At 38.2% G+C, this 118,360-nt stretch overlaps 2 protein-coding genes across 3 annotated transcripts; both read right to left on the reverse strand.

Annotated features, from left to right (window-relative positions):
- Window positions 1–12,694: 12,694 nt before the first annotated feature.
- On the reverse strand, window positions 12,695–23,938 carry ALDH8A1 (aldehyde dehydrogenase 8 family member A1). The gene is made up of 7 exons (XM_063391865.1): window positions 23,774–23,938; window positions 19,609–19,756; window positions 19,074–19,229; window positions 17,241–17,390; window positions 16,367–16,623; window positions 15,406–15,567; window positions 12,695–13,968 (listed from the first exon to the last, which is right to left on the reverse strand). Exons 1-7 carry the CDS (start codon window positions 23,909–23,911, stop codon window positions 13,516–13,518), a joined length of 1,464 nt encoding a protein of 487 aa, XP_063247935.1. The 5' UTR covers window positions 23,912–23,938; the 3' UTR covers window positions 12,695–13,515.
- A 2,381-nt stretch (window positions 23,939–26,319) lies between these two features.
- Window positions 26,320–86,141, reverse strand: HBS1L (HBS1 like translational GTPase). Of its 2 annotated transcripts, XM_063390059.1 has the most exons (20): window positions 85,941–86,141; window positions 83,243–83,308; window positions 81,327–81,461; window positions 79,012–79,206; window positions 78,183–78,353; window positions 74,181–74,183; window positions 51,424–51,532; window positions 43,131–43,387; window positions 42,501–42,666; window positions 41,365–41,482; window positions 38,638–38,784; window positions 37,896–37,970; window positions 37,048–37,165; window positions 36,797–36,865; window positions 33,502–33,606; window positions 31,417–31,507; window positions 29,721–29,829; window positions 29,007–29,107; window positions 27,991–28,135; window positions 26,320–26,978 (listed from the first exon to the last, which is right to left on the reverse strand). In XM_063390059.1, the coding sequence occupies exons 1-20, from the start codon at window positions 85,981–85,983 to the stop codon at window positions 26,967–26,969; spliced, it is 2,235 nt and encodes a 744-aa protein (XP_063246129.1). In that variant the 5' UTR covers window positions 85,984–86,141; the 3' UTR covers window positions 26,320–26,966. The 2 variants fall into 2 exon arrangements, with proteins under 2 accessions (XP_063246129.1, XP_063246128.1); XM_063390058.1 differs by lacking the exons at window positions 74,181–74,183; window positions 78,183–78,353 and having other exon boundaries at window positions 85,941–86,132.
- Window positions 86,142–118,360: the final 32,219 nt, after the last annotated feature.

Genomic DNA, 118,360 nt, shown 5'->3' on the forward strand with positions numbered 1-118,360 from the left:
CCTGTCACAAAGGCTCATGGCCTTTATATGCAATCTGAATACAAGCTGCTACAAAAGATAACATCCCCACAAACAGAGAGGTCCCAAGAGTGTTGTGGGATTAAGCAGGCTCTGATGCTCTGTTTCAAAAGTAAAGCACACACAGTATCCCTGAAATTCAATGCAAATACTTCTCTGATAGGAAGAAACACACACTAAGCCTTCTAGATTATAGCTGGGGAAAAAAAGGTATGTACTTTCCATAGAATGTTCCTAGGGAATCTGTATTTATTCTGACAGTTTTCATGTAAAAGAATGGTCACATGTTAATACAGGAAAGTAAATAAGTGAAAAGATTGAGCAGTGTTAATAAGAGCTACTTCACAGTGGATCTGAAAAGCCACTTTATCTTTGCTTAACTCAGCTGGCTCTAAAATGGGAACATACCAGTGGAAATTTTTTTGCCTCTGCTACCTATTTTTGGACTTGTCAAAAACATACCCCCTACATTTTTCCAGTTTTCAGCTGATAAAATGCTTGTTGCTTTTCCCTTTTCCTTATGTACTTTCATACTGCTATGCTTTTTCATGCACAGTAACTGAGCTTGCCTTACCTCAGTCAAACCCTGTCTTATAAAGCCTGATGTCTATGGTCCATTTCATAATGTTAGAGTCAGTTCTTACACCACTGTACATATCCAACACCCCTCCATTTAAAAGACACTAGTTTAAAGTCTCAGCATAGAAAGTGGAAGCTGAAAAAGAACCCAGCAGAACCTGCCACTAGAAGTGGCTGAACATTTTGACAGGCACAGGTTGACATCAATTTCAGGCAAATATCCAGATTTGATATTTCAAAGTATATCACATCTGGATCTGGTATAGTACCTGAACCTGAAACCTTAGGCACAAGGGTTTCTCACAGGAATATCTTTCATGCTACCTTTTTAGTTCTTTGTCCTTTTGTTATTTCAAATTTCAAACTTGCAGTGGCAAAGGTAAAGAAGACAAGAAAAGATCACAGTACAAAGATGAGAACGAAGAGGACTTTTAATAATCAAAACAAAATTTCATTTTTAGAAGTTGGTGAACTTCAGTAACTATTTTTAAAAATTCTTACTTAAATTTTAAAATTTTTTTAAATTTAAAATTATTTTTAAATTATTTTGACGTCTTTCACTGTGTTTTACATTGGACACTGACAGCAATGATAAAGACAAATGAACTTTGAGATGGAAACCAATATCTTCTCCTTGTCCAGAGAAATTCTTCAGAACTACTTGCTGGGAAATCATCTGTGACAAGCCTCATGTAAATGCTCTTCACAAATGGGTCTCCTTCTCAAGAGTAGGGAGGCCCTCCATCCATACACTTTCCACAGTTTGAAATGAGTATATGTGACCCAGTATGAGAATTTCATGTTCCTTTTGTTTAAATATTAATCAGCTTTTGCAGAAATAGCAGAGCAGTTTTGTTCACTCTCTTTTCAGTTTATATAAATATTAGATTTGCAAATACATAAAAAATCACTTTGCACTTCTAAAACTTCAGCTACTACAAACATGAAATGTAATTTCATACAATACTTTCAAAAAACCATGACAAAAGCAGAAGGGAAAGAACTGAGAATACTTTCCTCTCCTAATATATATATCTCATCAGTCAGAGAAGTTTTCGACAGCTATCAACAAATTTGCTTCGAGAAGGTTTCGTTTGCACTTCAGCACTATTAAAATGCCCCTAAACTTAGTCCTCCTTGCTATGTATTTCCACAGAAGCTTACAGCTGTCAGAATTTAGTCTTGCTCAAGAAAAATCATGAAAACATGTACACCACCACCACTCCCTGCAAATTATTATTTTTGTAAAATTTTTGCTGTGCTTAGGGTAAGAGATATAAAACCACCTTAATCCTGCAAACTAAGTCAAACCATTCCTCCAGTAAAGAGCCACCAGGCAGAAAGGAAAATTCCTTTCTTGGCTCAGAAGTTTGTGAATGCTGAGAAGGAGAGAAGACCTCTTCGGGCAGGGGTAGTTCCTCAGCCTCCTCCCATCCCCTCCAAATCAATCAGCAGGACAGCTCTACACACCCTCCAGGGCCAGTTTATATTTAGAACTTAATAAAGAATAAAAAATAGCAAATCATACACCCACTCTGCTTTGGGGAAACAAATGTGCTAGTCAAAGGAAGATATAAATAATCGCGTGATGACACAACAAAACGCCTCATCCGGTGGCTTCGGTGCAAGCCTCTGTCCAGGGGCCAGCAGAGCTGCTGGATGTACTCCATTAATCTCTTTTCCAAAGTGATGGATTCCTTTTTTGGGAACAAGCCCAGTTCACAGAGGAGTCATTTTTTCCCCCATCAGCTGAGATCAGTCACCAGTAACTCATCACTTCTCATCCAGCCTGTGCTCTTCACTTGTAACTGAGACTTTCCAGCAACCACACCACAGCTGGCCTGCAGGAAACACCCCCAAACTCCCTATTCATAGTCTGGGAAGGGCAGAGGAAGGAGAGAGCAGGCAAACAGATACAGAGCGATAGGAAAAGTGTGACCTTCCTTTCCCTCAATAGTGACACCATTTTCTCCCTCAGCTTTAACCTTTTAAAAACATTCAAGAAGCCATGTGAAAACTCACAAGCCTCAATGCAATCTAGACATAATAACTCCAAATTTTTAGATGCAAAAGAAAATTCATAGTGCTGGCTATAGACACTCGGCCACAGAAGGTGAATGTGACCAACAGCTCCAGGGAAGAGCCATTCTAGGTTATTACTCCACCAACTACAGGCATTTCTATTACAAACTGGGTTTATGTTTCATTAAAGAAGTTGGACATGCTGTCCTGGGAGCAAGAGAACCGGAGTTCCGCATATCTAGCTCTCCTGCTGTGATACAATTTACCTTTAAGGAATGTATGAAAAATAAATCTTTATCAGGGACTTCCATGCCCCCTCGCTGCTGGCTGCAGGTGAGGTTGGCATGAGGCAGAAGTCATAATGCTTCTAGACACTCATGTGAAAGGACTGAGAAGCCTGGAACATTGGGATGCTAAATGCACAGAGCATGGCGAGTTTATATGGTGGCTAAGCAGGGGCCTGGGAAATTGCAACGAAAGTTACTCAGTGTTTTGCCTTGTCCATCCAAAGCTGGCTCTGTAAGTCTACTCAACTGCACAATGTGCACTTTTGCTCTTCTGTCCCTGTATGCCTCCAGACACATGTGCAGACGTGTGACTGGAGGCATACAGGAACAGAAGAGCAAAAAATGGGCTTATAGGGAGGAAACTGGGATGTTTATTGCTTCCCAGCTGCCTTACAAGAAAAGAGTGCTCCAATGGCAGGCTTGTGTTCTCAGGGTGGTCCACAGCAGGGTGTAAAACTGTTGGGGAGCTTATTTACATGCTCAGTCACTCTCTCTGACCTCTAATAGGAGCAAAAGCAGCATAAAACGAGGTCCCAGCTACTGTGAAGAATTGCCAGATAACAGGATTTATGGAAAAGTAAACATGTTCATACATGTTTATACCTGTTTACAATCCCTCAGCAGTTAACCACTGTATCAAGCAAAAGACATGTTGCCACTTCAAGGGTTAAAACAGATTCATAATTAGAAGGGAGACTACAAGACCTTGGTGCAAGCCCACTCTGCAGGACAAGGAGCAGGGTGGTGAGTGTGTTGTACACACATCTCCTTCTCCTCACAGCAACAAAATTTTTATTCACTTCTCCAGATAACAGAATCAAAAAAATCATAGAGCAGTTTGGATTGGACCTTTAAAGGTCATCTAGTCCAACCCCCTCTGCATGAGCACAGGGACACCTGCATTTAGATCAGGTTGCTCAGAACCCCTTTCAACCTGGCCTTGAACGTTCCCAGGGACCTTAGAGCAGCTATAAATTGCAGAGCCTTTTGTTAGCTGGGCTATCACTGCAGTCCTGATTCAAGTGCTGTAGCTCCAAGCCTGTGCTGCCCAGTGCCCCTTTGAGAAGCAGCACAAAGTGAACAAGTTTGATCCATGCCTTGGCATTAACACGGCTGTCAGCACCTTCGCTGGCAGTTCTGGGCACACAGAATGAGTTTCTTCTTCTTAGTCCTAGCAGGGCAGAGCTGAGGCACTACTACAGAAGACATTGCTTGATCTGCCTCCATTTGGGGAGGAATAAAAGTTGGACTCTAAGGCTGTAAATTCTACCAGCATTTCTCCGTATTTTACCTATGGTTTTCTCAGAATTAGGGGTGGTGGAGGAAACAACTCTAAATAAACACAATGCAAACATTTTACAGTAGAAAGAAAGCACCACCCTAAAAATGATGGCACAGAGCCATCATTTTAAATTACACAGGGCAAGAGCACTGCCCCTTTGGAAAGTGTCATTTCAAGGTAATGAGGGTGTTGAGGAAAGAGTGTGTGACCCTGCCCATATTTATCCTCCCAAACAGGAGGGGATGTGTCAGGAACCACTGTTACCAACCCGAGCCACTCCTCATTCCCGCACGGCGAGCTCTGCCTTGCCACCAAGGGACAAAGGACAGCCGCCACCAAAACTGCTCCATAGGAGCAGCTCACAGCCAGTTTATCACTGTGAACCTGCAGTGGGGAGCCAGCGGTGCCAAAAGACAGAAATAGCAGCACCCCTTTTATCACCCAGGTTTCACAACACACAATGCAGAGCCAAAAGGTCCATGGATAGGGTGGGGAGATTCCCCTCACCTTTTCCAGGGCTCATCACTTAGTCTTGACGTTTACAAGAACTGCAAGAAAAGGTTTCTCATTTCCAGGTGTGGCAACGTGACCCTCACCTCTCAATTCAGGATCTGGTCTTAACAAAGATGCATCCTGAGGAAAGGGAGCAGTGCCACTCTGCCTGACTGCTGCCTGAGACCATGAACTGCATTAACCTTCTGGAGGGAAAGGAGGGGAACAAGACTGCCCCTGATCTGAGAGCTGCAGTCACCTTTACACAATATTTTGGTCACACAGTCTAATGACTTTCTCTTTACCGTTGCTCCATCCCACTCCAGGGAGAATTGTAGCTCTAAGTAGCAAGTTAGTAGCTGGAGCTGTGCTTGGCCAAACTTCCTATTGTGACGACCAGAAGCCAAATGATAAGAACGGGCTGAGTCCTTCCAGCTCTGCAGGGCTGGTCTGAGCTCACCCACACACTTACCCATCCAGAGCAAAACTGTCCCTGACGGTAAAAAGGCATCCACTGGTGCTGGAAGAACAAAATGCCTCATTCAGCATCTTCCCTAGGACTAGAGACCACTTTCCTCATTCACATTTTTCCATCAATAAAGTATGTATCAGTCTCCCCTACAGAGAAATAAGAGTTATTGCCATTCTGATGTTTCAGATATCAAGTGTTCATCATAGAGATCTACAGGACCACAAATCATATCTATTCAAAGCACAGCAAATTGTTCAGGGCCACACAGATATAAGCCAAATTTCACATGAGGTTTGTGAAACCCCAGGCAACTTCCAGTTTATTTAAGGCAACCCTGATTTGGCACACCTAATGCACCTGCTGCTCTGATCATGCAGGGCTTAGTCCATGCACAATCACTACTTTGAGAGTTCACATTTCTTACATTTAACTCAGAGGATAGCTTAGTAGCCATGTGTGGAAAGAGAAAGAGTGCTGTGAATCAGTAATAAAAGTTACCTGACAGCTTCAAGGAAAAGAGCTCTTTCAAGAGCACTCAAAATCTGACAGCATCCCAGTGACAACCCCATGGAGTACAACTCCAGGCCTTAACGGCTCTTTCCTAAAACCAGAGGAAGTTTAGTTCCTATACTACCTCACAGCAGTGAAATCCAAAAGAAAATTTTGTATTGTTCAGAATATTGCAGTAGATTTATTATTTTCCTGTGCACAGATGAGTGCCAGCAGTTGCTTTTTCTCTTCGTACATAATTTGAATAATCTCAAGGGTAAAAGCCAACACCTCCTATAAAAGTTATTTAAATTTTTTCTTTTCTGAGCTTCACCCGAGTCCAGTCCTCACTTATACTCTGCTTCTTTACATCTGCTGTTACTTTAAGTATCTTTATTATTTAGAGGTATATAAGTTGATTTACACGATTCATCTATTGTGAAACAAGAACAAACCAACCTTCCTGAATTAAAGAGTCTGACCTCCCTGTGATGCACACTGAAATCTTTCACTCTTCCTACCTCAGCTCTGCACTTACTCATCCCTACAGACACCCAGCAGCCAGAGTACACACTGGCTGACACCTTTTTCCTTGATTTCCAGCAGTTAGTTTTCCAGGATGCCTGAAGACAATGTAAATCATATTACCACCAAAGAAAGGAATAAGCCAGAAAATTTCAGGCAGGAACATTCTGCCTCTCCCTTACAAAGCAACTTTCTTCTCTGGTGAGATTAGTCCAACCATTCAGAACATGATTGCACGAGGGGAAAAAACTGCCCTCAACTCACTTTGAAGAAATGTCTTGCAGGAATTACAGTATAGTCTGTCCTTAAATTGCCTGAGCAGCAAGAGTAAAAATGCTTCAGATTTCCAGATGCAAAATGTGCAAAGAAGGTTAATTAACTAAAGTTCATATACTGCTTTGAAGGCAGAAAGGCCTCTAAAGAAAGCATTAAGAACAGGTAAGCAGAATCCATCTTTTCCAACCTCACATAAAGCAGATTGATGCTGCACAGAACGTGTACAACAGAGAAATTGTCCACTTGTAGGATTATTCATCTAGTTTTACTTAAAGCCTAAGGGGTTGCTTGGAGACTGGTATTTCCCAGCTGTCTCTCAGTCAGAGCTATGATTTCACTACCTATTTTTGACAGGTAACCAAAATGGGACATTAAAATATGGCTGAAACATGATGACATTTTCTTTAGCATTCAGGGCTCATGGTTTTGATGTTTATAAAGCAGATTTCTGACAGCTCCCTCAAAAAGTAATTTTTTCTGTGTCTGTCCAAGTACATAACAGCGCAGCTAAACAGCCCAGCTGGTTCTGCAGCACAGTATGCCCATTAAATAATTCATATCACTGACTAACACTGGTGAGAAGTGGTATGTAGTAGCAAAACAAGTGAATCTGAGTACATGACAGCACAATTCTAAATATTAATTAGGAAGGGAAGAATGAGCATATTTAAAAATCAAACCTAAATGTACCTCTTGCTGTATTTTATCCTTAGACAGAACATTATCATCCTTTTACATCCAAACTTCATGAATTGCAATAACTTACCCAAACCCCAGGAAGAACAGTGGGAGGAATTATTTTCCTCCCCCAATGGTGAACAGCTATATCTCTCAGGCAAATATGCACAATTTGCTTTGGAAAACAATGTTCTAATTCCACTGTGGAAAAGAGGTATTGGTCAGACCCTGGGAAGAAAAGTGAGTCTTAGGCAGGATGACAGCAAAACCAGAACCCAACCATCAGCTGGCTATCAAAAGCAGACATTGATTTGTATCAGCTGAGAGGAATGTGACCTCCCCTGAACCCTTGTTCTCAAAATAAGGTAGTTTTATTATTTAGATGAGTGGATGGTGTTAAGCACTACAGATGCATAGCATGTTGTGCTATAAAGAGCTCAAGAATCTAAAAAACTTGTTTTCTTTCAGGCTGCTCATGGAAAGATCCGGACAGGAAAGTAAGGTCTCAGATCAGAGTGAGATTTTCTTTGGAAGCACTTGTTTCAATACCTCAGCTTACCCTTCTGACTGAAGCTCCACACTGTGGAAACTGTGCATATCTGAATAATTATGCACATACACGTATTTATTTTTTAAACATAAAGCAAAGGTTTCAAAACATATCACCAACAGTGGAAGCAGCCTGAAGCTCCTTGCAGGGGTCAACTGATTAGAAGAATCTCACAGCGCTGTAACAGCAAATTTCTCTCTGAATCACCAACAAACTCTGGTGCATTTGGCTCTTGCAGGATGCAGGTTTTCACCCCTGTCCCATATGACTCAAAGCCACAAAGGCCAAAGACACATTTGACCATCCAAAAAATCCTTTCCACATTTATGCATTTGAATAGGCAAAACTGATGACACTGGAAAAAAAATTATTAACTGCAGAAATACAAGTATGGGTTACAAAAGTATCCTTTCCATCCTCAAAAAGCTTAGTGCAGTTCTGGAAGCAAACCAGCACAGGAAGGAGGTAATTTCCTAATCAAACTTCTAAGGCTATCTTATCATACCTATTCAATGTCCTCTACTTGGAAAACTGGCTCCAGTGCCTCCTTGGAGAAGGGTGACTGAAATATAGCCATTCAGCAGGACTGAACTACCTACTTTCAGCTAATAAGTACTCATGTGAAAACATGGATATTTCAGTACAAGAATCCCAAAGAGAATCCCAGACAGACGTTCTGCTGTTTCCACCAACAAACATTTTGGCATTCATCCTGAAGACAAAAGCTCGTATTTTCATCAGTTAAACACAGTCAATTCACTGCAGCCAAGTGTAAACAAATCAGTTTTAAAAAATTAAGGCAACATTAGAAAATGTTTCTTTTCTTTTTCCTTTTTTTTTTTAAATAAGTCAACCCTTGAAAATGCCATTTTACAGCTGCAGAAAATGTGACTTTGCCTGACTTTTATGTTGGGTCAGCCAAACTTGAAGAAAAACATGAAATCTCCCTGTAACCAAGGATAGACCATTACTTTAATAGGCACCGTTCCCAAAGGAAGAGAAAATCCAATTACTAAAATGGTAGCATAATCTTTTCATTATTATTTCAGGAGCTCAGAGTTAATTGGACAAGTTTAGCACCCTATGAATGAATGTGTGTCCTCACTTCACAATTAATATAATTACTTCCATTTCTCTGAAACCAGGAGATAGCTCTCATTAGCAATACCCTGGAAGAAGCCTTTTGCAGGTTTGGGTAATATTACAAACCCCATCATTAACATATCTAGGCTTTCTTACACACAGGGAAATGTTCTTATTTCATCTCTCATGTATCTGCACAAAGGCCCCACATGCCCACAGGGAAGCTGCACAAGTGCTTTGCCTCAGCCTCCACCACAACCCAGAATCTGTCTGTCACCTCCTCATGTCCCAGTGGGCTTCTTGGACCAGGCACTCCTGCCTTCACCTGAGCCAACTGCAAGGTCTGGCACATCTTCCCAAAGCACAGGACAAAACCAGAGTGGCAGCATCCAGGTGAGAAACTTTAGCCTGATCCACCTGATAGGTCACAACTTCCAACTTTCTCTTTCCACCTTAAACAGCTGCCCATCCAGGACCCTTGTTCTCCCTTCTGCAGGAACATCCACACTTTCGAGGATAGTATTAAGGACACCTGGTGCCAGAGAGAAATTCCACTGTGCCTGATTAACTCTGGTCACCCACCAGAGAACACACCTGTCAGGTGTGCTCCACCACCTCCTGTGTTTTAAGAGACAAAATTTGCTCTTCAACACAGCAGCCCAGGAGTGTGCATTTGCCCCTCTGGACTCATCACTGACCCCTGAAATTACTTCCCTGCATATGAACACACACCCCCCCAGTTGTTTTGGTAAAACTATTGTAAAAACAAAGGTGCTTGTGAAGCTAAAGGGTGTTGCAACACATCATCCAAGTCACACTCCAGAAAGGCTTTTTTTTTTTTTCAGAATTTGGAGTAATTTTCCTGTTTCCAGATCTCTCTGTTAAAGAGAACAGAAATGGATGCACAACATGACAGTAATACTACATAGAAAGGTAAAGACTATTTGCAGATTTAGCACAGTTCTGCTTATTCTCTCCAGGATCATGCTGGCTCTCCTGTTAATTGCAATGATGTAGCAGAGCTCAGGCTGAGTTCCACGCTGGTTGGGCTGCTTTAGCTGATCTGGTATTCTCACACTGATTGCGCTTTCCCTCATAATCTCCAAATCCTTTTCAGCTGCTCCTTTTCAGGAGGCACCACCATACACATAGTTTCTGGCTGCATAACTAGCCTTCAGCTGCATTAAGATGCCTCCTATTTAACCAGTTATAATACTGCAGGGCTTCCCTCTTTTTCACATTATATCTCGATCTTCTAAACTACAGCTGTTACCAACAGAGATTTGATGTATTCTAGAAAAAAAACCTTGTGCATTGTTGTCCCTCAATTACAAACATCACCGTCCAAGCACAAAAACAAATGCTTGGAAAGGAGGGGAACAGAATTCAATGAAGAAAATGTCCCAGAATTTCCTGCAACTGTTGTTGGTTTCCTTTATTCATTATATTTAGCTTTCTATAGCATATTTAATTACCATCTAGGGCGGAAAGTGAGACCCTGGTCTTACTCTAAGACTGAGAAAATTTCGTTCCATTTTTCCATAATTTCTCACTCTCCCACCACACAGAAAATCCACGAATTTAATAAGAAGCTTGAGGACCCTTCTAGAGCTGAGACAGGCATTGAGCTCAAGCTTCAAGTCTGAGCAAAAACTTAAACCTCAGCCCTGAAGACAAGCCTGGAAAGAAACTCCTCACAGTTCCCTCACAATCCCACTGTCTTTTTCTTTGCTTTTCTCTTTTGTTGTTGTTGTTACTAAGAGGAAAATCTTAAGTATCTGACTTTACCTGTGAAGTTGAATCTCAAGGTATAGCTTTCTGAAGTCTGGAAATTCAAAGCTTGGGTTTTAAAACCAGCCTAGCTTACATTCTCATTCTGTACATTTAAGTTAGGCACCAAACTTTCTCTGACCCAAAACTTCAAGCCTGTTTTCAACCCTTAGAGTTTTACAGATATGTCTTGCTTTGCCTAAGTTACAAACACTGGGAACATGGACATAGCTTGATTTGAATATAAACATTAGAGCTGATGTGTCCTCTCTCCAAACTACATGCAGAGTTTCCCTAAGCAAAGATGCTTTCAGGCACTATACAATAATTGGATACAGACATAAATGGGCTGAGAAAAGATCTGAAATAGAACAAAAATAACCCTATCCTAATTGAGAGCTGTAAAGGATGGCAAATATAGTAATTCCTCCCCATGTAATCATCTCACACCAGTGAGATAATCTTCTAGTGTTAAACAGAACTGTACTCACTCCATCAGTAAGAATTAACAGATGGAGCAACTCCTTGAGATTTACATAACAGTAATTAAACAAATCCTCACAATGGCCACATGAATTCATGCATAAGCCAGGGTAGTCTATTAAAAAAAAGCTTTACTGTCATGTTGGAAAATTCCAGAACAAACAGCCTGAAGAGCTCCGCGAGAGCCATCAGCCTCATGACTTGGATCAGCGTGCCTCATCCTCCAGGGTATCCTCTTCACTGTCCACTTTGAGGGCAGAAAACTCAGAAATAAAGCAGCTGTAATTGACACTTTCATTATCTGTAAGAAGAAGTCTTTGGCTTGCTTCATCTGTAAGATGAGACAGTTACCTGCACACATCGCTACACTGGAAGTCAGTCTGAATAAAGAACATGGGAAATCTCATAGCTCTTGGTATATAGGACAATTCTGTGCCCACAGAGAGCTCCTGGGACAGCAGGTAAGCTGTCCCATGGCATCTGCTTCACTGCCACAAGCACCAGCAGCTCCCTTTGGGGCTAGGACCTGAGGCTGGAGGGAGGCATGGGAAATGCAAGAATTACCCATTATTACTGGCAGGAAATTTCCCCACTGGGTAACACCCTCACATCTGTACCTGTACAAGTGTGAATGTCTAGCAATCTAAAAGGGCAAGAAATAGCAGAATAAGCAAGGTACTTGAACTGCACATTAACTGTAGAAGGAAGGAGTCCACCCATTAGGGACATGCAGAAAGGGACAATATTTTGTATCTTCACATGGGCTCTCCCTCTTGCCTGAAAGTGAGCAGCATCATTAGCACCAGCAGGCCTCACCTCTCTGAGGTGCTGGACACAGGGATGATGAATGGGACTTCCTAGAAGTTCACTTCTGAGAAATCTTCACAGAGATTTCACAGTCATGCTGGACGTGGAGCCGCCACCTCCATACCCCACACCTGGGATTCCTGCAGATCTCTGTCCTCACCCCATCCACTACTCCACCTCTGATGTCTTGGGCCAGAATCACATAGATGACACACAGACCGCTGTCTCCAGCATGTGAAATGCAGAAATCTCTCAATACATCTAATGCAAAGATAAAATCAATCCCTGAAAGCAATTTATCTCATTAAATCTGAACCTAGACCAGATACATGTGGCGAAACGTATCCATCCATTTCTACTAATTGTGCAGTATCCCATGTGCTGTTGCTGAAAATGTCTACCCCCTGCATTCCCCTCTCATCCGCCAACTAATGAACTGTTTCACAGCTTTTGGATTCTTGTGCTCTTCCAAACAGGATGTGTAAATAGAAAAGAAATTGGCAGCATGAAACATGCACTGATATGGCTGTTTATTCCCCTCCCGAGAGACTGGGGATTAAAAGCATCAAAGCAGGTGTTCTGCTGCCACCACATGGTCATGAAGAGACCTAGGCATTTTTAAAACAAAATGCTTATGCTTCTTCAGAATACATAAATTCAGTAAGCCTATAATTTAATATGCCTTCAACTGGGGGTTGTTGTACCAAATCCATCAAATGCCCTCAGTTCCAACCTGGCTGCTAGGTCTGCCCTGCAACCAGGTGGCATCCAAAGATGTGGAGGTGTACCCAGCTCTATTTCTCTTTTTGCTGAAAGTAAACAAGTTTGAGTGTCACATGATTTAAAAAAAAATCTCTGCAAACAAATGAGGAAGAGTTGAAAGTGGTTTTATATTTTGGTGATAAGCATTTCCAACAGCTTGTTCTCTCAGAAGTAAATTCTAGGGTTTATTATTGAAGAGTGATGCTGTCTGTGATGCAGCCATATTTTTGTGCAGGGATGTAAAACCACCATCACTGAGGTCTCGAAGTGACAAAAGGCTTTGATTTCAAAATAGTCAGAGAACAGGTATTAGGATGATTCATCTCCCTACCATAAATAGGTTATAATTAAAACATGTATTGTTTCCATGAACATCAAATGTCATGACCCCATGGTTTAAAACCACTTAGTAGGTTAAAGGTAGATCCTCAGGCTTTCAGTGTGGTGTAATATCAATCCTTGTCTGGTATCAGTGAAGTGCAATATGGGTGGATGTGTGGACCACACTGTTTAGAGTGAAAATGAACTGATTCCCCTTTACAATACCAGTCTCACCATGTGCTTGCTACTTTGTCCCTGACGGTAATTCATCAACCAGAGCTACTGTCATATATTACTCTTTCTCCAATCTGCCTTAAAGGGACAGATTTTTAAAGCAGGAATATCAGAAATATCAGAAATATTTAGGATCAGTAAGACAGGCAAGTCATCTGGCTTGGGATGGGTTGACTATGGAGTCCACACTGATCTTCTCATCCAGCATGAAAAGCTGACTTTAACATTAGCATTTGGGATAATAATTTTCAGCTGTTATTGATATTACTCGATCAAAGTTCAAGAAAAGAATGGCCACAACAGCAGCCTGTGTTCTAAAGAGCCATTTTTGGTAACTCAAATTGGTATCATTTATTTTACTCTAAAATACTTCTGTTGACATATGTCAGTGCTTTATTGTGATGGTTTTGACCTCGGTGAAGAACTCATAAGAATCCTTTGCTCCCTCCCTGCCTATGCCTGAGGCTTTCATCCCACCAAATGGCAAGTTCAGGTCTCTCACAAGCCAGCAGTTGGTCCACACCAATCCAGACTGCAGCCTGTGTGCCACCCTGTGAACGCGTCCCACGTTGCTGGACCACACTGTGGCTGCCAAGCCATATTTCACACCATTGGCTCTTTCAATCACCTCTTCTTCTGTATCAAATGCTACCACACATGTCACAGGACCAAAGATCTCTTCTTGCATGCAACAGGATTCATCCTTGACTTCAGCAATAACCGTGGGCAACATGAAATAGCCTTTCTGGTTGCCAGGTGGGAGGGCCAAAGGATCCACTCCCTCTCCGCAGAGGACTCTGGCTCCTTCAGCCTGGGCTTTCTTCACATAGTTCCTTACCTGGGGAAGCAGCAGAAAAACATCACTGCTAAAGAACACCAAATACCAAGGGTTCACACATCAGCAGGAGCCCCTGAACAGCTCCAGCTGGAACATGCTGCCCACTTACAACAGGGGGCAGCATTCCCTAACTTTTGTTATGTTTCTTTGTATGCAAAGCTGTGTGTCTCTTGCTGAAAAAAAGCAATTGTTTTCTCTTTCCTAACACTTGCTAGCCTACCAGACAACACTGCTGGCCCTTCCCACTAACTATTGTCAAAAGGGCAGGGCCCCTGGTGAAAACACAAATGGTCCCAGAACCTCTCTCCCTTCTCTCAGGAGCCTGGGCAGTTTGCCCTGTATCCCAAGCCATGGTTCACTCATTTACTCCAAGGAATCAGTAGTATTTTCCTACCTCACAGGCAAGGCTTTTTAAATGTTTACATGCCACTAGGATGATGAAGCCATGAATGCTACAGAAAATCTCATCAATAAATGATTACAGATGTTTCCATGGCTGCTGCTATCATATGCCTGCTACCTTGAACACACAGGACATCCTGTTGATCTGCTTCTGCTGCCCTGCAATCGTTGCCTGGTTTCTCTCCTTACAGAAAGACCACAGAGATATCACAGGGCTTCCTTATCTTTTTCTTCTTTTAGCCACCTTGGTAGGTAAAACTTGGAAGTTCTCTCTACAGTCTAAGGACCTCAGAAAGTGAGTGTTTCTACCACTCTACTTCAGAACAAGAAAACTTGGAGAGCCTTCTGGGGCATCAGGAAGCATATCAAAGGTATGGCTTTCTCTTACTCTGTGGTTTTCTGGTCTGCTTCATGCGTCAGAGAGTTCTGGGATATGAGCATCTGCTCTCCCTGAACTCTGACACCACAACTTTCATTTCTTATAAGCCACTAAAGCAGACTGTGTCTAACTGTGCACCATCTCAGCTACTCTCCACAGACAGACCATTACAAATTACTGCAAGCAGTTCTAGGAAACTGCTTTGTACAAGCCAGAACTTTCCAGAGTGATAGAAAAATAAAACTTTTATCTTGTCAACTAACTTATTAGGCAAATTAGTGATCTTAGCAAACACCTTATTAAAATCCAAGAAAATGTTGAACTCTAAGATTTATGAGTATAAATTAGAAACCATTAGGATTATCTCATAATAATCATTCTAATAATTATTAGAATTATTCAAACAGGAGGAAATATTCTTTTGCCATTTTAAATTATTTTCCTCAAGGAATTTGATTTTTTTCAGAGTAAACAAATGATCCCAAGCCACAGGCAATGGAAACTCCATTAAAAAGATACCTTATTATGGCTTTGAGTTATCATCCCTCAGAGCTAATCTCAGAGATGACAACATCCTTTCCCACATACTCCTGAAACCACCTTTAGTAGCCCTCTAGAGGATGAGATGAAGTCACATAAACTCCATGTAACATCACCTTTTCCAGATGCTCTTCACTTATTAGTGCGCCCACATCCATTGTAGGATCTGAGGGATTTCCAGTCTTCCACTTCTTGGCCTCTGCCACAAACCTCTTCAAAAACTCACTGTATATTCCCCTCTGAACAAAGATCCTGGAGGTGCAGAGACAGATCTCACCCTGCAGAAAAGAAAGAAACAAACAAGAAATCAACAATATTGGTTCATATTACATTGAACTATTGACTTATGCTAGGAATTATAACCCAGTTCACTTGTGTCCCTGCATCCTTGGGAGAGTAAACTACATTAACCAGCATTTCAAAGTGGGATTTTTTTCCAGATAAAAAACAAAAGGAGAAGGAAAAGGCAAAACAGTATCAGTACCATGCAATCACTACCATAAGTAAATTTGATTTTATCGATGATATGTTTTGTTTTCCAACATTTTTATAGGAAACATGAATTCCAGTTCTGAATGATCTCTGTCTTCATTCCCTGATAATCTCTCTCTGTTATCAAGCTATTTTTCTAACATTTGCCCAGATATAATTTCCTGGCTTCGGTACTCTCTCCTGAGGGTGGTGATGAGGGAAAAATAATGTTGGTAAAATTTGGGGGGGAAGTACCCTAATTTAATTCTAGCAAATCGACAAGCTGCCCACTTACTTGAGCAGTGGGACTTAAAGCAGCTGCTTCCCTGAGAGATAAATGTATCTACTTTGAGAAGAGTAATGACACCTTGTTATCTTCTGATGGAGAGCAGGAGGAAGAGCCTTTTATTACTTTGTTTCCCTCCTTGCTGACTAACGAAACCTTTTCTGTATTTTTCTACTTAGAACTTTCTCAAAGACGGTCTTGAAATAGATGTTGACAATCTGAGATTCAGATCCGAAGGCAGGTGCACGCAGGCACACAAACCCTCAGCCGCGCCCCTCCTGCTGCCCACGGGGTTTGTGCATTGCAGGGGTGGGAGGCACCTGGTTGGCAAAGCTGGACCTGACGGTGGTGGGGATGCACTGGCTCAGGTCGGCATCATCGAAGATGATGGCGGGGTTTTTCCCCCCCAGCTCCAGCGAGAGCCGCTTGCAGTGTGGAGCGCTCCTCTCTGTGATCCGCTGGGCCGTCAGCGTGCTGCCCGTGAAGGAGATCAGAGGCACGTCGGGGTGGCACACCAGGGCCTCTCCTGCCTTGGCGCCCCTTCCAAACACCACATTCACCACCCCAGGAGGCACCCCTGAGGGGAACAAAGGCACACAGTCACTGCACCCTCCTGTCACTCGGAGGGTGTCACTTCACTTGGTTTTGTCCCTGAAGTTAGAGGGTGAAAAATACTAACCCTTAACTTCAGTAGTAGCTGAAATCCACGACGTTAGACAGCTCTACGGGTCATGGGTTAAATGATAAAACCAGTTCCAATAATCAAGCTTGTCTGACAGGCATCATCCGAGATGCAGTGTACAGTCATTCAGGGAACAACCAGTTGTTCTCCCAGTTTTAATTAATAGTGCACCAAATACAGCCATGATACAGTCACCAAGAGCTGATTATCACTCCTTTGTTCCCTCATGGCTCCTTTGCTTGCACCACAGACTTAGGACACCCGTAAGTGGAATGCAGGAGGGGCAAAACTTTTCATGAGAAGATAGTGGAAAAAATGAGCAATAGCTGGATTGGGGAGACAGGATGTTTGAGGACAGAGAATGCATTTTGCTCTCCAGTGCAACATTTAGCTACAGTAGTTTTTCCCAAAGCGTTGAGCACCTTCTGATTTCTGCAACTAGAAAAAATAACCTGGTGCACAGACAAGAATTTACACTCTATTCCTGCTCCTTAGCATGCTACAAGACTTACCTGCCTTCTCCAAGAGTTTGCACATCATCCAGGCAGTGACAGATGTCATCTCACTTGGCTTGGCAACCACAGTATTTCCACATGCAATGGCAGGAGCTATTTTCCAAGTCAACAAATACAGTGGCAAATTCCAAGGACTGATTAAACCAGCTACAAAACAAAACCACAAAGACAGAAGGTCAGTCTGCTGGGATACAAAACTCATTTCTCTGACCTCAAGCAGTTGCACACCAATTCAGATCTATGAAGGGAATTTGGCCAGAGCTTTTATTTCCAGACAAATGTACAATAGTTTTGCAGCACTTCTCATGGGGAGATAATTTCTTAAAAGATCTGTGTAAATGATTCTAAAACTCATGAGCTGAACTCTCTGAATAAATTTTGCTGCTTCTTCAGGGCAGAATCTTATACTCTCAGGAAATTTTTTAGGGTTTCACAGGAATATTAATGCAAGGTTACCCATAAAAATAATTTACAAGAACTGGTCTTTGGTAATACTTTGTGTTAGCAAAGAGAAAGTGACAGTAATTATAAAATGGTCTGGGTTGGGAGGGTCCTTAAAGATCATCTGGTTCCAACCCCCCAGGTACACCTTTCACTAGACCAGGTTGCTCAAAGCCCCATCCTGGCCTTGAACACTGCCAGGGTTGGGGCACTGTCCATTTCTTCAGGCAACCTGTGCCAGTGCCTCATCACTCTCACAGTAAAAATTTATTCCTAACATCTAATGTAAACCTACCCTCGTTCAGTTTGAAGCCATTACCCATTGTCCTATCACTACGTGTCCTTGTAAAAAGCCCCTCTTAAGCTCTCTTATAGATCACCCCAGAGCTTTCGCTTCTCCAGGCTGAATGTGCCAGCTCAGATCATATTCCTGCTTTCTCTTGTTCTTTAAAGCTGTTTTTTATTTTACAATTTTAATATCAAACTAACTCTGTATAACATATCGTACACATTTGCCAGATAAATTCTAGTCTAACTTATGAGTGACAAAATTTATCACAGAATAAACTTCCCGTGAATTGCTGAATGACCAGAATTATTTTGAGTAATTGCCTTTAGGAATATTTTCACTTTACATATGAATAGGAAATTATGAAAATAAAATCTGTAATTGTCATGTGTGACTCCTTAAAAAAGCCACGGGATTTCTTTCTATTTGATGGAGCAGATGCAGTGAGGGACTTTCCCAGAAAAGCTCATGTTCTCCACTGCTCAAGACAAGTTTTAAAAGGGTCCTCTAAGTTAAAAAAATATATTTTAAGTTATTTAAGTGTAAATGTGCAGAAATCCCATCTATTTAATGTTATATGTTATATATAATATATATAAGACATAACCTAATAATGAAATCATTACAACACCGTTACTTGTCAGCTCAGGACAACCACTTTCTTTTCTGAAGCAGCAGCATCTAGTGGCCAAGTTCAGCAATTCCTCAGCTGGGGTGGTTTATTCACCCACGTACATTCGGGTCACAGACTACTGCTTTCCCAAAGGAGAGGGGGATCCCGCTGTCCCCGCTGGAGCAGGAGCTCAGTGCTCGGCACATCTCACCGATCCACAGCTGTAATGCTCACCCACAGATACACACAGACAAAACACAAGAGAGACTAGGAAGGTGAGAGCAATAGCTTAAGCTTTTTAGGCATGCAATCTTTTTTTTTTTGCCATGAAGTAGCAGAACTGATTTTACATGGAGTTGCTGATGCTTTAGCATGTTTAGCACATGACTCAGAGACAATAAATGCTTTCAAAAAGTCTTTTCTTTGCTGAGCCCCTACTGAGGCAGACATTCTGGCCAAGCTTTTCAGCATGTGAGGATCATCATACCAACTCCCACAGGCGCCCTCGAGGTGTAGTGCACACAGCCCATGGCTGGCATTTCGGTGCACTCTGTGACGTGATGAAGGATGGAAGAGGCGAAGAATCGGAAGTTGTGCACGGCCCGAGGGATGTCCACTGTTCTGGCAAATGTAATAGTTTTTCCTGAAACAAAAGCAAACATCCTGCTGTCATCATGGACAGAAACATCACTTTATAGCCTGCTATGACAGTTGATTTGTGTGTCTTTTGGGAAATGTCTTTTGTCCTGTGCCCAAGCAATCCCCAGCACCGCGCAACCATAGCCAATGACAACGGCACTGCTCTAGCCATGCATTCCAAATATCTGTCAACTGAAGTCAGTCAGAAATACTGAAAAGCAAGACTATCCCAGGAATTCCAAATCCAAAACCCCCTCAAGGTTCATGCACATCAACTCCAGTTTGCTCCAACAGCTCATCCCATACAAAAAATTCATCCAAATCTTCCATTTCAATATTCAGCAAGGCACACTGTATTTGAGATCAACAGTTCCAGTTCATACCCTGATCCTTTGACTCTGCTTGTGCAAATGCTTCCAGGTCATGTTCAATCAGGTCTGCCAATTTGTTCAGGATCTGAGATCTTTCCAATGGACTTTTTGAGGACCAAACTGGGAAGGCATCTTTGGCAGCTTTGACAGCAGCTTCCACCTAAAAAAGCAAAAGAGGTGAATACGAACAAAAAGCTTAAGAAAATATTAAACACTCAGCAGATGAATTCATATTTCAGAGACTAATAACGAAGACCACAATGCTGGCAAGATGAAAACTCCTTAAAGCTTGTGCATTGTTATCAAGACACTACTTCATATCTCAAGAAGTGTTAGTGAAAGAGAATATCTAGAAAAGAAACTTCCACTGGAACCCTTCTTTTTTTCCAAATTACAGCAATTTGTGGGCCACCCTTCAGGCCTGGAAGAAATGCTGGACGGGTCAACTGGCACCAGCAGGTGCCACTGGCCAAAACAAAGAAGAATCTTGTTTCTCATGGAGGAAAGAGCAAGAATCTCCCCAGAGCAAATGCAACATCAGTATAAATATGCACAACTCTTGCAACACAGGACTTCATCCACACCAGGCAATGATGAAAGTAAGGAGCTGGAAATATAGAAATAAGAATATATTTATGGAATGGACACTCGGAGAAAAATTTTGTCTTACCTGATTACAGCTAGAAAGTCATTCATGCTCTCACAGAAAACAAGTTTCCTTTTAAACTCTGGGGCTTTGGCCAGTTCTCTTATCAGACGCCTAACAAAGCCTACAGATAAGAATCATTATATGCATTCATACAGATGCACACCACTCCAGTATCAGTATTTTGCTTGATATGTACATTACTGCTGCAGTCCTTCAGCCTGACATTTCTGAACAGTGGCAGATTACCAGCACTTTTCTGAAGCAGACCCATTTTCAAAGGATTAAAATTCAGCAGAAGGCTTTCTGTCCCATCAGTCATTTCCTCTGGATTCTTAAATGGAAGTTACCTGCATTGTTCATCTGTTGATTTATAAGAAATTCCTTCTTCATGTTTGCCAGCCTCATACTAAGTAAAGATGGTGATCAATATCCTTCCATATTTTAATTAACTGCCCTATTTCCCAACTTTTGCTTCCTATGTATCACATTCAATACTCCCAATGTCTAATATGCATCAAAGTGGTGGTTTAATCAAAGCTGGCTTAGCTGAGTTCCTAAAATTTTGCTCATACAATTTCTTCAGTTTTGGAAATCTGCCAGAATCAGTAACTAGGAGGATGCTGATGTAATATTAACCAGACCATTATGACCTCTCTGATTGTTGCCATATTGCTAGTTCCCATGAAGTCACTTAAGGCTCTTTTCCACCAATTCCACAAAACTGAGTTCCAAATTTGTTCCCTCAGATTGTGACGGGTCTTATAAAAACCAACACAAAATAATTTACAGACACTCCAAAGATGTTCTACTAATGAGGGCACAAAAGTAGAAGCAAGCAAAAAAATAAAATCTATCTACCCCTTCTCCTTCCTCCTCCCACACACATCAGAATTTATGGGCCCTGTAAAAATAACACCCAGAGTTTGAAAGCCAGAACAGCACCAGTGAAGGGGCAAGGTGGGAAATAAACCAGCGTGAGGAGAGTCACATGGATCACTGGCCAAGCTCAGAAACCTAGACTCTTGTCTTTCGATTGTAATTCAACAACCTCCTGCTCAAGTGCCGATGGCAGCAGGCTGTCAGCCAATGAACAGCTGAAGCAGGACCAAACCAGGCCTGGGAAAGGGGAACTGCAGCTTCCTGATCGAGTCCAGTGCAGCTGCCACACTACCCTGAAAATATTCACCCTCTGTGAAACCATACCACTTTCACTAATTAATTTGTTCTTCTACCCTCCCATCCTGTGGTACTACTGCTGCTCATCTGCCTTCTCCTCTGTGGCCTTTTCCACCAGGTGCTGACAGGAGAGGAGATAATCAATAGTGCCTTCATTTTTAATCCTTCAGTGGGTTTAGAAGAAGGATAAAAATATTGCTTTTTCACAAAGAGCAGAAGAAAAAACTAGCAAAGGAAGGGATTAAGTGGCAGTAGATTAATCTAAGAAAAAGTAAGAGGAAAAAGAAGAGAGAGATTTGCAGAGAAGAACTAACCATACAAAGGTTAAACAGTTACTTAGTTTGACTACCAGAAACCAGCAAAGAAAGTCAAGCCGCAAAGAAAACGCGCGAGAATTCAACTATGAACTCCTGTGTCTGAAACACTTCCTTCTGCTTTCCTCTTCTGCACAAGACAGACACATAGAAACAACACACAATCCAGACCCATCATCAAAGCTTGCTATCAAAATACCCCAAGCTGAACTGCCCTCAGGACAAGATGTTGGCTTTTGCAGGGGATGATGTGCAAAAGCCAGGTTCTTCAAAGAGAAGTGTTTTTAAAGTAGACATTTGCCAGCACTAATTAGTCCTCATCAGTATGTCTTTTGGATATACAGGGCACCTGCCCATCTTGCTCTGGTACTGCTATGTAGAACTTCAGACATCTAGCTGGGGAACAAACTAACCCCTAGAAAAAAATATATTCACTGTTTTTGGCAGAAAGTAGCTAAAATGGCCACAGCAGCTGACCTGGTGTTAAACTCCAGGGTGAGCAACAGACTCATTGTCTCCCTTTGTTTCACCTTTTAACTTCCCAGTAAAATTAACCAAGATAATCTGCAACTGGACATTGAGCTTTGCTAGAAACTAGCATCCTGAATCCCTTGTTGAACTCTGGTCTAGATGCTTACTTTGGTATCTCTAGATAACCTCAAGTAGTATGTGATTGCATTTTCTTCAGCATATTCCATCAGTCACCAGTGGATGCCAGCTCTGCAGAGCACAACGTTCTTGTATAGTTGTCTAAAGGCAGGACTAAGGCAGTCACCAAGTTTACAGGTCTTTAAACCCATTTAAACTGGGTTCCCATTACTACACACAAACACTGACTCAGAAAGCTGAAAGAGAAAAGCATTGCACTTAGGATGTTTGAACTGTATCCCCAGAGTGGCCAGCAGCCTCTGGCATTCTCAGATCTCTCTGATTTTTATGATTTTGCAAATGAATGGACAGGAAGATTTGCACCTGCACATCAAAGAGCAACTTTTCAGCCATAATTAGGATTGGAATGATCTTACACAGATGTATTCCAACAAACCCAGCCTGTTACTCTTTAACACTTGGTCATCAGCATCTAACAAATATTTACCCAGCTGAAATTACAGTGCAAAGGTTTCTGCTGAGAGAAGCTGTCAATAAGGCTGAAATGCAAGCGAAGGGAACAGCTACACACTGCACACAATGCTTTAAAAAACATTTTCAAAATGCTGTCCACTATTCGACAGTATTTTCCAAGCCCTCTGTGCTATCCAAGTTTGTCCAGTCATTTCCCTCTTCAATAAGTCTGAAGCACTATTTTGGACACAGACTTGCAGGTCCCCTATAAAGCAGCACCAATGAAACAGCAGCCCCCCTGATGAACACCATTGCCGATCCACACCTGAATATGTACAAGGTTCCAGGAAACACTCACCCCAGGAGAGAGCACAAGACCAGGAAACCCTATGGATGCAGAGACAGGAATAAGGAAACACACTCATCACAGCCACTTCATCACAGCCACTGAATATCCAACTGCTAATATCAAAACCGGAGAGGTCTGAAAGCTTTTTACCATCTTCAGAGAAGAGACACCAAGCCAAAAACCCTTTTAAATGAAAACTGCAAATCATCAAGACACTAAGGGAGAACACAGTTGCATATGGTGCCTCTAAATAAATTTACAGAGGAGATCAATAAACACTGTTCTCACTTACAGATTGTTTATATTGACAGCCTGTCTGGGTGTTATTGTTAACTTATGCATAAGGCATCTCCCACCATGTGAAGGTGCTCCATGCAAGTTACTGAAGTTTTCTTGATTCACACCAGCTTAGAATCCAGACCATACCTTTCTAATAGCAAAATGTAAAAAAATTGACAGCATTTTCTGCCACAGCAGTGGATTATGCAATACTACAATATAATCAAGAATTTACTTGCTTAAGCATTGAAGTAATCATTTTTCTGTTCTCTTACTTCCAGCCTCCTCTCACTCAAAAAGTTATTATTACATGCATTTGACATTTTTCACTTCTTGGATTGTACTCACCTCTTCTTTGCCACTGTCTGGAACTCTGCAATAGACATCTCCGGTGGATGGATTATAGGAGTCTACGTAGGAGGAACAAGGAACAAATTTGCCACCTATGAAGTTTTCCAGCACTAAGAGAGACTTTGAGTGAGCCATTGTTGGCTGCTTGCTTCACCTGTGATTTTTTTTCAACAAGGCATCAATTTAGATTAGTGTGTCTGTATGTATTTGCACAGTGAGTCCGAACTCCTCCCCCACACCTCTGTCTTCCCTGCACCACTTGCTTACAAGTGGGAACAAACTCTGGCAACAACAGCAGGAAAGTGCAAAGGGGAAAAAAACAGTATTTCTGTGACACTTGGTTCTTTTCTAGTTGAAGAAGGGAAAAACAGCATAGTTGCTGGAAACCAGCTTTTCTTTGTCTATTGGAAATAAAGCATTGAAAAAAAGAGAAAAAAATGGTTCGACTGGGGAATTTCTATCTGTAACAGTCTTCCAAGTTACAGTTTGAAGACAATTTGCAACAATTAAAGAAATAATTGAACACTCAAACACCAGGAACCTACTTCAAAGTGTCAGAAAAGAAAAGACACTTAAGACCAGCATGTCTGCAACTCATGTTCACTGTTTTGTTATTATCAATACTTTTCCTTGTACCCCCAAAACCAAGGCACCTATCAAACCAAACTTTAAGCACTTCACTCTTTTCCACCAACATCCCAAAATATCACACAATACAAACAGCTAAGTGACTCCTCAATTCACACAGATGAGAAGCACAATCCTACCTGGTAGACTGCTATATGTTGTCAGAAATTTATCTTTTTTTTTTCCCTTCCCCAAAAAATGCAAGACACTGGCTGTAATGCTTTCCCTTCCATAGATATGCCAGTGGAAGCCACCTTACTACAGAGAAGCCTGTAACATATAATTAGTTTTTCCATTAACTTCCCAAGAACTTAAACTGCCCAGGAGGAGCTGTGTAAAAGACATTTTCTCCAAGACAATGCTGACGATTAACAAATTGCTTTAAGATTGTATGCCACCTGCTTGTTCTCCAGAGATATTCAATACACTACACCCAGAGAGCAGGATGTTCTCACCAGGAGATTGTGAATATCTCAATCAGCAGTTCAGGAAGGTTTTGCATCCTAGACAAATGCCAAGCCTTCAAGTTTCATGTGGATCAACATGCAATCATATTTGATTGAAGAAAGGCGATAGGCTTCTATTGCACAACAACAGATCATTTATGCTTCAACAAAGTGGCACCTCTGGGCAGAGTTCAAATCTGTGTTGAAAGGTAGTGCAGTCACATTGAAACTAGATTATGTAATACTTTTGCTTCTCCCAAGCTGCAAACTGGGAAAGCATGCAGTAGCTTTTCTGTCATTACAGAAAAATGAGCCTCAAAATTTAATGCTAACATGTGAGAAGAGTTATCAGAGGTTCAGCTTGTACCACACTTCCTTGTCCATAAACAGTAAGGAATTAATGCAAGTCTTAGAACTGAAGACTAATTTTCCCCTAACTTAAGGGCTACCTAAACATTTTCAAAGTTTAAAGGTAAGCTCAAGTGGAACAGGTTTAATGTAGAAGCTTGGCAGTATAAATGTCTGGGATCCAGCAAAGGCACCTAAACCTTCACAGTGGCATGTTGAAACTGGTAAATATTTAAGTGCAATTTTTGGTCTACAAAGAAACATAACAAATAGCAGTAATTCATAAACTTGACAGTAACATTTTTCAGGTATTTCAGATTCATAAGCTTTTACGAAAGTCATTTCCACATAAAGCATTGCTGATATTTCTACAAATATTCATGCAGTCAACAGTACAATTCATCTATGTGGTCAAGTGCAGGTAGCTGCTGAACTGGGGCTAAAGCACCCAAGTGCAAAAAAAGTTATCTACAAAAAAAAAAATCGTGTGGAAAGGGTAGGTACAGACCACACAGGACTGTGAACTGAATAACAACCATAGCATTTTTGTATTCCTCACTATTCTGGACACAGCTTTACTTCAGTTAACCCCAGACCAATGCTCTGAAGAGAGTGCTTCAGTTCCTGCCTCCCACTACTAACTCTGGGCAAACATGAATTGTCTCCACTCTGCACTTACATACAGGTCCTGAAACACCTGAGGTCCTCTCAAAATTCCTACCAAAGAAACTTCCAAGTTATAATAAAGTGTGTCTGTCCTTAGCTGGAGGTGGCAGAAGGTCCCTCCTTTCAGCTGGGAGGTTTCATCTGTCCCATTACAGAAAAGCAGGAAGGAGTTACAGGCATAAGTCAGCACAATTTGGCTTTAGGTGACACCACAAGATTAAACTGTCAGCCTTTGTTCAAGAGAGCGCTAGTCTGGATGAAAGAGATGTGTGTATGCATTGGCTGCATTGAGTAACATGAGAAAAACTGAAATTATTTCTTCAGAAAGCCAAGCTGGATGCCAGTTTCGCATTCTAACTCATAAGCCAACTGTGAAACTTCTCAGTTATGGTAAGTGAAGAATGATTTAACACAATTTAGGAATGTTTAAATAACAAAAGATGAGGGAGACAAAAATGCTCAGACAAATTTATTTTATTATTCTTACTGTTTAAAAAATAAAATTAGCCAAAGTTGGCACAGCTTCCACTACACAGCAAAAGACAATTTTTTTTCTTAAATAAATTTTGGGACAGGGAAAACAATCCCATGATAATACTACACGCCATTCTCTTGAAAACAAGGTAAATAGTTCTTTTTTTTCCCTGAATATGCATTTAACTCAAACCTAAAAATATTTTAGACCAATAGTTACTTACTGAGTTAATGTGCAGCAAAAAAGCAATCAAAGAAAATTTGTAAACAATTTATGTCTGGAAGTAAGGAGTTTGTTTCATAACTCATCATCTTTTTCTCTAATTCAACTTTCTAATATTTTTCCATCAACTTCTCTAAGGGCTAAATTCCACATGGAGAAACTCATGAGATTCTTGAGATCAAGAAGTGCAACACTTGCAGTTCCTTGTCAGTTGGCATATTGTTCTGCAGCAGAAGAGACTGATGAAGGGATCCCCAGATGTCTCACACAATTTGACTTTTGTCACCACCATCTTCTCCCCAGTTAATTGCACTTGTTCCTTCAACTGAAATAATTGGATTCTTACACAGAAGTTTGGATATCTGATTTGAGTTTTGCTTGGATGGTGAAAATTCTGTCACCACTGTCACTCTTTAATCTAAAAATATAAGCAAATGGAAAAAAACCTGTGGTGAAAAATTAAGTACCAAGTGTAATATCATCTCAGTGTTTTTCAGTATTATACAGCTGTGAAAAAAAATAATACCTTTTCCACTTAAACTCTCAGAACAAGAAAAAAAGTTCTAAAACAGCAATTCCCAAATAACATACCAAAGAGGTTATTCAGTCCCAATTCCACAAACATTAGTCTAGCTCTAAACATTGCAGACCTAAATAGAATCTTCAACCTAAATTTATGAAAATCCTCAAATTTAATGAAAAATGAGTGCAACCCATCCTATTTCAGCATCTTATTTTAAGACCAGAGAAAATTTTAGGAGCATTATACATCCATAAGGCCTCTGACTGACCTAGCACATCATTCCTACGCATACATGGAGAAACCAGAAATGTTCATGCTCTGATTCGAAGTTTTGACATTAAATGACTCAGCCTTAAGTTCTCAGTACCAGGATTTGGCTAATGTGACTAAATCACAGCAAGATTTTTTAAAGGGACAGATAGAAAGACACTCATATTTTTTGCTTCTAGTAGAAGACAAAACATATATGTTTAGCCCCATAGTCTTTGCTTCCTCTCACACAGGGTAAGAAAATGTTTTTAGGCAACAGTAAGAATCAAATGTACAACTGTCTTTAATTTTAACAGAAAAAGAAATTAGACCCAACCTAGAGATAGTTAAAATGGCCAAAACTTCTTATTTACAAACTGCTTCCAGTATAGTCATATAGGCAGATTTCAAAAAGACTGATGTATGTTAACTCAAGGGAAAAGAGGGGAAATTCTGAACAGAGTAATTTTTACTCCTAATAAATTAATTTAATAAATTAAACAGAATCATGACAAGTTTTCCTCACATCTTGCTGAAGCACTGTCTCTTTTTCAGCAGAAAAAATTCACTTTTGAGGCTAAAGTGAGGGTGTAAAACAGGCATTAACCATAACATCATTCCTCTGTAGTACAGAAAGTCTGTTACAAAAATGCCATACCTCTGTAACAACTCCTGCAGCAATAGTGGAACCACTGTAGCGTAACATAAACCTCCCCAGCTCTTTAAAATCTTTGTACAACTCTAGAGCAACAGGTCTTTGAGTTTGTAGTTCTATTAGAGCATTCTGACCTTTAGCCAAGAACCTGCAGGTAAAAAAGCAGAAAACTCTATTACAAATGTATGCACAGATAAATGATGAAAATAATCCTGAATAAATGGAAAAATCATTTTAGAAGGCCCAGACTATAATTATCAAGCTTGATTTCAAGTATAACCTAAGCCATGAGACTCAAAACTCATTTGCCTGGAGTATACTTTTTAATAGGGAATCTACGTTTTCTTAAAAAACTTCTTGGCACACACCACAGCATTTAATAAATTGCTTTGAAGCTGATTGCCTCATTAACACCTGTATTTTCATGTTAAGTGGAAATCAAGTCTTGTTTCAACCCCATAACTAAAGGGCCTACTCATTACTTTGTAGAAGCTGGAAACAGTTTCAGCCATGAAATTTCTGGAAAATGATTATTCTGAAAATGTTGTATGTATCAAAGCATTTCTAGCCAAATACAGCTTTAAATAACTAGAGGGATGTATGGGAAGACTCCCTAAATTTCCTCTGCACTGAAACACTGTCTAGTCAAGTGTATTTTAGACAGTTAGCCATCTCCTGAATTATATAAGGATCCCATGCTTTAACAGTAAAAGAAGAAATACTGTTAAAAAAAAAAGAGAGAGAGATCATCAGCCCTTTAAGTGAAGGGGATTCATTCCCAATTCTGGAAGTGACCTTAGGCCTAAGTCATTGTACTTCTCAGGTGCTCTGGATTTATCAGGAGGGCAGGAGGTTTTTCAGTTTGTAAAGCACACTGAAATCCAAACATGAAACCAACTAAAACAACAAAAGCATATTCTTATAACATACAATCAGTTCATACTAGAACCTGTTTGATATACTGTGTATTAAACGTCAACCCACTTCTTGAGTAATTATTAACTATTTGTAACACTTACTTAGGTTTTTTCTTTGTCACTTCACCAGTGCTTTTGTGCAGGACACTCAACAGTCTTGTAATAGTAGCAGGCTCACTTACTGTTTGATAGTGTAAAAGCACCTGAAAATATTTCTTGCAGTTATTAAACATCCTACAATAACCAGCATTCCTAGGTGTTAATAGTTAAAACAGCAGCTTATTTTAGGACTGATTTTTTTAAACAAATGCTTATAAAACTTCTCTCGCAGGAGTGTCTCTCATATCCAATAACTGTTTCTAGTTCTTAAATTTTGTGATCACAATTGATATAATACAAAGGACATATTTTATGTCATCATAAATACATTTTTCATCCTTTAGTTGTTTTGCTTTTGCCACCTCAGTGCAGTTCTGTAGCATGACCTGATATTTTATTTATTTTAAAAGGTATCTTACACTTAAGTGCATCATTATATTTCCACAAGATGTGAGCTTCTAAAGCCTAGCTGTGGTGGAACTCCCATTCTCTGAAATGGCTCAGCTATGTATTTAAAGCCAGTAAGAATATGCATTTAAAGCCAGTAAGAAACAGCCACAGTAGCCCCTTCTATCCACTTCAAATTACAGAAGAATCTGTTTCCTCTGGAGAGACAGAATTCTGGATTCTGAACATGTCTTATATTCAGGAGGTCAAACAGAGAGTGGAAAAGCCCTGAGCAGACCTGCCATGACCACAGTTTTCACAGAGACTTACAGGAAATCCTTTAGTGATTGGGATCTCAATATTGAAGATGAGAACCCGAGCTCTGAACCGAGTGCAAACTTTAATGGGTTCCTTGGGATCACAAAATACACAGCCCACACTACAAGAAAGAACAAAAAAAAAATTTAAAAATCAAATAAACAGATATGTCTTGACATAGAAGTGTTAAATAATTATCCTTTTTCAGTGCAGTGATTAAGACAAGCAAATGAAAACAACACCATTTTTATATAACCAGGGGGTGTAGGTGAGTGGATATCCAGGAACACGTTACTAAAGCCTGTAACAAAATGCGTTCCTAGACAATGTCTACCTTATTTTGTGTGTATGCATGAAGGGCTCTGTCTAGTTCAGTGAACAACTACGTCCATTGCTAATCAGTTTCTGAAAATGTCATTGTTTCCTGTGCGTAGATATTTTTAAGAATTAGACTTTCATTCAGAGGTTCAGGGTTTCCGTTCAACAACATAAAATACTGCAGGGTGCCCAAAATCGCAGAACTGCTGCCTGTAACTCAAATATCTTCTGGATAATAAGGGAACTTCATGAACAGGACTCAAAATCTGGGCTTTCAGCAACACTCAATTCCAAAAAATTCTACATGGAGTCACAACAAAGCTGCTGCTTGTTACAAGTCAGTAAGTAGACTAGAAACAGCTTTTTCACCAGGGCTAGTTTTAGCCATCTGAAATGAAAGGAAAATTAATCCCACACAAAAACCATGATGGAAGAGAAAAAACATATGCATCAAATTTCATCAATATCAAGAGGACTTGAAAATTCATAGTTTTTCTTGACAGCTCTAACAGATCTCCAAAAGATGAATGTCGTCAGGGTAACAAATTTACTCAAGACTTCATTCAACAACTACAACAAGAGTTCCCTCACCGTTTCACCATTGAGAATCCCACTCCAGTATGAAATGGGAACACAGAACACCTGTACTTTTCCCTTAAACCAGACTATAAATTTGGAAAACTATCAATGCAAGGAGATTTTCAAAAAGTAGCTTGACAGTCTGCTGTCTGAAGTCCAAATGGAATGTAAAAAAGGTGAACAAATTGTGGATCCAAGCATCTAGCCTAAAGAAAAATTGACACTTAAAAGCTTGAGGCTAATGCTTAGCATGAATCCAACAGACTGGAAAAGACACAAAGAGATTTGCTGCGACTCACTATCAGACCACCCCTTAGCAAAACATTTAGGAAAATAAATCTTACAAGCAGCTAAATGTGTTGAATAAGAAGTTTCCATCAGTTTCACTTGTACAGATTTACTAACTAGTACAAAATGGCAGTTGTTTGCATGTGTCCTGTTAGAATGATTGATAATTTGAGAAGTTCCTTAAAATTTTTCTGTTTTATTTAGCAACATGGGTTGAATTTATTTGGCAATTAAAAGGTCCAAGGAGTAGTCTAAAAGAAAAGGGCTTGGAAGGTTACTGGTGTCAGCCCTAGGGCAAAGGATGAAAACTGACAGTATTCTTCTGAGGCTGCCGTTGCACATGCAGCAGATGTTTCCAACGTTTGTACATGCAAGCCAGGTGATATGCATCACTTTGGTTTTAAATATCCTGGTAGCCACATCATTCTTCAAGTAAACCGCTGTAATACGGTCCAGTGTAATAGTTATACAGCTTTTCATTAAAAACAAACCGTTACTTAGACTGAAACCCAGTTCTGCTCACTTGATTTTGATGATATCCATGCCGGTCAAAGTGAGACTAACGTGATCTCCTGCTGCAGCCCAATCAACTGGCTCATCGTGCAGTGTGATTCCTGGAAATGAGTAAGAACAGAACCTCACAGTGAAGTACCTAGGTTCTGAGCTACAAACAAACAGCTCTGTTTGGGCCATTTGTGCTTCATCAACCATTACTCATCAATTTTCAGTATGAATGGGTTAAGAGTAAAAGCTTTTTAACTGAGAAGACCGAGGAAGCTTTTCTTTCCCCTTGGTAAGGGTTTACTATTCTCTGTCACCACACCCTGCACCATAACATGGCTTTACTCAAGCCTAAGGAGGGGACCTGGCCCTTGTCACCAGCACAGATGACGCAATCCCGAAAACGCTGTAGTACTAATATCTCCATATCTGCCCCACCCATCCTTTGAGGCACATGCACACCCTAGACCGCATCTTTCATATACTTTAATGGTACTGTGTCAACTTTCATTTACCTTAAGTGGGTTTGCTGACTCTTTCATAAAAAAGTGTAACTGAAGCCTTTTATTCGCGACATCGCGTCTATCAGAAAGCACCTTTACAAGCAATTTAATTCTGGGTTTTATGTTTTTTAATATCTTTAAAAGACAACTGAGCTGAGGGGTAAGGACAAGACTAATTAGCTTTGATTGAACACCCTGAGGTTTCTAGTGGACACCAAGAGAGATACAAAAAAGCCTGGTTTTTTAGAAATACTGCATATATTTATGGGATCTAGTTCTACTTTGCTGCAGATTGTACCTCTTGACTTGCAGATTTGTTCCCAAAACCACTTGCCAAAAACACGCCAGAAAGCATTATTCAACTATAATCATATTAAGTACCATTTTTAAAGCAGCGTGATAATTATTTGATATATCACAGAATGAAAGAAATTCAGCCTCTTGAAATGAACAGCTTGAATCCTTACCAACTTAAGTAAATACTGTATGCTAAATTAAATTATTACTTCTTTACATTAAATATAAATAGTACATTCTTAATGAATTTATATGCCCAGCCTTCATTTGCATTTCAGTCATAGGAGAGGCAGTACAAAAGAAAAACTATAGGATCATGCTGTTGGAGGTACTCAGACAAAATACATCTTTTTCCATGGTACTTCCTCCACTCCCCACACAGAGGAGTGACTACAGTGGTCTGCTACCCAAATTCATCCACATTATTGTAACATTCTTGTGCATGTGAATAATGTGCATAGAACTGCATAAGTTGAGGGACTGAAGAGCTTCCCAAATTAGCACTGAACAAGCTGGGTTTGGAAAAAAACAAACAACCAAAAGAATACATGGCTGAATTCAGGCTAAATACTTAGATACAAAAAAACCTATTCGTATTTCAAGGACTCAATTTTTTATTCACTGACTAATGTAGGAAAATCATAATTTTATCTTTCTATTTGCATATGAAATAAAACCAACTCTGCAGTACAAAGACAGCAAGCTTAATCAGGAAACAGCTAAGCCCTTAATGTCTAGCTATTTCTTTTCAGAAATCAAATGTATTGAAACTTAAATCCAATTTTCCTCTCTTTTCTAGTTGCTCAAGACAGCAATATCCTGAAAGTTTGATATTAAGAAAGGATCAATGACAAATCTTACAACATCAAACAGGAGCAATGATTTAATTCTCAAGCTTTTTCACAACCAATTCATAAGATAATTTTCTAAAGGTTGTTCAACAACCTCACACTTCCTAACAGCAGAAACACTCCACAATAATGCTGAATAGCAATGATTCCTGTACTGAATATCTTTACAGACATTGCTGGAACTTAAATGCTTTTGCAGGCTCTTCATAAAGCGATATCAAAAGCCACAAGGCTATAACATTTGGATTATCTGATACAGTAAAAAAAAGCATGCAAGATTTCACATACTCTTCACAGACATATTTATACAGACACAGTCACATCTAAAGAAATTCGTTTTATGCTTTCACAATTTATGTTTGACAGTTAGTATCAGTTTGACAGTCTGTTACCATTTCAGTAACTGTTTCTAGCCCAGTATTGACCTGAAAGTAAACATGCTTCTGAAGACTGTACCTTTTGCAGTGCAAGTTTCATTGGGAGGCATTGCCAGAAGTCGTTCTCCAACCTGAATAAAGCCTGCTTCTATTTTACCAGTCACACAAAATCCTGAACCTTGGTCTGTAATAAACACAGTAACAATTTCAAAAAACTTCATTATACAGTCAATTTCCCATCAGAAGCCAGTCCTTCACCAATGCATAGACAAGTTTTTAATATAATGATTTTTTTCCTTCTCAGCAGTGTTCAGTACTTGCAAGTTAGCCAGCTCTGCATCATAATGAAAATGAAACATTAAATTCAAAACCTTTAGATCTTATGTTTTTCAGAACTAAGGAAGAAATATTCTTTAAACAAATGTAGGTACATAACAAAATATTTTTTAGTTTTTTCAGTATTAGACTAAGTCCCTTAATTTCTAGCAATATTATTTAATTCAGCACTTTCTCATTATAATTACAGATAAAAGGAATATGAAAGACCTCTCATAATAATTCTCAGGCATACAGGTGCAAATTTCTATGCCATTTACTGTTCAACTGAGTCAGAATCCTGCATACTCTGTCTGTATACTACTTTTACTCCTGGAAAAGTAAAAGAATGATTCAGTTCTATTTAATATGAGAAACTATTATAATGGGAGATGATTTAAGTATTTCTGAATATAAGATTGGCAAAGTTTTCGTCTTCAATGTCCTAGCAGTCTGTTCATCATTTGAATTTTCCACAGATATTCTACACATGCACAATGATGCACCCACCTTAACAAGTGCCTCATCTTCTTAGCATGTGTTTGCAAGTGTGTTTAGAAAGAACTCTCTGAACTGATTCTACAATGACATTTTCAGTATCCACATAAACAAAAAATAATCTTTTGCTGAATATCAGAATTCAGCAATATAAGCAAGCATCTTAGTATTTTGTGTCTCACATTAAATTAAAAGCTGAATTTAAAAGAACAAGTTGATCTCAAACCTTGAAGTCACTTACTATCAACTTGCTCTTTGCATTCATCACAGATACTGAAGAATGCTTCTACGTAATGGATGGCTCCATCTTTCTATCTGGAAAAATATTACCAGTATGCCTGCATGCTAATTTTCCTCTATTTATTCCAGCAAATGAGATGAAATATAGACAATTAACAGATGACACCAAATGTCAAACAGAAAACTGTCAAAGCTGTTACTGGCTAGAAAAAGAATACCCAAATCACACTACAGACACCACCTCAATACTATACACAAAACAACCTGAAGTTGGCTTTGCAAGCCCTTGTGGCAACCAGACACATGAACAGATTCTCAACCACTCCAAGCACAATCAAGAACCATTTATCTTTTGTTCACATCATTACCACTGATGTCTGGCTTGGTAAACCAATGTGGTCTTTGAAGCTTCACCAACTCCCATGCTGATTGCCCCCAAAAAGTGTCCAGTTCCTTCAGTTCCCCCTGAAATCAGTGCAAGTGCAAAATGGACAGTGGGGGACAGAATCAGGGCATAAAAAATGGCCCAATTTCTGTGCATCATGGTATTTGGGTTCTGCCAGGACATGTTCCTTGTCCTCAGGAGTTGGTTGGTGGACAAGGCATTTTAGGGTCAGATCAGTCACACTCTAGACAGAATTATGATACGGTAAGTGGGGACTGATGCAGCAGTGAAGGGATTTACAAGGACCTCTCAGATCAGGAGATAGTTTGCCTGGAGGGAATGAATATTAGGAGAACAGCTAAAATCTGGCTGAGGCAGGTGAATCATACATGTGAGCAGCCTTAATAGAGAAAGGGGTTTTCCAAACTATGTAGGAGTACACTCAGCACTCTCACTTTTTACACACTTCTATGGACAGCTCCTCCTGAGCATGCACAGGTACTGGAACAGAGCTGAGAACAACTGTTGCTTCATGTACTTCTATCTGCAGCTACTTCCTCTGGTGGCATCAAAGTTAATTAAGTTTTGAGATCATAACATAAGAAAAAATAGCCAAAAAAACCACCTAAAAGGCCACATTTAGTGATAAACCCTCTATATGTAAATTGAGTCCCTTTCAAAGCCATTATTTTTTTGCATACTTCAGCAAAATTGATGTAGTCAAAATTGCTCATTTCATGAAACTTTGTTCAACCCAGAAATGATTATCGCAGCTGAAAAGCTGTGATATTATTTTGAAAGATCTCAATCAATAATCTTAACACACTTTCCCACAGTTCACAAAATTAAAAAAAGAAAAAAAAAAAAACCAAGAGATGGCATAGATGACAAAGCCAGTGGTATCACACTAGGGTAAATTCCCATGCAAGTTTTCAATATTTAGCATTATGGCTTCAGTTAAATTAGCTAACCAAGGGCCTGCACAGTATCTAGTTTTTTCTCAAAGGCCCACATGAAATTTGCACAAACCTGGTATTTCCAAGTTTATACTATTTGCAATCAATATTTTGATCTGATTTTTTTTGTACCTCCCCTATAAACACCCTGAACAGAAAGCAAAATTTCTTAAATATGAATTTCAATAATCATATTTGATTACAAATATTTACAACAGTTCAAATCATGCTGTCATTTACATTACAACATTTTTCAAGAGACCTACAGAATGTTTCAAATGGCATGAGACTAGAAGCCTTATTTCTTCTAAGTTATCTGCAATTGTAAATGATTAAATGCAAAAAAAGATCAAGATTACCGCAAAAATGTTACAGGCTCAAGGCAGTCTATTTTTGCCAGACAATCAGAATAAGAGCTGGTTATAGTTCTTGCTGTTCCTATCTTTATTAATGCCAGGGATTAGCTCACTGCTTTAAATCCTTGGCAGGTTGTAACAGTCTCACCACCACCACCATTTTCTTCCACCACACCTACCCAAATTTTTATACAAAAATTAAGGAATGTATCACTATTCAGAACTACAATAATGAACAGAAAAGGAACAAGACAAACTTGTTTAAAATCTAGGACTGGAAAGCTAAAGAGCACAAAGCCACCCTCATAAAAAGTTTGAGAAATATTGATTTAGTACAGCAAAACCAGTTTGGGAAGGTCCTACATTCTGACCCACAGAACCATGAACTCACCACACAGACAAATAACTGGTCATGTCGATTGGCTTCTTCAGTTTCTTTTCCAGTGTGTTTCACCTTCAGCAGTACTATTTAAAATCTGGCAAGGAATAGTACTTGAAAATGTACTACTCTGGTCCAAGACCATACATGAAGTTCCAACTTTAAGTCTCATTTTGACGGCGTTTTTTAACACTTGTATTAAATGTCAGTGAAATTATGGTAAAAATATTATAAAAACAACCAACCTTTAAAAACATCAGCAACACACAGTCTAAATGGTTTATCCACTGATCTCTGTGGTGGCTTGAAAGAATCTGCAAATCAATTGACAAGATCTTTTAGAATGTTTGTAAGTAATAACTATCTCAGCAACTTCTCAGTTAGAGAAATTAATTATGTTGCATTCCAATGACCATCTCACATTTTCCCCAAAATAAAAGTTTTAACACACACAGGCCTAAGACGTATTATTTTAAATGAGGAAAATTGCACATACCGATTTGTTCTAACAAACAGTTTCCTTTATACCATTGTGTGAGGTCACTTGACTGACCCCTTGTGACTAGATTTTCACCACCAAGGCCACTTGTTGGAATATAAGCCACATCTGATTCCTAAAAAAGAAAACAAACAGATACAAAGCCTACATTAACAACAGGATCTCCTAGCAAAAGCAAGAGGTGCATTTTTTCAGTGTTATGCATCTAAACTTTAAAAGTATAACTGTCACATTCATATTTCCCTGGAGAAGACAGGTTACTCAGTGGATCCATTTCCTTTGTGGTTACCTCTTGCCAGATGACTCTGCTCCAACAAAGAGTTGGAGATACCTAAATATGCTGATAACTAGAAACTGAGTTCAGGTAACAAACTCCTCCATGTTTGACAGGCAAAACTTTGGTTTGAATTGCTGCTTTATGCATAGGGATTGCAGGAAGACCACAAACAGTCCAGATGAATAGTAGTTGGAACTGAGAAAACATTGAAGGAGGGTTCTCATGAGCTCATAATCCACACTGACACTTGCTCCAGTATAAAATTCTCTACTGCCATTCATGTAATCCTGAACATTAAGATAGACCATTCTTGGTCTCTTTGTAGACAACAATCCCAAGAAACTACAAGTGATCTGAGTACCCCAAAGACTCAACAGACCTAAACAAAAACGATGACACAGAGTATCCAAGAAGTGACTACCCTTATGCGAGCTCAATGTCACCTTACCAGGAAGAAAAGGAATCTGCTATTATGTGCAGGAAAGTGACACAAAATAACCTGACTGTAGGAAAAGCTCATCCCACCCAAATGTTTGAACAAAGCAACAAAGGCCTCACAAATTATTACCTTAAAGCCAGCTTGCTTAAGAAATTGGCCAAGCTTACTTGTAATTTCTTGAAATCTTTCCTGTTGCCAATTGACCTAAAATAAAGCACAGATTATGATATGATAATAAAATGATAGATTTTTAATAATGACTTGGAACATACAGCTGCATGTCACCAATTCTGTAATAGAAACAGATGTGTATTTATAAACATGAGATTTCCAGGTGCATTCATACTTGAATATATAAGAGCATACCCATTAGCAATTACTGATCACAAACAACACGCCACTAAAACTGCAAGCCCTTTTCATTTCAACAGTAACTTTTTTTAAAAGTTTACACAAAATTCAGATTCAACAAGATATATTCAACATAGTAGTAGCTTAAAACATCAATAGTAATCTTTAACACACTTTACACATTTAAATAAAACTATTGACATCTTGACCTGAATGACCACCAAGATGATCTTACAGATGCGACTGAGATCAATTGTTATGTGAGATTTACACAAATACAAAAGGGATCCCTGCTCATTTTAGCATCACAGCTAACCTTCTGTGTACTTTGAAGATACATCCATAAATAAAAAGAATAGCACAGTAAAGTCTATGCCTAAAATCTAAAGTCGATAAGGGATAGAGAGGGAAAGCAAAGAAACAATGCTTTATTATTAGTTTCACAACACTGACCCTGGAATTTAATATCCACAAATCTAGACAGAAGCCCATCACTTAAATGAAGAAACTAAACATGTACCTGATCCATTTTATTGACTGCAACAGCCAACTGTGTCACTCCAAGAGAGCGCACTAATAATCCATGTTCTCGAGTTTGTCCACCGGTCTCAAACCCTGCCTCAAATTCTCCTCTGCTGGCATCCACAACCAAAATTGCCACATCAGCCTATATTATAAGAGGGGGGAAAAAAAAAAAAAGTGGTTAAGAGGTGGAAATAATCTGGGTAAGTACCTCAGTCAGTAACATTTCACACAAAATCTACTTTACACAGGAGGAATCCTGATGTGCTCCAAATGTAATTGAAATTGCTCAGTCCCATCTGTATCATACCCACTTTGGTGAGATACTATGGCATTATGTCATCTTATGTCATAAACCAGCACCTCCAGGTTAAACATAGGACAACTGCAGGTTTGAGGAACCTGTCCCCTCCAGTCTACCCACTGTGGATGCTGCACAGATCTAAACAAAAGCAGTCTGTGCTCAGAAGCTTTAGAACACAATGTATAAGTGCAATGTCCAGTTCTCCCTACCTCAGCTTGTACACCTCCTTAGTGAGAAGCTGCAAAAATTACAAACAAAACACCACACTATACAACTGGGACAACCACTTGTACTGGACAGTTGACTGTATGCTGGATGTGAATGCTTCACAGTTTACTGAACACACTGGAGCATGCCAAGATCATAAGGTGGCAAAGACAAAGTAGCCTATTTTATCACCTAGACAAACCCCCTGCCAAAGCATTAAGAGCAAATAGTCTACAGCACTGCACAAAAGTCAGCATGTAAGCACTGGGAAAAACACAGATCTTGTTGTTGGCCTTAAATGTTGCTAATATTTCTTGTACTTTTCCTGCTTTGGTAAGTAATTGCCAGTTAGATCATCATCATGTACTAAGTGACAGCAACAGACGTGAACAACAAGGGCACTGGTGTCAACAGGCAGGTGTAAGACAATTTCAGAGGACTGAGGAGATGGACATAACAGAAGGCGAGAAGAAAAAGTGGTACTTTCTCCCTTTCCTTAAATGCTTATGCTTCAGAATTCCAGGAAAAGGAAGTCCTGACTCTGAACTTCCCTCGCCTCATCCAGGCGTGAAATCCACCCAGCTCAGACATGGCAGGAGTGTGAGAATGGGAGAAGGGTGACTGGTGAATTTCCTCAGAGCTTCCAGCCTCAGAAGTGCATTGCAGTGAACTTCTTCAAAAGAGAGACATCCTGCATTTTCTAAATTATAAAAACAGTACCTCAGGACTTACTGAATATGTATCAAAGGCCAGATGCTGGCTGTGATAAGGGTGATTTGCATTTTGCATAACAGCAGTTGGGGATTCACCTCCTAACAGCATTCTCCAGAATGCAAAGGCACTAAAGCCATTTCCAGCCATTGCTTCAGCACTGGCCTGCTCTAATAGGCAAGAGAGAGGTGCAAAGTTTCAGTGATTCCTTAACAGGCTCCAGAACAGATCAAGCCCTCATCACCCTGAGAGCTGGAACACAGAGATATCAAGCTTTACTTGGTCAGCCCAGTCTTCTGCTGAACTGATACAATTGCTGGGGGATCTGCAACTCTTCTCTTAATACTTCTGCCTGTGTTACTTTTCTTCCAAAACAAAAAACTATTTAAACGACAATTGTAAAGAAACAGGACATCTGAGTCAACATTTTCCACTGCTCTGAAACTAAAGATTCACTTCTAATTTTAAAACTCAAAATTGCTACAACACATATTCCACCACATAGAGGTGGCTGTCTAAGCACTACACCATAATTTCCAAACTTCTGACTATTCTGCAGCCTAACCACTGGGTCACAAGGCCTGAATTCTCCCCCAGGCTCTGCTTCAGAGCTAGAGCAGAACTTGGGACAAACCAGTCTCCCTACAGTGCAATTCTCTAGCTGTAAGATCATAGTAGCAGTATTCATCCAAGTACTCAACAAAGATCTTAAGATATAACCCATATTTCAGACAGTTTATGACACACACAAAGCAAAAACATATACACATCTTATCTTTGGAAAAAATGATTAAATCTTTACTTTGGAGAATCAATTTTATTATTTAAAGAAGGGTGTCTTTAAGTGAAAAAAAAAATCACTCCTTTTATATGATGTAACCATGTTATTTTTCCTCTACCTCTGAGGTATTATTTCCACAAATAATTATCTATAGGAAACTAGTAAGTGCCATACTGAATTCAGTGGGTGGTGTCTAATGCTTTTGATGTCACCTACTGTTTCTAAAACAAGTGGCATGCAGTCTCTGCAAATATCCTCGACAAGATAGATGCATTCTGTATAAAATTTGTTATCTGTTTTCTCATCCTCTAAAAAATACTGTAAAGCAGAAAAATGTGTTTTGTTTGACCTATAAATTCTTTTTCTTTAAGCTCAAAATCACTTACAATCTTAAGCTACAACATGACTTTTGCAGAACTGCTCACTGAGTAAACATATATCACAACTGAATAGCTTTCAAAGCTCAACTATGATTTAATCAAACTGCAACTATTAAATTACTTGCGTAATAAAACCCTCCTCCCAAACGATAGCATCAAAAAAAAGCAACTACCTTTAATGTTTAACAAACACATTCTTTTTTAAGTTTAGAAAATGCAAAGATAGTTTGCTCATCAGTGATTCCATTCCAGTCCATCTTAGATTTTAAAAGAAAAAGAAACATTTAAGAAGAAGTTACAAATAATACTGATATTGGAAAAAGCATTTTAGACCATCTTCACCTGTGCAGCTCCTGTAATCATATTTGGAATGAAGTCTTTGTGGCCTGGAGCATCCATCAGTGTAATTACTTTAGTTGGTGTCTCGAATTTGGTCATACCCACGTCCATTGTCACTCCCCTTAAACAAAGCATACATGTAATGCACCATTAAAACTGCTTTAAAACTTCACAGATATAAAGTAAGCTATTAAAAACACAACCATGAAATTATACACTTCATATCTTTCACTGATTTAGCCTTCACCACAGGGATACCTGCGTGTTGGAAGAGCAGACCTCTAGAGCTGCCTTTCAGTAAATCCAGCCGTGAAGAAAAAAACCCAGAACTCCCACACACAAGCACAGGGAAAACATGAAAACTGAACTGCATCTTTAAATCACTACTAATTATACTTTTGAAATTTATTTCTTCAGAAAAAAGTATCAGAGTAAGAGAAATATAGCTGACTTAAAAAAGAAACAATAGGTGGTATAGGGCTATAGAGATACAGGTACACACTTGGAAAGATGTACAGGCAAAACTCCTGATGACCAAGGAAGGATTACAACACACGTGGAGTCAGTTCCACATCTCTAACCTCCACATGTTCTGCATGACACACAGGATAGGATCCATCTCATCAAATGCAAACAACTACTGTACATGTGTCTGTATCTGGGTTAGTCATCTGCATCTCCCGTTACAGACAATCAAGACAGACAGGAACTTTCAAGGGACAAAACATCTTGTAGTAGCAGATACTTTTAGTATGCTACTTCCAGTCACCAAAAAATCCCAATGACAAAATAAGCCTCTAAAAATCCCAGACATTTACAGATGACTCCAGAAAGTTTTTTTTTTAATAAAAAACTCAGAGCAAAGAGAAGATAGAATCAATCAAAAACACCAATTCAGAAAGCCCACTTCTTCAATATCAAAATGCAATTTTAAATTTCATATTTCAAATTAATAAAGGCCTTTTATGAAGCACACAAATATAATTGTTAATTTAATTAATTTGTAGATTTTATTCTAAAAGTAATATAAGTCACATGTGAGGAATTGACATTTCAATGCTTAGTTAACAGACTAATTTTCTAACAAATGCTGTTCTTTCACAGAAAAAGAGGTAACTCCCATCAAAATGTATTTCTACCTTTCTCTTTCTTCACCAGTTTCATCCAAGACCCATGCATAGGCAAATGAAGCTTTACCAGCCTTTTTAGATTCCTGTTCATATTTGTGCATTGTTCTTTTGTTCACATTTCCCAAAAGGTAGAGCAAATGACCCATTAAAGTACTTTTGCCTGCATCGACGTGTCCTGTGGAAAAATAAATATTACAGCAATTTTATTCATTTAAGCAATTTAGTTATAGCACAATAAATATACTAAACAGATGAACATCACATGCACTGATAATGCTTCTGTAATCCACAGAACTTCATAATCCTATCAAACAGAGACACAGGCAAACAGTTTATTGCAATAGCCAGACAGCATGATAACCATAGAGCACCTCCAAATTCATGCTAAAAAGAACACGCTGCAACAATGAAACTGAACCAAGCATGTTCTGTGTGCTCAAAGGGACACCAAGTCAACCTCACTGTCCAAGTCAAAGATATCTGAATGTACTCTCTCCAAAAAATGCAGATGCAGCTGAAAACAGTAAGAGATTTCCCTTCCCTGGAGTGAGGACAGCGTTGCTTATGTATCACTTCCAGATTCAATCAATGTAGTTTTTAAACCTTATGTTTGTCAGAAATGTAATTTAACAGTGTTACCTATTACCACCAAATTCAGCAGTTGCTTTCCTCCTTGTCTCTTCTCCAACTCTGCTTTCACATCTATTTGTGGTCTTGCCTTGCTTGACTTTTTTCCTGGAGTAGGCACCATATTCTGCTCTTCTGAAACCTGCACTACTTGGGGTGGAGGAGTAGATTTTGAGACAGCTTCAAGTACCCCAGATGCTACACTGGCATCTTCAGGTAACAGTCCTTTCTGAGGTGTATTAGGGTGGCCATTTTCCTCAGCAAGCGCACTAGGGGAAAAAGAAAACACAAAGTATGCAAATGGTAAAGAAGACAGAACTAGGGGACAGAAATTCCCCTTCACTATCATGTAAGCCCCAAGGAGTTTGTGATAAGCCCATTAAGGTGGAACTGATAAGCAGCTGGATAAAAACTGCACAGATACCAGCTCTGAACATCTTGTCTGAAAAGCACTGTTTACAAAAGCAAGATAAGAAGAAACCTCGTAAAATAGATGAAACAGATAAGCAAGCCTTCCACAGACTCTTCCTTTAACAGGAAGGGAAAGGACAATTATGCAGAACAACCACAGAGCAGGTTCCTCTGAACTAAGAGCCCAAGTCAACTTCGAAGCACCGATCCTGAAACAGTTTCCATGTACAGTACCATGACTGCAGCTGAACACAGTAATGGTTTTTTGTGAGAACAGTAATATAACATAAGGAGTTGATATTAAGCATACGTAAGCTGAAATTTAAAGTGCAATGCTTATACAGAACTACAACAGATGAGTTAAGAATTATCAATATAGAAAAAATTTGTTTCATGCATCAAACCAGGCACACAGGACTGAAGAGATTTGGATTCTCAAACTCTCTTTTTCTAACACCCTGATCTCCCACAAATCACTATATTAATCCTAATGGTAAATAATCCTAAATATATTATTTTCTGACACTCTCTCTTTTTAGCTCCATTTTGTAAATGAACATATTTTCCTGACTTACATAAGCTTTCTAAGAATGTACAATATTATTCTTTACCTGTCACAGCAAAGATGATCACTAAAAACAAACACTAAGAAACATTTTAAAGACAGCAAAAGCTTTCCTACTGCCTGGTGAGGCATTAATGTAAGAAACAAGACAAGAACAGAAGCAGTTATTACAGGTCTGCCAACATTCTACCACAGCAAATGTCAATATACAAACCACTGACTACACAGTAAAATGAAAATCCCTATAAAAGACTGCATTCAAAATTCTATCCAAGGGGAAGAAGCTTCTTCCCCTGGAAAAACTGGAAATCTGTTCAAGTTCAGTACCATCATGCTGCAGACTGCTTTCTCTGGAACAGATTCATGCAGGCTCTCAGAGTCAAGTGTTTCCACATCCACAGCAAAATCTTCACTCTTCACTTTCTTTTTACATGCCACAATTCACTACCCTGTTTTAATCTTTTCAACTTCTACAAACAAAACTGTTTGTTTTGGTACTTTAGAATTCCACATTGTGACACCTCAGCTTTTATTTGACATTACTTCTCATTTTCTGTCTGTGTAGGAGTATTTGCATTGTGTTAGTCCCTTTCCATTACACAGACCTCATGGAATAATACAGTCTAAACATGTTAGTCTACTAAACAAAGCTGTTGAAGAGTTATGATCTAAAAAATTAAACATTATAAATGTTCAGATCAAATGCAAATTTAGCCTCTCATTACAGCACTAAGTAACATGGGACATTTTATGGCTCTACCTGCCTCCCCACAGTTTAACAACCCACCTGTATTATCAGTACTGCAGCAGACTGATTGATTTTGACACCTTTTCATAAGGCCCAAAGCCAAGTTTTTCTCTTGATTATGAGACCAAAGCAGAAATTCCAACACTCATTTTTTTGGCTACAGTTCCAAAACCCAAGGTCAGGTTCTTGCCTCAAGGCTGGATACCCAGGCATGCGTCCAAAATTAGCTAAGCAAACAACTTGTTTTATGCCAGCCATGATGGTACCCATGCTTCTGCATAATGGATAGACAATTCTGTATAAAGTCTATTTAATAATTAATAAAATATAGATGTAAAAGGTCTACTTATATTTTTGTGTAAAGTCTTTTCTAAAAAGAAGTCTATCAAAATATTCTAAACCACTTGTAGGAGAAGGACAAGTTTTTATCAAACTACTGCCTTAGGTCACACAATCTTGACATTCTAGAATTCACACTACAAAGCCAACTGTTCTGTATCACCAGCTATTGCTCCAATGTTACAGATAGCATTGCAGCTTGACAAGCTGAACAACTTTTCTCTAAAACCAAAACAACAGTTGGTCATCATTGCTTTACATGAAGCAATGAAGAAAGTTGATTACACATTAATTATTCCACAGGGAAAAAAGTCACTACAACTATTTATACTTTCTTTTACTGGAAAAGGTAAGTGCATTTCTATAAGGCTGAACAGAAGGCTCTGTCTTTAGAATTCCTTAAATAAAACATTAAGTTTTAGCTGAAAATTTACTTTGGAATGGCAGAACAATTATTTTCTCCAATGTCTCTGCAGGGAAATTTTACTTAATGAACACAGATGGGAAACAATCAAGTTGACAGAGGGTAAATATACAGAGAACTGTGGTAACAAAGTTTTCTACATATTTTAATAAGATATTAAAAATCATCTGAATGATGTAAAGTATACCAAATAACTTTTGTCTCAATCATTTAAGAGAGCCTCATATATTAACAATTAATTTGCATTAGACGACTTTCATAAAGATTAAGACTCTTCCATCTTTTTCACTTTTTTCACGCAAACGTCTGTTCAGTCTCAACATCATATCTAGCATGTTCACATTGAAGTACCAGGACTAGTGCCAATATGCAAAGGTCACACTGAAATGCAAATATAGTATTTTACATTGGTATCAAATTTTCTTCCTTGAAAGTCTAATATTTGAAGTTCTGGAGAAAACTATTTGTATAAGAAGTCATATCAAATCAGCCTTTACAGCTGGCAATCGTCTTCTCCCCTTTTCACTGTCTGCATTTCTTCACAAACCAAATTTTCAAAAGTGAAAAAAAACCTAGAAGGTAGTAATTTAGATGAAGCTGAAAGTAATGTGACCCAAAAACATAGCTCTCATATTTTTCTATAGCTTTCCACAATATATTCAAGCATTGTCACATCAACCTATTAGCATTAGCAAGAATGTATTTTCAAAGAGAGGTTATTTATAAGCTTCTAAATTTTGTTTTGTTAAACTAGATAATGATTCTTTTTCCAATCCCACATGCTAAGATCCTCCTGCAGGCCAAAGCCTATGTCAGTAAGGATTCCCCAAAACAGGATGGATTTTTTGTGATAGAATTCAAACTAATTACAGCATCTGAAAGAACCATGGCTATTGCCAGAGACAGTAAGTAGTCTCATTTCTACATAGCATTTATTGCAACCACCACAGCTTAAGGGTGCCAAATAGCTTTTATTTTGGGTGGTGCAAAAAAAAAGAGCTAGATACAAATGAAATTAGTGAAACAAGGCTACAGCCATCATTAGGCCTTGCTACTTTTTCAAGGGTACAGTATTTGAACAATCAGTACAGTGCTAGAGTTTAAAAGTTTCGGATATTACTGTGTTTTGGACACCTGGAAACAACTTGTACAATAAACCTGGACTTGCCATTTCAGAGAAGAAACATCAGAATGGACAGAGCATATGATCTACTTACAGAGTATCCCTAATAACACAATTCAGCTTTTTACTGACCAGTGTCAGGGAAATAGAGAGCAAGTTTATTGCTAGGTACCTAAACAGGAAAATAGATGGGTTAAATTCCTGTCTCATGGAAGTATATGAAGAGAAATGCAACAGTACAACCCTGACAGTTAGCTATGCTTCACAGGGAACAGATGTGGTTATTGAAAGCTTGATAATGGCTCAGAAAAATGCTAAGGAGCTCCATTACTGACAGTCAATAAACAAAATGAATGACATTGGAAATGCTCTTCAGCTAGCCTCTTTCCACAAGGTTTTTCAAAATTATTGAATTGAAAATTCCTGTCAGAAGGCAGTACTATTGTGTCACTAGTGCAGGCACTTGAGAAGATAACCAAGTCAACTGCACTAGAAAGCATCTTTGGTAGCAAAGTTCCAGCTTGCTCTGAGCCATGACAGCCTGCCACATGAAGAAAAAATTGTATTGGAGGAAGACCACTTCCTAAACTATTGCTTGCATTGTTGTTTGACAACTTGATGGAACTATCAAAAGCAGTCTCAGTTTGCTAACCACTGCTATCTGGTAACGTGGAGCCATTGACTGATCATGCAACTCAACTTCTTTGAAAGGACAGAACTATTATGAACCTTGCATGCACACCGAGATGATGTACTCAAGAAAGCTTGACCATCAGCAATTCAGGCGCAAATGTCAAAACAGCCTATCACAGCTCTTTTGGAAATCAGCAGACAAACCAAAGCCTGGCAAGGACCAACATTTAGTCAAAATTAAAACTGCCAGGCCAGAAACTTCCTATGCTGTCTTGTCAACAAGGACTGTAACAGTAAACTGAATAAAATGTTTTGGTTACATTACTGTTTTCTGGGGAATATTAATAAATACAACATATGTTGTTACAAGACATGTTAGAAGGCATTCAATCGCCCACAAGTATTGAAAGGTTCACACCACTACGCATTCAAAGAGGAACCTGAAAGCTCATCTGCTCAATATTAACTCTTCAGAATTTAGCTTTTAAACATTATTTTTAATTTTCTAGTCTGGATGCTGAGTGAATTATTTTTACACAACCAACTCTTTCGGAGTACTTACAGTCATTACAGAAACGTCTACATTTATTTCCCCTTTCAAAATTATTAATTACAAAATATTGGTCACGCTAGTAAAAATAATCAACCCTTTTTTGGTCACAACTTCTTATGGCTTCCTTTATTACTTAACAGAAAGAAAATCAGTAAACAGTTTTGCTAGAGCATCAGTTTACCAGCAAACTCCATTTTCTGTAGGCAATCCCACTAATACCCAGCAACAAAGGCAATCAATGCTCAAAGCAATTAATGACTTCTAATAATCTATCCATTTCAAATAAGATTCATTGATTAATATGAGGTCATATTAATAACCCCATAACAAGACTGAATCATAGACTGCATAGTTAGTCAAAGAATGGGGGTTTTATCTAATGCAAGGCTGCTGCTTTTAAAAACATAGTCCAAAAATTACCTTTAAGATCCCATATGGGTAACAACAAAAACTAGTTCATATGTACTTTAAAGTTTTCTTCTAATGGTATCTGCACCAGCACCATACAAATATTTTGGGGTAAAAGTAGGGGACATAGTTACAGATACTTTAGAATCCATTTAGAATGCTTTGAGTAACTTATACTGCTGGTTTTGGTCAGTGACATAATCTATATACTTAAAAAGCTGTATTATTATAAACATCCTGCAGTAAATTAACAATAAAACAAGAACATAAAGAAGTTAAAAAAAGGGTCAAAGGAACAAATCTTTCTTAGGTGTTAATAAGTACAGATTCCTTCTGTTCCTTAACAGGTTACTCTTATTCTGCCATTAATCCAGAAGTTAACTGCAAAAGAAAAAAACCAACCATAATACTCATTGAATTGAGGTGGAGGTTCATGTTTTGCTTTGTTTTTCAAGTTTAGTAATAGATGATTCTCTGTTTTTATAAAGTCAAGGTCATAGGCCTTGGCAGGGCCTCCATAGGAGTCTGTTAGACAAAAGAAAAATGGAGGCCCTCATCAGACTCCTTGAAGAAGGGGTCGTTAAGACATGCAGGTAACTTTACCATTTAAATTGTATCTTCTGCCATATCCATTGATTGGCTGCGCTCCAAATATCATGCTCTTTTACAAATCATTCCACCTCTTACCTATTCCTTCCACTTAAAGCTAAATTACCTAATGTATATCCAATTCCTACAGTAAAAAGAAGTTTGTTTTCAATCAGTATTTCAGCAGTACCACTAAGTGAGATGAATTCAAAACCATCTTCACAATCACAGAATGACAGAATAGTCTTTTAGGTTAGAAGGGGTCTTTAAAGGTCATCTAGTTCAACCCCCCCTGCAATGAGAACGGACAGCTTCAACTAGATCAGGTTGCTCATAGCCTGGTCCAGTCTGACTTTGAAAGTTTCCAAGGGTGGGGCATCCATCACCTCTTTGGAGAACCTGTTCCAGTGTTTTAACACCCTCACTGTAAAAAACTTCTTCCCTACATACTATCTGGACTCCCTTGTAGTTTAAAACCATTACACCCTTTGTCCCTTGCCAGAATAAACCCTCCTAAAATGTCTGTCCCCATCTTTCTTATATATCCCCTCTGTAGGTACTGGAAAGCTGCAATAAGGTCACCCCAAAGCATTCTCTTCCTCAGGTTGAGCAACCCCAGCTTTCTCAGGCTGTCTTCATAGGAGAGGTGCTTCATCCCTCTAATAATCTTGGTGGCCTCCTCTGGGCCCATTCCAGCAGGTCCACGTCTTTCCTGTGCTGAAAACCCCAGAACTGAATGCAGCACTCCACATGGGGTCTCACAAGAGCAATAATAAGGATTTATCTAAAGGATTTACCCACAGTCTTGATCTTTTTTCTGCCACTGAACTGTAAGCAAGCATGATACAAACCATGTCAGTGCCCCTGAAAAGAAACAGAAAGGCTGAGAACCATGTTGGAGACAACCACCTTTCATCAGACACTGAGTCATCATTAGCCTATCCAAGAATTACTTCAGTCTACAGATGAGGAAGCATTCTTCTTATCTCCCCCTTCCCTGTAGAGTAGGCACACATAGTAAGTATCAGAGATACAAAATTCTGTATTTGCTCTTTTTTAGAAACAAACATTTTAAATAGCCATTATTACCGTTTTAAAAATAAATCAATCACAGCTACTTAAAATTAGCTGGCAGATCTTCACTCATTTTATATTACTTTCTTTTTCTAAGCTTCTATCCAAATTAAATTACTACACATAAGTCCCCATGGAAGACCCAACTTCTAAGATGTTTAAAAGGAACATAAGAGACAAAGGTGCCTGGAACTTTATTAGTCCAGTTGTCAAACCTAGTCACTGATTAGTAGACAGCAATCAAAAAAAAATTACGCTTCCTTTATATATTGCAAATCTTAAACAATACAGACAAAATATTTTGAAAGTCCCACAAATTTTTCATTTGGAGCTTACTGCATCTAAGGAGACTGAAGGAAGGTAATGTCTTTTAGCAATGACATTTAGCAGCATAAAGGAATAATGACATCAGCTTCACACCTTGTATTAAATCTGCTTAAGTAGAAGAAGCTGCTTGCTTTCCACTCCGTTATCAAACATGCACAAGATACTGTGAGATAAAGACTATGCTGCCCTCTTACTCCCAAAAATGGTTTCCAGATCAGAACTACAAACACTGCAGGATGAGGTTGGGATGATGGCACTTACACTTGAGAATTTTTTGACCTCAGGATGAACCAAGGAATTTCTTGCCATACATTAGATGGCTGTTTTAAGAGGGGGTTCAAAAACAGAATAAGGGTACCTAAGTAAGAAAAATACATTTTTAATAGACAAAACCAAAAAATAAATAAAAATTTTGGGGAGCCACAGAACACTACACAATGATATTTCATGGACCATATTCCCAACATACCTGCCCTGTCCTTATATATTTCTTTAACTATTCATTGCTGGCTATTGCTGTAGGTAGACTCTGATTCAGATGTCTATCTGAATGTTCAGACATCCTCCTCAACAGTTCCAAGTCAGGATAAAATTAGAACCACTCTAATTTAGCTATAGCACAAGTAGGACCAAACTCTGCAACAGTTGTACCCCAGACACCTGTTAAAGTTAATAAAAGCTGCAGAGGAAGGCAAGGTTTAGCCATAAGTGATTATTTTCCCCATCAACTATTCTTAAATATATTACTTCCTTTGAAGAACAAGCAATTACAGTTAAGCTTTATTGATTTCATAATTCCACTTAGAGAACTAAATTTAAAATAAACGAACACCAAGAAAGTTCAGTATTCTATGAAGCGGATGTTTAAATAATCTGACAACCTGATATCTCTATGCACTATTCATAGTGAAAGGATTTTTTAAACTCAGAACGTGAGGTACCATCTTCTGAAAGTAATTCTGAGTCAAACAAGAAGCTGAGATGGTTAGTTCTGAAGAGTGACACTAAAACTGCTGTGAAAAATAGAAAAAATAAGAAGAAAACTTGCTACAGGTGCATCAGTCTGAAAGAAGAGCTGCTGATGTACCTTGATTTATGAGGGCTTGGCTTACCATGGAACTTCAAATCCCATAGATTGTTTCTTTCCAGACACTGTCATTTTGGTAACTTTTGGCACAATTTCAGATTCCATTCTGGCTGACTGGGAATCCCTTGTTTTTCCTAGTAATAGACAAAAAGTAAGTTTGAACTTAAGGTTGTAACTAACAGATCTTAAATATAAAGTTTAACAAGTCCCAACGATACCAGTCCTTCATGACCAACTCCCCCACTTCAGTGTCTTACATGAATGAATATATTACATAATTAATCAAAATAATCTACAGTTAGATTAGACTCGTCTATATCTCCAAGCATTCACATGACACCTATACTATGCAAGAGCTTTACTAGGAGCAGCTCTGAAGGATGCCAGAAGCATTTCATGCAATATGAGGTAAAGAAATAGTTTGCAGCTGCCCACTAGATGATTGGATTCATTCTTCTATAGAGTTTTTCTTTTGCCTTAACATTGTTAACATTGTAAAACAAAAAACTATGTCCACCTCAGGGAATGCTAGCAGCAGTACCAGCTATATGTGGGCTGCAAGGCCTTCTCTAAAACCTGAAAACAGAGTTGTGTCATACTGAATTACACTCAAGAAGCCAAGCAATACTCCAAAGCTAGGTAATTTCAAGGTTATTTAGAAATAATTACCAAAACTGAGTAAATTAATTACTTAAAGGTATTTACTTTTACCATAACTTAAATGAAAACACAATTAAAGTTCATTCTTAATTTAGTGAAACTAGTTGCACAAGTAATAGCACTACAGTGCTATTAGTTTCTTATTAAGCTGTAAAAAAGAAGATAAATCATTTACTCTACAAAGGAGGAGTTTACATAAAAGAAGTAAACTAGCCATTTTCTTTACACAGTTCCCTTGTAATTATGTTATGATCCTTTCTTCCTTCAAGGAAAAAGACTTCCTGCTTCACAGCATTTGTGACAGCTGCTGCACATTGTGTTCTGAGGGATGTTACATATGTGACAAAGCAAAACAATAACCCAAATTCAGAATTAAGCTGAAATTTTTAAACATGCTTTACCTACAAGTGTATCTGAAAACTAGAAAAATGCCACTACCCTTCCAGTATTAGACCAATTTGGATACTCAAGAGTCAAGTGAATACCGAGCTACTCTTTCAAGTATTTTAGATAGAGTACATTAGGAAGAACTGTTGGAGCCATTTGGCCCTACTCATTTATGTTAACACTGCACTTCCTTCTAAGGCACAACGGCTACACCTTCAAACCACAAGATCATATTGGTTTGCAGGTTACAAAAATGGTTGCGGTCAAGGCTGCTCAAGATTTCAGGCAAGGAAACAGAATACCACAGACATGTCTACAACAGCAAACCAAAAAAGCAAACAATCACAGCGCAGATGGAGAAATTAATCTGATGACTTGATCTTGATCTCCCTCATTTGTCCTCTTATCCACTGACACTCACTTTATTTATATGCCACCTGCAGATCTCTGGATGAAGTAGTCTGTATGTGGTTTATTAATAGTTGTATACAAATAAGATACAAAAGTAAGACAAATAAAGGCAACAACAGAAAGCATGGCTTACAAGAATCTCAAATCATTTAACAAACAAATATAAATATTCAGAATCTAAAATTCTCACTGCACAGGACAATTAATTAAGCATAAAGATTGTGTTTCATCTTCAAGCTCTTAAATAGATTGCCTATAGCATTTTTTTAATAAGTAAACACTTAGCTACAGTAAAAATTACATTTATTTTGTTGCCAAATTGGTATGATAGTTTCTGCATCAATTGTAACAATTTTCAACCAGACATCATTTTCAACTGACAGAAAAATACAAATGCTTTACATGTAATTTGAATGCTGAATTCTCAGAAAATACCATGTTTGAAATCTGGCTACAAGGAATTCATAATTACAAAAAACACAATTAAATAGAAATGAGATTAGTTGAAAGAAAAGACAGAAATTAATGTCACTTGAAAATAACTTGCAATCTATTACTCTGAAAGTCAGAGTTTTACAAAATATATCTTCTCCAAACAATTTCAAAATTAAGCTTTACTCTAGACAAATAATGCTGCAGTGTTTGAAGCAGACTCAAATTCTATACGGAGACTAAATACATTCAACAACTGGAGTATTTGAGACAGAAAAACACTTTAAAATTAGAATTTAGGAAACACGATAAGTTGAAAGAAGATACAAAACTGAAATCACAAAGAACAAGAGAAAGTAAAATAATAGTCCATTAAAGCTGACAGTTTGGGTGGTTCTTTATTTATATATATACTTTAGTTTTATAAGTAACAATAATAAATAATTATATAAATAAATAAATGCTAAAGCATAGGTGGAGCAAGGAAGCAGACTGGGATCATATAAAGACAAATCAAACCATAGAAATAATCCAAGAATGGCGACATTCAAACAGATGAAAAGGCAAGGCAAGAGTTATTAGTAACATTACTGATAGAAGCATCAAATACAATTTTCTGCCTTCAATGTTTTTATAACCAAGTACAATAAAATCAAGCAGCACATTTGAGATAAGGACCAAGTCTGTCTTTTATGCATTGCAGGCGCCATTAAAGATTAATAATTATGGCTTCATTACAAAGGACAGAAGGCTGGGAAAGGAGTATACTTTACTATCTAATCTGTAGGGAACCGGAGAAAACTGCATGATAAATTCTTATCTGCTCTAGCAGGCAAAGCAAAAGCTATTTGGCACTTAACAGACTGAATGCAAATCCTTAAATTGCACCTTGGAACCAAAAGGAAGTCAATGCACAAAGCTGATACAATTCTTAAAACACTTCTTAATCTACAAGCAAGGTACCCTATGGCAACTGAAGTGTACTACAAACCCAGAAAAAACCTAGAAACAGTAATCCCAATCTGATTAGGACAAGAGCAGCTGTGGAAAACCAGCTTCTGAAGGGAAAGGATTATAAGGATATACAGATTTTTGCCAAGGAGGCTTTCATAAAGTTCTTCATGTCTACTGCCATTTGGACATTCTCAAACACATACCTATGTAATTCAATGACAATATGTTTCCTAAATCAAGAGTACAGATAAAATAAAAACAGATACATCTTTCACAAACTACAAAATATCCCAATACCTCGTTACATTTCACTACTCTAAGCACTGCAAGAAGTAAATCTAAGTGTGTATCCCTACAAGTAAATGTAGTGATTTATAAATGTGTACTATGTGTTTCGGTGGAAGGAAAACACATTTATAAATCATAAAAATTAAAACCTTAAAGACTTATCAGCATGATAATTCTCACAATTCAGAATGTTCAGAACCCCAAACTTCCAGCCTATTTTAAGCTAAGTAGCTTCCAGAGAGAGATTTGTTATTTAGACTGCACTGACATCAGAGTACCTAGGCTAAAGCACACTGTAGCTACAAGTTAAACACTACTACAAAACTAAAAGTGTACTGATGAACTTTGTCTCAGTATTAAACTGGGATCAGCCTAACACCAAAGGGAACAGACAGGCCTGCACTGCCATTACTCCAATACAACTGGAGTCTATGACACCTTGACAAAGTTCTCTTTTGTTATTCTTGGCTGTGCTCTTACCTTGCTTGTGACCACCAGTTGGTCTTCTGACTTAAAAGACTTTTGACTTAGTCAAAAAGTATTACTAATGACACCTGACATAACTTCAAAATTGCTAGCAGTACAATCCCAAAATCTGATGGCACAATAAAGTACCTGTACACTGATAAACATTGATGATGATGATGATGATGACACAAATACATATGCAGGAAGGAAGTAAAACATTAGGGCAGTCTTTAAAAATTAATACAGTCTTTCTAGATGTTCGAGATGGAATACCAAAAGTATACAGATTCAGCCTACCACCTCCCTTTACTGTGAGCAACTCCCTCCGTATTTCTTTTCTAAAATTGGTTGTAAGCAGTACCCGTAGAAGATCAGTACAAAAAAAAAAAATCTAAAGATTACTCTGGCTACACTATCAAACATAACAGGCTTGATAAGTCCTTTTTTCAGTTTTGGTTCATATACATACCTAACACTGAAAGTAACAGGAAGATAAAAATTAATCTTTTCTCCAATTCTGTCGGAGGTATGGAAGGTTTCAGTAAATGGAAGAGTTGACTGGCAGTCTAGTCTGTTCCCAGGTAATTTAGAGGTGAATTAAAAAGAGGAGTCTGTAAACAGCCGCTCTCTCAAGAAAGACACTTTGATAGAAAATTGAGATATTTGGAGAAATGCACACTAGCACTGGGTATTTTAAATCCACACTGACCATATCTTTCCAAGAGCAGAAACAATGCCCCTGCTTCCAATCCCCATACACAGAAGCTTCTCCTCTCAAGTGGTGTTTCACTCATCAAATTGTAAATTGGTACTGGAACTTTATACTCAACTACACCATTGCACAGAGAAGCCTGTTCCTGATACAATGAACCAGAACGTTTCGTGTGCCTGCCTTGAAAAACGAAGACAAATGTCAAGTCAGGCATGTCTCAAGCCTATGCTTTTTCAGATGGCAATCCAATTTAAATAAATCCATGTCTACTCACTAATCAACTGCTAATGGTATATAAGCACTGGCCAAGGATGATGAAGGCCCACACCTTCAAGGGAATTATGTTCCAATTAACTGTAGGCAGCTTGCAGTTAGTTTTTCACTTGCATGCTTTTGACATTTTTATTGGTTATACTGACTCTTCTCTTTTCAAAACTGGATGTGCACTTGAAAGTAGCTGCACATTATTTCAATTTTGAATGGGGCTGAGGATCTTACATTTAACTGACACTTGACAGGCAGAGTAAAATTACTTTAGCAGGTCCTCCTAATGTTGTCTAAACCAGCACTCCCATGAAAAAAAAAAAAAACACACATGCAATACCATGCTTTCTAATCTACAAGATACGGTTTGCATCTTTTCCTCTGCTACAGACTTTCTATATAACCACAAGCAAGCCACTTACACCTCTGTCTGCTGATTATAGAGCAACAGCCACCAATTACATAAAAGAAAACAGGGCACTGGTTTTGTGCACCATGTCCTGAGCTTGGTGCACGTCATGAGAAGACACGGTTCTGTCTGAAAAGCAGAATTATTAACCAAAGCTCCTCTCAAGATAATACTTCCCTTGCTATATGCTGTGCTGTGATTTTAAACTAATTTTAAGACCCTATATTTGTGAAAATATTTCAAACATGGACTACACGAGTGAGTCAACCAGATACAGATTACACATGATTTCAGGCTCAGAAGCATGTATCACCTGTTTGCCCACATATATCTGGATTTATATTAATATCTAATAAATCCATCATGTCACATAACCCACCTAAAAAACTTCAAACTGTTTACATTTTTATATTTATGCCATAAACGTCATGAGCTTTAAGCCCTTAAATTTTTTCATTTGCCTTAAAAACAGTAGAAGTTTATTTTTACCTCTTCAAATGTCACAGCACATGGGAAAAAATGACATAAGGAAATATCAAAATTTGTCAATTTAGAGATGTGCTACTGTAAATAATTTGTTTTGGTTTTATAATTAAACTGAATTACTTGACACTCATGAATTCTATTGTAAATACTGTAGGACACAGTGGTGACTTGCAGTTTAGTTAAGTTTGCACTGGGATGCAGTACACTGTATCATCAGTGGCATTGGTACTGTGTATTATCAACACAGCTCAACTCTGAAGTCCAAGACTCTCAACAATGTACCACCACATAATATGACTATGGAAATCAGAACATCCTAGATATCCTAAATGTAGACAGCTTTCTAACCTTTAAAACATTCTGCCTGCATATAATTCACTGTGCATCATCCCTATAGCCCATCAATTAAATGTCTTTGGATGCAACAGCAGTGACAAAGTCTGCATGTGTAAGAACTTTACCTTAAATAATTCCTTCCATACACAAACATTAGTATTTAAATTAAACAAGTTCAAAATATCCAGTTTTAGAAAACCCTATGACATTATGCTACTATGAACCACAATATACAAGTGGATGCTACTGAACATCCACAGCACTTCCAAAAATAATGCAACAGTCCAAAATAATAGAAAAGGCAACTTGCTAAGTCACCACCCAGTGATGAGACACAGCCATTCTAAAGATATTACTGAAAACAATTCTCCAAACAGGAACACTGAACTTTTTCTTTTTAAAAGAAAGGTTATTTCCTAATAGAAACCACAGTCAGGGGCTTTCCAGGTAACTTGGTCTCGTTGTTGTAACTATTACCTTCTCTGTAAAGTTTCAGATGGTGAATACGATTTTTTTTTTCATGAAACTGGGAGTAGCATTTTCACCGAAAAATGCTGAAAATAAAAATGTTAACTTGCACCTAACTACAAGATTTTTTGGTTTGTTCTTAAGGTTTGATGCAGCAAGAGAGAAGAAAGATACAGCAGGTTCTTGAGTGGTGATATTCCTGAGTCTCTCCATTATGAGCCAGTTTGCTGGGATCCACAACACACAAACAGCACAACTTGCTAATCCCAAGACTGAAGTTCCAGAAACAGTTTGCCTCACTACATGCAGCTGCAACAACTGGGTGTGCAGCAGCCACAGTCAGAAGGGCTGGCAGCCTGCTACAGTTCGCTGGCACTCCTCACCTCTCTGGCTTTACTTTCAACGTTTGCAGCTTTCAGCAAGTTGACATCTCTAGTCCAAAAATTAATTTGTTCAAGTGAGGCTCCTGGCTCCTGCCTGGGGCTGACCTTTTTTTTTTTTTTTTTTTCACTTCCAAACAGGGAGAACAAACAAACTGGAAGATAAAAGATACAACAGAGGATTTTTAAAAATGGCACCTAAGGAACGTATTATTTGCATAAACAAAATTCTTCAAGTGATCTTTCCACCTTCTGAAAACCCACTTGATTTTGCCTTAGCAAACAGTTTGCACATGCCCTTATGGCTTAAGTTTTAAAAACTAAATCCCTGAAACACTTCGTCAACATTCAGTATGTAGCTGCTGCAACTGTTTTTGTCCAGGCTGGACACAACTGTGTCACCTGAACTCAAATTCTACCTCTGTAGTCTCCATAGTTTCTTACCACATCAATAAACTGGAGGTATAAATTTGTCCTGGATAAATCATAAAAACAAACAAAACTGGAGGGCAAGAGAGAAAAAACATATAGTGAGAATTGGCAAGCAGCAAGACACAGATCAAGGACAGACAAAGACTAGAAGAATGAAAACCAGTCAAGTAGAGAAGAAGAAATGAGAGATAGAGTGACCATGGGAAAAAGAAAATATTCGTGAATTACCTGACTGGGGGTAAAACCGTGTATAAGGAGAAGGAGAAAGTAAGAGGCCACATACTCAATGACAAGTTACATGCAGAGCTAAAATGAATGAAGGAAGCAGAAAATGAGCAGATTTGAAAGCAAATGCAAACTATATCTGGGAAAGAGCAAACATGGAAAATAAGAATGATTGGAAAAATAGGTAGGAAACTGAGAATGGCCAGATAAGGAGTTTGAAATCACGATGTAGAAAAACTGAAACTGCAATAAAAGATCTGGAATGACACGAGGAAATAAATACTGTGTTTAGAGCACAAAGATGAATTCAACAAAAAATTGAACACAACTGAGTAAGTTAGAGGATTAGGACAGAGACACGGATGTTAGATCAGGTTGAAGTGGATGGAGCGGAGTGTGTTATAACAAGGCAACAACACATTTTCTTTCCTGTCTGAAACACACCCAAAATTTTTTGATTCTCACCATGTCTCTTGCCATCAATACTACCCTCTTGAATGAAGCCAAATGATACAGCTGCATTCTCTTGCTCTTCTCACCTGAAACAAACATCTTCCTGTGAGAATATTCTGGCCATCAGGACTTATTTAAATTACACATGGTCACGCCTGCAAGCAGCACAAAATTAATGTTACCTATTAAAACTATATTTTTCCCAGTGACTCTTTACTGCAATCATTACATTGAATGGTGTACATTTCACTTAGAATAGCTCATGTTGCCATGGAAACACGTCTCAGAGAACAGTGTATATTTTTATATTAAAGATTTTAGTCATGTCTATTATAACTGGGAGTTTTCAGTACTTTCACAACTTAAACTTGTATGTCTCAATATTTGGATGCTCACTATAACATTCCAATTTTTATGTTTAAGCAACAGCAAAGAAATGTACAGACCAGTTCTATATGTAGACCACTGGTACAGTCTTTCCAGAAACGTGGATAATTTAGTCTGGTTTGCATTCATGGTTAATCTGTTAGGGGAAAGACAGGCACTGATGCTATAGCAAAACTCTTAAGATTTCCAGTTTCACTAAACCAACACCTCCCCTGTAAAAGAACGGAGATCTCTTGTACAGAAAGGTGGACTGGGAGGTGGTGCGAGTTTTCTTTTCGAGAGTACCCAAATATCAGCTGTCTCCTTTTGATGTTTCCAACACATAAAATGTGTAAAGGGCCAATGGGAACTCAACAATCAAAACAGCAACTTTCTCATCCACCAAGTTTTTCAAAAGGATGTCCCTGTGATATTTCTCATACCTACATGCTTATAGTTCAATGGACTAAAATTCAGTCCTTCACATGATCGTAACTCAGCACAACTCATCCTGTAACTACTGAAACCTAATTTGTGGGAGGTGTATTGCTCTGCACTCTAGCAATGCCAACAATACCCATTCTCAATTGGTAACTGAAGTTACGATCTCCTGTAAAAATAATTTATTAGATATTTGCAGTTGTTCTGTAACAGCACCTTTACTGTCCTCCAGATACACAACCATAAGTCGTTGGTGGTGTTTTCTAACTCAACGAATTTTTCTTAAATGACTGTGAATTGTCTTTCACTGAGATTTAGAAAAAGCTCAGTCTGATATTTCTGAAGTGCAACTTTCTACCATAAATGGTCATGTAAAGAGCAGAGTCAGCACTATGGAAAGGATAACCCTCAAAAGATATCCCCTTTAGCCAGTCACTTAATTGAACAGAACACAGAGTCCATGCAAATTACCAGAATTTCTGTTAAACCTTGGCCCAAAATGAGTATGTAAAACTGAAAGTACAATATGTACATTTTATTACAATTATATCGAATTTCCAAAAATAACAAATAGTAACTTCAGGTTTAATTCATAACTAATGTTATAATGCCAGAGGATGGTGCTATTTGCCTGCACATCATCAAGATAATTCAGAAGCAACTTCATGCCCTTTACATGTCAACATTATTTATGCAAGTATATTCCTATTGATTGTATTGAAAGAGTACAATGCATTTTACAAAAAGAAGGCTTTCCTGATCCACAACTTTTATTTATGCACTAAAACTACTTCAGTATGAAACCGAAGTTTAAGAACAGTGAGCATGAAAAACATAGATGCAAACTGGCAGTATTTAAAGAGTAAAGTCATCTTACGTTTGTTCAACTTTTCCAAAACCATTCTGCAAATTTTCTCCAGAAGCTTAAAGAGGTAGCCTTTCAAAGTTGCAGAAGAAAATGTATTTACTAGCCCTACATGGCTGTTAAAGCCACAAGCCTAGCATTTTTAAGTTCCACAAAATTGCAAAAATTAGGTGTGGTAGGAACTTCTAGGTAGGACAACCTAAAACCTTACTTAAATTTAGGTTCTCTGAATTCTCAACCCTCTCACTCTGCTGGTGACACTACAATTACACTAGATCCTCTCTATGTCTTCAGGGATGGCAATGCAGACAGCATAAAGCAATGCCACAGCAAAAGGCACATTTCAGAGCAGTAGACTAGTGGCTTCAGAAGTGTTGCAGCCATGAGGCCTGAGAAGCCTCTCTGGCAGTTGCCTAAAGACAAAGAAATGCCTAGTCATGGTGACTGGACCAAATAACCCCTCTCCTGCTCCCGGACCCTCTCTTATCTCCCTGTAAGACAATAGGTCACTTTTCACCCCGATTCATACCACTGGACCATTTCTCAAAACCTCGGTACCCCATATAAACCCCACTTTTGCCCAGCTCAGTAGAAGAGCTGTCACTGAAAACCTTTGCAGAGGATGCCGATAAAGACTTATCTGTGGAACTTCATACAGTGCTTCTCCTCTCTCTCCCTGCATCTGCCAGAGGCACTTAGCAAGCTCATGAAAATCACTAGAGCTGACACTGCAAACAGCTGACACTGTAAAGAGCTGAAATCGCTGCTAGCTGAGCTGCTAAGTATTGCCTGTGCCTGGGAGCTTTGCCTAAGGTACTTGGACAGGAGGTACTTAGCAGTACCCTGTATCCAGGAACACCTAAGGCACCTGGGATCAGACTGATCTTGAGAAGCTCCAGGAAGGATAAACAGAAGGTCAAAAGCCTAATCACCTATCAAAAATTTTTCAGTTACTGAAAAAGCAGTTCAGGGGCTTATGTAAGATGTGATTTTAAAGAAGCAAGTGTTCAACAGGTTGATTATAGGTTAAAAGAAAAAAAAAATCAAGGTCCAGCAGTACAGTAATGACTCAAAAGACTGTGTATACACAAACACCCCTTACTGTAAATTGAAAAACAAATGCCTTTAATAAAAAAAACCTAGGAGTTGTTCATGAGTATAAGGGAGGAAGTCACTGACTGACATCGATGTTTGCATTTCTGTTTGCAAGGTTATGGTAGTCAAACAGCAAATTCTCAGAGATGTCCCCTTTCAGTTTATGGGGGTCTTTTCCCTCAAAAAGACAAATTCTACTTACATATTTTACAAAAAGTCAGCCAAATACTCCCATTTTGAACGCTTTACCTATAATGAAGATAAAGGAAGAGACAGTATTTACTAGAATTTTGTTAAAGGTAAAGGCAGTAGGAGTGGAGGTATAGGATTGGCACTTCCAGAAATGGAACTGAAAAGATGGAAGTACATTATGTGGGACAGTTTGTATCTCAAGGGGTTTCGGTTTGATGAAACTGACTTCTTGATCATCATTGCCATGCCCACCACATCCTACTCAGCATAGATGGAGACATCTTCCCAAGCCAGTAGTTAGGGTACTTCTCTGGGATCTGGCAAAAACTAAGCACAAAGTTTTAACTGACAGAAACTGTGGATGATACGGATCATATCACAGCAATCACAGCACAGTAAATGTTCACTCTTGATGTTTTGGGGGGCTTTTTTCTTCTACTTAGGCAAGAGACAACCTTCCCACTGAAATGCATTTCACTATACCTACTAACCAGATTTGGGTGTGAGCCTCAGTTCAAAACCACCTTTGTGTTCAGTGTTTGTTCATATACAGAACTCAAAGCAGACCTAAATTGCATTTTTGCAACAAATACTTAAATGTCTCTTGAATTCCACAGTCCATAGCCATAGTGGAGATTTGAACTCAAGAAGAATTGCTTCAGGTCATTGTGCTGCTTTCACTAAGAAAGTAAACTGCTACAGAAGGAAGCGATATTAAGGAACAAAGATGAATGAAGTTCCAGAACTTTTTCTTCTGAAACATAAATAATACTCTAAAGAGTCATAATATAAAAAATGTACCAAAGAGTATTACAGTTCTCTATATTGAAAACTACCATTAGATACAAGAACACAAAAAAAAATCATTGCCAACAAAAAACCTCTGTCTAATACAGTGAAAACAAGTGTGCTATTTTAAATCCCAAAACAAAAATCATTAAAAGGCATTATTTTGACCAAATAAACTAGACACAGTGGTTTTCCAAGCTGTCAAAAAACAATGTTTAGTGTTTGGGTTTCTTGATCAGGAGCAATTTTAACAAACTGAGGAAACTGACTAACCAGAATGGAAGTAATGATGCTGGAAGGCAGGCTCCAGTGAAGATACAACCAGTAAAACACAAGACTGACATTCCAACAAGCTTGCCTTCAGAAACAGTTGTGTTCTATGCAAGGCCGCTAGTGCAGTGAATTCAAGAATAAGTAGTGAAATAGGAACTAAGATGTTACAATTAATACTTGCTCTCACTCTTTAAAGCAATCTAGCAGAATAGGGCTTGCCCATGTGCCCCCAAGATAATAATAATTTTTTTCAGAGCAGGTATTTGTAGCAGTGCACACGGAGACTTTATGTAAGGTAAGTATCTAACTACTGTAAATAGCTCATATGAACTAATAATATACATGAATCATGGAAAGAGTACCTCTGACAGGTGAGAGGTGCCAATACAGAACTGCCAGATCTGGGAGCTGATAGGCCCCTAATTACCAGAGGTGTAATCAAATATGATAGAGTAGGAGAGACTGTATTGACAGTTTTACGAAACAGAATAGCTCAAAGGCACAGTAACTTGAAAATTCTACCTCTTTTGCTATTCAAACTAATCTCTTAATCAAAAACTTAAGCAGCTACTGGAAATGCATAATCTTGTAAAAAGTTAAATAATAGATTAACTGAGTTTATTTTTAAAAATTATATCTTTAGCAATTAAATGCATACATTTAAAAGCCACCTGAATAATTACTTTCAAAATAAAAATGTTAAATGTTCAAATTTATACCATTCAGAAAGAATAAATGTTAAGAAACAACAAATTGGAAACAAAAGGAATTAAAAATACATTATCTTTGCACATGTAAATTAGGTCAAGTTAAACATTTCACACAATCTGTTCAAAGGAAGCATGCTGAATGAACATACATCCTTTAACAGTGCTTCTTGAACTAGGATTAAATGTAAAATAATGAAGCAAAAACGCTTAAGAGAAACAAGAAAAGTAATTAACAAGGTGCTGCTTCTCCCTTTGCATTTTTTCTTCAAATAAGACTAATATTAATCAACCTGCTCTTCCTTAGCTTAACTGTTCCAAGGTTTCAGATTAAGGGGTGATGTTTCATGCTATTTGTTCAATTTTGCATTATTACTCAACATCAACATATTAAGAAAAATAAAGGATCACAATTCTTTCATAGAAATTTCAGAAAAGCTAAGTAAAGTTTAACACTTTTTCTTATATCAGATTCAGCCTAAAATATTTTTTAAATATTAGATTTACAAATTATTTCTATGTAGATAGGACACTTTATGTGAGGCATTCAATTTTAAAAACATAATACCAGGAGAAAACACTTAAGATTTCCTCCTTCCAGCTTAATTTTACTTTCAGTGTTTTTACATCATGAAACCAAAGGTTGCAGGTGCACCATCAATGTTACAATATGGTCACAACCTACAATTCAATACTAGAGATTACATTTCACAATGTGCTATTATTTAGAATGCTTTCCCTATTTTTTTATTAGATACCACTTTAAACATCTTCCCCTCTCAATACTATCTGCCACTCATGGTGGAACATTAGAAGAGAAACAAAGGGAAATGAGGTTTCAAGTCCAGTCATGCTCATATCTACTAGTGCTTTGTGATTTGTCCATAACATAATGGGGTATGTGAAGTTCTGTTATTCCACATGTGATTGCTCACAACTGGAAGAGACCCTGACTGCTCATAATTATGCTGGTGAATCAGTATTTTATTCTACCTTACTACTGGCACTCAAAGCTCAGATTTTCTGATATAACTAGCTACATCACCACTAGTATCTCTTGTTGGTAGAGTTTCCAGATATTCCTGTGCTGTAAAGAACACTTTTTTTCCACATGTACCTCCTAAACTCAAGCAACTCCTGCCTTTTTGAAAGAAAGAGTGTCAACTGCGTTTTGTCCTCAGTGCAACACAGATGAAAATTCCATTATCACACACACAAACCTAGTCAACAGCAGCTCTCTTTAACAAAAGACAAGTAATAACCAAATACATCTACAGGAGAGGATGACCACATTCTGAAAGCTTGAGATAGAAACTCTTAGATAAAGAAGTTTGATACTACTAAGTCACACTTTACTGTCACATAATTTTCTTCTAGTTCGTTTTTGTGAAATTCTCTGTCTTCACTGTAAGATCAACAGGTTTATTCAACATCTACTTTTGCTGCTTCCTTTAATTCTAATGGAAGGCACCCTACTCATTTCCTAAATAAACAGAATTAGTTTGCCACACTGTCATCTTGTCCTGTTCATAAATAGAGTACATTTGAGGAAGGGCGGAATTGAAAAGGAAGCAATGGCTACTAAAAATACAAAGAAAAAAAAAAAACTACTTTAGCATTCTTTCTTATTTAAATATCTTACTGATAACCCAAAGAATATTCAAATGCTAGGTGTGAAACTGCTGAAGATCTCTGAATCTAACTTGCAAAACAAACTTAAGCTGCATCAATGCAGTAGGCTGATCAAAAGTACTTAATCTGCAGTCCACAACCTCCACAGTATCAAAACCAATGTATTAGCAGAAAAAAAAAAATACAACTGAAAAAAGTACACACAACTATTACTACAAATTTACAGGCTAATCTTAAGCTATCTGAAAAGCCACAAAATTTTCCTGGACCATTGCTGTGCAGTTTGTACAAACACCTAGTTACAACAGATTGTATACCAGAAAGACATATTTCCCTAAGGAACACATTATGGATGCTCCCAGCAATGATGAACATTGCTAAGGATTTAGAGAACCTACCATTAATTTGGTGATTTAATTGACAGTAGGCTTCTGAGTGACTAACTGATATAAAATCCTAGAATTAAGCTCTAACTGTATTTACCAGGGAAACCACGGCAAGGAAGAGCGCAAATACAGGCCAAGCTGAAGTAAGCAAGATACGAAAAAGATACTGGACATGCACAGCAGGACACATTTGAGAAACACAAAATTAAACTTCAAAAACCCCACCTGTTCTGTGTTAAAATTTAGGAAAAGTTTACAAAAACTGTACCACACTTCAGCGTAAGAAATCTTTTCTCTTTTTAACTGCAGCATGTTTTACATTATCTGCATTACTGATCTATACTTGCAATTCTTACATATATTATTACTCTGAAAATTTATTTATTCCACATTTTTCTATTAATTCATCAGGTGTCAGCCAAACTTATCTGATTTCCAGCATAATCAATAAGGAACTTATTTAATTAAGGCTAGAAAAAATTAAAACCTAGTATTACCATAATATGAAAAAGAGAGATCCCTGTTGAGAAAATAACCACCTATATATAGGTGTAATGTGAAACGTAACACTGGAGGCTCTATTCTCCATTGCCAAAATAGTTCAGAGATACAAACTGATTTATAAAAATACGCATATCTGAGTTTAGAAGCCAAACTGAATATAGTAAAGTACAGCCTATAGTTTTAGACAAGATTTGCAAGATTTATCAGGTGCGGATCAACGCCAGAAAAATTTCATTTGCCAGCCTGAAGCAGTGCATTTCTATCTCTATCATGACTTTAGAAGGGAACTCGCATGCACTCAAGTTCATTGCTTCGTATTTTTCTCTACACTTCACATTTACAGTAGCACCTGTAAGCACACAGATAGCATCTACAATCTTGTAATAGTTTGTTCACTTACATGTTATCATAAAAATAGCATCAAAAGCATCAAATTTAAAGCACATTTCTGCCTTCAAAAATGTTTAAGATTGTTGAGTAGCACTTTTTTTTCAACTCAGGCAGAGCACTTGGCGTATACACAGTTACGCCATCTCGCCTAGTGGACAAGCAAAGTTAGTCATTTTCCTGTTTATGTGGGTCAGCAATAGGGAAGAGGAAAACATTAAAAATAGGAAAATGTGATTCTAAAACCACACAAAGTTGCAGCTGGGACTCAACAAGGAGTACCCAAAATAACTTCAACTCATATTTTGGAATCAATTAGATACAAAATTTCCACTTAGGGTGAGCTTCTAGAGGCAGTAAAAATACAGAGAAAGAACTGAAGCAACAACCTGTCAAAGCTCTTCCATGTCTTTCACAATATGGCATTACAACTCCTGCAGACATAAGTATCTTCCACAATAAAGGCAGCTAGTTTTGCAAGCTTTCGGCATTTTAATCATTCATTCCTGACAGTAGACTCGTGAGTTTTAATTTTAATGGCCATTTCAATCATCACAAATATAACAGAAGGGAGGAAACTGGTACTTCACATATTTGTAAGTGTCCATGCTGAAGGCTGAAGGCTGTGAATGCAGAAGTTGAGATTATGAAAATGGGTCATATCTTGTCACCCAAGAAGAAAACAGTTCAAGTGTAACTAGAGACACACAAATGGTGGAATTTCTGTTATGTCTGATATGTATGCATGTGACATAATACACTGGACCATGCAACAGTTGTTGCTTTGTAATAACTCTGAATCATCCACAATACTGCAGAAACACATTCAGAAGACTGTACAGACATTAAGTTTGCATTGATGACACAAATTTTCTATGGAAGGTACAGTATTTGTAGTGAAAGATACTTAGCATGAACAGACACTGTGAAGTAATTTTGTGTTTAAAACTTGCATTTTTACACCATCCTGGCTTTTACTTTTTACCTTATTTTCTGAATTTTCCCAGGTTTCCTGTCAGCACTCAAGCACCTTTTTACCAGTAGGTAATGTATTTTCATCTATTTATTTTCCTGCCATTATTTTGGATTGGATATGCCACTTGCAACACTTAAATGTCTCACTAGTTTCTAGAGCTGAAATGCGTTAGTTTTCAACTGCAAAACACTACCATATCAGCATTCCCAACAGGCTTACTTTGAGTACTCAAGTGCAAATTTAAGGTAGGATTTATAATCTTTAATTGATACATGATAGCACTACAGCAGCAGTGATTCTCTCATCCTTAAAACAGGATTTTCAAAAAACAATCTGACTCAAATCATACCTTCCCGACAATCCAGCAATCCCACCTGAGATTTTAGTTATTTCTTCACTTTACCTTCTGAAGACACACAGAAAACCAAGTGATAGTTGATCTTTACCATGACCTGAATGGACTGAGATAGAAGAACACTGTAAGAATAAGTAGAGCTATGGTTTCCCCAGGATCTCTGGTTCTTCTGGAATCCTAAAGTTCTAAAAAGGACACAATATTTTTTAGTTTCATCAAAGTTCTCTTAGCTTCCAAGCAAAACATCCAGTTTTCATACATGATACAGTCAACTATGGAAATGACTTTGTATTGGTTTACACTTTGTCCTAACAAAAGTAAATCAAACTGGTGTTAGACGACCATAAAGGAAAACTCAGAAAAAGCCTGGAGTGTCACTTTTTCCAGTGTAGGTGTACAGTATAAATGAGGAGAATCTCAAAAATGTATTTCAAAGGATTTTAAGAAGCTTTTCATGGCTGGTGACACATTTTTCCCTGAAATAAGCCACTTCCTTTCTAAAACCCACACAGCACCTCCGTGTCAAGATCCAGCAACTTCACAAAGTCTGTGTATGTATTTTTCTTACCCAAAACACAGAACTCTTAAATTCGCATTTACTTTCCATGGTTTAAGATATATCATGTCAGATTTCAAGCATTTCCATTGAGAAAAGAACTTATTTTCTGTCACAGACTGACTGCATTAACATATCTGAGCATAATTAAGTGCAATAGGTCCTCATCTCTACAGCAGGTATTTGAGAATTGTCATGTTACAGAAAGTTACCACAACCAACTGAAGCTGGGAATAAAAACTTCTTCTGAGCTACCAATGTATAAATAATGGATTTTCAAATGAGCAAAATCAAATCATCCGAGCCTGATATGATAAATGACAGCAAAACTGATGAACTCTAAAGCTAATGAAAATATACTATATATCACCATTAAACTTCAGAATGTTTGCTCTTCTTTGGAATTCTCCCTATATATAAAATCCAAAAGTATCAGTTTGTCTGGTTTTGGTTGAGATTTTTTTGTCATTGAAGGCTCCCAACTTCATTTGTCATTAACCACAACCAGAATTAAAGCACATTAAAGCACAATAATCTGCATTCTGACTCTCTGCATTAGGAAGTAACTGCTATCAAAATGTCCTTCAGCAACATAAAAAGACAGAAACAAGTAAGTATTTGTCCATGGAAAGAGAAACACCTATCATTCTGAATCAAAACCAAATCTTGCTGCATTTAACTGAGTGAAAAGAAAGAGCTATTTACATCAAGTCACATTGTGGTGATGTTTGTGTGATTTTTTCATTTTTAACTGCTGCTGGTGTAAAGCAAAAATTAAGGAAGATATTTCTACAAGACAGGCAAAAAAATCAGAAAATGAAAAGAAACATTAACAAAATGCAAGGTAAGGACTTGCCAATTTTATTTGTGTTTTTCTTGAAACTGCTTACACTGTATTATGTCAAAATCCTGAATATATGCAGAATAAAAAGTATAAACCAAAAATACATGCCAGTGAAGAAACACCTGTTTCTCTACTAACACCTATTAACTGCTACTCTATTAGAGAAAAGAAGCAGTAAAGTCCAACATCTACAAACCTAGACTTAAATGTGACATGTGCTCTATTCCTAGATTATCTGGCATGTCACGAGTAAGGCTTTTCAGCTTCCTGTGCCTTACTTTCAACTTTGACTCTTTACTGTGAAGTTTGTTTCTTATTAAATATTTAGAAAAATAGACCTGTTCTTGGTGCTATTCTTGAGAAATTGCCATAAAACAAAATAGCCTGTGCCACCACAAACACAACTCAACTCTAGACTCTTTGCTGCCCCAACAATAATCAAACCAAACACACTCAGTTCACAGAGCTTTTATTTCCTGCAAGGACTGCACATTTACAGACATCTGACCTCCTTGTTGCTCAAGCATCACTAAAATCAAAAATCTTAATGTCATAAAGTGGTTAACAATTCCGTTAATGGTGCCTGAAATGGAATAGAACCTTGCTCAATCACCAGTATCTGTTCTGTAATACTAACACAAGCAAAAAGAAATGAAAACGTAGTTTAGCTAGGAAAAAAACATGCAAAAATGAAACGAAAATGCAGAAAATGGAGATTTTTTTCACTAAAGGTACCATTTTCAGATAAATATTTTTTAGAAATTTGAATTTTAAGAAAGATTTCTCAGAGAACTCATAAATACCAGCTACATTTCCTGAAACAAAAATCTTTGTCTTGACTATAGTGAGAACAGCTTCCTACAAGACTGTGTTTCAAATTGCAATCTTTGAATACCACTAATACTAGAACAAAGGACACCTGAGAAATGCTACACACGTCACGAACATATGCCACCAGTCAAAAAAGAGAAGTCTGTATTAAGCTTTCACTCTTTCATGTCATGGATAAAAAGACTGAAAATATCAAAATAATGTCCATCTTCATCAGCTATTACCTCCATACATGGACAAAATCACAAAATTACAGCATATTCTGAGTTGGAAGGGAGCCACAAAGCACCAAGTCCAGCTCCTAACCCTGCACAGCACCATCCTCAAGAGTCACACCATGTGCCTGAGAGCATTGTCCAAACACCTCCTAAACTGTGTCAGGCTGGTGCTGTGACCATTTCCCTGGGAAGTCTGTTCCAGTGCCCAGCCACCCTCTGGGTGAGGAACCTTTTACTTATATCCAACCTGAGCTTCCCTCTTACACAACTTCAGGCCATTCCCTCAGGTCAGTCTGTGGTCTGGTGACCACAGAGATCAGTGTCTGCCCCTCCTCTTCCCCTCATGAGGAAGCTGCAAACTTTTGGGATGTTCTTCCCTCAGTCTCCTCCAGGCTGAACAGACCAAGTGACCCCAGCTGTTCCTCATGTGGCTTCCACCCCATGGCCCTTCACCATCCTCATGGTCCTCCTTTGCATGCTCTGTAATAGTTTAATGTTATTATGGTGTGGCACCCAGAACTGCCCCCAGCACTGGAGGTGAGGCTGTCCCAGCTCAGAGCAGAGCAGGACAATCCCCTCCCTTGCCTGGCTGGCCATGCTGTGCCCGATGTCCCCCAGGACAGGGCTGGCCCTCCTGGCTGCCAGGGCACTGCTGGCTCATGTTCAACTTGCCAATGACCACCCCCAGGTCCCTTCCTGTGGCGCTGCTCTCCAGCCTCTCATTCCCCAGTCTGTGTGTACTTCCAGGGCTGTCCCACCCCAGGTGCAGAATCTGACACTTTCCCTTGTTGACCTTCACTTGGCTGGTGACTGCCCAACCCTCCAATTTATTGAGGTCTCTCTGCAAAGCCTCTCCGTCCCCAGGGGAGTCAGCAGCTCCTCCCAGTTTTCCATCATCTGTGAATTTGGACACAGAACTGGAAGGGATAATGAGCAAGTTATTTATGCAGATGTTGTAGAGCACACAGGCTAGGATGGAGCCCAACTAGAGATGTCTGATGTCACCTCACTCACTATAAACCTTTGTGCCCAATCCATGAACCAGCGGTTCACCCATCTTATGATGTGTTTATGCAGCTGTGTGCTGGACATTTTGTCTGGAAGGATCTTGTGAGAGACAATATCAAAAGCTTTACTGAAATCCAAAAAGATTACAACAACTGGATTCCCTTGGTCAACTAGGCAGGTTACCTTGCCATCAAACAAAATTAAGATGGGACTTTCCTCTCATGAAGCCATACTGGCCGTGACCACTGACTGTTGTCTTTCAGATGTTTTTCAATACCCCCCAGAATAATCTCCTCCATAACTTTATCAGACACAGAAGTGAGACTGACAGGCCTGTAGTTTCTGGGGTCCTCCTTAATGCCCATCTTGAAAATTGGGACAATACTCACCAGCTTCCAGTCAGCTGGAACCTCACTGATGACAAGGAAATACTTCACAAGCAACTCTTCTCTAAGTTCTCCATTATCTCATAAAACGAGCAAAATAATTTTCACTATCTTTTCATAAGTCTAATCCTTAAGAAATGGTTCAAGGATTCTCTCTCAAATTTCTCATTTTAATCTCTACAGACTTCAACCATTTTACAGGTTCTAGTCACCTTCTGGTTCTTATTATTACCAGAATCTTATAGGGCATTGGGTTATTTTCTAAAGGAATCCTAACACTAAGCATACTAATCAGTTATTTGAGCAACCAACTACTGCAAACCTCAGAAGTCACTGACAATTGTTTCTAATGGGCCATTTTTAAGCAGGCAATGTAAAGAATCTACAAACCACATAAAGAACACTTCCATGATGACACTAGAATCTGATGAGCTATTTCACATAGATTGTTCATCCCAAGAATCACCTAAAATCACAAACTGCAATTAGCTTTTACTTTTTGGTGAAATGGTGTACTTGAACAGACCATACAAATGAGCAACTGCTGCATAATACAGCAATACTAAAACAGAGACCCACTCCTACTGGACTGCATTGAGACAGCAATTTCGGAAGACAAGAGCGTGCTTAAAATAAATAAATAAATCACCACTGGCTTTTTGTTTCATCACATTGTTCTCCAGTGCAGATAGGTAACTTGGACTAATGACATTTTGTCATCATCTAATTAGAAGTCTGGACACAGTAAAATGAACATGAAATCTAAGTTTATCAGCTGTCTACATTTCAACAAAATGAAACAAACAAACAAAAAAAAGATAACCATAAAAATTCAACTCAATTTCAAAACAAAACAACAAAAAACAAACACAAACAACTCCGAAGGGGGAAAAAACCTAACAACAACCCAAGAAACAGAGAAGCACCCTCTCACAGCACTTTAGGAAGTTTACTACATGAATTACAATGTCATGAAATATTTGCTTGAAATATTGATCCACAAGCAAACCTAATACAAAAATATTTTTAAAATTTGAGAACTTGAATACTTTATATTTTAAATAGATGTGACTGATCATTTGTATAACCCTAGCCTACAGCTCTTGTATAAATGTAAACTACCGCCCTAGTATAATGGCACTGTAATAAACTACATATGCTTCAGAAAAAGACGTGCTTCAGAAAAAGACAAGCCATATTCTATCTTCATACAAATCTTTTGTCCAGATATTCATTTTTGCAGTAGTAGTTATTGCTGTTTAACTTTTTGCATAAGTGCAGATTTTCAGAAGTTGTTGATTACAAAAAAATATTTTTGAATGGCACAGTAAGTAAATAGGGCAAAACACAAGACTGGCACAGTAAGTAAACAGGGCAAAACACAAGACTGCAAAGACTACCTCCCTCCACTAATTAATATCTTAGAAATAACATTTGGAGATACTATCGTGCAACAGTTGTAGAAATTCAAGCAGCTTGCTGCATGAGAAGCTTAAGATCTTGAGAACTGTCCAAATAGATTTTTCCTTACTTTCTCCAAAGCAATCTTCTGAGCAAAGAATGCCCATGTAAACCTAGACAAGAACTGGAGTCTGTTTCCACAATAGATACAAACATTACAGAACATTCAACTCTATTTCTATTAGATAAGTTAAAAAGAAATTGTAATTAACTCAGTCCTTTAATAATATGCATTTTATTTACATAAATAAAGCAACATCCAGAAGTCAATTTTGTATTAAAAATAGTCAGCAGCCATTTAAAAATTATGCTCAAAATAAATTTGATGCATTAAATGCCTGAAGAGTATACAGTAGTAGTATGTCTATGCAGTTTAATATTATCTTTTTCTGTATCTACACAAACACAGACAAGTATTTTGCAATGTTAATATGTGAATTCCAGAACAAGTAACACAATTAACCCATATTAGCCAAATAGACAGTAGCTGCAAAATGAGGGGGGAAATCATATACATAAGAAAATAAGCTCACTGTGTCAAGCACAAAACAGGCATATTTAGTTTACTAGAATTCTAACATTCATGAGGCACAAACCCTTCAGTGCAGAGATCAAACACAGTTGTTACACAAAAATGCCACATACCATATCATGCAGTATTCTAACACAATTAAACCTGTCCTTGATACCATAAACTTCATTCAGTAAAGAATTAAAGGAATAATTAAAGAAATTATTAAAATACCTGCTTAATTTAAAAAGCAAATGCAGTGACACAATACTTCTTGTTTAGAAAAACAAAACTATAAAATTGTCTAGGCATGAAAATAAATCTCTGCTGAAAATCAATTGGAATTCAGGTTTATCCACCACTTAGGTACCTTCACCACTGTTCAGCCTGCAGGTCTGTATTAATTCAAGGCTTACCTCAGATTCAAACTTACTCCAGGATTGCAAACTGAGGAAAAATCCCTCCCCTACTGTTTACACACTGAACAGCATATACTCCTCCTTCATGACCACTAACACCACAGTAAAATGCCAATGAAAAAGTAATTATATATGAAAATCTAGCTACCTAACAAGATCCAAAGTTGTTTACTAAGGTAACAATCCCACAACAAGACTCATGGTAAACATACAACGCTGATGGTCCTTGGATTCAGTCAATTGTTCAAGCTTTAATCTGCACGAAAACTATGTCAAAACTGAGCTCCAAGTACTACACGCTGGCCCCTACTATTTCTTCCAATGGTATCCACAGGACCTGTATTTAGTTGCATGTCCAGTTCATGCTCTAAAATTACTACAAATGCAAAGAAGTCTAATGCACGTAAGGGCAGCCAGGAGAATGAAAAAACAGACCAAAACCAAAGAGAAGTTAGAGAAAATAAGAAAAGGCTTAGATGGGAAAGCAAAGCTATTCAATTTTAAAAGACTTACATGTATTAGAAATCTCTACTGACATTAATTAAGGCCTTTGGAGTATTTGAAACACAGAAAAGCAAAAAACCACCTACAAATATAACAGGCATGACAATGCCAAACGTTGCACTCTCATTTTATGTTGAAAAAATAGAATTTGTCTAGTAGAAAAATACACACAATTTTGGGGAAAGTGAGCTTCAATTACGAACTCTGTTAATAGGACCCTTTGATCAGTAGGAAAAAAAGACTTGTATTTTTAAGCAGGGGGAAGGTAAAGCTTGGATTAACTATAGAGAAACAGAACACTGAAAAGCATTTCATATTCTTGACATAGTCGAATTTGCAATTACTAATTAATAAAACAACCAGTATTACAATCAGTATCCACAGGACTTCTATAGAAAGTCTTCTCAGGAAATCATTTATGCTCCTGCTAACAAACTTATCAGATCATAGTATGTACACTGGGTTATATTATTTAATCCTTCAAAGGAACTCAAATATGTTGGGATAGATTAACACACCAATTGGAACATAAACACTGCAGCACTGTCATTATATAAAACTTTTATTAATTAGGGTAAGAAACATTAATTTCATTCACAAGGTCAAAGATCACACTGTTTTTAGTCCTAAATGACAAATGCATCAGCTAGACAAACAAGCAAAATATACAGACCATTAAATTTTTACCTGAGAGACCTGGAACATGTTTTATTTTATTTGCAAACAAAATCATAGTGCAACGTGAAGTAAGGAATAAACCTAAAGATTTTGTCTTCTTTTTGATGTAATATGCTCAACAAGCATTAGATTAAAACTAGACGAAAGTTATATTTACTGTTTCATACTAGCTGCCAAGTTTAGTCAGTGTATGAACACACATTTTTCTAGTTGCAGCAGTATCTCTATTGAACTTATTGTGCTCTGAATCTAAAATACTGACACTGGAAATATATTAGAGGTCATAATGTGTATTAAAAGGAAATTTAAAACATGCAGCTTCTAATTTGAGTAACAGGGCACCATAGTAAGTCCAGAATGTTCTGATTAGGATCTTTCATCTAGATTCAAACTAACAGCAATGGGTGCAAACAGTAGAAGAGAATGCATTTCCATTTCTAAAGGAAGTTTTCTTCAAAAAAGACCAGAGGCAGACACAAATAGCACTTAAGCTTTGCCTGAACTTTTTTTTTCCATTGAGCAAAGACTCTCATGCTATAGTTTAAAGAACCAATACTTTAGTACTTCTCTGAAAGACTTGAGAATAAATAATAGAATCCTAGGAAAACTTCTTATAAAATTCATGCAGCATGTACATACCTATAAAATTGCTGGTTTAAAATGCTGGATATCACATTTTGATCGCTAATTGGAGTCAGGGGGGCACAACAACAATTTAATTGCTTGCTCCCCTACAAATTTGGTCCTATCAAAAAATGTACACATGTACTACCACAGCCAGAGCTGTCAAAACCTGAGGTCCTTGAGGCTTTTAAAAACTAAAGGCATTTCTGTTGAAATAGTGTGATCAGTAAAAAGACAGAATAATGACGTTGACTGAAAACATCCATTACAAGACTGGCAGTTTAGTAACACACCTTTATCTGAAAATCTAACCTTAAGAATATTTAAGAAAACAGTTGTAATATAAACTGAGGTTCCTGCTCCCCAAACTATACACCATATAGCAAAAGTAAGTTACTTTACAAAATAATAATTCACTGTTCTTCCCAACAAACTGTATCTTCAATACCTAGAGCAATATTTCAAGAAATCCAATGGTGTTTACAGAATTTTGTACATGCAGTAAAGTTCAAAGCTTTCCAAAAGTTAAAAATGTTAAACTGTCTGTGAAAATTATGCAAAAATTAAGATATTCAGTGCAACACTTTGAAATCTCACATAGAAATCCTAGCTATCTGCAAGAATTGTAATATGTCAATTTAAAAAATACAAAAAAATCAATTCTGGATCATAAATAGGTCCTATGTAATTTTTTATAATATAATGCAGTATCAATGCTAATGCTTTTTTTTCTCCCATCACTGTCTTGTAAAAGCCTTTCTTTGGTTAGCTTTCACAATATCATCAGGAGATGCTGATTTGAAGTCAAACGGTGTTATGGTTATGGTAGGACCGGTTTCCTTGGGTTTTACATCTTGTACTTGTCTACTGTACAGGAAAGTTTTATGTATCCCAACTGCGCGCCGCTTAAACGCTTTCGGAGGATAACGGAGGCACAAGGTTAAAGCAAAAGCTGAAGGTCTTGCACGCAGCGCCTTTATCCATGAAACGGACAAATCCTGCCTCTTAAGACTAGGTCCTTTTTTGGGTTTTCTGTTTGTTTTGGCAAAACCAGAACACTTTCCTTGTTTTTCTTTTACAAGTTTTGTTTCAGGACTTAAGATATTTGATTGTCCTCCCATACTTTTCTCTGTAGATACACCTGCATTTTTTACAAGGACACTTAAATCAATGTTGGTTCCTTGGGAGGGCCTCAGTTCAATTACATCACGCACGGGCAAATCCGTCCTTTGCTCAGTTTTATCTATTTCAATAGTCTCTGCTATTAAATCTGAGAGCGATAAATTCTCAACCTCCTTTACTGGAGAAACTTTAGAAAGGGCTAGAGAAGACAAAGATCCTGTTAGCTCTGGCATCCCACCTGAAGTTTGGGGTTGACTTACTAGTTGTGATAATGATGAGGTTCCCAATTTCCTATCAGTGAGACTTGCTGTTGACTGGGTGTAAAGATCAGCCAAAGAGTAACAGTGGCTAGCACTGCTTTCCTGGTGCTCCTGAAGCAAGTCAGCCAATGACGTACTTCCAGGTCTTAACACTGGCAAAGCAGCCATGTCTGAAGAGGGATTTTCTTGCTTTCTACTTTGTGTGAGTGAAGAAAAATTTTCAAGAAGTTCATTCTTTTTATTCACAGTAAGACTGACTTCATTATCAAGAGCCAAGCTTCCTAGAGCACTTGCTAAACATGGAGGACTATAAAAGTTTGTATTACTATTACAATCAGAAGTTTTTGAGGAAACATGAGGAATGCTGTGTTCAGGACTCAGAGAATCACAAACCACACTCTGCATCAGCAAGGATTTCAAGTCCAGTGTTTCCTTGCATTTCCATGAGTTACTTCCTATGCTAGAGTAAACACCTTGACTGTCAGGAACCGAACTTACTGCATTAGCCCTTTCTGGTAGTTGCTTCTCTGCCTGTTTATTCACAGGTTCACAGAATGATCCTTTACACAAATCATCACTGAATGCAGATGACAGAACAAGTGAAGAGGATTTCAATCCTTCCCTTTCACATGAAGGTATATTGGATTTTTCAAAATTGGTGGTTAAAGAATAAAGAGCTGAATCATTTTTGGCTGTCAAGTTTCCAAACCCAGGTTTGTCGATGCTGTCAGCAAAATTGTCTACTGCACAAGAAAAATTGTCTGCATCAACACACATTTCTGGACAACAATGTAAGTCTCCTTACCTTACAATAGCCAATAATTTTCAGATGGAAGTCCAGTCACAACGAAATATCCCATTTTTTAAAAGTTGACAGCAGCAACAAAAAAAAAAAAATCAAGAAACATGAAAAGGCATTTAATTACTAAGTGTCATCCAAAGGAAAGGAATGTTCTACAATTAAAGTACAGGTATCTACTGAAATACATAACAAACTTTAAAAATCAGCAGAGAATGCCAGTAAAGACTACAAGTATTTAAGTAAAACTCAAAATAAGAAAGTTATTGTATAGACACTATCCAAAAAGGGAGATACTAGGGATGCAAGTTGTCAGTTTACCAAACAAATAACAGAAGCACTAAAAATTTAAAGATGCTTTCTGAATATAAGGACATGCATTAATTCCCTTAAGTCATATATTATCATTCAGAAACAATCATGAACTGCAGATGGTCACAGCTCGAATTTAAACTGACACTGAGGTGTTATTTTGACTTCTAGCTCAAGAAAAGCTCTTTCCTTTAAATGTTTTAGAATACACATGAAGTAAGTCAGTCTTACTATTTTCCAGGAAATGACTATTGCAATGATAAGAGACTTCACAGTTTGTAAAGCCCAAATTAAACTGTTGATAGGAATGAATCACCTTGAATGCAAACAATTAAATGTAAGTATACCTTTTGTAGTCTTTGCTAAAATCACAGCATCCTTATTCTTGGTCTTCATATTTTGCTTACTGCCTTGTGAAAGCACAAGATTCAAAGCCTTTTGTACATCAAAATTAGTATCCAGCACTGCTTGCACCATTGCTTGTTCTGGTATGGACTCTGCCAAAACTTCTCTCATTTGATCAAGGCATGAATTCAGACGGGCTGAAAGAAACACATCACTGTTACAAGCTGCCCAAAAGTGTATCTTCAATGGCCTAACCACTAGCACCACGCCTCTGATTAGCGAACAGAAGGTAAAAATATTACAATAAGGGTTAAAACCTTTAAAAATCAATTTCAATCTCATTTACTCCCCTGATGGAATTTGTTCCCACACCCTGCTGAATATTTGACCTATTTCAGATATTGTAATGAAGAACATATTACTATTTATTAATCTAGAAAGTCTCAGTAGTAAAATATTTTGATACCGTAAAATAACTACCTTCACTTCAAAGAAGACATACAAATCATCACCTTAAAATCATCCAAATATGGTAAGTCAACATAGAATCCCACTGAACAGCACATGTTAAGTGTTTACAGATGCTACAATAAATACCCAAAGAAAAACAGTATTTTCAGGGTCCTTGGGCCTTACCAACCAAAAACCTGGATCAACATGTAAGGTTTTAAACTACCTGTAATCTTGACCTTATCTAAACCTGCAATATATTTTTGGCTGATACAATCCATTTTCTTTGAAGCATATTTCTACAACTATAACCCTTTATGAAGATACTTGCTGCACTAAGAGCCTGAAAATTCACCAGGTTGCCACTCACTGGAAGCCATACGAACACTTAAGAGCAGAAGAAAATCTCCCTGAAATGCCAGTTTCTGCCAGTTCAGATTTTAGAAAACGGGAAGTGAAGAACAGGAAGACAGCAACATTTTTATTTGAACACCTCCTGGAAGATGTTAAAAGAAGTTTGCTTAAGGGAATTCACCACTACAGAATTCCAACCTCCATGAGATTACTTATATTAGCACCCTTTACCTGTAATTCAAATAGCAAGTGAATCTTCCCCAGACATCTGCCCTGCAGAACAAGTGTAGGCAGAGCCCTGCACAATGTGCTGTTGCCATTTTGCTATCTAACACTCAACAAGAGCAACCTTGTGAAACTCTTTGCAGCCACCCTGGCTACATCAATAATTTTGGATTAATGGCCAACACTACATACTGTATCAAACAATGGGCCTTGTGAGACCACTGCTGTTTTCACAGTAGAAGTAGATATTTTGAGGTTTCCTTTCCATCTTTTTTTAGTCCAAAATGTTACCTTCCTTCCTGCTTCAATACCAGTTCTTAACTGATTGAGTCTGTCAAAAGCATTCCCACAAAGCCAGAGGACTGCATTGTCTAGATCACCTGTACCACTACACTGGCTCATTCTTTCAAATTGCCCTCCACAGCTTTATTTCCTGCTGTAAAAACATGTATATTATTCCCCAATGTATCCTATTTAACCATATCTCTAAGCATTAGCTTAACTCCTACTAATTTACTTGACATGGAATCAAAATTCTTATAATTCACTGTTCTGAACTTTCTGCAACTTTTTAAAGTACCAAATTTCAACACACTTAAGTCTGATCTTTTCAACATTTTAAAAATAACCCTGATTATTTCCAAAACATTAAAAACTATATTAACTATTAATACTTAGGAAAGAGACTTGTGAATTTTTTCACAAAGCAAGTAGTTAGGCAATTAGACAGCAAGTTTAAAAAACAAAAGCAAGTATTTTTCCCCAACCACTCAGCTCAGAACTCAGCTTGTAACATGTAATTCATGGCTGCAAGATTGAATGGAAAAATAAGTCTTACAAATTCAAAATAGGGTAAGAAAAGATTGCACAGAATATTGGCTACTCTTTCAAGGAAATGTGAGACTTTGAAAACCTTTGAATACTGCTAATTGGTAGAATTTGGAATGCAAAACAAAAAGAAATCAATCTAAGACTAATACTCAGTTTATAATATTCAAGAGTCAGTATTTGAGCTGTTGGTGCAGCTGTTCTAATGTCTCCACATAAAATCTCATTATTTCTAGTAAGAAACTAACAACGCATTTCAATGTATGCAATCAAGTTACAACTAGCACACAAAAGGTGGTTACAAACTTGAAGAATGACCACTGAAGGTGGCTCCCTGAAGGGTACAAGATTCCAAAATTGTGAGCAACGGCAGTCAAGTAAGAAACATTAATTTAAGCCTACTCCAGTAAATCTTTAATTCATGTCAGAGATTATTCTGATAGTTGTTCTCTATAATTACCTCTATCAACTTCAGTCAATTGATGAGTGGGTGTAAAACAATCAGCAGCAGCATCGGTACCTTCACAGCCATATTCTTCTAATGGCTCAGCAAACGTGGCTGGTTTGTCTCGTCTGGAGTAAATAAATTGAGCTGCTGCATTAGGTAAAAAGAAAAGTATTAAAAAAAAAGTCAACTGGTTTTTCCTCCTTTAAAAGCAAAACATAACTAAAGGTAAAGTAAGTTCGGATGCCAAACAGTTGCAGTGGTTTCAAGGGGGTGGTGAGAGACTACTGTACAATAACTACTACCTGTGGACTGCACAGAGCACACAACAGTTCATGCTAGGATATAAATGATATAAATAAGTTGCCACTACAGTGAAGCTACAGGCTGGGCAATATCCTTGTATCCACAGAATGCAATAACTCAGTCACAGAATGCACAGTTCAGCATTACAAAAAAAAATTATACTTCAGGTTTGAAAAACAGTATTTTCTATACAAATCTATGGCCTAATGTCTTTAGAACCTTACACAACCATTTCTAAACTCAGTTTAAATTTTAGTAAGTTAGCACGAAATTAACATTGCTTTTATAGTGTGTGACTGCTAAATTACTGATAAGAATTCGATGGAGTTGAACACATCCTTTCTTTCTTGAAATTTCATTAGAAATACAGCCCATGAGTAAAAACACATATTCACACAAAACTTTAAACAAGTGTGTGGTTTCACTCTGATTTAGCAACATTAAGGCATATACAGATAAAGACCAGAAAAAGAGCCCCAGTCATTATACTGTCTCGGAAATGTGCAAAGCATAATGTAAACAAATTGCCTTATGCCATGAAATATTCTCTCCAGCTCTGAAATCCACACTGAAAGCAGGCGTATATCCAGAAGCAGCAACTCTGAGCAACTGCTTCCCAAATGCATATACACCATTTCATACACAATCACCAGAACTGAAACAACTATTAAGATTGTTATACAATCTAGTTCAGATAATGCTATAATTGAAGCTTCCACACAAAGAGTTCTTAGGAAAATTACTGTGCACAAGGAGGAATTAATTTTGCCATTTATCAGTCTATACTTGGGCAAAAAGTACACATTGCACATTTTCATCACTGAAATCAACAACATAGGAGGGGACCAGAGTTTTAAAGACCTAATTATCTCAAGCTCCTGTGGCCAGAGGTCACACTACATCACAGTCACAGCAGATCAGATATCCTAAGCAGTTACCTGCAGTAGCACAGCTCCATGTCAACACCAGCTGTACTATTTCCAGGGCCTACTCAGCTCTAGAAGCACTGCCACCAAATCTGGGGAATCCCTAAACTGATAATCTTGCCTGAGACTTGACTGGAGAACACAACCTAATGGTTCTACAGCCAGGCTGATTCAGCTGGGCTTAGCCATTCCAATTATGCCCTTCCTGAGCACACAGCCATCTCTATTTTCTAAACCTACTTTGCAACATTGCAAATGCAGGAAGGCTGATTAGCTCCCCCAGTTAGTGATCTTGCATGAGAGGGCCAGCACTGCAACCCACAATGAGGCTCCCTGCCCTACATTTACTCAAAGTAGGGTAGAAGACATCAACTCCCAGGTGCACAATAACAACTGCTAAGTCCAGGTAGATGCCACTAACCATATGAAAAGACACCAAATGTTTCAAGATTATCAACACATTCCCACAGAGCAGATTTTTACATTACCAAGTACATTCCAATCATCTAAGATAATATACATGTAGAACTCAAGATGTGGCCAGTTGTCTAATGCCTAACACTACAAAACAGACTGGAACAGGATTATGGCCACTACACACTTTTCAAAAGTGTCACTAGCTTTTAAAATTTGTTTCAATTTAGAAATAAATATCAGAACAGTATCAATGAACAATACTTGATAATTATTTGAACTAACCTGTTGAAGGAGAAATGCAATAATCATCTTCTACTGATTGGCCATACACATCATCATCTTCAAAGTCTATGAAGCAAAAACAGCAAGATTAATCTGCACAATTTCTAAATAAAATTATAATTTAAAGCAAGGGTTTTGCACAAGGTTTTATGAAATAATGCATTTCCTGTATTCTAGAAGTACAGGTAGGTTCTGTTTATTTACCTAGGTAAGAAATAACCTTCTAAGTTCCAATAATAGACTTTCACTACAATAATATAATTTATATTCATTAGCTGAAAATTTTCAAGAGGTACCATACTTCACACCTCCTCCTTCAGCATCTCCTTTGCCCTCACAGACTAACTCCAACTTTCTACAGATCCACAGATCTTTACCTATGGCATTTCTCTTGATATTTTTGCTTGACTTCTCAGTCCCCACTGCAGACTGACAGCTCAATTACAATTTCTACTCCAACAGTTCAGGATCAGCATTTATACTCCATTCCTATGCATTTCTCACCTTTTTTCTCTATTTTATGCTCACACCCATCCACCTTTCAAATGAAGTTCAGCAAGGCAAAAACACCAATCCACAATTCCCTTTGAATATGAAAAATTGTTTCAGGTAAAAAACAAGTATCTTACACACTTACCTAAAAATATAAAAATATATAAGAATACTCTTTCCTCATTAAAAAGGCCCCAAGAAACACAAAGAGTAAGTTAGGTACCTTTCCCTCCAAAAACTAATGCTAGTATTATGTCAATCTTAAAAAAAATGTGTAATTTTCATTAAGTAACAATGAAATACATGCAAAAAGTAGCAAGCTATTATCAAAGACACTACTGCACTTGGCAGTTTCACAAGTAACATCTGTTCTTAATTGTTTTAAAAGGCTGACCACATCATGCACTGACCATAAAAATGAGTATTTAAAAATTACATAAATTACAGAACACAGAGCAGAAACTACTGAAGCATTTCAGCTGTATTGCCAAGATATTTGCAGATGGAATATCACATTTGGTTATGATCACAATATCTCAGAAAGGAGAGGGGGAAAAATTGAACATGGTCAAATAAAGGCCAGAAGCTCTAAGGCCTCAGAAGTCTTCCTATGAAAGGAAATCAAAATATACTGCAAATATTTCATTTAGAAATGTGACTCATATTTGGGCATACAGTATCACATGCAGCATAAAAAGAACATATTGCATTTAATAGAGAAGAAGACAAAAAGTCTGTTTCGTTTGGGTTATAAATGATTCTGTGTGACTACAGAAGAAACATATGGTACAAGGGTAAACACCTGACATGCAACCTCACAGTCACGTTTCTAATAGCAGTAGCAACTTAATGGCTACAGCAAATTACTGTATCTCAGCACACTCATTCCGAGTCTGATGAGGGTATGAACACTGAAATTAATTCCATGGATTGCACACTCAACTTCTCAAAAGCCAGAGACTCCGCTGAAATCAACATTTCAACCAATCTGTGATGAAAAATGGTCTCTAGAGGATGAAAAAATCAAGCAGTAAAATTCCCAATCTAGTTCAAGATTTTGCCTATATTAAATATATTAATATTAATTTACACCAGCACAAACTGCAAGGTGGGCACATGCAGCCAGCACAGCTCACGTGAATTTACAACTTCCAAGAAATTCCAAGATCAGAGTGCAAAACCCAATTTGCACTACTATAATACACAAAAACCATGTAGTCTGTTCACTCAACAGAAGACCAGAGGTGGGCTGAAGCATTTCGTGCATTTTTTTAACACTCTGACAAAGTGAAGCACCAAAATTGCTGCTCCCTTACCAATGCGTTCTTTAAAATGTATGAACAGAAGTGTGTCCATTCCTTCACAGCCCAAGCCAACAAAAATAAAGACTTTCAGGGGGAAAAAGAAGACTGATTGGCTAAGTTTGGCTAAGTTAACAGGGCCAGGGCACAAAGAAAGCTGCAGTACTGCAGGTACAAGCCAAGTCCTTATGGAAAGAACTCCTTCACTCCACACAAGAAGCCTAAGTAAAATGAGACAGGTGCCTGAAAAAGAGATTATTCCCGAAATGCACAATTCCATCTTAAAGAATTACATTTCTTCCTCAAGTAATAGCTGCTGACTCTTATCTATTAATATCAGCAATACTTTGCTGGAGTTTGGCCGTGGATACAGTTTTTTAAGTTTTTCAAGACAAAAGATGGATGGGTTCAACTGTACTGAGGCTTTTTTCAAGTCAGCGCCGCTACTAAAAAGCACAGTCAATTTGGGCAGCTCAAGGCAACGCAGGCGCAACCCAGCTGTGGCTTGGAGCACGTACAAGGCCCCGCTCTCCCCGTGTGGAAGCTCCCGGGAGCCCGGCAGCGGGAGGAGATCCTGGGTGGCAGAGCGGCCACGTGTGCCCGACCCTCCCCGCTCGGGCGGGAAACGGGCCGGGAACGGGGCGGGGAGACGCCTCGCCCGGAGCCCCGTCCAACCCCCGCCGAGGGGAGGTGAGGGGGCGGCTTCTCCCCTCCCACCGCTCCTGACAGCCCCCCCGGGCCCTCCCCTACCGCCGTGCGGGCCCCGCCACACCCTCCTGCCCGCAGCCACCAGGACGGAGGCCCGGCCGGTGGCAGAGGCGCGGGTCGGCGGGAGCGCCGAGCGACCGGCAGCTGCGGCGGGCCCCGCAGCTCTGCCACCAGCGTCTGCTCGCCATAACCGCTACCTTCGTCGTAGTTATATCCTCGAACGTTCCTGTGCCGGGACATGACGACAACGACGGCGGCGGCCTCGCTCACCCGCCCGCGGTGGCCCTGGCGCGGCCGGCCTAGGTCGCCATGTTGAAGTCCGGCGGCGCCCGGCGGAATCCCCTCTTGCGCAGGCGCGGGGGGCGCCGCTTCCGCTCTGCCGCGCCGTGGGCATGCGCACGGCCCGGCCCGCCCGGCTCGCGCGCTGGCTCGGGTCGCGCGGGGCTGGGGGCGGCTCCCGCAGGCGCTCGCGCCCCGCCCGCGCGCCGGGCGCGGCTGAGGCGGCGCAGGGGGCGGGGGAGGCGCCGGGCCCGGGGGTGGCGGGGGTGGCACTCGGAGCTGAGGTGTAGCTGTTGCGGGGGAGAGCAGCCCAAGTTCGGTGTGGATGATCTTGGAGGCCTCTTCCAACCCGAACAAACGTTTCTGTGGTTCTACAGGGTCTAGTAGCATAGAGTTTATCTGTAGTAGCTGTATGTTTACTAATATGAGTTACAAGGAAAAGCTAGACACGAGATGCCCATTTTCTGTCAATGACGAGTTTGATTCAAGCCAAAAATGGGAAGTATCATATGCACAGAGGCCAGTGTTTTAAAGCTTATTCAAAAACAGTTGTATCATTAATGAAAAGGGCGCATTCTAGATAGGTCTAAATTCACTAAGGGTATGCTCATTTAAACACACTTGAAGTAAGTCTGTGATCTGTGTGCCACCGTAGGAACAGGATTTGAAAGGCTTTGAAATTAACTACAAGGCCCTTCTCTATTCTGGCTCTGGAACAGCTCCGGGTGACCTGGTGTTTTGATGACGAGTAACCATTACAATCCAGGGACTGACTTGTGACCACGCCTAAATGAGCTGCTGTAAGTAAATGCAAGCTGTAATAATTAGCATTGCTGTTGGCAGTGTTAAGCAAAATGTCAAAGCATCCATGGAGCCTTGATCTGACTACACTGGCACATTACTGTGACTCTAATGCCGAGTTTCAGCCTGCAGGAGCAGTTGCAGTGCCAAGGGTTCAAACAACTGAGGAATGTCCCTACAGCTACTTGTCTTGCTGGGGCAGACAGGGAAGAACAAGCAGACAAGACCTGTAGCTCTAGTGAGAAAGGGAGTTGGGAGAGACAGTTCAGGAACTCCAGCTCTGACAGAATCTGTTTCTGTATCTGCCAGCCCCGTTGTTCCCCAGATACATGCATTCACCTATGGGCTCGGGAGCTGCTAGGCAAATGAGGCCATTAATATTTCTGAAGTCAGGTGTTTTCATCTTGGAGACCTTCAATAATTTATTTAACATCTTTTCATCCAGTCTTGACAATACCAGAAATCAAGCCCCCCTCCAGCCAACTGCATGCTCCAGGTGTCCTCTGATACCCCAGCACACATGCCCTGCCTCTGTACCTGCCACGTAACTATTGTCTTGCCCTTGCCAAAATTGTCACTATCTGCCACTCCACATCCTTCCTGGTCACCACCAGAGGCAGGGAGTATTAGCCATCAGCCAAAAGTTTGTGTTCATATACAAATAGTATGCAAAGGTGCAGATTGTTTCCTAATGTTATTTGCATATTTCTAACTAATTTCTACAGAGAAGCACATACAGCTGAACAGGCTTAAGTTCTATATAATAACTTTCATACAGTGCTAGGATTAAAACAGAATTGAAAACAAAGATTTCTGATTAATACTGATGTCCTGTTGACCTTCAGTGTCCCAAATGTTCTCTGCAGCAGAGGTTCGACAGTAGTTATGCTAATCCTTATCTGTCTCAATCTCTTATCATGAGTCAAAGACACAAAAGTGAAGACTTGCTATCACCCATTATTACTACGGCCAGGGTAGCACACTTCTAAATTCAAAACCTGATTGCAGCATCTGCTTTCTGAGCTTTCAGTGAAGTAATTTGAGACACTGTATACTACAACTATAGAGCATCCTGCCTGTCCACCTCCCACAGTTCTGCTTTGGAAAAGACACCCTTTCCACCCTCTAAAATTACTTGGATCCCATTCTTCAAATGTTAAAAACTCCAGTAAATATTAATAATGTAAATTTAACTTTTTTCTTTCAGGTGGTGACAGTTCTCATTTCACACACCTGACCATTGTGTTGGGAAGACATTTCTTCTATCCTTCTTATTGCTTTTTACATAAATCACCAGCTACTTATCAAATAATAAATTTTTCATGTTTGGATTTTTTTTTATTACCTCTCTTGATTTTCAGTGACTGTGACCTCCGCAGATACGATGCTCATTTCATTTGCTTGATAGTCAAATGTAACATTGTTTTCAAGATTTCAAAATTAGTTCAAAACAGGAAAATAAATAACAGTTGTAAAAATATAAAGGTGAGTATAAGGGTAAGCCAAATGGAGGAGATTATATACTATGTAGTCTTTCCATGGCATTAACAGTGAATTTGAAAGGTTGCTATTTTTCTTAATTTAAAATGTAGTAGGTTATATCATACAAGACCGAAGGAAAAAGAACCCAAAGACAACAATTTCTTACAGGAGCCGAATTATTTCATATTATACTAGTGTATTCAAAGGGTCATAAATACACTGTGGCTATTCCCTGCCTTTTCTTAATTCTGAGACCTATGTAAATATTTTAGGGAAAGATGTTCAAGAAATAATAAGCCTCAAGCCCTAGCTATACCTCAGTTAATGCAAGGTTCATGAAAAGTATTCATCTTATAGCAAAGCTAATGTTTAGTCTATAACTAAACATTATTCCTTCAGCAGCAATTAAAGCACCATCAGAGAACCTTGTCAGTCTGGCTCCAGCAGCTCTGACTGAGGAGTGACTAACAAGGTCACTTCTGGCATTCATTTCCTTCCTGCCCACTGAGATTATATGTTACTTTAAGGTGTGTGCCTTAAGAAGTGAACTGGGATCACCGGTCCCAATCCAGGTGGCAGCATTTCTGGTAATCCTCTTTTTTCAGCAATCTGCTCTGCACTCCCAGCCCCACCACTATAATTTTTTTTTTTGTAACTTTAAGAATCAGTTAATAAAATATTTAATAATTTCATTTTAGCTAAAACAAGTCTTTCATATGATGCTATTTCTTCTTAAAGTGAAACTGCCAAGCTTTTTAGTGGTTTAGTAGTCTAAGTTACAAAATATTCAGTCTATTTCAATATTGTATTGTCCTTTTAAACCAAAGTAAAGCAAGGCCTGGTCTGGGAAAAAAAAAAAACAGCACAACTCCAGATATTTTACTATGCTACAAGGTGTGGGTGTTAAGTTCTAAAATACAGACATTATCAATGTCACTAAACACATTTCCAGCAGCTAAATGACTTGACTAGCTGAAAAGAAGTGCAGCCAGTAAATAAATACATGTGGTTTTGTCTAAAATGATGCCATATAGTCAGAAGCTGATTTAAACTTTTAAGCTTTGTTAGAAAACAAAGAGTATTAATAAATTATCATTTTGTACATATGGTAAGTAGCAAGTGTCTCCAATTTTCCACAGTATGAATGAGCTTGTTAAATATATTTATTATTTCTTTGGGAATGGATCACTGTGGAACAACAAGTTTCACATATGAGTGATTTATGTTAAGTCAAGACCTTCCACATTTACAACAGGATCTATTAACAGCTAACTTGGATGGCAGCTGATGGCAAATGGTGATGTAATGGCAATTCAATCTGGAAAAGTGACCCATTTGTATAGTTTAACATAGTATCATTAAGACTAGAAAAAACCTTTAAGATTATTGAGTCAAATCCAACCATAAACCATAAACCTAACATTGCCAAATCGACCATATTTGTGTTGCTCACAAGCAAGTGAACTTCCTTAGAATAAGGAATGAAATATTCCAGTGGCGTTAGTTACATCTATACTTTCCAAAACACTTTGATTTCAATCCCAAATTCCCCTGTCACCCTGCTGCCTCCCTGCTGGCTCTCAGACTTCTTCTCATCTGCAGTGACCCAAATACTGGCCCAGAAAGGGAAGTTCAGTCTCTGCGAGGAGGGGAACTGCCTTGAATCCCACAGCTGGGGGAGAACGAGTTCAAATTCAAGCACTGTTGCCAAGGGCATGGTAGCTAAAGCCACTGTGAGACACTCAATGAAAACCTATTATCTATTGGTTTTACCCCTGAATAAAAACAATATTTTATTGCAACAGAGTGACATTCACTTCTAGGTGGTCTATAAAGTTTATTGTTAGTACAGAGAGAGATAAGTGATGAAAATAATATGTGGTATGGGAAATTTCTTATATGAAGAAAGATGAAAAGGATTAAGAGTTTGTCTTACAGAGAAGATGTATAAAATGGAACATGACCAAAGTTTATATTAGGAGTGGCTCAGAAATAGTCATTGGGGTTTTTTCTCATAGTACCAGCTTTACTCAATTTCCTTGAAACTGAAAGAAGGCAAATTTTAAACTGATACAAGTAGATAATTTTCATTGAACTTAGAATTAGACTACAGAGTTCATGAGCAAAAAAAATTATCATGGTTAAAAAAATTAGCAAAATGCAAACAGTTTAGATCCTTGTGTAGATGACAAGAATACTTAAACATGATCACAGTAAATATTTAAAGTCTATAAAAATCTGCAAGGTATGAAAATTTTCATGTTAGGGAGTCCATCTACTTTTCTTGTTACAGGTGACTGACAGGATAAATTAAGGGAGCTGCAGACCTAAGGAAGAGGCAAAACAGAAGGCTGTCATTATGACTTGGTTGAATATGATGCACGTGTCCACACTAAAGCAATTTATAATGACACATATATATATATATATGTATGTAGTGCATCTAGGCATCATTATGCTGTGTATGATTATATACATCAATTTATCAAGCACTTTTAAGTTTGTCATGGATCCTGGCTACTACTATAAACAGTGACTTCATTAATTTGCCTGTAATAATTGGACATAGAGATGCAATCAAGCTTTCAGTAACAGCAGTGAGACCTTTTTCTACAGCATCTGTAGGAAAAAAAAATCAAATGGAACTTAGATCCTGGAAAGTGTCTTTTGAGAGATGTTACACAAGTATCCATAGCTGCAAATCAAAGCAGGGTAAATATAGTTTGAGAAATCCATTGCTTTTCTGCATAGAGTAATTCATGACACAAATCTGACTGGGACATTCCACTACTGATCCCTTCTTAGAGACCTTAAATCAAAAACAAATGCTGACACATGTATGTTTCTGGGAGGCACAGCAATACTTAGCTTGTTGGGAAGACAACTTGTTAAAGAATTATGTTAGAATTACTCTGATTTTGTTTTCTGTGTTCTGCACTTTTACATTTTTGGGACCTGCCTTTGACAAACCCAACACTCTATTTTGGGCCACCGAGTCAGGAAAACCCCCCTGTGCTTGCCTCTCAGAAATTCACTACCTCCGTGGTTATTCTGAGTCACATTTCTTCGTACATGAGACTCAAAACTGAATCTGTAAAACTGGAATACATCAAGTTGAAAAGACTTGTATGGTGTTATTAAGTGTGTCAGGGAGCATCATTTGATGAATAAGAAATGTGGCTTCATGATACTATACATCAGTCTTTGACTAAAGTCTTTGTTTCCTCTCCCTCCAAAAATTTCACTTTCAGAGGGTGTTTCTTCAAGAAATTATCAAGTCCCTCTTTATCTCTCAAACAATTCTCATGTACTGCATACTGAAGGATCCCATAGCAGGTATTGCTAATTCATCCTGCAGTCACAGGACATAATGCACTTCAGATGCTCTTTTATTTTCCATTTTTTGCTTTGTCATCTGGCTATATTTGGTGTATCCTAAGGTGAAATGCAGTCCTGCAGCACAAAGCAGTGACTCTAGCAGGGAATGGAAACCTTATACAATAATATTCTTTGAGTTCCATTTTTTTCTTTTTATCTGATAACCAGAAACTACTTAACAAGATGCTCGTTTACTCTCTAGTTTGTTTCACATGTTTAAAGTATAAAATTTGATCACTTGCTATTAGGAAAATGGCCTATCTTCCATGAGCTAATCTTTTATGGCAGATGCACTGTCTTAAATGTATAAATCTATTAGAAAACCGATCTGATAAAAATTTATGCCTGCAAAATGATGATTCACTTATATCAATGTACTTGCCACTCAGACCTTAAAAAAAATACACAATACCACAGAATTGGGTGGGTGCTTTAAATATGCAAGACCTCGATAATAGGCAAACATTAGCCACAAAGTGTAAAGGAGAAACACCAATTAAAAAATAAAATTACCAGTCCAAAGTTTCCAAGTTTGTACACCATGTATTATGAACTGCAGCATGTAAGCTTTTGGTCTTAGGGTGCTGCAGCAGCTACCTCGAGGGTGACAGCATGATTTCAGTTTAACTGGAGGTATCTTACTCATCTCCCCAGTTTTCATATCTGTGCTTTATAAAAGCGAACATGGCTTAGGCCTTATGAATCAATATTTTGATACTGGTGTCCAAAGCTGAACTGTTGTGGATGTGACTGTTCTAATTAAACATCATGCTACCTCCAAAAAAAACCATCAGAAAATAATATTGTCTCATTTTCTAAGCTATTTCTGGGGACAGGTTAACTATATAAACATTTGTGTAATGTGCTTAAAATTACAAATATTTTATGGGAATTTGTTGCTGATTGCAGGCGTGGTTAGCTTTCATCTTTGTATTGAAGTCCACCTCTGTTTATGTTTGTATCCATGGGATGAATTCCCTAAAAGACGCAACAACATTGTTGCAAAGTGTAAGCCAAATACAGTTAGCGTTAAGGTTTGGGGTTTTTTTCCCAAACCGTGCATGGACACAATGGTTCTTTCTGTCTCTTTGCTATGGATGAAATATCTTCCCACAATATTGGTACCTTGCACCAATCATTCCTGCAGACAGTACCTGTCTAACACCTCTGACTTACAATATCAGCTACATCCCTGCAGCAACAAAGTCTCTCTTTGCCCTGCACTCACGGAAATAAAGAATGAAGTTAATTTTCTTTCTACGTTAGTAATTTTTGTGGAGGGTTTTGTGGGGAGAGGAGTTTGCAAACTTTTATAGAAGCAGAGTTTATGAAAAAAAAAATTCATATATTTAATATCATCATAAATTCAGTGGCAAGATGCAAGAGGGGGACTCAAATTAGTGCTCCTTCAGATGGAAAAACATGTCCAAAAGTGAATGTTACATGCTCTGTGCATACAGAGTTTCACATTAGTCATAGGGTGGGCCCAGTCATGGGTCACAGAGATGTAGAGACAATTATGGTTATGGCCATGAAGATTAGTTAGGGGATGGCAGATACAGTACCAAAGAATCTGTGTTTCATCCCTTCACTGCTTGAGGAATAGCTCCTTTTATTTGACATAAACTTTTCCTGTAGTCTGAGGTATGTAATAGAAATCATCAAAGACTATCCATATTACTTCAATTGACAGTAGGATATTCAGGACTTACTGAAATTACTTCTATTCAGTGTTTAATAATTGACACTCTGCAGGATTTAGAGTGAGTGAATTAAGTCACTATGATCTGCTTTTCAAGGTATAAAAGTATATTAAGTGAAATTTAATCAAAAACACATTTTAATCCTGTAGCAATAAATTTAATAATAAAATGCCTACTCGCCGCTTAAAACCCTTGTTCTGGTGAAACATTTGATAGATTCATCAGTAATTTGCTGATTTCAAAAATTTGAGGTCATAATTTACAGCTATGATGCAATGCCAGCCCTCTGTATTGGTCACGTAATTCTGTTAAAGGAAAGTTTAGAATGATTGAAAATGTTACCATCAGGATGAGTAAGGACATCCTTAGCAATAGTAACAGAAAATATTCCTGTTTCACTTTACTTTATATGTGGTCATGAGGAAATCCACATTTCATTCCCAAAATAAACTATGGCAGAATGCTGCTAATACTGTCCAAGTACAATATACTGGTCATCTTTTTATAAAAATTCATTTGAGGCCTGGTCCAAATCTTCAGGAAGTCAATAGAGATAACTGCATTTGCTTTCATGAATCAATTTGTCACTAGCCAGACCAACAAAACATATAAATAAGAGGATTTTTGTAGAACAAAAGCACAAAATTTTACATTCACTTCCAGTGGACTAAATTGTGTTAGACACCCTATTACTGCTAGAGAAACCATGAGCTGAGCAACAAAAGATAATAAAAGGTATAGCAAATTTCTTATCTATGTTCTCAGGCAGTGAGAAAATGTCAGTGGATGTTATCTGTGGAAACACAAGATCATATTAAGAAAAAAAGTGAAACACAGCAATGAGGAGGCAAAAAAACAAGGCTTCCTTTGAGCCTGAGGAGGTGGGAGAGAAGCACTGGAACCAACCAGACCTGAGCCTTTATTTGACCAAAGGGGAAGGCATCAAGTGACTTCTGGTAAGGACCAAGAAACTCAACTGAGTCTGTGGACTCCTGATTGTAGGGGCCTTAGTCAGGGGAAATATCTTCTGTTTTGCTGCTTGGTAAGGTTTGCATTTCAGGCAATGAGCTGTGCCTGAGGGAAGGGCCTTAAATAGACTTGGGCGTGGTACTGGGGTTTCTTTCCTTGACAGGTGAGGAAGTCTGCAAAAAATATGGGGACTTAGCAACTACTGTGTGCTTATATGAGCACTTCACCGTGCAATAAAGACATGACAATTTCCAGTATTTTAAATCACACTTGACATATCAAATTCGAGTGCATATCAGAAAAAATATCAACTCTCAAAACAAAGAGGAAAAAAATAGATATTTTGGGATCAATTGATTTGAAATTTTTAAGAAAACTTCTTGTTTGTTGAAAAGTCACTGTTCTCCAACCAGAAAAAAAAGTTTGTCTCAGGCTGTAAGCTGTTTGGGAAAAGCATTATCTTTATTTTTTGCTATATTTTTACCCTACTGAGAACAGCATAATTCTTCTCCAGAAATGACACACAAGACCAATAGCAGTAAAACAATGGTATCTCAAAGATGAAAATAAACACACATGTATTTATGACCAGTCAAAACACTGTCAATCTATTGGAAGTCCACTTGTAAGTCTTTCAGCAGAGTTGTGTTTGTACACATTCCACGACTTCTGTAGGCTCCTGAAATAAATTAATGTTGTCCAAATGAGCATGTCCATGAGAAATTGCTTGACCCTGCAGATGCCTTTAATGTGATTACACATTAAGTTTACAGGATTTAAAAATTTCACTTTATAACCTGTATGCAACTACTATATCTTTCTAAAAAAAGTCTGTTCAGGTAGAGACCCAGAGGAACTGTTTTTTCTCTCTTTTATGTCATGCTCTCATCCTGAAAAGAATTTTAAGCTATGTGTGAAATAGTGGAAAACTGTATTACTTACCAATGTAAATTAAAGAGCCCATGGTTAGTCACACTGGTTCTGAGCTTCCAAGGCCCAAAATAAGCTATTGAAATCTTGTTGAGATGTTTTTCTGTTGTAAATAACCAGGGAGAAACCAATCAATTAAGAATGGAGGACAAAAATACAGCCATAATAAAGATACATACATGAAGAAAGGAAAATAATAATTGAGGAAACTCAAAATGATTGCATATACTTCCTTCATCAAGGGCAACATCTGTAAAGCTAGATCTACATTCAGTTTTACCCAAACAGATTGCTAATTTTTATGCTATTCTGTTTCTCTGGAAGCTGAATTTTTCTCTTACATCAGCAACAAAAAGCAAAACACAGACAGACTTTCAACATAGTTTAAATGTGATGTTTGCATCAGCTGTATTGAGGAGAAGGTTTTAGCTGGTGAAAGGGTGAATGTGTTGTGTTGATGTAAAAAGTTTTATTTCATGAGAATGCTCAAACAATCTGTTCCATTTATAAGCAATGTGACTATTTATAGTCTGAGCCTAATGCAGACATAACACACTTGACTCTGTGAACAGTAAATACTTTGTGAGGGTTAGAAAGTGAAAAAAGAGCTGCTTGCAGGCACTGCCATGTGGTGTATAGTGTTTGCTGAGAATGACAATGCAACATCTGTAGAGTCCCACAGGATGTGTAATTCTTGTTATTTCAGGGTCTCATCCAATTTATTTGACATTATTGTAAGATTCACATAAAGATGAATTGATTTTGGTCCTTAGCTTGTCATGTAAAGTACTGGCTAAATACAGAGTTTATATTTGGATAAGTGAAATAAAACCTTCCTATTCCCACACCCTGAATAAGCACTTTCACCTTGTTTAAGATCATTCCAAAAATAACAGGAAGCAGGCAGGTAATAGGTACTATCTGGCCTAACATTATAATTGCAGCCCCAGGCAAGAAGGGAATAATGGATTCTTCTATACACATTCCCCCCACAGCCAGATCTTCAAGAAAAAGGAGCAATTGTAATAATAAAGAATCCAAATCTTTTTAAACCTTTTAAAAGCAAATTGATTAAATCATTACTTAAAAAATCAATCATTTCTACCAGTTCTATGTAGCACAGACATAGTTGTTTACAATTTACTCTGTTTCCCTTCTTTACTTGAAGGATAAATGTCTAATGGAAAACAAAGTATGGAGAGACTTGTATAACCACAGGTCAGCAGATGAGTGAAGAAAAAAGAAAGCTTTTGCTTAAAAATGTTGTCAGAGTGTGCAAATGCTAGATTATAACTACTCTTTATTAGGCTTTCTGATGGCAGCAGTTAAGGAAGGCATGAGCTGGGAAGGCATGAGCAGCAAGGGAAGCTGTACTGCCATGCTTATTCTGGGGATCGTGTTGTACAATAATCTATCCATCCATCCATCTGTCCATCCGTCCATCCGTCCATCCATCCATCCTCTGCGAGTATAATCAGCTACCTGTACATTCCCATATGTTGCAAAGCCCTTACATTAATGGTGTTTGTGACTTCAGCTGTCGATTTCCTGATGTTTGTCAGTGACCTGGGCTTCACCCTTAACAACTGCAAAGAGTTCCAGTTCCATGGTACCTGTTTGTATTTCAGCAGCCTCTCATGAACTAAACTTAGCCCGGAAAAGCAAGAAGTGAAGCCCACACTTAGCCTTTCAAGTGGCAAAGTGGTTGGAGGTAGAACAACAATGCTGACATGACTCAGTGACAGGAGAAGCAGACAGGATCACGGGAAGAAACAAGTGTGGCCTTCAGGTATCTGTTCGTCAGAAACACACACATACAAATGTGGGTGATCTGCAGGCAGTGTGTAACACCATCACCTTAACAGTGCAATCATGACTTAAGACAGTCCCTTACGATACAAGATTATAGCTAAGCCACCATCACAAAATAAAAAAAAAATTAAAAGCTATATGCAATTTTTTTTCATTGTGCGATTCATGAACATGGGAATTCACAAAATGATACTTCTCAAAGAGTGTCCCCATTCATTAATGTAAATTTTTTCTACTGAGCACAAAGTGGCTGGTTATGCAATATTAGTGTGACAATTCCTGGGGGATTTGTACACCATCAACAATAAGGGCTCTATGCTCATCAAATACATGGCCTGCAGATGATCAGTGTATATGTCTGAGCTCTCAGCTCACACGATCTTGCTAAACTTGTCTGGGCTGAGGAAACTTGTTTTTGCTCCTTCCTGTGGGCCTCCCACTAAGAAACAAAAATGAGTTGATTTCAGTATTTCCATCCCTGCTCTCAAAACACCACCAGATTCTGAAAAATCAAAATGTCTCCCCTTAAAAAATCACAAAATGAAACATTGATCTCCGCAAAAACAAGAAAACATTTACAAAAAGGTGAATGAAACCTCCAGCCTGTGTGCAAAAGACAATGAGTAATTACCAAGAATAACATGTGTGATTTGTTTAACTAGAAATACTGCACCTCATTATGCTTCTTTCAACAGCCAGTGAAGACTTTAAGGCTTTTCCTGGTATCAGCAGTGAGAGCTGGAAGACAATACTTTGTGTTCATTTACAACCCACACACAAGTTCCTGCTGATTTACAACTTAGCTCCAGCATTCAGTAATAATGGAACTACCTTTAACCTTGAGACAGGTTTCATCTTCACACGAATTACTTACCTGGTTTCTGTGAGAGTTTATTGTTCCTTTCTGACAAACATTCTTTTCTGTCTTGTCCAGGAATACAGATCATTTTAAAGATTATAAATCAAGAAGAGTCTAATATTATAACATAACCTGGCTTCCTACATAAACTATCTGAAGCAATTCTTATTTGAATTCATTAATGGCTTTTAGATGTACTGTTTTATCCCTGATCTCTTGAGCAAATGCTTAAAAGACAGAAAAAAAGGTCAAGGCCTGCAGCTAACTACCCCCTGACCACTCTGTTCTGGCTCCCTTTCTACAACAGATCTTTTGGACCACATTTATAGGTAAACCAGACTGGAAACTATGCACTGACCCAGAAAACACATGACATGGCTTGAATCAAGATCAAAAAATCCCCACTACCCCATCCCAAGCAGATTTCTTTAATCCAGAACTCATAGGAAAGGTTTGTGTAACATGCTTAGTGATACCCACACATTTTCTGGGGTAGTAGTGCTAGTTGTCAAGGATCAAAGTGTGCTAAAACTGTAGAAGTACCAGAAATTGCAGAAGGGTACATGAGGGTGAGTTCTGACCCTGTTTTACTTGCATGGTAAGAAAAACTCCATGACCTTTATCTCAGCTCGCAGCCACTCTTAGGTTTCTTCATCTACAGTTCACTTCTCTGTCTTTTATGCAACACTCTCTCTCCATATACTCCGCTCCTCCGATCTTTTTCTCTTGACTACTGAGTATCTAATAAACACAGATCATATACCATAGCTTCAGGATCTCCAAGATGTGCATTTTTACATTTTTAACCTGCATCCCAGTTCTTGCATATTCTGTTTCCTGTTTGTTCTCCCAAGAAAATATATGGTATGGTAGCTATTCTTAAAAGCAGGCTAACAGCTAGCTGGGCTGGCTGTCCTTGCTGAGCAAATGGACAGGTGTTATCCATCCCAGGGAAAGTAACATCTGAGGAAACATTTGCAACTGATGCAATTGATCGTGGGATCACTCTAATTGCAATAATATGCCAAAGTAGCATTTTGAGAATTGAAAATCCTGAGCACTTACAGGAGAATGAATTATTCTGATCTGAATTATTCTGGTCACAACTCTATACAGCTGTCTTCTGAAGCTGTCTTAGAATCAAACTTATTTCTAAATTGTGAGGTGGAGGAGGGGGTTGGCATATCAAGGCCTACTATGTAGGTGACTGTTCAGTATGAATTCAAGTAGAGTGTTAATTTTTATAGCATTGAATTTTCTTCATAGGTTCAGGTGGACAAAGGAGGCCATTCATTGTTCCCATTCATGTGAGGGGATAATAAGAAAATATTTTTTAAATTGTCATCTATGCATCTTTTGGTTGAGTTTGTTTTTTTAGTATTCCTCATGGCTTGGGGGCTTTTTTGGCAGTACCTTTCTTTCAAAAGTTGTTATATCCTCTAGGAGAAAGCAGTGATGTGAAAGACCTTTCTAGCTGAAGTATTTGAACATGGAAAGACACCTACTGATACCATCCTAGTTTTGTCTGGCTGTTTAGGGAGGAAAGAGGGAGCTTTTGCCTGTTGCTGCCCAATCATGTCTTCCATGAGGGTGATGAGTTTTCTTCTCAGGTAGGCAGCAGGTGTCACTTCCTTCTTCGCTCAATATGTCTGAAGGCAGGGAATGAGGTCTTAGGAAAGATGTTCACAGTACTTGAATAAGTGGCAACTCCAAGCAAAAAGACCTTCTGTGCATACAGCTGCTACTGGATCACAGGGCAGGATGGGAATGTGGTAAAGAGTTTGGGGCTGTTATATTTGGGAAAGAGCTAAGAAGTAGAAGTCATGGTATGTGATGATATGGTTAGGCCTCAAATAATCCTAGTGGAGGTAATTGACTTCAGTGCTTAAAATGTGTTCTTTTTGCTTGCTAGTAACTAACGTCTTTATAAAAACAGCTAATTTTCTTTTCAAATTTCTACACCGGACCACTGACACTTATACAAAGTCAGACATGATTCATATTACTTTTGAGACTACTTCAAATATAGATGCAGGTGGCATCATGATAGTGTTGGATGTCACCCTCTGCAAAATGTGCCTTTCTCAAAACCACAGTCTGCCTTTGTGGTTGTTGTTTTAGAAGCAGCCCTTCAGCTGGTGTTATCACATGATGTCACAAACTGTGGGAAATGAGACAGTCAACAGGTGCTAAGAGACCCTGAATACTAGAAACAAGAAAAAAAGTGAGAAAAGGACTAAAGTTAGGCCAAGAAGATACAAAAGCACCAGAAAAATTGAAATTTTTTTCAAGGTAAAAACAACCCAAGCAAAGAGGATTATAGGTCATTCTGGCTAGATCAGAGGAAGTACTGTGTGAGAGTAATGTATTTCTAGCCCATATCATCATGTGATTATAAGATTTCCCTACTCTGTTACATCAGGCTTTCTCTAGAACCAAGAAGAAAAAACATTTGATTTAGTGCTCCTTATTTGGAAGGTTTTGTTTGCAGCAGTAAAGCCATACAACACTTTGTTGTTTTACTTGTTGCTTTTTCAGTTGAACTTAGTTTCAGGACATGGGTTCCAGGGTAACCATAGAATCTGGGACAAACTCTGTCCTAGAGCTGTTGAAAAGTTACAGTAGATACTGTAAGTCAAATGTCATAAATTTTCCTCTTCTTTTTTTAACTTGAATTCCTAAGGTAATCAGCATTTGATTGTGTCCAGAGGTCTGTCTCTTCATTTGCATGTCTCCTGCCCCATACCTTCTGATTTCACTAGCCAGTTTCTAGACATTTCAAAATGTGGCAAGTATCTCAAAGATAATTTTGATCCTAAGTGCTTCTTGGAATTGAGCTCCTTAGTGGAATACCATCACACATGAATGCTGCAGAAGAGCAAAAGGAAGAACTCAGCAGTTCCAATAAATATTTCCCTTGTTGTCCAATGACCCTACACTTACTGGCGGACCACAGAGCACATTAGTCTTGCCAGGTCAGCCATGAAAAAATTATTGTTGAGACTGGTTGAAAAGGCTAAGGCACAAAAGATTCTAATCTCTAGGAAGCCATCAATTCCTTTGCTTATGGAACCACCTATTAACTACAAATACAAAACCTCCCTGCAACCAGAAATATTCAGGATGCAGTAAGCTATTCAATAGGCATATGCATGAATAAATACCCCAAATGCATTTTTAAATGCAATTAAGTGTGTGTACAAAATTACTAAGGAATATGTTGATATGTATATGCATCAGTTCTAAACATTAAAATGTTTACTTGCATAAACAAATACAGTGTACAATTACAGCACTTGCAATATAGGCACACAGAAAATTTGATTATCATTTCAGTTTGACTAGCATTATCAATTTTCTCTAGACTACTCACAAAAATCTCAAGTCCAATTAAAAAAGAATAACTGTCACATAAGTATTTTAATATATTAGTACAGGACCAAAATTGAGCATAATTAATTATACGAATATATGTTTCAAAGCCAACAGTGATAACAAAAGGTATCTTCTGAAACAAAGGCTGAGACAAACTTTTAGTCCAAGACATTGTTTTTTCATTGCTATCACCAGTGGGGCACATGGCCCATCGTGGCTTCTCTGCCAACTCTTTTTTTATGAGTCATCACAGCATCAAGAGCCTGTCAAACAACAGAGCAGAGATAACACATCCATAGACCACACTGTTACAAGTCTCCACAGTTTTGTTCTAACATACCAGAAGAGGAGTCTCAAAATGACTGCTTCCTCAAGTCCAGCCACTCCTTCCAGTGCTGCTCAATGTAAGCTCTGGGGAGTTGAACAAAGGACAAAACTGTAAATGAGACTAGCATTAGCAAGGGCCTTGGGAGTCAGCCTGGTCGCTGCTGTAGATTAGCCAGTGCTCCTGACTCCTCTGCCCAGCTGAAACACTGTGGTGCCCCAGGAACTGTTTCCAAGACATGCTTGCTCCACCTCTGGCAAACCCTTGATTACTCCAAAAATGCTAGTAGGGAGAAGTGTGGGGGCAACTACTGGCAAAACAGCTTTAATTTTTTTGACTTTAAATTGAACCTTTATAAAGGATCAGGCCTCCTATGTAAAAGACTGTATTGTACTGGTAAAGAATATTCCTCCCCAAATCACCAAACGAGCATTAAATTCCATTAAAAATAAATCATTACCTGTGGTCAGAGTTTTCATATGTCAAACAGGTATTTTTCTCAAAGAATACATTCTTGTGTTTCTTTGTTTATATTCAGTTATTCAGGATATTTCTTTGTCTTTAGTCTTCTTCATGAGTCCATGCTGGGAACACCATTAAGATTAATCAATAATGAACTTCTTTAAAAATTTCTACAGCAACTTTAAAAAGTGTTCTTTTATAAGGTTTTAATTTCTAGGGAAGTATTCAGAGAAACTCTGGCCCTCCATATATATAATCACATCTCCCCAATGTGTCTGTAAGGAATAACATTAGTATATCACATTTATTCAGTACAATTATTCACTAATAGTAAAAATAATGAAAAATTCCAGAGATAGGCATGTTATATACAACACAGAAAAGAATACTAAAACTCAAGCTAAATGGAAAGTCATCTTTAAAATGAGCAGCAAGACTCTTCCCCAGAGACTGAGTACAGTCAAAATAAAAAACTCTACCGAATAATTAAGAGGTGTTATTGAAAATGGGGTGAAGTGGTATAAGGTGTATATCCTGAATGAAGCAGCATGGTACCATACTAAAGAGTGCATTACAGGAAAATGAAATCCTACCCATGTGGTTGCTGTTGAACCTGTGAGAACTGCCATTGCACAGGTGGTTAGTAAAGGCAGGAGCTCAGAAGGAAATCTAGAGCATAACTCCCTCATTCTTCTTAAAAGTGTCTTAGCATTACTCCAGACAACTAAAATCATCCTGACAATGTTATAGAGGACATTTTCAAATAACAATAGGGCTGCTGTGCTTTAAAGGAGTATGCAGGTCCAAAGCTCAGTGAAGTCGAACATGAGTGGGCTTCAGTGGGCACTGGACTTAGGGCCAGATTGCAGGAGGCAGGGAATCTGCTCTCAGTGCTTGGGCAGACGCCCACACAACCCATCCCATAGAAATCAGCAAGAGAGTTCTTCTTGTGTACCTACACACTGTAATCCAAAGGCGAGTTGAGCTGTCTTTGACCATCCAAAGCTTACAACAGCTGAACCAGGAGATGTACAGAACACAGCGTTGTACAATTAGCTAGTCTGACAGACTGAAGGGAATGTGTTCATAGTATGGACTTGTGGAGAAGACTAAAGACAAAGGAATATCCTGAATAACTCAATATAAACAAAGAAATACAGGAAGGTACTCTTTGAGAAAAATACCTGTTTGACATATGAATGCTCTGACCACAGTATGAGTCACTGCAAGTGACTTCTGATGATTCACTGCCATTTTTAAAACTGATAAAAATCATAACAATCTTAAGTTGTTTCAAAAACTTTTTTTTCCTTGTGATTAAATAGTTTGGTAACTTTTCATATCAAAACCCTGTGATTTAGTTTTCTTCTTTTTAAGCTTCTAAACAGCCATACCAGTGGGCTCTAGTGGGTAAGATTGCTTACATTACTTGCTCCTCATATCTTGGAAGGCCATTTCTAGTGCAGAGAGTCGATCTTAACTGCTCTGTCTCAGAGTGTAAATTACTTGGAGTTCTGGTGGTGATGGTCATCTCCCAGGAACTTGAACAAGGGAACAGAAGCCATGCTGGCAGACCACCGGAATGCCACCAGATTATGACCCTTAGTTACTTCCATGGCCTTTGAGTTGTGATCCCTGCCTTACTTACACAGGAAGGTTGAGTCGCTCACTTACACCGGTATCACTGCTCAGATAAAAATAGCTTGAACTTTCTGTCAGGTATGAGAAGGTTCTTCCCAGTCAAGCATGAATCCCTTTCCAAATGAGGTAATACAAACTGAAAACAAAAAGAAAACACTTTTTCCATATCAGAAAGAGACAGTTGTTGGTCGTTTGAGCTTAGCTAAAATTAATTTGACACATTTGGCAGTGTCCATGTGGATGGACACAGTTTAGCAGTGGAAGACTCTGGCTTACAATTACTAGTTCTCTTGGCAGTTCCCACAGTCTTCTGTCCTAAATGTTTTTCCCCAGCTGATCTGAATTTAGGCAAGGTAAAAATGTATCTTAGCTGTATCAAGGTATTCAGAAAAGCTTTTCAGGCAACAGTTTTGAAAATGGGCATAATACAGTTTTGTAATAGCTTTGAATAGTTTTGGAAGATTCATTCAAGTTTAATCTGCTTTACAGAGAAATTATTTGAATAAAATAAATTATACCCTTCCTAGTTTATACCACAAGAAGAACTTTTTTTACTCTGTTCATTCTGTATCTTATTACACTCAGGTAACATGAATATTTTGGATGGGCAGCACCAACAATCAGATAATTCTTCCCATAATTAATTCTGCTCTGAATTTTTATTCTACTTCAAGGCATACATCAGGGATTGCAATCACCTGAAAAAAAAAACAGGTTTGGGATTATTTGTTGCTGGTATTATTGCTGACTCTGTGAACACTCCTAGCCCCTTTCAGTGCAATACTGAAGAGGCTAACTACTAATTGAACCAATCTGAGCCTGTCTTGAGCTAATCTGTTTGACTTCATAACAGAATGCTGGTTTATTTAGTTACCAAGCCTTTAGTTACCTGGGAATAGCAGCTAAGAGTAAATTTTTCCCAATATGTTTGTTAAAAAAAATATGGCAGACACAAAATCAGTTCTTAGGAGTGAAAGAGTAGACTGTAAAAATATTTGTTCTGGGTGAGACCTAAGACTGATCTAGCTCAGTATTCAGTGTCAGCATTGGCCACTAGCAGATGACAGGTCTCTCAACTTGAAACCTCCTGATGAATCCATCCTGTGTTGATTTGACTGATGTCTTTTAATTGATCTATATTTTGACTTTCTTGCTGTTCCATGGCACTGGTTTTGCCACAGTACACTTGGACATCACATGGAAAAAATATTCTCCTTCTATTAGGTCTGGCCATTTTATGGAGTGGCTCAGGCCCTTATGTTGTAAGAAGTAGAAGTAAAAAACAAGAAAGATTTTACTAAATGTAAAATCATTTTATTGTATTATATTAAATATATGGGCAGTATTGTTTACTTATAAAACAGTCTAAATGTCCAAGTCCCTAGTGAATTTTCCATTTAGGAAAATGCATGTAGACCTGGCAGTTTATGCCATTTCAGTTACCGTACAGAGATCAACGCTTTTCTGATTCCTATGGGGACATCTGTTCAGTAGCACACAGGGTGGCCAATATTGCTTTAGGTAAAGATCAGCTAGTTCCTCTGTTCTACACACTTTGGAAGAATAGCTCTGCTTATAAAATGTAACAAATGTTTCCTGGACTCTAGCCAATATATTTTTGATCCTTTCTTGATCTTCTTTTCACTAATCCTTTTCTTTTTGTATTCTTGCCTTTTGTTGACATGCCAAAATTCTGTCAGTCTTGTTTCCTCTTTCAAAAAACGTATTTTTGTTAAGTTGAATAAAGCATTCTACCCTGTTGCCCAGAGCAAATTAAGTTCCCCCACACTGAAATCAAATTTCGTAAAGTGTCCGGGCAATTAGCTCTAATATGTAGTTGCTGTAACTCTTAATTTTTCCCCTTTTAAGGGTTTTCTTTTTTCTCTGTGTTTGTTTCTGAACAGAAGACATGAGATTCCTTCTTTTCCCTCTGGTTGTCATCTTTTAGTTACCCAGCATCCATCCACTGATACTTAGCCAAACCTCACTTTTAATCTGTAACCCAAAGGTATTTAAGTAACAAATTGTTCATTCTTCAACCAGAAAGCCGAGCTGGTGAACCCGCCTGCTGGAACTGGAACAGGAACAAAACTTGAAGAACAGATTTCTGAAGAGCTCTCCCAAGCACCACATTCAGGCATATCATATGCACATCCAGACATTTCCCATGACAATTTAAAACCAGCACGGCTCACCCACATAACAACAGAAGTCTTTTACATCAGAACTTATCTTCTGTGCACTTATTGTCAGGGTTTTGATTCCAAGATGTTCAAGGACAAAAGAGGAGCACATAATTATTCCAGGTAGATGGGAAAGGAAAGGCCCAGTTTCAGAAGGATCATGACAAAATTGTGACTGTTTTTGTGTGCTGGAATGGCCCAGCTCTAGCCTAACCTTCTTGTAAAGCTTTACATTCTCACATCTGCATCATCCTAGCATAGGCTTTCTTCTCCAGGATGCCTTCAGCAAGGAGTTTTTTCTTATCCTATTCCTCAAACCCTTTGTCTCGATGCACAGGCAGGATGCATAAGAATAAGACTTCTCTCTGCTTGCCCTACCAAGCACTCCGTGGTGAGGAAGGGTGTAATCAGAGCCAAGGAAGCAGTTGTTTCAGTTCCAATAAAAAGTCATCTTATATCAAAACCCCCAAATAATAATAAAAAAAAATCCTGGGTGGTTTCCCAATGTCAACTAGATTAGGATCAGCTAATTTGTTCATGAGAAATTTGACAGTTTGAACATTACTCAGTCAGCCACCATCTCTCTCTTTCCTTTACATCCCCATTTATTTTGGCAGACTTAAATAGTACACATGATAAAGCTGTATTATAGTAACAGCCATCAAGCTATTTTAAACATAACACTAGAAGTCAAAGAAAAGCTGCTTGAATTCCCAAGGAGACATATATATATATATAAAAATATTTATAAATATATATACACACACACACACATCCCCTCCTATATCTATCTATCTACAAATTGACCAGCAACACTGCAAACACTCTAATGAAGCGACAACTGATTTCAACACATAAAACCTGCAATTACATCAAATATTTTGTTAAAAAAAATTATGTCTATCCACAGAACCACACAGAAGTGTTTTCCTGCATCCATACTTCCCATTGCTCATTGCCAATCCCTGTCAATATAATAGTCCTTTAACCCAAAGACATGGGTATGTTCTGCTGTTGCTGTTCTCCCTCTCTTATTCCTACTCACCCCAGCAACACTCCTTAGTCTACCTCTTCCCTGATTTAGCTTTCTGTCAGCCCTGTAAGTGATGCAGAAGGGAGGTGCAGCTGAGAGTTGAGTGTCTAGTCCTCACTGATGTTCACTGGGGACTAGTCACTCACTGCCCTTCAGTGTTTTGAAAATTCCATTATGAATAGTAACAAGCTAAAAACTCGGTCTCTATTTCAAGTTAATGTGGCCAGAACAGCACCCAGAAATTCATAGCTAGGCTTTGCCCTCGGTTGTATGATGCCTGTCTACTTCAGCCAATTCTTCTATTTCTTCCAGACCACTTAAAAAAATTTCCTTGTGGCCAAGGGCAAGAAGGTCAACACATATCTCCAGAGAACAGGCAGAGGCATCCTGGGGAGATGTGGTGACAGGTGGGAGGTGAAGCATGTTTTCCTTCATCTGTAGCACCACTGTGCCGTGGAATGTGTGGGAGAGGGCTTGGAGCTAGATCATGAACCTCCTCTCTTTTCACTCTAGGCATCCCTGAGCACTCAGGCATTCCAAACCCAGCACAGGCTCATGGCATGTGATCTCACGACAGCAACCACGTGTGACCTGCTGCCAGTTTCATGCCACCTTTCTCTCTGCCATCAATACTAGAACTGCAGTGCCCGTACTCACAGTGCCTCTCAGAAAAGGCTGGGATGTCTGAAGGCAAGTCTGATAGTTGGTGAATTCCCACAAAATTCACCAATTCCATTCTTCTCTATTTTATGAGCTGCCCTCTACTCCTCTCTTCATCATTTCATTTTCCATCTGGCAGACCTGATTCATGCTGTATTCTGTCCCACATGCTTCAGCTTCTTAATCCTTCTTGATTCTTACCCCTGATAAGACTGACTTCTTTGTTAATAATGTTATCAAAAGAATGAACTAAAATTAATGCAAGACTTGTAATTCAGCTGCATTGTTGAAGTGAAAAGTCAAACCAGTCAAAACAGCAAAGGAAACATGCTCAAAGGCATATCACAGCAACTTTTAAAAGAAAACACAGACTCTTTATAAAAGCCTAGGCTTCTAAAAAGAAGAGAGAAAGGTGCATGACCATACAAGGGACAATATGTACTCATAGAAGCTATTTGTGAAGTACATATGATACTTTTCAAATATTTTAGGTCAGCTATATGATAAGCACAATACATCTTATGATACAGCTACACCACCCATATGTCAAACCTAAAATATAATCTTCTATAAGAAAAAAGTAGAATTTTTATATTGTAATCTTGACACTATTTTCCTAATAACATAAATCACCTTCTTCATATTTTCCTGATATGAAAAATATTTTATCCAATATATTTGAATTAGTTCATAGTGACAAATTATATGCAGCTACTGTTTTTAAGCTTTGAGTGAAAGGAAGAAGTAATTTTCTTTTTGAACAGCGACTGCTGCCTGTTTTCCAGTCGCTTTGATTCTTGTTCTTTTGGAACTTTATTTTGCAAGCTAAGTACTTAAACTGGCCTTTATGTTAGGATTTCCACTTCTACAACAAGCACTCTTGAAAGGCGTATTATTTCCAAGTATGATCAAGTGGGGAAAAATCAGAAAAATCTCAGATGGAAAATATATTTAAATTTTCATGAGGCATAAAATTCAAGCAAAAAAAAAGTAGCTATGAATGTATTAGAAAGAGGAGGAAAACATTGTGTAGGTCCATTACATAATGTGGGAAGCAAGCAAGCATGGCCTCACATACACACAAATATGAAAGATATATTGCAATCAGACACATGGAAAAAATATATTTTAAGAAGGACAGAAGAGTACTAGACAGTATACAGAAAAAGCAGGTTAAAGAAAAAATTCAAATTAATGTTTTAGCCAGCAGATGTAGATGAAATTTACCCTAGACGAAACAAGAAAAATTTGAAGTAGCCAAACTAGCTGATTTTGGAACTTTCCCAAATATTGGTGATTGCATGTGGGAACCTGGGGAGGACAAGGGAAGCTCTAGAAAATGAGAAAAGGAAGAAGTCTTTTACAGAAGGAAGGAGAAAGAAAGATGTGAAGATACTGAGCATCATAAACTAATCAGTCTATAAAAATACTGTAATGAATTACTGAATAATCCATGTCAACAGCCTTAAAGATTAAAAAATTATTTTAAAAAAGCAACAAGGGTGTGTCAAGAACAGCTCACTTCACACCAAACTAATTAATTTCTTTGGCAGGTATTAGACATAAGAAGCATAGAAGGAAGAAGCAGAAGAAGGCTGTATTTCTACTGCAGTAAAGGTTTCTCATTGTCTTCTGGAGGGAAGCAGAATCTTTATATGGTCATCATCAGGTGGATAAGGTTGGCTGAATTGGTTTTAAATCTTATCAGTGACTTGCCACCAAACTGGTTTATTCTGAGCTGGAGGTATTTCTGATGGTGCCTTCACCACCTGTCCTAATACTATGGGCCCCCAAAAGCATTCTAGTCACATCTATATTGCATTTTAGATGTATTCTGCTTCTCAACCCTCTTGCCAAGCTTGGGATCCATTCTGGTTCTTCTGTTAAATCAGAGATGGAAGGATATTGCTTGTGCTGGGTAGTTTTGAAGAGGCATATGGTATTGTGAAGTTGATAAATAGACCTATGGATTTGACTCAAAGACCACTTCAGATAATACAAGTGGTAGTGGTATGCAGATGGGTGATAAAAAGCTTTTGGACAGGTTCTGGAAGACTTTACTCACTTCCCTAGAAAAATGACTGAAATATTTAAAGATTGGGTTGAATGATAATCTGACAACTGCACTTGTTTTTACTCTAGTGGCAGTAGTCTTCCAGGAGTAGCTCCACATTTCCATCATTAATTCACAGTAGTACTGATCCTCAGTGAGGGAAAACTGGCTGCAGCACTAGTTGGGAAAAGTAAGTTTGTCTGATTCATAAATCATGGATCTGGCCCTACCTGTTCAAATGTTAATATATCCATCCATGTTGTGTGAATATTCTACCTGGGAGTATTATGGGAGTCCATAGGAATAAAAAAAAATACATTTCTGGTTTATATGGCATCTTTTATTGTAAAAAAATCAATTATTCAATAGACTTGGGTTTACATTTGTTTTTACTGAACACTGGTATACATCACATACTCAGGATTTTAAACTAAGGTCAAGTTTAGGGGCAGGATTTCTTTTAGTTACTGAATCATACCTATAATTTTGTTAACTTCAAAGTCAAATCACCCTTACTTCTCTTTATTTTTCAATCACAGACTGCCCAGAAAAAAGGGCTGGGCTTATTCACAGGCACCAAGACACAAGAAGGTTTGATCAAACATAGCCAACTAAAATTGCAAGCACGAGGTTTCAGAATCAAAGATTCAAAAGCCTGCTCAGATAAAACACCACCTCTCCATCTTAGCTGAGTATAGGAGTTTCCCAAAAAAGCAAAACTACTGGCTTTAAGTACAAGGGCATATGAGCTGAGCTTTAAAAACTGGTCTCATTCACTTTGACCAAAACTTGGGCAACTGAACAAAACAAGTGAACCTAAGTTAACTTCCAGGTTAGCTGGCTGAGTGCTATGGAGACTCTGCCTCTGTGAATATTGCTTCAGAAAATGTAATTTCTTTTTCATAGGTACAAGAACAGGATAAAAGGTAGGAAAAAGAAAGCAGTATTTACAGTTGATTTTTTTTCACTTAGCTCTCACTCACAGTTGTGATTCATTTTTACCAATAAGGGAAAGTAAGAGCATACCTTTCATGAGTCATATTATTTTTTTCTTGTGGATTTCTCAGTTTTCAATGTTTTGTTTATTGATTATGCTTTTAATTCCTTGTGACAGATGTAAGTTTAGCAATAAAAAGGTCACCACCAGACGTGCTTTCTCCTCATACCTCCTTCCTTTGCAGTTTTGAACTAGGTTGCAAATCATGTCTTCTTGTTGGCAATAACAAAGGAGTGAGAGGTTCAGCTGTGTCTAAATTGCCTAAGATTATGGAATCAAAATAGACAATGGTTTTGGTTTTGGTCAAGAGATACATCTCATCAAGCAGGCCATACTCTTTAGTCTTTAAATTATCACGAGGCTTAGTACGAAGGTCTCAATCAGCTTTTTTTGGGAAAAAAAAAAAAACCCAACAAACAAAACACACACACACACAAAAAAAAACCTCCAAAAAACCCCAACAAATAAAATCAACAAATTTTATACATACAAACATAAACTTCACAATTTAGCCCTGATATAACTCATCTGGGCCTCCCAAATCACACCAGAAATTATTCAGCCATACCGAGATAAGGCTGAAAGGGCTCAGAAGTATTCACTGACTTTGCATGCCTCTGTTTACGGTTGTCTGGCTTTAAAGACTTACCAGCAGGTGTCTAATTTAGGCTATCTTAAAAAAAAGAAGAACTCAAAAAGTGGGGGACTTTTGAGAAATGATTTCCCCAAGTGGCTTGTACAAGGATTTTGAGTGAGCCAGTGCTCAATTCTGAAAGGACAACCAAGGGCCCAATCCAAAACTGACTGGAGGACACACCAGGCTTGTATTACTGTTGTGCTCTCATGCTCCTGAAAGTGGCAATCATAGCATACACCCGATTAAGTAGGATGGTGCATATGTTACAGGATTCTGAGGCACAGAGGTGACAGTTTTCATTCTGAAACTATATATTGCTTTCGTATGCACCTGGTATGTACTCCGTGTAGAGAGCTTGTGTTCTCTAAAATGAAGAAGGGATAAACAAAGAGAGAGTTGGTTTTGATCCATTTCATTCATAATATATGCTGCAATCCTGAAAACAAGGAAAAAACCCAATCTTTGATCTTTCTCATCTAGTCAAGGAATGCCCGAGGAATGTATTGTAGTTATTTTCACTAGTACATTGTGAAGTTGCTATTATACCTAGCTTTTTAAATTTTCTTGAACTTTCTGAAAAATCATTGCCCCCTGGATACCAGCCATTGAGGTATTCTAGATTTCTACTTCAGTTTTCATCTCCTTCAAAGACTGAATGCACAAGATTTAAAAACTCAAAATATTTTAGTCTTTTTTTGTGCACGTTTCCAGCTCTCGTAAAATTGTTCACCCCTCCTTACTGGCTAATGGGGCTTCAAAACTTCAGTTGTCTTCCTTAAGATTTTGTCAAAGATTAATCAGATGGCTTGCAATGCATCTCTTTACTTAATGAAAGTCTGTGTTTTAATTTTTTTTTCAAGTTACCACCAGGAGAGTCAGGATATGAAAATAAAAGATTTTAACAATATAGACAGAAAGACAGTTTTGGAGAAGTTAGACTAATCACCTGACAGTGGTGGAGTGCAAACGGAGGGGAAGAAAGGAGGTCAAATGTACATCAGTTTCTCACACCTGTTAGAAAGTAGGTATGGGGAAGAGATCACTTAAGAAAAATTAGGGAAATGGAAAAGTCTTTAAGACACTGAAAACAGGTTGTTGAACTCCCATCCTTCCCAATCTGTTTTGTTAAAATAATAGAGGACAATATTTGTCCGCGTTTTAGTAAAGAAAATCGGGGCAGATGAAGAGGTTCTCTGACTCTTCTCCAAAGACAGAGGAAGAAAATTCCCAGGGTCTTGGTTATTATGTGTCTTTAACTAAGCACAGGATCTGGCCTAATATTTTTCATTCCAAGAGAGAATTTTTTTTTTTTTTTTTTAATGAAATTTTTACTCAAGCAAGATAATACCCAACTTAAAGCAAGGGTGAAATTCTCCCTTCTGGGTGGGGATCTGGGCTTCAAAGCCCTGGGAGATAAGGTATGAAAAGGATGCCATGGAGCATCTCTACTCTTAATTCCCACTCTTGTATCTACATGAGCAACTAGGGCAGCCCAACAGGCACGGATGCACTGCATGGCATGTTGATGTTGACCGCCCAATGTCCACCTGCTGGATGTTACCTGAGGTTTCAGTTTGTGAGCAGCTGGAGCCTGGCACCAGGTGCTGAAAGCTCCTGCCAGGCATTCCCACCTTAATTCCACCTGAAAGAACACCCAGCCTCTGCATTCCCCAGGCACAGGGCAAGTGGGGCAGGATGAGCAGGGCATTCCCTTGGAAGGTGGACTGTGACGTGCAGTGAAAGAAAGCCCTGTGTGTCCCCTCACCTGGGGCACAGTCGGGTGGGATGGGAGCAGGGGCACTCACCAGCCAGGGCCCTGTCCCGGTGGGAGGAGCAGGTGGAGAAGCACCAAAGCTCTTTGGCCAGGCAAGCTCAGGCATGAGCCAGGCCCCAAACAGCTCAGTCGTGTCCTCACTGAGGTATTTCTCACACAGGCAGAGAGATGCAGGAGCTTAGGCCAGGACCATCAGTGTTTTCAGGACTGTCCTTACAAAGCATTATTCTGCTGCCTAAGCAACATTTTAGGGACTGTATGCTCCTTCGAGTCATTTGCCTGAAGCCACGACAGCCTTTGTGGCAGAACAGGAAAACACACCTTCATCCCCAGAGGCTCTGGCTAACACCATAACCGCACCGACGTCCTTCCTCTTTTCTCCTTCCTCCCGGCTGGTCAGAATCAGCTTGAAATCACACCAGATTTTGATCACTGAGAGATGGGGCTGTGAGAGGCATTGCAATTAGACAGCTCTCCCTGAACTGGAGACAGTTTGATCACAAAAGGTCCATGTGGCACATGACCAGCTGGACTGAGCCCATAGTGGTCTGTCAGAGATGAAATGGCTGCAGCCATATAAAGTAAGAGATGGTTGTGGGGATGCAAGAGGAAAAAGGTGGTGGTGAGGTGAAAAGAAATGCTGGGAAAGATATCTATTCAAAAGAAAATAAAACTCTCAGCTGTCATCCTGTTTAACTCAATGGCAAAATTTCCACTGACTTCAAGACAAAGGAGTGGCAGCCACCAGCGTGCAACTCAGTGTCACTCTCTGAGCAGCTTTGAGGTACCAACACTTTATTTCATCTCAAATCAGCAGGACAAGTTAAATATTTGATTTTTTTTTTTCCAGACTGAAATATTCTGGTTTGTTCTGAAATATACTTTGTTTTCAGTATGTGAAAAGATTTATTTTAGGCCTTGAGGTTTTGGCTAATGCTATGATAGAAAAAGCTGCAATAATAAATATAAAATGCACTGCCAGTTTCCAGAATCACAGAATGCTCAAGGTTGAAAGAGACATTCAAAATCATCTGGTTCAACCTTTAACACAACACCACTATAATCATCCCTAAACCATATCCCCAAGTGCCACATCCAGACACCTCTTGAACACTTGAAGAGAGAGTGAGACAGTGACTCCACCACCTGCCTGGGCAATCTATTCCAGTTCCTGGCCACTCTTTCAGTGACAAATTATTTTTCTAATATTTAATCTGAACATCAGTTTAGTATTTCAATATACAGAATGTGAAAACTGAAATGATCAACCATTTTTGTAATTTCTTGCCAAAGTATTACAAAAATCAGTAATTCACATTATTTTTTCCTTGTTTAATTGGACAAGCAGTTCAAGATTTCCACCCTACTTTTCATTCATTACTTTTTACAGGCTGTACTTGTATGAACAGGAATTTTAATCTCAAAACATAAAGCTTGAATTTTTAAGACTCAGGCAAGACTCATGCTCAAAATCTTGCTCCTTCTAATGAAGGAGACTTGCCAATTAATTTTAATGAAATTGTGATGGTACCTACTACCTTTCACAAGTTTTGGATCAGGCCTTTGTTGAAAATTGTTTAATTATATCTCTCATCACACTAAAAATCTAAAGGTATGGAAATTGATCAAAAGTAATGGATAAACTTTTTTTCTCAAGGCTTGTTCGAACTTGTTGCTTAATTTGCTCTAGCCAAATATTTAATTTATAAAACTTTATTGAATGCAAAACACAGTGAAGACCAATAATGATTAAAAATAAAATTAATGGAATATTTATCTCTATTTATAATAATCTCTTCAGCAATTCACATTTTCTAAATTGCAATGCCATTCTTTGTTTTCATTGCACATACAGAAATAGCAATGTATATGTGAATTGTTATCAAATATTCTGAGATATACATTTTCTTGTGGTATGTTTGCAAAATTATTACAAGATGTGTTCATCTCCCATTCTGTCCTTTATACTAATAAATCACAAAAAAAGAAAAAAGACAGTATCTTTCCAAAAAGATGTGGAATGAGATGTGGCCCTGTTTTTTTCCAACTCTCTAGGTTTATCAGGGTCCCAGAGGCTGTGCTCCTACAGGAAGGGAAAATGTCTCACCTCTAATCCCAGGTGGTTGGGTGAGTGCACAGGGAAGAGAACTAGTGTTGGATTTATGGCTCTGCAATCAGGGTGGGAATGAGCATGGACAAGAATATCTGATTTCATATGCACTCTATGAAAACTGGAGTTTTCATGATCAATTTAGTGCCAGGTAAGAAGAAACTGCATTTCCAAGTTTGGGGCAAAGTGTCAAAATATTGCAATATGCTTTATAAAAAAAAATCCAAAAGGTTTCTGGAAAAACATCAAAGCAACTGTATCAAAAGACTACAAAAGATTATACATTGAAATGGTTCTGCTACATGATGTCAACTCAGAAGCACAAAGTGTTATTTTTCTCTCTAATGTTTAACAGAATACAGGCATCATAGTAACACTAATGTAGAAGTTCTAAAAAACTTAAAATACAAATCAAAAAAAATGAAATAGCACAAGAAAAATAACATATGGAAGCTGATAGTGGTCATAAGATTCAAACTACTTAAGAATTAAACAAAATCTTGTGAAATATTTGCATTTTAACAGTATCTTCTGATAATTTTTCAATATTTTAAAAGAATCTGATTATCTTAGGGAAGTTATACATTTGGGTCATGCTTGTCCTTTCCGTTTTTGTCATTTTGGTTTTTTGAACAATAAAATGTGCAACAGCAGTATTAGTATCTAGTTCTGTTGGCATAATGGTGACAGGATATGATAGGTTATAGTTTCAAAGGTCTTTTTCCCCGTGAATTATTATTGAAATAATATAAAACAAATGGTCATTGCACATACAGTCAACACTTCCCTCCTGAAATGCAACACCCTGTAAGAGGAAAGTAAATTTTATTGGAAAGTATGGGAGCAAGTACTGAGAGGAAACCCAAACCATAGCAGACAACTCAAGCTGGCCCCTGCTCTGCCAAGTGTTTCCTTGCACAGGGCTGCCAGAACCCCACTGCCAGAGATGCTGTGCAAGCTGAAAGGATTTCATCCATGTGCCATAACCTGCAGGGTCTTAATTCCTGTTGCCTCACTGGTTTGAAAAGCAGAAGAAAAGGACACCAGGTAGGAAGTTCCTTACAGTCATTCTGCTACATTGTATGAGATTACACCAGGGGATTTCCCATCAAGGTGAAGAAGAAAGCACACCTGTAAAGACTGAACATCAGCAATAATTTGGCATGATTTCCTTCCTGCTCCAAAACCTGCTGGAACGTTTTTCACTTTTTTCAAACTCTCTTTTGTGTTACAGATGAAAAACAATGTACAATTTTAAAGCTGCAAAGCTGTACTTTCCCACCTGTTCACGTCTTAACATGACTGGACTATTTTTGGTAGAAAAACTGAAGAAAAACCTGCTTTTATACTTTTCTACATCTTTACCTTCCAGTCTTGCTCTATGATTTATTTTGTTTCGCTCTCCCTTTCTCTCTCATGTGTCATTGTGTTAAGACTCTTTAAACCACACCCTCTGTACTTCACCACCGGGACAGGCTGGACTTTTCTCGTGCTTGGATCCCTCACTTGGATGTCACTCTGCTGATAGAAGCCCAGGGTGCAGAAGGGAGATAAACCCCTTTTCTCCAATGTGAAATAACGGTTGGACAAGAGCTGACCAAAATACGTTCTGAAAGGGCCTGATCTAATATCCCCTGCAATCAATGGAAGGCCTTCAACTGACTTCAGCAGGTCTCAGATAAGGACCCACATTACTATTGCCATTATCATTTGTAACGGAGCCTCTGAGCACTGATGTTTTGTAAGAGTAGGAAACAACTATGGAACGGCATGTTTGTCCCTGCTGTTTCAAAAGAACATCATTTTCATGCAAGTTTTTGTTTGCTTTGTTTTCTTTGCTGTTTTTCTGTATCAGATGTGTCCGTGTTAGAGGTCCTCCCCGTGTTTTGAAATCTCTAAAGCCTCAACAGAAAGATAAGAATATTAAAAATCAACAAGGATTTTTTTCTCACAAATAGTTTAGGCATTTGTGGTGATTAGGCTCTAAAGGAAAAAAAAAGAGTTTGGAATGATCCAGATGAAAGAAGGAGTCCCACCAGATTTAATCAGATCTCACTTGTATGGTGACAGTGGTACCATTACCCTTCATGTTGCATTGTGCTCCAGAATGAAACAGACCTTAGTATCTGACAGAAGCTGAACTTTCTCAGGCCAGAGATGTGGAAGACTTTAAAAAAAGGCAGAAAACTACTTTCCTTTTAGAAATTTGCCTAAATAATGTTTAATAAAAATCTGTAGATATCAGAAAAATTAATGTCTCTGTTGACTTCCACTGTGTGGAAAAAAAAAAAAGAAGTGGAGCAGAAAAAACTGTTTTAAAAGAGGGGTATCTCTCAGAGTTCTTTTGCTTCAGTAATTTTCCATTTGATTTCCATCACAATCATTTCAGTGACTGTCATGGACTTTAATGGATTAACTTTTGCAATGTCATCTAAAGAATTGAGATGTTATTAACTCTTGTAAGTGTCCTTAAGCTTGACCTGAAGATAAATGATATGCTTTGGATCATGCAGCACATCGATTGCAGCATGCAGTCCTTTTCCCTTAAGCTCTGGCAAATGAGCTCAGCAGATCCAAGATTCCACTTGAGCACCTGAGGAAGTTGTACCTGTGTGAATTTCTGCTGGCCATTTCTCTTGCAGTTGTTACATCTGGGACTGACCTTCACATGTTGTGTTGTGTTCTGGGCTTTTTCCTTCTCTTATTTAGATGAACAGAAAAATCCTTTTGACTCTGCTATGAACAGGAGCAGGAATATGACATGCAAAGAGCCTGTTCAAGAACCAAATTCAGAGTTGCATCTCAGTAAGTCTGAATTCTGTCTAAATTGATGTATATAGTTATATTTGTAGGCATCTTTTTCTATCAATATCCAACAACCTGTTCCTTAGATTACTTTACACTTTTAATTCCTCTCACTGATTTCTTACACTCACTTTCCATCTTTGCCAGTCTAAGAGAGCTTGCCAAAACTTGTTGATTGTATGCCCAAACCTCAATACAGGAATGATGCAGCTAATCAATAAACACTGAGGTCAGCCATGTATTATCTCTAATAATTATCTAGCAACTTCTCCAAGAGCTTCAGATTGTAGGTTTTATTAACTCAGTACATCAAGAAGTGTATGTAGCTAGGAAATTTAAAGTAAATAGT

The sequence above is a fragment of the Prinia subflava genome, chromosome 2, assembly GCF_021018805.1.
Source record: "Prinia subflava isolate CZ2003 ecotype Zambia chromosome 2, Cam_Psub_1.2, whole genome shotgun sequence".
Taxonomy (NCBI): domain Eukaryota; kingdom Metazoa; phylum Chordata; class Aves; order Passeriformes; family Cisticolidae; genus Prinia; species Prinia subflava.

What these genes read in the sequence shown, in the direction of transcription:
- HBS1L (XM_063390059.1), bottom strand. Translation starts at nt 85,983, where the DNA reads ATGTCCCGGCACAGGAACGTTCGAGGATATAACTACGACGAAG. An exon ending in AGGATATAACTACGACGAAG is followed by an intron (nt 83,309 to 85,940) that starts GTAGCGGTTATG and finishes TTTGCTTCATAG; the next exon opens with ACTTTGAAGATGATGATGTG. An exon ending in ATTGACTGAAGTTGATAGAG is followed by an intron (nt 79,207 to 81,326) that starts GTAATTATAGAG and finishes TGTTTCTTTCAG; the next exon opens with CCCGTCTGAATTCATGCCTT.
- ALDH8A1 (XM_063391865.1), bottom strand. Translation starts at nt 23,911, where the DNA reads ATGGCTCACTCAAAGTCTCTCTTAGTGCTGGAAAACTTCATAGGTGGC. An exon ending in GAGGGCGCCTGTGGGAGTTG is followed by an intron (nt 17,391 to 19,073) that starts GTATGATGATCC and finishes TTTGTTTTGTAG; the next exon opens with CTGGTTTAATCAGTCCTTGG. An exon ending in GGTCCAGCTTTGCCAACCAG is followed by an intron (nt 15,568 to 16,366) that starts GTGCCTCCCACC and finishes TCTTTTCTGCAG; the next exon opens with GGTGAGATCTGTCTCTGCAC.